Source organism: Cryptomeria japonica, chromosome 11, assembly GCF_030272615.1.
Source record: "Cryptomeria japonica chromosome 11, Sugi_1.0, whole genome shotgun sequence".
NCBI classification, from domain to species: domain Eukaryota; kingdom Viridiplantae; phylum Streptophyta; class Pinopsida; order Cupressales; family Cupressaceae; genus Cryptomeria; species Cryptomeria japonica.
This window is the reverse complement of record NC_081415.1, coordinates 23,707,893-23,852,071: the sequence shown is the minus strand read 5'-3', so window position 1 is coordinate 23,852,071 and position 144,179 is coordinate 23,707,893.

Genomic DNA, 144,179 nt, shown 5'->3' with positions numbered 1-144,179 from the left:
TATCCACAAGACCGCATTTTGCACTAGATATGGTCACTATGAGTTTACCGTAGTCCCCTTTGGGCTTACTAATGCACCAGCAGTTTTTATGAGCCTCATGAATGGGGTGTTCCGTACCTTTCTGGACCATTTTGTTGTTGTGTTCCTCGATGATATACTGATATATTCTCAGAATGAGAAGGAGCATGAGAAGCACCTAAAACAGGTATTGCAGTGTTTGCAGGATAATCAGTTGTTTGGCAGCCTATCGAAGTGTGCTTTCTTTCGGTCTGAGGTTAAGTACCTTGGGCACGTTATTTTCGGTGATGGGATCTTAGTTGACCCATCAAAGATTAGGGCTATTATGGACTGGCCAGCGCCTACCAGTGTGACAGAGGTCAGGAGTTTCATGGGCTTAGCAGGGTATTACCAACGTTTCGTCGAGGGATTTTCCAGAGTCGCACACCCTATTACTTCTCTTCAGCGTAAAGGGAAGAAATTTGAGTGGACAGAGAAGTGCGAGAAGGCCTTTTAGGAACTCAAGAAGGCACTTACTAGCACTCCTATCCTTGTTGTACCAGATCCTATAGCTGACTTCATGGTTTGTACAGATGCTTCTCTAGAGGGTTTAGGGGCAGTTCTTATGCAGGATGGTAGGGCCATAGCTTTCAAGTCTAGGAAACTTAAGACTCATGAACTTAATTATCCCACTCACGACCTTGAGCTCGCAGCAGTAGTGCATGCACTCGTGAGGTGGAGACACTTCCTTTTAGGACATCACTTCGAGTTGCATTCAGATCATTAGAGTCTTCAGTACATCTTCACTCAGCCGAACCTTAATGCACGTTAGAGGAGATGGATGGAGTTCTTGTGCGAATATGATTTTGACGTCCACTACATCAAAGGTAAGGAAAATGTAGTTGTAGATGCCTTGAGTAGGAGACGTCATGAGGTTTACACCATATCCATGGGCATGGAATTGAGAGACCGTATACTACAGCACTTGCCAGAGGATGGATGGTATGCAGAGGTTTGTCAGGTAATACGATCTCAGGTTACTCTAGAAGGGAAATATGTGGATTATTCTTTGGAGTCTGATGGACTATTACGCAACAGAGGGCGCATTTATGTACCTTCCTCCGGAGGATTGTGAGAGTTCATTGTCACAGAGTCTCATAGAGCTCCTTCTGCAGCGCATCCCGGGGTTAAGAAGTTGCATGCTGACTTGAGACAGTTGTATCATTGGCCAGGAATGCGGCAGCTCATTGCTGAGATAGTAGCTCGAAGCCTCAAGTGTCAAAGGGTAAAGGCGGAGCACCACCATCCAGGTGGGTTGCTTCAGTCTCATGCTATACCAGAGTGGAACTGGGATACTATATCCATGGATTTCATCATAGGTCTTCCTATGTCTTCTCGTCGCCATGATGCTATCTTGGTGACAGTTGACAAGTTGACCAAAGTAGCTCACTTTTCACCAGTTCGTACCACATTCACAGCTCCAGCAGTAGCACAGGTATTCTTGCGAGACATTGTTAGACTACATGGCGTACCCCGCAAGATTATTTCTGACAGGGATTCTCTTTTCACTTCTTCCTTTTGGAAGTCATTATAGGCAGCTATGGGCACTAAGCTCAATTTCAGCACAGCCTATCACTCGGAGACAGATGGTCAGATAGAGAGGGTCAATCAGGTGTTAGAGGATATGCTTCGCATGTATGTCATGGATCATCAGACCCGGTGGGAGGAGTATCTTCCCTTAGTGGAGTTTGCCTATAACAATGGGCATCATACTTCTTTGGGGATGCCACCCTATCAGGCATTATACGGCAGGCCTTGCAGGATGCCCTTGAGTTGGGATCGCTAAGAGGATAGATCGTAGCTACTTGGTTGGAGATAGAGTTTTCTTGAGAGTGCGACCGCATAAGAGTCCAATCCACTACGGAAAGGGTTCTAAGCTCGCACCTCGCTTTGTAGGACCTTTTGAGATTCTTGAGAGGATAGGCCCAGTTGCCTACCGTTTAGCATTGCCACCTAGCCTGTCACGCATCCACGATGTGTTTCATGTTTCAGTTTTGAGAAAATATATCTATGATGAGTCTCACATTTTAGATTGGGATGACTTGCAGGTGGAGTCGGATGGGCAGCTAGCTTTGGAGCCCATTCGCATTTTGGCACGCTGGACATTGGCCCTTCGAGGTCGAGAGCTGGACCAGGTTAGGGTCCAGTGGGATTGTTATGATGAGGTTACGGCTTCATGGGAGGATCAGAGTACCCCCACCTCTTTGATGAACTCCAGGAGGAAGTTCATGCCTAGAGGGGGAGGATGTGAGGCCTCACCTCGACTCAGTCTGACATTCAGTGGATTTTATATTTAGACTATTATGGATACTTTATTTTGATGCATTTTGAGACTTAGAACTTATTGATTTCAGGATTTGGATAACATTGCTATGATTTCAGGATTTACTTATATGCTTTATGAGATAGAACACTACATGATTGTTAGATAGGATGATATTGCAATGATAGATGTCGTTAGTGAATTTGCAGGACTTTACTCTGAATATTGAACTATGATGTATGGTTAAGTTTATGCGAATTGGGATGAAATTGCATATGAGAATTTGCCTGATAAAAGATGTATTTAATCTGTGCAAATGAAAATTGTATGCAAGTGATGATGTGTATTGTATTCCTTTGAATTATATTATATGTGGATATTTGAAAGTACTAATGTGTAAATTGAGATGCGCAAGGAATTTACCATGTGACCATGGAAATTATGGAGAACCAAACTTAGACTTATGCATGTTCGTAAGCCAGGGGTTGTCTATTTGGAGAGACAACACCCCGTTTGTGTCGTATTTTATTCGTAACAGTATATGCTGCATGAGTGTTAAGTGTTATTTAATTTAATGTGTAAAAACCACAAGAGACCATTCCATATTTTAATTTGTAAAAGTATTTTATTTGTGTCACTTGACACATGTGTGGATTTAAATTTAAATGTTTTATTTGTGTCTCTTGGTGGGAAAGTGTTTAACTATAGTTTTTCTTAAATAATATAATGTGTTGTCATAACTACTTTGGGTATATAATCCTTGGAGTGGTCAACATATGTTTGACCCGAAAATAAACTTCAGAGGAGTCTAAAATGGGTTAAATGAACACCTAGGGGTAGTTTAATAGGGTTTCCTAAAGCCCATAAGGTATACCTAGGGGTTAGGGGTAATTTTAGGCAAGTTTCTACTTTTTAATGATCTTTTTGACGCTTTAAAAATTGACTTTTTTGAGTTGTGCGAAAATTGAAAATTAGAAGTTTTAATCTAGTTGAGATTTTTCCTTTTGGAATGAGAGTTTTTTTGTATTCTGCTTTTCTTTCCTTTTTGGTTTTTAGAAACTTGTGAGTACTCAGAGAATGAGCTTCTTAAGCAAGATTTTTGGGAATTGGAGGGTAATCACCCACTCTCCATTTTTGGAGACAAGAGAAACTTTGAAAAGAAAATAATAGTTTGGAATAGAAAAATTTAACTAAGGGAAGAAGAAAGAAGATTCGTGGATTGGGAAGCTCTTCCTCAAATATCAAATTTACCATTGGGCAGAATAAGGTTGGTTTGATTATTCTTTTAAATGGTTATTTTCTTGCATGTGATTGAGTGTATGATTTGGTGAAAGAAATCTGTGTTTTTGTGTATGTCTTGTTTTAGAATTTCGTTTGAAAATCTTTTATTATGCCTTGTTGTGTTTTGGGAGTTTTCTCAAGACCTCTTACTCTTGGGAGAGAAGAGGATCTTGTGGGTGGTAGCAGCGACAACCCTCGAGTGAGAGACTCTCTTTTGAGAGTGATCACAAGGGATCTTTGTGTGACCCTTGCTGCATGGCCTGTTTGTGCAATGGGGGTCATAAGGAGGGATATAAGGCTAGAATGCCTTTGGGGGGCATAAGGAATAAGGGGTTGAGATTCTTGATATGTTTATTGTGCCATGAGGTGGCTACTTTTTTTTCCATACTTGCAGTTCTCCTCAGGGTATTGGTCCACTACCACCCTTTGAAAAGATCATCACCAAAGTGTGGTGCTGTGAAGCCAAGTTGGGAGTGTGTCTGAAAATTTGTATGTATTTTGCCTTCTATGTGTTTTCCTATTTGTTACCCATCTAGGAATTGGTTCTTCGAGCTCGGGGGTGGCTACCAGTTAGCCTAGGCTGGGAGGTGAGCACTCCGTGGTCATATTGTGTTTTATTATGCAGGAAAAGTCAGGAGAAGAGAATAGGAACAGTGAAAAGATGCAGAAGATTATTGTTGAAGATACTTAAATCCATTTGCAGTTATTTGTTTAAATTTGTTAGTTGAAAAATACCCCGTTCGTTGAATGAGAGGCAAGTTGTAATTTTGAGATAGGACATGTGATTTAATATTGTAGTTAAATAAAGAAACATCTTGTAATATTTGCAGAATATTGAAAGAGTTGTAAAAAGCCAGATATGTTTCTATTTCTATTTTGAAAAGTAAAGGGATTGCTTGATTTGCATGCAAAAGCTTCTTTTGTAATATAAAAAAAATCAGTTTTATGTAAATCTGAGTTCTTCTTTTTAGCTGAGAATCTATCTCCAATTTTATTGCAGAAAATCATGATTTGTATTTGCTGTTAACATGTAAATAAATTAGTTGTTTTATTAGTTGAGAAATCAATGAATGTATTTATTATAGAAAAGTATATTGTATTTCTAAATAGTATTTCCTAAATTGTATTTCTAATTAGTGTTGATAAAAAGCTTAACAATAGATTTGCTTCATTCTTTTTATCAGCAATTAAAATAAATAAATAAAAAGAGCCTAAGTTTATATACCAATTATATAAATAAAAAGAGCCTAAGTTTATATACCAATTATATTCTTTTTATCAGAATATATGTGTGCATGTAATTTGATTTTACATAATGTTTTTCCTTGTTATTTTGTTTTAAAAAAAATTGCATGTAAATCTTATTGAGAAAAAAAATATATTTATATATTTTCACCCTTAAACTTTTATATTTATAAATTTATATAAATATAAATATAAATAAATATATATATATATATATATATATTTATATATATATTTATATAAAATATATTTTAAAAAAAAAAAATTAAAAAAAAGGGGATTTTGGTTTGCTCGCGGACCCCACTGTGTGTGCACACAGTGTGGGCTGCGCGGCTTTCACTGTGCGAACACACAGTGTGGGCCGCTTCGGCTCCCACTGTGTGGACACACAGTGTGGGCCGCTTCGGCTCCCACTGTGTGGACACACAGTGTCGGCCGCGACCGCCACTGTGTGGACACACAGTGGTGTGAGCCGCCAGCGGCTCCCACTGTGTGGACACACAGTGGTGCCGCACCGTCACTGTGCATTCACACAGTGGCGCCCTCGGCCCGTCGCCCCTCTGCAAACAACAAAACCTGCATTAAAAAAAAAGAATCGTGGCCGCCGCCATGGGGTTTCAGCCCTGTGGAAATTAAGTGGTAATAAAAAAAAAGGATTAAACCCTAGCCCGAGTAGGGCTAGGGTAAATGAAATAAAAATAATATGATAGTTTAGAGTCATTTAATATATGTATATAATAAAAAAATCCTAATTAGGGTTGGAAGGCATACTGACTATTATATTGGTAAGTTATTTTTAAAGGATTAATATATATATATATATATATATATATATATATATATATATATATATATATTCTGGTTATATTTTGGAATAAGTATTTAAAAGAGATTTAAATATTTAAATACCTTCGCATGATTACTAATAGGAGGTAAAAGAAAGGGAAATATATAATTTTAAGAATAAAGCCTAGCCTTATAATTTCAAATGTATTTAATATAATAAATACTTAATTTTGCCTTAGTTAATTTAATTAGAGCATTAACATTTTAAAATGGATGTTTAGACTATATGGTCTTATTGGAGATTGAATTAATCTTCCTCTCCTATTTCTTTAACGTGATTGATTTAATAAAATTTAAAGACTAGGTATCTCGTGGAGATAAAATTAGACCAGTTGGAATTCCGCGAATAAAATTAAACTATAATCGATGCTTGGAATGTCTCAGAATTAGCTCGAACATAGATATGGCAAATACTTTAACGCTTGTCATGTGAGCGAAATTGTTAATTAATTAGTATTTACAAAAAAAAATCTTTCCGTTTTTGCCCTAATTTTTGGGCATGACAGGGTGCAAGTAATGGTTCCAAAATATTGTCTCAAACAATTATTTCTATTATTGTTTGAATAAAATAGAGATATATTTCTAATTACAAAAAATTATTTGATTCACTAATTATTTAATAATTCAATATTTATTTTAATGATATTTGATTTTACTATATATTAAGATTGTAAATTATGAAAATGAACTTCACAACATTTTTGAAATATATAGTACTAAATAAAATAAAATTAAGGAGAAAAGATGCATCACAATTACTATCTTTAAATGATATCAAAATTCTCCATATATAGATGTCGAAAAGATGTGTGCCAATTGAAAATTATGATACATCTTCATAGACCTAACTGTGATAAGGACCTATGGCCCCAAAATTAAAATTTGATTGTTATTCTACCTTGGAATTTGAGATGTCACCATGTGAAGAATTGCCATCTTTGATATTACACAAATTAGGAATTTCTAAACATAATTTTCTCCTTATATGATCCTCTTAAGATCCATAATGGATTAGGTAACATTAGGAATTGACAATAAATTTGCGAACTTTGCACATGTTTGAAACAAGCTACTGTTATATAATGAATAGTCTAGTATTGTTCTAATTAAACTCCTTCAGATAAGAAAATTGCATGTAGTAATCAATGTAGGAGTTAATGGTGAATTCGTAACACCCTAGTTATACCTGCAAGACCAAAATGTCCTCCACAAGAGAGAAAATGGAAAGAATAACTAGCTTGATTATGGATTCTTGAATGAATGAATATACATGAGAGGCCTTGCTTATAAATGCAAGGTGGGAGATAGGATTAGAAACATGTATCTTATTCCTATGCTATGAGACAACTACCTCAAACTAATATTAAATGACCTTGGTAACTAGAATTAAATAAAATTCAAAAAGATAAGATATAATAAGATCTTATCTAGACAATGAAGACTTCTAGAAGGACACCTAATACCTAAGTAAACTTAACGTGTGAATAATTCCCCTACTAGAAACTAGCAAAGTACAAGAACTTTATTCACATTAACACACACACAACTTAGGGAGAAGTAATTAATATACAAGATGCAAGATTATTATGGGTCCCAACTACTAATTCATGCTAGGTACTCATTTATAGTACAATTTCTCACAAATGGAGGAAAGGAGAAACCCTAATTAGACAAAAAACCTCTCCAAAAGAGATAAATTATATAAAAAAGGATGGTGTATGGAGGAATTGATAATATTCATCATGAATACAATCAATAACCCCTCATAAGAGGAAAAAAGAGAGATATGATATCCCCCCTAATGAAGAAATTCCATTGTCGATGAAGAATTTTTAAAAACAAAAAAAATATTTAATGCCTGCACGCAACACATTTGGCGCAGTCAAGGTAAGGAGATCTAATGAAGGATGTCCCCACCTTGCAACTCATAACACAAAACACTATGTAAGATACCGGCAACCGGTAACAGTTCACAAGATATAACCGATAAGCAACCTTAACCGGTAGAAGCAACACATAATATAACCGATAACAAATAAATCCACCATTGCAATCATTTAAAGGATCACATAAGACTTCAATGGCTACACATGCTAGACCGTAGCCTAGGGTTACAAAATATTCCATGCAACACAAATCTTAGATCCGCAGATCTTTTGCTCGACAAATAGGACTCCGGTAACAGTCTGCACACTGATCTAGACTTTAGTCTCCCCAGACTAGAACCTCTCTGGAAACTACATCTTCGCTTGGTCTCTGCTTTCTCCGATCTCTGTCCTTTGTCTTCTGTCTTGAAATGAATCTCTAAACTTTCCCTTTATGCCATCCGCAAGCAATGACAACTTGATCAAGTCGGCCAAAGATCAACTGGTTCATGATGAAATATATAAACAATAACATGTCGAGCCAATCAAGAACAACTTCCAATGCATAAAAAATCATGCGGTCCTCTGAGAACATCAGACAAGGCTCAAAGCAACATTGCTCAATGATCCACAAGTTGCGAAAATCACCCACAACTCGATTCCATACACTCCAAACCAATCGGTAAGAGCACACCAATATCGATCCAATACCAGGATCGATGTCTCACTGAGATCACACCCAACTGGTAAGAGCACACCAATACCAGGCCAATACTAGGATCGATGTCTCACCGAGATCAAATCCAAGGTGTCAGTTTGAACTACTCTAGTGCTCATGTATCGGACTCTCGGGGTTAATTGAAAAGTGAGTACCATCACTTGATCTGGATCGACGATTGGTCAACAGGTACTTGCAATTTCCTTAAGGGTTCTATGGTCTGACTATAGGTTTCAGTTGCCCCTCCTTGGTGATCTACTAGTCCACCCTGCAACCTACCTCGGTTTGGCGATCTGTTCAAGTCTCCACCCACCAACTATCTCAATCTCAAGCTCTAGGTTTGGCGGTCTACTTGTAAGCCTTGCACTGCCTCACGTTCGACAAGATGAACAAGTCTACAAGCTGCCTCAACTTCCTTTTCAACCAACTGGTACATAACTGAGTCTTGCTCAATCAACAGGTTCACAAAATAGCTTTGAGACCACTTGGTGCAGTCAAGGTAAGGAGATCCAATGAAGGACATCCCCACCTTGCAGCTCATAAAACAAAACACCAAATAAGTTACCAACATAACACAAAAACACTATGCAAGATACTGACAACCAGTAATAGTTCACAAGATATAACCGATAAGAAAACCTAACCGATAGAAGCAACACATAATATAACCGATAATAAATGAATCCATCATTACAATCATTTAAATAATTACACAAGCCTTCAACGTCTACACATGCTGAACCGTACCCCACGGTTACAAAATATTCCATGCAACACAAATCTCAAATCCACAGATCTTCTGCTTTGACAAATAGGACTCTGATAACAGTCTTCATTGATCTGGACTTCAGTCCCTCCAAACTTTAGTCTCCCTGGACCAAAATCTCTCTGAAAACTACGTCTTCGCTCGGTCTCTTCTTTCTCCGATCTTTGTCCTCTATCTTCTGTCTTGAAATGAATCTCTAAAATTTCCCTTTATACCATCTGCAAGTAATAACAACTCAATCAAGTCATCCAAAGACCAACCGGTTCATGATGAAACATATAAACAATAACACATCAACACAATCACCAAGAATAACTTCCAATGCATTAAACATCATGCGGTCCTTCAGGAACATCAGACAAGGCTCAAAGAAACATCGCTCAGTGGTCCGCAAGTTATAGAAATCACCCGCAACCCGATTCCATACACTCCAAACCAACTAGTAAGAGCACACCAATACTAGGCCAATACAGAGATCAATGTCTCATCGAGATCACAACCAACTGGTAAGAGCACACCAATACCAGGCCAATATCGGGATTGATGTCTCACCGGGATCAAATCCAAGGTGTGGGTTTGAACTACTCTAGTGCTCCTGCATCAACATCTTCTCTTAGGAAGAAACAAGTCCATAGGATGGTGAATAAGGCACTCCATGTGCAACTATAAGGAGGGTGTGAGAAGTCTCAAAATGTTTGTTGCTAAAACTAAGTATGAGTCTTTGAGCTTGGATAGGTCACATCATAATCAAGATCAAACTCATCCAAGAAAAAAGACAAATCAAGGAAATTACATGAAACTCATGAATATTAATCTCCTAAGATAATGAAGATGGGATAATAGTTGTATTGAAACTATAATCAAAGAGGAGACAAACCCCCTCAAGTATGTCCTCCAAATCTATAATATGAGACTCTACAAATAAGGTAGAAATACCTATCAAATATTTATGCCAAAAACCAAGATCTAACACATTATGATCATCCCAATTTTGAATAGAAGTATTGAGAGTTGAAGAAGAAAGGGGTAGAGGAATAGGAATCTCAACACTAATATCTAGAATTTCAAGGTTCAAATAATTGAACTTCTACTCACAAACATGATTCACACTGATGAACATGTGTGGAAATCAATCAAAGGAGCATTTTCATCATTATGAGACAAATTATAAAATAAATATAAATAAGATAAATTATTAACCATTCTTGTAGCAATGATATCTCTAGTCTCCAAGTCCCTAGTGTAAATAGGATTAGGAGTAAACTCAATTGTTTAACTCTATCCTCTATGAGAAATTTGATGGACATAAAGAAGATTGGATGATAGGGATGGAACACAAATTACATCATTAAAAGTGGCGTATCCCATATTAATAGAATCTTTCCCACACACCTTAATGTGTGTTGTTAGCCATCAAAATATTAGGTCACTTACAAGTCTCAAAAGAAAAGAATATTCACATAGTTAATGTCATATGATGTGATGCTCTTGAATCAAGAAGCCATATTATAGATTCGAGACTTGGAGACCAAGAGTGTTTTACCTTTCATATTGTCTAGCCCATTTGTAACTCTTGTGGTCCCTAACTATGTTGATGAGATGTTGCAGATTGGGATGTTGAAGACAAAGAAGAAGACATCGATGAGGGGGTAGAATGTTGTGCTTTTGAAGAATGTGTGTTAATTCATTAATCTTCATGATATAACACCTATCTTCACTACTTATTCTTAGATAATTCATCTTTAAAATGAGTGGACTCATCGGTTCTCTATGAAGGTGTATCTTTAGCTTTCTCATAAGGCATAGAGTCCTTAAATTTTTGCTTCTTACCTTTTCCACTTAAAGCCTTTGGATATTTTGAAAGGAGATTTTGTGGTTTTGAAGATGTCAATGTGTCCATTTGTGCCAACTTGGCTTGTTCCCTTATTATTTGAACTACAAATCCATCAAGAGAAGGCATTTTGTGTGCATTTCCTAGGGCATCTATAGTAGGACAAAGCATAGAAACAAAAGTAAATAATTAAAACCTAGCATAGCAAGTATATAATTAATCAATTGGTCATCCTTGTTGGTAACCCCACAATCAGACAACTACAGTCTAAGAGAATTGAGCTAAGTGAAAAATAATAGATATTTAAAAAATATGAATAATTAAGATTCATAAGTTCATTCTCCAACTTAATTTTCCTTATTTTATTTGGCTCACCAAAGAGACTCTCTAAAGTAGTCTAAGTTTTATTGGGATGAGTACAAAATACAACATAATATCTAAAATTTGAAAAAATGGATAAAATTAGAGTACCAAGGGCTTCATCCCTTCTATCAAATCATCTTATTTTTCTATAGCTCTTGTGGGTTCTTGATATGTGCCTAATGTGATTCTTTGCAACTTCAATTTTAACAACAAAACCTCCATTTATGATTTGCATTGATGATAGTTAAATGGAGTAAGAACTACAAATTTTAGTAAATCAATGATAAAATTATAAAGTACAATAAAGGAAAAATAAATTACCACTCACAATACAAGCAATTAGTTCATTTGCTCAAGAAAAAAAAACTTTTTCGGTAAATTTATGACAAGTTATCTAAAAGTACCAATCAAATTTCAAATCGAATTATAAAATTATAGAAAAAAATGAAAAACAACATGTATAAGGCTGAATTTCTCTTGAATACCTTACTGATGCCACAAGAATCGGGAAAAATGGAATCTAGAGAAAAAAATTATGAGCTTGGAGGCTAAAAATCAAGATCTAACTTCCAACTGAAGAAAATGCATCAAAGTGCAAAATTTTTGGAAACAATCAACACTATTGGAAAATTTATAGTCATATTTTCAACAATATTTTTTTAATTAAAAAAACCTTATGTTAGCCCAAGTTATAGAAAAAAGAAAAAACTAGCCTATTAGGGCTTACAAGGAAAAAAATAACCCCCCAAGAGCTTCAGATTGGACCTCCAGGTGACCACATGTTATTTATTTAAGCACATTTGATTAGAAAATCATGTTCTTTATAAGCATTAGTGAGGTAACAAAATCATGGTGAGTTGATGGTGGCTCAATGTATCTTGCTCTCATTCATGCTCATGTGCTAATGTAGAACACAACATGTCACTAAGAGGGGGGTGAATCAGTGATTTCAAACAATTTCCAACTATGTGTGTGCAACTGGTAAAGTAATGAAAACACTAGTAATCAAGCACACAAAGAATGTAGCTCACAACACCAGATATACAAGGAAAACCCAATGTGGGAAAAACCTCAGGGAGAAATGTCATTGGAGTCTACTGCTCCAATCCAGCCTCACAATAAAACATAGTATTACAAAGATTTAGGGCACCAAACCAAGGAGTACCAACCCCTATTGATTTAGGGCACCAAACCAAAGGAGCACCAACCCCTACACCGAGCACGAACTTAGTGATATACAATGAAATAAAACTTGTTATAATGAAAGCACCTTGTTACAAATGGATTTTGTAACACCTCCAATTAATACACTCCACCGGTTATTCTGTCTCGCTGCTTCTTTTGCTACCGGTTCACTATTCACTCACTTTGACCCCTTACCGGTCAGCGTCAGCCTGTCTTGACTTCCTCTGATACTCACCCTGCACTCTATCACTCTCTGATACCTTCCTACTAGTTCAATCACTGTTGGTTTACTTGATTGTTATACATTCTAACAATTCACTTGTTTCCCTGTCTCTACTGGTTAAAGTCTCTTACCGGTTCTACCTTCAAATACTTAGTCACTTCAATCTTCTGTGATGAACTCTCAGACTGATTATCTCTTTGCTTGCTCAAGAACACTCTCTTCTCACAACTGGTATCACATATCATCTCTTCAATTTGCATATATATATACATAAGCTTTCTCACCAAAATGAGGTTCAAACTATATGCGGTTAGGGTTTCTTCTACCTACTACAAACCGTATCAGATCACATCAGATCTCCTCTCCACGATTGACTGTTGGTGTAATTATTTATTCATCTTGGATATAATTACACTTTACTTAAGTTTACTTAGGTACATGCATAACATTGTAGTTTGCATATGAGACACTTAGGGAGATGTATAATACATTGGGAGTATGTATGTAGGAGAATTTCCACCTTTTATGGTGTGATCTTATTGTTACTCTATCATATCTACTTATTGTGGAGTGATAATCCACCTTCAGTGGGTGATCCACCTCATGTGGAATATCTTACTATTTCTCTTACTTACCCCTGTTAGAGTAATTGGGTCTTTACTTGATTGATTAAACAATATTTGTTTAATTCTTTAAGTTCCCAATTATCATTTTACACTTAAGCTAACATTAGGTGCATATTAATTAATTATTTTATTAATTATTATGTGCAAGCCTAGGGTTTTCCCTTTTTAGGGTTTCTTGACCTATTAGAGGTTATTTTACTTTTCATTGTATTATCTTTTCACAATACATTTTTTGGTGAATTGGAGCTCTCATCTTTTGAGAATATTTTTCCTGTGTATGTTGTGTTCTTCAGATTATTGCTTCATTGCTTCTCCTTGTAACAGGTTATTCAGCTTGCAGAAGATCTTCAAGCTACTATGGGGTTGTATTTCTCAACTCCTAAATGGTATCAGAGCTCAGATCTGCAGCTATCTGTTCCTGTTTTTGAGAATTTTGCATTGGAAGCAAATCTGGGGTTTCAGGCATTTTTTTGTGTGCTTAGGGTTAAGATTTTTTTTGAGAACTTTGGGCCTAAACGGACCTCACCATCATGCTTAGAAGGCACAAAAACCCCTATAGTCATATAAAATTTGTCCATTTTTGACCCCTAAGCATCTGGGTGATTTTTTTCTCCCAACCAGGCTGTACGACTCTGGCACGCAAGTCAATAATTTTTATTTTTATTTTGCCTTTTTACGGCATGCAGGCCAGATCTTGACTTTATTAAAACAATATTTCAAAAGTCAATATTCACAAAAAAATAAAAAAAATTACAAAGCAATTCACAAAGGCGAAAAGGAAGTTTTTTAGGTTTTTGGGCACCGGACTTGACTGTTCGGCGCCGTATGGTGCCTGCAGACCAGTCAGGCCGACCCCACCGGCCCTACCGACCCTCCAGCCACCTCGGTCCCCATCGGCTATAGACTCTGGTAGCCCCCACCGGCAACAGTAGCTCCCGCTGCCTATTCCCTCCAGCTACCCCGTCGCCCCTCTGGCCCTGCGTCGCTGCCACCGCCGCTCCCCGGTCAGCAGCTCCACCTGGCCCCTGCTCCACCTGGCCCTTGCTCCGCTCGGCCCTAGCTCCGCCTGATTGCTCCGCCCACCCACCGCTCTACCTGGTTGCTCCACCCGGCTGCACCATGAGAGCTTGGCTTCTTCACCAGAGCCCCACCCTTTAACCTTTTTGAGGAGGGATTGGTTTTTGGGCTCTATCTTGCACATCCAGAGTCGGATTTTGACAAATGAATAGGCATCGGAAAGGTGATTCCAAGATGGACCTCATGGTGGTGGATTTTTTTCTAGAATCTATAGTTTGACTATATTTTTTCCCAGTCCAAGTTGGGATTCTTTTTTGCACTTCTGGGGCCGTAGAATGGGCAAATGACCTCCGTTTTTCAAACATGAATAGACATTGGAAAGCTCTCAAAATTCTCTATTTAGATTTGTGATCTTTTTTTCTTAGAATATTCATCAGGTACATGAGATATCAGTTTGAAATTTTTTTGCTTATGCACTACTTCCTTCTCATTACTATATACTAGGGTTTGGGTTTCTCTATTGTGGGGGGGTGTTTTTTTATCGCTTTTTGTCATTTATATCAGAAATCAAGAACACCTAAACTCTCAAAACAAACAAACCCTTCTGCATCTTCTGTCTATTCTGAAAGATCACATAATAAAAAAAACCAACAAGTAGGTGCAGGTGCAGAGTTTTTTGGTTCTCATGGCAGATCCTTCAGTTGAGTTGTTGACTTCACACAACTATCACACCTGGAAGCCTCACATCACGAGGCTTCTCAGGGAATGAGGGTTGTGGGCTTCTTTGGATGAGGTTCAGCTAGTACTGCAACATCCTTATGAGATTCTTATGGATAGGAACAAGCTGGATGAGGCCATGGGTTTGCTCTCTTTGCATGTCTCCGATAGTCTTCTGTTTCACCTTGATGAGTTGCTTACTCCTCAGGATATGTGGTTGAAGTTTGATTCTCTCTTCGGGAGGGTTAATGAGATTCGGGCATTACAGATTGAGGCAGAGTTGGTTTCTTTGTCACTTGATTCCTTTCCCACTATTGAGGATTTTTTGAACAAATTCAAGACTACTAGGTCTGTTCTTCAGGGATGTGGAAAGAACAAGACAGATACAGAGTGCATTCATTTGATTCTTTCAAAGCGTCAGGGTCACTTTCAGTTTTTTGCCTTTGCTTTCTACTCCACCATGGATGGCTTGGGTGCTCGTTTCAACATGCCTACCTTTGATGTCTTTTGTGAGTGATTGTCTCGTGAGCAGTCTCATCTTTCTCAGCTGGATACGCTCTTAGGCTCCAAGAACAAAGCATTGGTTGCTCAGTCCTCTAAGGAGAAGGAGAAACATAAGAAGAAACTGAGGCCGAAGAATCCTTCTATCGGTAGTGAGAATTCCTCCAAGCTTGCTCCTAAGTTTGATTCAAAACCATTTCCTCCCAAACAAGGGAAATCTTCACAGTCTGGTGAGTCTTCCTCCAAGACTAAGAAGAAATCAGGAGACACTTGCAGTTTTTGTGGCAAGGAAGGACATCCTGTTTCCAAGTGTTGGAAATGATTAGAGGCTTTAGAGGAAGCCATGCAGCAGCATCACATTTCCTCACCTCAGGCATCTTCTCCTTCCAAAGAGAAAGGTCATGCTCTCACTGCTAGAGCTTTGACCTATGGGTCCACATGGATTCTAGAGTCTGGTGCTTCTCACCATATGACACACACTCAGCAGTTGGTTACTTCTCTTGCCTCTTGTGGTATTTCACAGATTGCAGTGGGTGACTTAGTTCAACTTTCCATCTTGGGTTCACGTTCTATCTCTTTGGATGGGGGTACTCTACAGGATGTTCTGGTTGTCCCTGACATCTCGACGAACCTCCTGTCCATTTATCAGATTTGCCACTCTAGCTCTGGTAAGACAATTGAGTTCTCACCACATGATGTGGTTATTCGGGACCTCCATGACCCTGATTTGGTTGTGGCTACTGGTAGTGTGGATTCTGCATCTCGTCTCTACAGATTTGATGAATTTGAGTCCTCTTCGGGTACAGGTTCATCTCTCATAGCACATGCAAATTCAGTGAGTAAGCTTTGGCATGAGTGATTGGGCCATGTCAATTACATATATCTTCAACAGATGGGTACACAAGTACTTGTTTTGGGGCTCCCACAGATTTCCTGCACTGATGGTGTTTGTCATGGTTGTGTTCTTGGCAAGCATCATAGAGATCCCTTTCTGAAGGGAAGAGCCTCTCGTGCTTTGGCACCCTTGGAGTTGATTCAGAATGACCTCATGTCATTTCCCACTCCCTCTTTTTTAGGGGCCAAGTATGTACTCACTTTCATTGATGACTTCTTGAGACACACATGGATGTACTTTCTTAAGTACAAGTCTGATGTCTTTGATTCCTTTCGAGTCTTCAAGACATTTGTAGGGAAGCAGTTTGGCTATTCTATTCAGCGGATATGTACAGATAATGGGGGGGAGTATGTGAATCAAGCTTTCAGAGATTTTTGCACTAAGCATGGTTTGCAACATCAGTTTACTATGCCCTACACCCCTCAGCAGAATAGTGTCACTGAACGCAAGAACAAAACTTTACGAGAGATGGCAAATTGTATGATTCAGTCAAGGTCCATGGATTTGTTTTTTTGGGCTGAGGCAGTCAATTGTGCCAACTATATTCAAAATCATATGCCTCACAAGGATATTCGACATATGACTCCTGAGGAGGCTTGGTCTCATGACAAGCCTGATGTTTCCTTTTTCAGAGTGTTTGGTAGTGAGGCATGGGATTTTATTCCTAATGCTCAAAAGCATGCCATGGAGCAGAAGAGCCAACCACTCATTTTTGTTGGCTACTGTGAGGATGCTAAGGCGTATAGGTTGTTTGATCCTAATTCCAGAGAGGTCCTGTTTCGACGAGATGTTCAGTTTGATGAGCACCTTCCCACAGTGGATAACCCGACTCCAGTGTCTCCTCCTCTACCTCCTCTGACCACTGCACCCCTTCAGGATCTTTTGGAGGATGATTCTGATGATGGTGTTGATGATCCACCATCCCCACCTCCACCCGCTCCACCTCAGATGCCCAAGTGGGCTCGCCTTACTGTTGAGGTGACAGGTCCTTTGGCTGGTGATCCTTCAGATACTCATTGCACTCATTCTCATACTGTGGGTTTTAGTCTTTTGAGTCATGCTATTTCAGCTGATCCTTAGAAGTTTTCAGAGGCCACAGGTCACCCTGAGTGGGATTGTGCTATGGAGGAAGAGTATTCTTCTTTGATGAGCAATCATACTTGGGATCTCTATCCTCTTCCTAAGGGAAGAAAGATGGTTAGGTGCGTCTGGTTATTTTGCACTAAGCATGCTGCTGATGGTTCCATTGATAAGTACAAAGCACATCTTGTTGCGAAGGGGTTTTCACAAGTTGAGGGTATTGATTACTCTAAGACATCTGCCCCTGTTGCCGAGATGAATTCCATTCACTTATTACTATCTCTTGCAGCTTCTCGGTGTTGGCCTATTTTTCAGATGGATGTGAAGAGTGCCTTCTTGCATGGGGATCTACAGGAGAAAATCTACATGGAACAACCTCAGGGATTTGTGCAAGATAGTTCTTTGGTTTGCAGACTTCGACATTCATTGTATGGTCTCAAACAGGCCCCTCGGGCTTGGTATGAGAAGATGGACTCTTTCTTGCTCTCCATTGGGTTCTCCCACATTCATTCTGATCACATAGTGTACATTCATCTTCTTGAGGGTGACATCCTGATTCTTGTGCTATATGTTGATGATCTTCTCATCATGGGTAGCTCATCCTCTATGATTCAACATATTCAACGTGCCTTGATGGACCAGTTTGAGATGACAGATCTTGGTCTTTTGCATTATTTCCTTGGTCTTTAGGTGATTCAGTCTTCTGATGGGATCTACCTCTATCAGCATAAGTATGCTCTTGACATGCTTAAACACTTCGACATGCTTGATTGCAAGCCTGCTCCCACTCCATTTTAGTCAAGGGTTGTTTTGACCACCGCTTGCCCCACTCCTTTGGTAGATTCTACACTTTACAGGCAGTTGGTTGGCAGTTTGTTGTACTTGACTCACACCCATCTTGATATTTCCTTTGCAGTTGGTCTTGTCTCTCGATTCTCCTATGATCCTCATGAGAGTCATTAGCAAGCTGCCAAATGTATTTTGAGGTACATTCAGGGCACTAGTTCTCATGGCATTCACTACACATTAGGGGAACCTCACATTGTTGGCTACACTGACTCAGATTGGGCTGGTGATGTCACCGATCGGAAGTCTACTTCTGGCTTGGTTTTCTATCTTGGCTCCGGTCCTATCACATGGTCTTGCAAAAAGCAGACTGCTCATGCATTATCATCTACAAAGGTTGAGTACCGAGCTATTGTGCTTGCTAGTCAGGAGATCTTATGGCTTCGACGGTTGATGACTAAGTTTGGTTTTCCTCTTGATAGTCCCACTATTCTTTGGTGTGACAATCAGAGTGCTATTCATATTTCCCACAACCGGGTAGAGCATCAGCGAACGAAGCACATTGAGCTTCACATGCATTTCATCTACCATTTGATTCAGGATGGTGTTCTCATTCTCAAGTACATTCCCACTTCCGAGCAGGTTATAGACATCTTCATGAAACCTTTTGCATCACCACGCTATCTTCAGCTGCGTTCTATGCTTGGGGTGAAGGAAGTTGTCATTGGGAGGTCTTTATGAGGCCTTCCTTCCTTCTTCTTCTTCTTCTTTCAACATGTTTTTATCTCTTTTTGGAGAGGAGTTTTTCCCACTGGGTTTTCTCCTTTGTCTCCATTTCATAGAGATTTCATTGTATTTGGGTACCTGATTAGGCCTTGTTGCCGGGACCCATCTTTCATGCTTTCTGTAGTTGTTCTAGGTTTTAGCTTCTTCCTAAGTCTAGCTTAAGGGGGGGTGTTAGAGTAATTGGGTCTTTACTTGATTAATTAAACAATATTTGTTTAATTCTTTAAGTTCCCAATTATCTTTTTACACTTAAGCTAACATTAGGTGCATATAATTAATTATTATGTGCAAGCCTAGGGTTTTCCCTTTTTAGGGTTTCTTGACCTATTAGAGGTTATTTTTTCTTTTCATTGTATTATCTTTTCATAATACTTTTTTTGGTGAATTGGAGCTCTCATATTTTGAGAATATTTTTCCTGTGTTTTGTGTGTTCTTCAGATTATTGCTTCATTGCTTCTCCTTGTAACAGGTTATTCAGCTTGCAGAAGATCTTCAGGCTACTGTGGGGTTGTATTTCTCAACTCCTATAAAAACCATGATTAAATATTTCTTATATCGAAAACTTCTTATAATCTTCATAGGCACCAATGCACAAGAGACACCAATCCCCTCCACTGAAGACCAACTCAATGAGAGACACCAATCTCTTTATTATTTTTTAATAAAGTTTTTTGGGCATTTTAATAAATTGTTTTTATTAATTTTTTAATTAAGTTTTTAAAAACAAAAATATCATGGAATAAGAAAAAATGGGAACATATATTTTTTGTCCTCCTTCATACCTGTCTTGCAACGCTTCCAATCGACAACCAAGGGAGGGGGGGGGGTTGCTCCTTTATATCTCTTGGCAATATCCCAATCAGAGGCATCTTCATTTGTAGTATTCTACAGGGCTTCTTTGGTGGCATCATCTTCATGTTTCCAGATTTGCACTATATCATGTTGTATACTCTTGCATGAGCATGTTGTACACACACTATCATAAAGTGCCACACCTATTTGAATCTTATCTTTGATGACATATTTTGATGTAATCCTCTTGTGCACGTAGATTAGGAATATCTTGTGAGACTTGGTGCATGGCTCCAGTTGAGACTTAGATTATACACTTTTGTGCATGGCTCCCACGAGACTTTGATTGTACCAATATTTTTTCCATTTATGAGTATCTAGTTGATGCTCAGAGCAGGTTGTCTCCATGGCTGATCTTCATTTTGTTGCAGTGAGCGATTCATCATCTTCGAATTGGTATTTGGTTTTGTCACACTTTGATATTATTGGTGCAGTATTGGCTCTCTTTCTTCCTAATTGGAAGGTATTTTGGTCAACATCATTGGACCATCTTTGCAGGAGATTCAACATTGAGTGGGGGTTTCATGGTCTCTTCTTCTCTCTTATTCATCATTGAGAGAATTGTGTGCTTTCATCATCTCTCTTTTGGGGGGGGATTTTTTTCCCATGTGGTTTTTCTCTCTTTCTCCATTTATGGGAGATTGCATTTGCATTTGTACATGGGTACCTATCATGGCCATGTAGCCGGGACCCATCTTGCATTGCTTAGTTGCATTATAGACTTAAGTGAATTCCCCTAAGTTGCACTTAAGGGGGAGTGTTGGTGTAGTTATTTATCCATCTTGGATATAATTACACTTTACTTAAGTTTACTTAGGTACATGTATAACATTATAGTTTGCATATAAAACAATTAGGGAGATGTGCATATATTGGGAGTGTGTATGTAGGAGAATTTCCACCTTTTATGGTGTGATCTTGTTGTTACTTTATCATATCCACTTATCGTGGAGTGATAATTCCACCTTCAGTGGGTGATCCACCTCATGTATAATATTTACTATTTCTCCTACCTACCCCTACCTACCCTTGCATCTCATTGAGCCACATGTCATAATTGCATGCTCTCTTGTCTTTTAGCCTTGCCTTTATAAGAAGGATTATCCTACATTGTATGGAACAACAATTCTTGATGATCCAGTTGATCACTTTTTACATCATTGATAGGAATACAATTTATTCTTGTCACATTTTGTTCTCTCTTTTTTATGCTTTCCATTGCCTCTATATCTTCCAGCAAATTCTCACATTGACAACCTGCAACAAATCAAGCTTCACCACCATTTCCATTCCTTCTAGAACACGCTTACTATATTTGGCAAACATGGCTATGCTTTTTGTCAATCACCATAAATGCTCTGGATGTTTTCTTCACCAAACCTGATCTACTACTCAATGTCTTGCATCGATCCTCACATCACCAATCTCAATCTTATGATGTCATTCTACTTCGAGTTGCAAACCTCTGTCATCATCCCATGATTTATGCAGATTGCATTAAATGTCTTACCAATCACTGACTACTTCGATGGTGTATTGTTCACTTGCCACTTGGAGACCACGTGACATCTCAATTGACATCCACCTTAGCTCAGTCCATTGTGTCGGTTTAAACTTAGTCACCAACTAAACACACAGTACTGATATTCCATCTATACAACTGATCATACAACAAATGATTAACTATTGAGCCATACTCTTCTCTTTTCTACCAGTTGGATGACATTAGCTCGGTCACCAAACATGTCAATCCACAACAGGTATCCAAGGAGAGTTACTTTGTTGCATACCAGTAGCCCTATTTACCAGTTGATACTGTAGACACCCAAAATTGTCCAGTCTAATTAAATAAATATTTTATTTATTTAATTATCTAAGCTTAATTCTTCTATTAATTAAATAAATCTTTATTTATTTAATTAATTCATTTATCCTCTTCTAGCCTTATTTCTCATTTAAATAAATACCTTTAAATTATCCTTTTTCTAAATTAAATAAATATCTTATTTATTTAATTATCTCACTCCTTCTATTAATTAAACAAATCTTTATTTATTTAATTAATTCATTAACCTTTTCTACCCATGACACATGTCATTCATCTCTTAATTCATACACTACCTACCCCTTTCATTATTTTATTATTTCTTTTACCTACCCTCTAATCATAGCCAACCTCCTTTTACACCTCTCAATCTTATCCCTCCATTTCATATTGTGTCTTCTATATAAGGAGATGGCTCCTTCATTATCTAATCCTAATCATTCATTCTAATGAATCATCTTAAGGACTTGACTACACTACGATCCTACTTGCAACCACATTCCGTTCTTTGTTGAGCTCTTGTGCACATAAAATCTGAGAGCAAATATATCAAGCAAGATCAATGGAGATAGGAAGAATGGAGATTCAAAACCCTATTGGACATGTGATGGTATAATCTTTGTGATTTCGTTTGATTTGCATTGTCTTAGGTAATCTTCATATGTTATGGTGGATCTTTGTTGTTGTTAGGCTAGGGTTTTGTGGTTGAATTCATTTAGTCTTTCAATATCGTTATTATTGTTATCCATTTTCACCATATACATTTTGGCACGCCCGGTGGGACTCTTATCCCTTTTGTATTTAACATTTTTGTTGCAGATCTTGTGTTTTGAAGTTGCAGATCTGACGTTTTCGACAACATTTTGATATTCCCGCGTTTGCGCACTTTCGGATCGCGTTTTTTATTTTCTGGCGCATCTGCAACATTTGGAATCGTGTCTGTGTTATTGGTAGTATTTTATTTTGCAGGTTCTGGGAATTGCGTTTGTGTTATTAAGTCGCGTCTGCAGTGTTTTTAGCCGCGTCTGTGTCCAAAGGTCGCGTCTGCATTCTGGAGCCGCGTTTGTGTCTCACAGAACTGCGTCTGCGATAGAAAGTCGCGTCTGTGTTGAGGGTAATCGTGTCTGTGTTCACCAGTTTCAAATTTTGGGTTTATTGATTCAGTTTTGGGTTTTGCATTTAGGGTTTCAGATCTGGTTTATTTTGAGCTAACATTTTCAGATCTAGCTAACGAAATTGGTGCAGCTTGTCTTGAAAGTAAAATCGTTTGGTTGAAGGCCCCTATTTTCACAAAGTCTTTTGGATTTAAAATTTACCTAACTTGTGTGCTTGCAGGAAGGGGTGATTATTTGAAAAAATCCAAACTACTAACAACTCTTTGTTGCAGGTCCTTGGCAAGGGTTTTTGGATTTTTATTGTGTGCCTTGTTTTCATAGACTAGCAAACACTTCAATTAATGCACTAAAATTGAATCATTGTCTTTTGTGTCTTGAGCAATAGGCTCTTTTTGTTTAATCTTTAGAGGGCCTGTCTTCTCGTGTGGTCATTAGGACTACTAGTGAGAAGAGAACGACCCAAGTGGTAGCGAGGAAAACCCACCCCTTCCGAACCACTATAAACAACTATATTCATGGTAAAAACTATAGATAACGTGTGCTGATTAGTTCATACCGACACTATGTCTCCCCATAAACCCATTTGATCAAATTTATTTGATCATTTGTAGGGCATAACCCCTACTGGCTGGGAGCCTTTTGTATTTATAGAGCTGAAAGTGTCGCATGTATGGCCACACGAGTGGATGCCCTTACTAGCACTTTTTTGTTTTAGAGGCCCAAATCCTTCTAGTTGTTGGGGCAGGAGGTTGGACCTCTGGTAGCGGCCCACACACATACGGTTTTTAGTAGAGATACAAAGTTCACCACGGGGAGTTTTCATGGGGAGTGATGCTTGGCTGACCCAAGAAGTGAGTGTCGAGGGTGGAGCTAGTGAGGTCAAGCATCTAAGTATCCACTCTGAATAGCGTAGCCTCGGGGGTAAAACCCCATGTGAGATCAACAACTATTTTCTTGGCCAACCATAAGAATTGTGCTTGACTTATTTTAAACATTAAAAACATTCAAGACCAAACAACAAAACATTGTGTCTTTTTTGTCTTCAAGTGTATGGAAAACAATTTTACATCAAACAACACACTTTTTATTGGAGTCATTTTGGAGTCTAGACACTTGCAAACATTAGGTCTTCATCAACACTGTGTCCTCTTGTCATGAAAAAAATAGTCAAACAGTCATATTTGGTCACAACAAAACGACTTCACAGATTGGAAAAGATTGCACAAATTTTGTAGAAACGCGTCTGTGTATGACATAATAGCGTCTGTGTTGTATAACTGCGTCTGTGAAGGGCAAAAACACGTCTGTGTTTCTAGAATCAATAGTGAATTTTGCAAAAATCTCAGAAACGCATCTGTGTTAAACAGAACCACGTCTATGTCAAGAAATCGCGTCTGTGAACTATACAAGCGCGTCTGTGTTCAGAATTGAAAAACTGTTACAGTCTAGCAAACAAACACAGTTAGTTTCATAATTCTTGAGCTTCCTAGGTCATTTCTCCAGGTTTCATTTAGTAGTCAACCTGTCCTTGGGTCTCACAAAGTCCATCATTGCTTCACATCTCACTTTACATTCACAATTGTCTAAACTTGAATCAAATGGTCACTTGCTTGTCCTCATTATACTTTGTCAACACACTACATACAACAACACTTTGCTAAGTGGTCCCTCTTCAAGGTTTCTTACCTTTGGGTCTCATTTGGTTTTACTTAGAGTCAAGGTCAACTTACCTCATCAAGAGAAACTATCCTCTCTTTGGAAGTCACACCTACTCTACTACATACATACTTGGTCTTACACTTTGGACATTGCAAGTACACCTCAGATTTATTTACATTCCATCCAACTCTTGGTCTTCCATACTTTTTCCATTTTCATCTAGTCTCACACATCTTGGTCAATACCTAGTTCATGGTTGAAACCCGCCTTCAAAAATCTAGGAGAGAAACTAAAGAGGCTCAAGAGTCCACAAACATGAGTGTCTATGAGTATGACAATGATGTCTTTTTCAATACTGATCATAACACATTACCTGACATGGATGCCTATAGAAACATTCCAAATGTTGAGAACATGGACACTACAAACAACAATGCTACACATAATGACAATATGGACAACTTTTCTGTACATTCAGCAGATGTGGAAGAATCCATTATGAATCCCCATTTCAATCGATTGGTTGAGGAAATAATGAGAAGGGATAGACAATACTTCTTACAAATGATGGCACAAAGTGGAGCCAAGATACCTCATGATTTTGACATGTCTCAAATAATGGAAAATCGACCTTTGCAACAACCTCACTCCAACATGGATCAAAGGAGACCTAATAGTAGAGGCAATAGAGGACCACATATGGTGCTTAAATCACCATCATCTTTGTTTCAAAAACCAGAGGTCCCACATACACATGGTCAAGCATATGATACTCACCTTCGCAGACCATTATGGAAGTCTTATGCAAAAAGATATGCTCAATCACATACCAATGCTAAGGATCAACCACCAATGCAATTGGATATTCAAAGGCATGCTCAAAATTTGGACACAAGGAAACCCCGTGTCAAATTTGGGGGCAACACATTAGAACATGACATGCTTGTAGAGTATGGTATACATGGACAAAATAGATATTTCATTCCTCAACATGACTCTATACCAAGTGGTCCATATATGCAGCATCACTATAGACCTCCTCCATATGAACATGTGTATGATCAATATCATCCATATATGCAACATGCTTCTCCTCCAATTGGTGCCTCAAGCATGGGGTATGGTCCAAGAAGTCGATCTCCACTTAAGAGCAATTTGGAGCAACAAATCAGGGACTTGCAAAAGAAAATGGAGGACATAAATACACCAAAGCCAACATACACAATGAGAGACATATGTCCTTATCCATTTGACAAGAGCATTCCAATGCCTCCTTTTCCTACACACTTTGTGACACCTAAATTTGATAAGTATAGAGGAAAAGGGGATCCTAAGGCACACATAAGATAGTTTTTCATAGCTTGCATTGAGGTAGCAGCAGAAGAGACATATTTGATGAGATTATTCCCACAAAGCCTAGGTGATCAAGCTGTGGAATGGTTCTCCCAACTCCCACCTGGTATTAAGTCATGGGGTGACTTAGCAGAGGCATTTATCCAACATTTCTCCTACAACATAGAGATAGACATATCAATCACTACTTTGTGCAACACCAAGCAAAAAGATGGAGAGTCTTTTTCATCATTTTTACAAAGATGGAGGAATCTAGCTAGCAGATGCTCTTGTGAAATTCCACAAAAACAAATGGTAGAAATGTTCACCCAGAATGTTAACAAAGACATTGGCTATGATCTAAGGAAAGCTTGTTTGTCCACCTTCAAGGACATTATTGAAAAAGGCTTAGTGACAGAAAAGGTCCTAATTGAACAAGGAGTCATTAAGATATTCAAGGAAAACAAAGATGATTTTAAGGGAAAAGACAAGCCGAGATTTTGGAACAAAAACAAGAACATAGTCAATGATGGTGTTGTTGACACCAACACAGTGCGACCCAAATTCATTTTTTTGGGATCAAGTTCTATGAACAATCAAGTGAATACTCAAACAACTTCTAGATCACGAAGGAAGTACACTCCATTGGGAGAACCACTTGAGTCAGTTTTCAAAAAGTTAGTGGCAAACAAAGTAATCACTATTCCAAATTTTCCTCCATATGAACCAAAGGTTAAACCAAATTGGTGGAATAATGATGAATATTGTGAATTTCATAAGAGCAAAGGTCATAAAATAGGAAATTGTCATCGACTGAAGAACATCATACAAGATCTCATTGATAGAGGTGACATTGAGATTGAAGGACACTCATCCAATCAAGAACATGAAATGTTTAAGGAACCATTCCCAAAGCATGACAAGGAAAAAGTTGCAGCCACAGATGACCAAACCAGCTATACAAGAGCATCCTACAACTATGATTCAACTATCAATCACATCTCGATGGACAATTATGTCTCTACCATTATCAGCAAGGACAAAAACACTAAGAATTCTACTCAGAGACCCAGGATTGTCCTAAAAGGTGTTGGATCTTCTTCCAAACCTACCTCTGAATGTAATGTCACAACCCGCCGAGGTAAATTCACTTTGTAGGGTGCTATAGCCAAGAACACCGCCTCCCCATCAACCAAACCTGAGTATGACCTTGTAGAACAGTTAGGGAAGACACCCGCGCTCATCTCCATCCTTGAGCTATTACGCATATCCCCCGCTCATAAAGCCATTCTTGACAAAATCTTGAGAGATACTGCCATTTCTACTGATCTGAACGTGGACCAGTTTCAAGCCATGGTGGGATACCTTTCCATTCCACACTCCCTTACATTCACAGAAGCTGATGACACCTCCATAAGTTAGCCACATAATGCACCGCTACACGTTGAAGCCTTCATACACAAACATAGAATAAAATGAGTCCTGATAGATGGAGGAGCTGGTCTAAACATTTGTACATTGAGCACAATTAAACAATTGGGATATTCTGATAAAGCTGTGAATTCTACAAATCAAATCACCATCAAGGCATATGATGATGAAGAACATTCATCCAAGGGCACAGTCACCTTGCCTCTCAGAGTTGGGCCATTTACAAAGGATGTGGTTTGTCAAGTCTTGGATCTAGATCTCACTTATAACATATTGCTAGGATGTCCTTGGATTCATGAAATGAGGGCAGTCCCATCCACATATCACCAATGCATTAAGTTTCCTCACAATGGAGTGGAGCTAATAGTTAATGACAATCCTAATCCGTTCATATAATGTAATAACCTGAGATCAAAAATTGAGACCATCATTCCCAGTAATTGCGAAGTGGTTCCTTCTTCGGCATACATTGATCCTGAGTCATTAAAACCTTCGACATCAAAACAAGGTGAGCTTAAAGGCAAGTTTCAAGACAAAGGCATGGGGTAATACACTTTAAATCATACCATGTACTTACGACAAGTCATGAGTTCCCCAAAAGAATAGGGAAGACCACATCCTAACAAGCAAGTATCCATCATGGTACTTAAATGGGACCCTACTACCCTTCAAAGATGGGGTGAACTGGAAGAGGAATATTTATACAAAATGCTTTACAAAGACATTGAAGATGACACACAAGATTACATCAGTCTACCATGTGAGAAATATGGCAAAGGCTTCAAAATTCTACAAAAATTCGAGTATGATGGAAAAGGCCCTCTTGGGTTACGAAAGGAAGGCATCACTGAACCTTTACAACCTAAATTGACATTCAAAAAGGAATGCTTGAAGGGACTTGGTTTCTTGACTTCCAAGGTCCACACTCAAAGGACAGAAGAAGCCTTACAAATCAAAGCTTCCAAAATTCAATAAGAGGGTCGCTATTCCATAGACTCCAACGAATGGGAATGGGGTTTAGATAAGTCCTCTAGTGACTGCAAGCTCACCAAGACATTTAGAGAGCCAGATGAACCCACAGAAGAAGAGGAATTTTATAAAAGATTCAAAGTTGGTCAAGAAACAACCCATGAGAATTCCACACAGTCCTTGTCTCAAGGTCCTAGGTTGAAATCACATAGGATGAGAACCCCTGTCCCAGACTGCGCTACTAGTGATGATAATTTGGATTCACTCACAATCGAGACTGATGAGGAGAGTGCCATCGATGACCTCGATAATTACCTTGACATACCCGAATATAACTGCATCTTCACTCTTAGCCCCGCTAACTTTGAAGACATTGAAGGCCTTCCCCTTGTTCACCACCAACTCATTGACTGGGATCATGAAGGACTTGCACAGTTTGACACATTCCAAAATGATGAAGCTTTTATTGACTAACTGGGCATACGAGATGATCTTCCTCCTAGGGACCATAAAGAAGGATACACTATAGAACTCAATAGTGTGGCATATTTTTTTGAGGGTGTCGGACCTTCCAGTCGCAAAAATGTGAAAATAAGAACAAATCAAGGGTCTTATGGTGAAAACCACACTATGGCACTGTCTGACCCCAAAAAAGTAAAAAGAAAGGACGTATCTGAGGGCGAAAACCTATCTGAGGCACCCAAAGATGGAAGGCTCGACATTCTCCCAACATCATATGAGGAAAAGTCATCCATGTTGGTAGAGGAGACTATCAAAACAAACATTGGTACAGAAGAGGTTCCACACAACATATTCCTGGCTCAATCGTTGATGGAGTTAGAAAGGTCAAAATTCATAAGTTTCTTCAAAGAATGACAAATCAACTTTGCATGGTCATATGCTGATATGCCTAGATTAGATCTGGATTTAGTAATGCATCATTTGATAGTCAAACCAGGGGAAAGCCAGTGAAATAGAAATTAAGAAAAATGCATCCACAAGTGGCATTACTAGTCAAAGCAGAACTTGAGAAATTATTGGATGTCGGATTCATACGCCCAATTGATTATCCTGAATGGATCTCTAACTTAGTGCCTGTCAGTAAACCAGATCGCAGCATTAGAATATGTACAGATTTTAGAGACATCAACAAAGCTTGTCCAAAGGATGACTTCCCATTACCAAATATTGACTTGATTGTTGATCTCACAGCAGGTCATGAAATGTTATCATTAATGGATGGATTATCTGGTTATAATTAAATAAGGATCGCCCCCGAGGATCAACACAAAACATCATTCACTTGTCCTTGGGGAACTTTCTACTGGAATGTCATGCCCTTCGGGCTAAAAAATGCAGGTGCTACATATCAAAGAGCCATGACTACTATCTTTCATGATCTCATGCATGTAACCGTGGAAGATTATGTCAACGACCTCTTGGGAAAATCAATAGACAGAAATACACATTTGGACATACTTTCAGTCATCTTTGATAGGTTGGAAAAATACAAAGTAAGATTAAACCCCAAGAAATGTGTCTTTGGAGTAACGCCGGGAAGCTTCTAGGATTCATTGTATCCAAAAGGGGAATCGAAGCTGATCCAACAAAAGTCAAGGCTATCTTGGAGATGCAACCACCAAGAAATATCAGTCAACTTCAATCCTTACAAGGCAGACTCCAGTCCATATGAAGATTCATAGCACAACTTACAGATAAGTGTAATCCTTTTCACCACCTGCTACATAACAACATCAAATTCAATTGGGATGATAACTGTCAATAGGCTTTCCAGACGCTCAAAGATTATCTTCTAAATCTGCCAATTTTGATGCCACCAATTCCAGATCAACCTCTGTTACTATACATATCAGTTACTCCAATAGCACTGGGGGCACTCTTAGCACAACAAATTGCTGAGGGCAAGGAAAAAGTAGTATACTATATCAGTCGCACATTGGTAGGATATGAGCTAAATTACACACCAATTGAGCGTGCATGTCTCACCGTGGTCTTTGCTTCACAAAAATTATGACATTACATGCTCACTCATAAGACCAAGTTGGTTGCAAGGATAGACCCATTGAAATACCTTCTCAATAAAGCAACACTTACTGGGTGACTGGCCAAATGGGTAATGATCTTGAGTGAATTCAACATCAAGTATGTGGACAGAAAAGCAATAAAATGACAAGCCATCACATATCAATTAGCAGATGCTCCCATGATTGATGATGTTCCTCTAAGTTCAGAATTTCTAGATGAATCTATTTTGACAATGTCACATGCAAAGCCATGGCAACTGTACTTTGACGGCTCATACACACAGCATGGGGTAGGAGCTGGCATCCTCTTTATAAATCCTCAAGGGGATTCTATACCAAAATCATACCGCTTATCATTTCCTTGCACTAACAATATAGTGGAATATGAGGCATTAACAACAGGATTATGGATCGCAGTTCAATGGAAGATCCAAGAACTTCATGTTTTTGGGGACTCCCAACTTGTCATCCATTAGGTAACTGATGATTACCAAACAAAAGATGAAAAATTAATTCCTTACAAACAAATGGTGGATGACCTGAAATAAAACTTCATAAGGATAGACTTTGAGCAGATACCAAGAGAACAAAATCGCGCCGCAGATGCCATGGCTACAATTGTTTCATTGATCGATCTACCTCCAAATGAGACCCGCTATGAGTTCTTGGTGGATAATCTTTTGGTTCCTTCATACGAAATCATTCCTACTGAGATAATATGTGTCATCGGTCCTGAGTCCCAGTTATACGGTTCCATTTTCACATACCTTCGTGACAATACCCTACCTCTTGATCTATCAAATAACCTACGTCACACTTTCATTCGCCAATCCTCTCGATATGCCATTTTAGCTGATATCCTATACCGGTGAGGTCTAGATGGCACTCTTCTTAGATGTTTAGAAAGCGATGAAGCTCAGATTGCGTTACGTGAAGTACATGAAGGGATATGTGGTCCACATGCTAGTGGTCTTACCTTGGCCAAGAAACTCATCAGGACTAAATATTATTGGCCCAATATGGAAAAAGACTCATATCAGTTTGTCAAGAAATGTAAGCAATGTCAAATTCATTGAGACCTCATACATGCGCCAGCACAAGAACTTCAACCAATTGCATCTCCTTGGCCTTTTGTCAATGGGGACTCGATCTCATAGGCAAGATTCACCCTCCTTCTTCCAATGGTCATAAATTCATTATCACTGCCACAAAGTATTTCACAAAATGGATTGAAGTTGTGCCTCTCACACAAGTCATGGGAAAATAGATTGCTACATTCATCCTCAACTATATCATTTGCCAATACGGTATTCCTGTTTCCATTATCACTGATAACGGGCGTCCCTTCAAAAATCAGGATGTTTGTGAACTTTGTGACTGCTTCCATATTTCCCGTCATTTCTCCACGCCATATTTCCCCCAAGGTAATGGTCAAGCTGAGGTGTCTAATAAAACAATCCTTAAAATCCTAAAGAAGACAGTCGACGAGGCTGGCCGTAATTGGCATATCCAACTTAATCCTGCACTTTGGGCATATCACACAAGTGTCCGCACACCTACAGGAGCTACACCCTATTCACTTGTCTACGGCATTGAAGCCATCTTGCTTATTGAGGTCGAGCTACCCTCTTTACGGGTCTCTTTGCAAAACATCATCAGTGATGAAGACTATAGGGTCTCTCGCTTACAAGAACTGGAACTACTAGATGAACGAAGACAAACTGCTTTTAATCATCTCAAGGCTTACCAACAACGAATGAGTCGCAGCTACAATGACAAGGTCAAGCCTCGTACATTTGAGGTAGGTGATTTGGCTCTTAGAGAAAACCCCAAAAATCAGCAAGATAGAGAGAAGAAGGGCAAGTTTGAACCAAATTAGCTTGGTCCTTACATTATTACAGCAACATATGGATCTGGGGCATATCAGCTCTCAACTACAGAAGGTGAACCTTTAGAGGATCCTATCAACAGCATGCACCTTCACAGGTTTTACACATAGCTCTTCAAAATATCCTAATTCAAAAATACAAAAAAATAAAAAAAATAAAAAAAATAAAAAAAATTCAAAAATTCAAAAAAAAGCATTGAAAAAATAAAAAAAAGTAAAGAGAAATAATTTCGTCCAACGGTGAAAACCACTTCGGTGGTGCCCTGGGCAAGTACCATGGTGAAAACTGGGTCACCAGCACCATGTGCAGAAACATTGCTCCTTCCTCCTTTAGGATTCTCTTTCATCACTTCACTTTGCACACACTCACAGCCTATCCATCCATAATAAACTTACCCATTCCCATCATGGCTTGTTATTGATCTACCTAATATTGGTTAGCCATTCATAATAAACCTCCCTTTTCACCTCCCTTTCCATCCATAATAAATCAGCTCCTATCTGTGGCTAAGGCAAATCCTACGTCTAGTGATGGGTGTGGAACTGAGAACATCACATGTTTCGAGGAGTACAGTTTCTTCCAGCTTCCTATAGTCTATCCGTGCACAATCCATAATAAAGCAACATTTGCATCACAGATCCACAATACAGTTTCATCTTCTCCACAATAAAGTATCAGTTTCATGGATTCAGTCAGTTTCAGATGAGACACAACAGCAACAATGGGCTTCAACAAAATCAAATCTTTCAACAAACTCAGTAAACACATGGTTCTGTGCTATCTATCCTTTTTGTGAAAGTAAACATTGTGACTAAAATCAAATTCGACTTATACAAGTGACAAGAGACACTAAATTTGAGGACTATAGTGGATGTTGGTGTCAAGTCTTGGTTTTCTTTTGATTTTATCTTTTGGTGACATGTCTTTTAGCTTTTCTAGGATGTCTCTGACTAGAGATTCTATCTTCAGGATGTCTTTGACTAGAAAGGCGAGGATGGGGTATCGTCACCTATTTGTATCTGTTGTCTATGGATTGTCTCTTAGTAATGCTATGACTTGTCCAAGGATATGAGGACACTATGAGTCTAGTGTGAACTGGGGCATTCCTTGTTTGTGACTGTCTTATCTCCATGCAAACAGGTACAATGACTTTCTAGGTTGAGCACATGCCTCGATTGTCATAACCTACTTGCCATAATAAAGCTCAATGATGATAACACACAAGAAGCTCTTTCACTTTCATATCTTCTATCTTTCATCCCCCTTTCTTGATTGACTTGCATCGTCCTTCTGGAGTCCACGTAGCTTGCTATCACATGACTGAGTATAATGACACACCAAAAACATTTGCATTTCATATAGTTGCACCTGCATTACCACATATAAGCATTTCATTCATACACATTGATATCACAATTGCATCACATCCTGCACACAACACCTGTTAGCACAATTTACATTTGCATTATCATATTCATCTACATTACATACATTCACATTTGCATCATGCATACACATATAAAACATAAAAGAACAAAAATATTGCATTGCATCATGAACATATTTGCATCCATATCATAAAACATACATCATAAGAACATCTCATCACATAGGTACACATGCATATAGCTACCGCAAAGATGAATCATCTCATATATATATATATAAAGTGTCATGATACAATGATGTCGAAAAATCATATGGCTACAATCACCCGAAGGTGTCTACATCATCATATAAAAATGGTACAATACTCATACATAGGGAGCCCTCTACGGCTATGATGAACTCCCTCCCTTGGAGCCGGCTAGCCTCGACAAAATCTGAGCCCCTGAAGGACCCACCCCAAGATCATCCCTCCTGTCCCCTCTATCTGGTGGTGGTGGAGGACCCATAACCCCACCACTAGATGCCTGTCTCCTCCGGCTCCCTCCCATAGCTGTCACTGTCCATGATGGTCTATGGAAGCTCCTTGTTCGCTGATCCACTGGTACTGTGCCATAATAGAGATCCTGCCAGAAGGCAATCTCCTCCCCGACCTGCAGAACGTAGGCATATCCTACCCCTGTGTCCTCTGTTGCCTGTCTCCCAGCCCTCAGTGCTGTCTCAGCCTCTGTGTAGCGCTGAATGGCCTGGTCTCGCTCTCGCTCAGTATCTCTGAGCCACCTCCTGAGCCTATCCCTCTCTCTCTCCAACTCCTGGATCTCATCTTCCTGTCCCTAGCAGATCCCCCTCAGCTCCGTCAGCTCATCCTCCTCGGCCTCTGCCCCCTATGGCTCCCCCTATACGGGTGCCTGCCCCTATGCCTGTGCCTGTACTGGTGCCTGTCCCTGTATCTGTCCCTATACCTGTCCCTATACCTGCACCTGTCTGGGACCCTGTGCTGCTGGCACCTATAGCGGCAATCCACCGTGACCCCTCACCACCCGAGCCTGTCTATCCTCTCCACCCTCCCTCCACGGTGCAACCCTCCTCTCTCCAACTGCTCCCCTCCTCCTCTGTCGACCTCTGCCACGATCATCTCCATCATCATCCCCATCCCCACCACCATCTCCATCTAATAACTCTCCTGGATCCGTCAGGCATGGGAATGGATGCTCCGCCTAGTATGCTATGTACTCGGCATCCATACCGGCATCCTCAATCTCTGGCCACATGTCCCAGGGTAGGGGCATCATCTCTACAAGCTGAGTAACAACCTGATCATATGATAATAAGGGCCCAAACTATGCCTGATCTCTCACAGTCCGTGCATACATGCCTGAGCCCCGTGGCATCCACTGAATCCTGCCGAACTGCCTGCCCACCCTGTCTACTAGTTGCCTCTCCAGCACATAGGGCATCTGCCCAATCAGGTACCTACTCTGGAAGGTGTAGGGAAGCTCTACCACATCTTCCTCCCACTGCTCGCATCCCAGGTATGGCCTCCATATGACCATGTCAATGTCATCAATCACTCGCCGCCAGTGCTCTAGCCTGCCAATCCGTGGCTCCAACGTGATCATGTCATATAAGTGAACAAAACTGCGTTTGTGACCTCTACCTCTGAAGTGTATCAGTCTCGTCACTGGTAGATGCTCATAGGCCCACACTTGTAACAATGTCACCCCGTAGCTCAATCCCACTGATCCGTGGTATACAAACTGATGCAGCTCATAGTAGAGGTGTGCCATCACACACGGTCCCCAAGCATATCTGGTGTGCTGTGTCACCAGTGTCTCTAGTGCACCTCGTTAGCCTACAACCAACCCCCGTGTCACCCTATTCGGACATAGGAACCCAGTGATTGCTCCTCCTATCACTGCTAGTAGCACCAACTCTGTAGCAGTCATAGTGTCCCAAGCCACGTGTCCAGCCCTCATCTCCAGTCTTGGGTCCTAGAACACTCATCTCAAGGCCTCCCTGTCTCCATCTCGATCGTATGGGATCAGCTCCCCATCAATCGGTATCCTCAAAATCTTATATACATCCTCAAGGGTGACTGTCATCTCCCCCATCAACAAATGAAATGTACATGTCTCGGAGTGCCATCTCTCCGCCAATGTAGTCAACAGTCCCATGTTCGCCCGAAACTCAGGCACATACAACACATGTCTCAATCCCATAGCCTCGATCGTAGCTCGGTCCTCGGCTATCAGCTCAAGTCGCAATCTCTGAGTCAACAAGAATCTCTCTCGTGACTCCAACATAGGCAAATACTCCTGCAGTCAAGAAAATCAATTATGTCAGTCATCGTGGCATTCCCTGTTTATCACAAAATGCTACTTTTTATCTAAATGCATATGGTATTCTACCATAGTGACACTCACTGTTCATCACAAAGTGTTGCTTCTATCCTAGTGGTACTCCCTGTTCATCACAAAGTACTACGTGTGTGGAAGTCACTGTTCATCAAAAAGTGCTGCTCACATTTGCACTCACTGCTCATCACAAAGTGCTACTCACATTTGCACTCACTGTTCATCACAAAGTGCTGCTCATATTTTAGTACTCCTTGTTCATCACAAACTACTATATCTTGGTACTCACTGTTCATCACAAAGTGCCTTGATCTATCCTAGTCTTCCCTAGAGGACCTGCTTGAGTGTATCCTCTCAACAGCTTATCCAATCGACAACATATGTTCATCACAGAATTGCTGATTTGACCTAGAAGACACAAATTCACATTTTGGACACAAGCGCGCTTACCTGACATAAACATGCTTAAAGACTGCACAGACACGCTTGAAAAACACAAATGTGCCTATGCTCTGCACAGATGCACCTAGGTGACATAGACGTGCCTTGTAGGCACAGACACGCCTACACATCACAAACACGACTGCATTTGGCATAGACGCGGTTTCCATCACAGACGTGCCTGGTACAAACACAGACGCGCCTCACGAGCACAGACGCGCCTAGCACCAACGCAGACGCGCCTGGACATTTTTGGATATTTTTTGGACCTATTCTAAGCGCATTTATTTCCCTATCTACCATGCATTAATGACAACAATAAATGCATCAAAGTACGAGGAGGTTTGGTGGTACTTACCGGCTCTCCTGCCTCTGCTGGCCTCTGGAATCGGCGAACGCGGTCGAATCTATGAACGAAGGCCATCGTTGCTGACTACTACTACTCTATTTTCACTCTGCACTCTGCTCTCGTGGATGTGTAGATGACAATGAGGATGTATTTTCCCCCGTAGTCTATCTTATAGACTACCCTAGCCCTAGCCCTCGTCTCCCGAGTCAGTCTTCTTTATCTCGTGACTTTGTCACTTTATCCGGTTAGTCCATTCTAGCCTTTCTTTCTTATTCAAGAGATTGTTTGTGATCTTTTCAAACATTTTCATCCAATCTCTCGAGGGGGCATATCATTCCCATCTTGTGGCAACTTTGTATCAGTTCATCTTATCTTCTTTGAAACAACGCGACAAGCCACATTGTGTCAAAGAGGGGCAAAATGTAGACACCCAAAATTGTCGAGTCTAATTAAATAAATATTTTATTTATTTAATTATCTAAGCTTAATTCTTCTATTAATTAAATAAATCTTTATTTATTTAATTAATTCATTTATCCTCTTCTAGCCTTATTTCTCATTTAAATAAATACCTTTAAATTATCCTTTTTCTAAATTAAATAAATATCTTATTTATTTAATTATCTCACTCCTTCTATTAATTAAACAAATCTTTATTTATTTAATTAATTCATTAACCTTTTCTACCCATGACACATGTCATTCATCTCTTAATTCATACACTACCTACCCCTTTCATTATTTTATTATTTCTTTTACCTACCCTCTAATCATAGCCGACCTCCTTTTACACCTCTCAATCTTATCCCTCCATTTCATATTGTGTCTTCTATATAAGGAGATGGCTCCTTCATTATCTAACCCTAATCATTCATTCTAATGAATCATCTTAAGGACCTGACTACACTACGATCCTACTTGCAACCACATTCCGTTCTTTGTTAAGCTCTTGTGCACATAAAATCTGAGAGCAAATATATCAAGCAAGATCAATGGAGATAGGAAGAATGGAGATTCAAAACCCTATTGGACATGTGATGGTATAATCTTTGTGATTTCATTTGATTTGCATTGTCTTAGGTAATCTTCATATGTTATGGTGGATCTTTTTTGTTGTTAGGCTAGGGTTTTGTGGTTGAATTCATTTAGTCTTTCAATATCATTATTATTGTTATCCATTTTCACCATATACAGATACTACTCTTACCTTTATACCAGTAACATACCTAATAACATCATGCCGACATCATGCCAACATTCTTCAACTATCTGACATACACTAATCTCAATCTGCATCCAGGTTGACATACTTACCGATTGTCTACACATATCCTTGCATACCGATGGTCATGTTCCTTTCTGTTGTCCCTTACTTGTTTACCGATAGATAATAATTATGTCTGCATACTGGTACCATACCTGTCTTACCTGCCTGCACACCAGTTGACCATACTGGTTGATATCAATGAAAATACAATGCCAACAATCTCCCCCTTTGGCATTGATGTCAACACACTCTACATTTCTTCTTCAACTAGTTCATTCTCCCCCTTTGACAATAATGAAAAAGGGCCAAGGCATTTCTTCATCTGGTTCAGTTATGCATCTCATTCATTCTCCCCGATTAGACTATGTATTCTCCCCATTTGTGTTTTCAACTGGTTCATTGGCTACTATCATGATAATCTCAATAACTTTCATTCTAGTTCTTTTGCATATACTCAATCAGGACAATCTCTCCCTGTGATATAGGAGGGTTACCAACAAGACAACTATTCTTTTCAACCGACAACCCAAATATGATTTTAATTAAGTACAAATTGGGTAGACATTGAAAGAAACCACAAACCAGAACTAATGAGCACTTTCCACAATGTCAAACCAAATGATATTGTTACATCCAAAATGGAAATGCCCATGTGTCCAACAAATGGTCCAAGAAGCAAAAGATGTGGCAATAAACCCCCCTTGAACCATAGATCTCCATACACACTTAAGTGCATGAAGCAGGTGAGAAAACTCCTAACTTGTGTCTCATATACTTAAATGTGCTTACTAGTAAAGGTTTGGTAAAGATATCAACCACTTTCTCACCTGAAGGGACACATTCCACCTTGACCTCCTACTCTTCAACCTTCTCCCTTAGAAAATGATATTTGATGGCAATGTGTTTGGTCCTTGAGTGCATAACCAGATTCTTTGAAATGTTGATTGCACTTGAGTTATCATACCAAATGGAGATGGGGTCAGATGTGTTTACTTGAATATCCTTGAGGGTTTGCTCCATCCATATCACTTGAGAACAACATGTAGCAGCAATAATATATTCTGCTTCAACAGTTGATAGGGAGATTGAATCCTACTTTGTGTTGTGCCATGAAACCAACTAGTTACCTAGGAAGAATGCACCACCACTTGTGCTCTTTCAGTCATCAATGCGACCTGCCCAATCAATATCACTGTAGGCTTGCAAGGTGAATGCTCCTTTCTTAGGGTACCATAGTCCATAATTGAGTGTTCCTTGCAGGTACCTAAAGATCCTTCTAACTTCATTCATATGAGACTGTTTAGGTCCTTCTTGAAATCTTGCCACCATGCACACTGATTTCACTATATCCGGTCTGGAAGTAGTAAGATATAGTAAACTACCAATCATAGACCTGTATAAGGTCTGATCCACTACCGGTGACTCATCAGCCTTTCTTAACTTGCATCTGGTCACCATGGGGGTACTTATCGGTTTGTTGTCCTCCATCTAAAACTTCTTCAACATATCTTTGGTATACTTGGTTTGAGAGATAAATATTCCCTTGTCATGTTGTGAAATCTGCAAACCAAGAAAATATGTCAGCTCTCCAAGTATTGACATCTCAAACTCTGACTGCATTTGATTAGCAAAGTCTTTGCATAGAGTGTCCTTGTTGCCTCCAAAAATTATGTCATCCACATATACAACCACAATAATCATGTGGTTTCCATCTGCTTTAATGTACAATTTACTATCTGCACTTCCCTTTCTGAAACCATGCTCCTTTAGATATTTGTCTAATCTTGAGTACCATTCTCTTGGAGCCTGCTTCAAACCATACAATGCTTTCTTCGACTGACACACAAAGTTTTCATCATCATGCAACATAAAGCCTTTCAATTGTTCTATGTAGATTTCTTCTAAACTACCATTTAAGAAAGTAGATTTAACATCCATTTGATATACCTTATATCCTTTGTAGGCAGAGAATGATACAAACATTCTAATGACTTCAAATCTTGCAACCGGTGCATATGTTTCTTCAAAATCTATTCCTTCTACTTGGGAATACCCTTTGCACACTAACCTTTCTTTATGCCTAACAATCTTATCTTCTTCATTAATCTTGTTCCGGTAGACCCACTTTGTGCAAATGATATTCTTATCTGCCAGTCTAGGAACTATCTCCCAAGTTCTGTTCTTCTCAATTTTCTACAGCTCTTCTTCCATTGCATCTATCCATTTCTGACTTTTTTTGGCCTCATCAAATGTTTTGGGTTCCATTTCAGTCATGAGACATAAATTGACTTGTTCATCATTCTGGGCAAGTCTTCTCTTGGTCTGCACACCATCATTCTTATTACCTAAAATCTGCTCTTCCGGGTGGTTTTTCTACACATACCAGTTAGGGGACTTGTTGGATGCTTCTTCCAGTTCATTGTCTGGCTGAACTTCATCTTCATCACATGTGTCATCATACCAATTTACTTTTTCTTGTCTAACTTTATGCATATCTTCATCAACTCTGACGTGTATACTTTCAATGACCCTTCTTAGCCTTTTATTGTAACATTTGTAGGCTTTGTTGTGAGTTGAATAACCCAGGAAGATACCTTCATCACTCCTAGAATCAAAGCTACCTAGGCCATCCACATCTCCCTTGATGAAGCATTTACTTCCAAACACTATGAAGTATATAACTGATGGCTTCCGGTCATACCACAGTTCATAAGGCGTCATTCTGTTCTTTGTTCTTAGTTGAACCCGGTTGAAAGTATATACAACAGTGTGAACTGCTTCCTTCCAGTATATATTCATTATGTTTTCCTCGTTTAGCATGGTTCTTGCCATCTCCTTGACAATCCAATTTTTCCTTTCTACAACACCATTTTGTTGTGGTGTCCTTGGAGCTAAATATTATCTTCTTATTCCATGTCTCTCATAGTAATCTTCAAACTCATTTGATGTGAAATCTCCACCCCGATTAGATCTTAGACATTTTAGCTTGCATCCACTTTCCCTCTCAACCATCTTCCAGAAAATCTTGAATCTTTCAAATGCTTGAGATTTGTCCTATAGGAAAGTGACCCATGCCATTCTTGAAAAGTCATCAATGAGGAGCATGAAGTATCTTTCACCGGCTAGAGCTCTTGTTCTGGTTGGTCCACATAGATTGATATGTACCAGTTCAAGTGGCCTTGAAGTATTATGTTCTTTAGTCTTGAAGCTCACCTTAGTCTTCTTTCCTCTTACACATTCATCACAAAATGTTCTTACCGGTTTGATGATGGGTGGTATATTTCTCACATAGCCCTTTTTGCTTACTGTAACCAGATTATCAAAATTTATGTGGCCTAATCTCCTATGCCTTAGAGAACTCTCATCCACTTGTCCCATCATGCATTGGGACTCAAAGCATTCCTTCAAATTGTACACATTTCCATCTGTTCTTTTTCCTTTTGCTACAATTTGACCGTACTTTCTTTTCTTATCTAGCAACAAGTAGAGTCAAAAGTGAATTTGTATCCTTTGTCACACATTTGACTCACACTTATTAAGTTGTTCTTTAAACCTTCCACATAATATACATCACGTGCCTTCAATTTTCCATCTATATTCAGAGTACCTTTTCCCTTTATCTTGGTGGAAGGGTTGTCTCCAAATCTTACTGAACCTCCATTCCAATCTTCAAGCTTAATAATTTATTTTTGTCTCCAGTCATGTGATTGGAACATCCACTATCTACAACCCATAAGTTTCTTCTTTCTGTATGCAGGGTAGTCTGCACAATTAGACTTGAATATGCTTTATTCCTGTCCTTCTCAACCCAAACTAGGTTGGGTCCTTTCTTCTTGTCTGCTGCAATTTCATGCTCTGGTTTTGTTACCAGTTTCTGATCCGATACAAACTTCTTTGGCTTGGTTGTCCCGAGTTTGCAATGTTCCCAAACATTTGACAATTATAACATTTTACATTTCCATTAAATGATGAATTTGAAAACCTGTTGTAGGATAACAGTAGACTTTTCCTACATTCATAACTCCTATGACCTAAATCATTACACTGGTAATTAACATACAACATTCATATCCTAGATTGTAGCAAAAGAATTTCTACTTTCAAAACTAACATGGGGCTTATTCATTAGTCTACAATCAACACCTCTATATCCAAACTTATTACATTGCTAGTAATAACCATGGAATTTGGGTACATACCAGTCTTGTTGCTTTGGACTGACAAACCTTCTCACCAAATGCATTCCTCTCATGCTGTTAACTCCAGTGAATCTTTCATTGTCTACCTTGGGCTTTCCTTTACAATTTTCATTGATTTGCATACCGGTTTAGTGTGTGACCCTTTTGGTACTGAGCATTCTGGTTCACAGGCTGATTTCTTGTAGCCTCAACGTAGGTCTTCTTACCAATATCTTTGTTGACTGTAAAGGTTTGCTTCTCTTTAATTTCACTTGAGGAATCGAATTGTATCTCCTTACCTGAACGTGTCTTAGCTATTTGAACATTTTCCTTCTTCAAATCCTAAACCACTAGTGTCTTTTGAATACTTCTATTTTCTCAACATCTTGTCTAAAGCTTCAGTGCTTCCCTCATACTTGCTCCTCATATTCAATTCATCCTTTCTCTTTTCTATCTCCTTTCTAAGCCTTACAATTTCTTCTTCCAGATTCTGCTACTCCTTTTCCTTCTTTATCAAATTGGAGGATGTAACTTCACATATCCTCTTAGCTTCTTCCAACTGGAGTTGTAGATCAGAAATTGTTTTCTTGGATTCTTCTAGAGATTCCTCTAGTTGTTCTTGTTCCTCTACAACAACATACTTAATCTTTTTGAGTTCTCTTCTAGTTTTCTTCAACTCCTCAATTGCACTTATGAACTCACCTTCTAAATCCACCTCAACTTCAATGTCTTCATCTTCATCTGCTTCATCAACCGGTTCTTCTAGTGCGATAAAGAGATTAATTTCTCTTTCATCCTCATGGGAGACATCTTTTGAGGCACTTTCTTCATCTGTGGCATCATCTTCAAAGGTATATATACTATTCTGCTTCCGATAGCTTCTTCTTTTTTGCTGATAGACCTTCTTCTCTTTATATTTACTGGAAGACCTGCCAGAGCTTCTTTTCTCATCTCCACCGATTTCACCATAGGGACATTTTGTAGCAAAGTGTCCCATTTTACCATAGTTAAAGCATTTGAGAGGTAGTTTTCCTTTATACTTATTATATCCTCTTTTAAGATTTCTTAAAAAAATTTCAACTTCAGTATTCAAGTCTCCACTAGATTTTCTATGAGCACTTTCTTCCTTACCCTTTTTGGTGGAGTTGAAAGCAACTTCTTTCTTGGAAGTTCCTTCACCGGTTGTCCTCATCTCATAAGCAGTTAGAGAGCCAAATAACTCATTCATTGAAAATATTTTTAGATCCTTGGATTCCTCTATAGAAGAGACCTTAGTATCATACTTAGATGTGAGTGATCTAAGCACCTTTTTGACAATAACTTCATCAGTTATTTCATCTCCTAGTCCTCTGATGGTATTCACAGTTTCATCAACTCTATGAAGGTAGTCTACAATCTTTTCTTCATCTTTCATCTTCAAGCCTTCAAGCTGATTTGTTAGTGTTTGCAACTTGGCCTCCTTTACCTTTAAATCTCCTTAAAATAATCTCTCTAGCTTATCTCAAGTCTCTTTGGTGGATGAGCAGTGTATAACCTTGACAAACTCATTATCTGAAAGCCCACTGAGAATAGCATGTTTAGCTTTTGAAAAATTTTCCTACTCCTTCTTAGCACCTGGATCTGTGGGAGGAACACTAGGGATAGTATACCCATTCTTTATAGACATCCAAACATCAAAACCTAGTGAGGATAGATAGGTTTCCATTCTTCTGCTCCAAAATTCATAGTTGGTTCCATCAAACATGGGGGATTTGGAGGAGGAGGACTCATTTCCTACCAATGTGTTCTTTAGACCAAAATCTACCCAAGCTAGAGAAATATTTGACCAACATGGAACCTAAGACTCTGATACCAATTGTAGAGCACAATATGTCACTGAGAGGGGGGGTGGGTGAATCAATGATTTCAAACAATTTCCAACTATGTGTGTGCAATTGGTGAATTAATGAAAACACTAGTAATCAAACACACAAATAATGCATCTCACAACACCAAATATACAAGGAAAATGCAATGTAGGAAAAACCTCGGTGAGAAATGCTACTAGAGTCTACTGCTCCAATCCATCCTCACAATAAAACACAATATTACAAAGATTTAGGGCACCAACCCAAGGAGCACCAACCCAAAGGAGCACCAAACCCTACACTAAGTAGCAACTCAATGATATACAATGAAATAAAACTTATTACAATGAAAGCACCTTGTTACAAATGTATTTTGTAACACCTCCAATAAATACATTCCACCGGTTATTTTGTCTCACTACTTCTTTTGCTACTGGTTCACTATTCACTCACTCTGACCCCTTACCAGTCAACCTCTTCCTCTCTTGACTTCCTCTGATCCTCACCATGCACTTTATCACTCTCTAATGCATTCCTACCAGTTCAATCACTGCCGGTTTAATTGATTGTTATACACTATAACAATCCACCGGTTTCCCTGTCTCTACCGGTTAAAGCCTCTTATCGGTTCTACCTTCAAATACTCAATCACTTCAATCTTCTGCGATGAACTCTCAAATTGATTATCTCTCTTCTTGATCAAGAACACTCTCTTCTTACAACTGGCATCAAATATCATCTCTTCAATATGCATATTTATACATAATCTTTCCCACCAGAATGAGGTTCAAACTATCTGAGGTTAAGGTTTCTTCTACCTACCACAAACCATATCAGATCACATTGGATCTCCTCTCCATGATTGACAACCTACAAAATCAAGCTTCACTGCCATTTCCATTCCTTCCAGAACATGCTTACTATATTTGGCAAACACGGCTTTGCTTTTTGTCAATCACCATAAATGATCTAGATGTTTTCTTCACCAAATCTGATCTGCTACTCAACATCCTACATGAATCCTTACATCACCAATCTCAATCTTATTCTATCATTCTGCTTCAAGCCATAAACCTCTATCATCATCCCATGATTTATGCGGATTGCATGAAATTTCTTACCAATCACCGACTACTTCGATGATGCACTGTTCACTTGCCACTTGGAGACCATGTGGCATCTCAATTGGCATCCACCTTAGCTCAATCTACTATGTCGGTTTAAACTTAGTCATTGACTAAACACACAATATTGGTATTCCATCTATACTATTGGTCATACAACAATTGATTAACTTTTGAGCCAGACTCTTCTTTGTTCTTCCAGTTGGATCACATTAGCCTAATCACCAAACATATCGATCTACAATAGGTAACCAAGGAGAGTTACTTTGTTGCATACCGGTAGCCCTGTTTACCAGTTGACACTTCTCTTACCTTTATACTAGTAACACACCTGATAACATCATGCCAACATTCTTCAACTGTCTGACATAAATCAATCTCCATCTGCATCTAGGTTGACATACTTACCGGTTGACTACACATCTCCTTGCATATCGGTGATCATGTTCCTTTTTGTTGTCCCTTTCTTGTTTACCAGTAGATAATACTTTTGTCTACATACCGGTGCCATACCTTACTTACCTGTCTTTACACCAGTTGACCATACTGGTTGACATCAATGACAATACAATGCCAACAACTAAGTCCCATCCCTATGCAACAAACATGCATAGATTTTGTTCACAAAACAAAGTGCCAAACAAAACAATCTATCAACCAAAAAATTTAAATAAAAAATTTCAATAAAAAAGGTTAATTTTAAAATGTTTTTTATACCATACATACACTAGGATGAGGCGATATCATACCATTCATAAAGGATGACACAAGCTAGTGAAAATTGTAGAATACACTCCTAATATGGAGGAATATTCTACTAAATCCAAAGTACTACAGACTAGAATAACATATCACAAAGTATGGATCGTGTACTATTAGAATCCAAAATGATGAATAACCCAAAATACTATTGCAAATGAATAGAAATAATACTATGATTGTAAATTATACAAGATCAAAATAACAACACTGAGTTAGCCTCCAAGAGAGAACTACAAATGCTCAAGAAGAAAAGTAAGATTAGAAGAATCCAAGAGAAAAATATATAGAATACAATTACAATGCAATAGAATAGAATACCAAGACTAGCTAGAGGTGAGAATATATAGAAAATGAGAGAGGGGATAGGTGGAAATTATGACCAATGCAAAGAAATAACTACAATAGCCTATAAAAGGAAAGTGTAACTCACATGGAAGATGTTGGTGCCTTGTACCCACTCACAATAATACACACCTAATTTATCCTAAAAAGTCTTAAGAAAAAAGTGTAGGAAAAACCTAGGAATAGGAAAATAAATAACCAAATAGGAAATAAAAACCTACACTAACACCTTGCTTAAGCATTGCTTAGGTGGATGAAAGGATGACCAGTCCTAGCATGTGATGCCATATTAGGTACCCATGTACAAATAATTTCCCCATAGAAAGAAGAAGACTCCCAAGGTATACAAGAAGCCCCCATAAATAGAGGGATAACAACCCCCCCAAGAGAGAGAAAGAGGAATAAGAAGACCCCCCTGAAGTGGACACCTCTTGCACCTCCAACAAATTTCACAAATGAAGGAACTTGATCTTAGTGAAGGGTTTGGTAAATATGTCTGCAATCTGATATGATGTTAAACAATACCTTACATCAATTATCTACCCATAATCACCTCCTAAATGTAATCCATGTGAATCTCAATATATTTGGTCCTCTAATGATATACTGGATTGTGATGTATATTTATGAAACTCTGTTTGTCACAAAATATGACTTTAGGCTTTTGAAAGGAAATACAAAACTTTGTGAGAATATTCCAAAGCCAAATAGCCTCAATAGCAGAGCTAACTGCTCCTCAATTCCTCAACCTTTGTAGATAAAAGAGAAATTGCAGATAGCTTCTTGCTCAACCAACAAAATAGACCAAAACCAAGAGAGAAGCAATATCTTAAAGAAGACTTGGGATCCTAAGAATCACCTACCCAATTTAAATTTGTGTATCCCACCAAGTCAAAATTCCCACTCGCTACATAGTGAATCTCATAACTATACAAAGTTTTCTATACAAAGTGCCATCCACCAAAGGTGAAGCACACTTAGCTTCAAGTTTGACCTTAAACAAAAATGGATTTGATGTAAGTTTACAGTCAGCCATGAAAAATCTAGAGATGATATCAAGGGCATACTTAGGTTTTAGAATAAATGCCCCTAAAGAATACTAAGGGATCTCAATTTCCAAAAATTCTTGCAAAATGCCTAATTCTAACATCAAGGAATGATCATGATGGGCATTTTTTACTACCTAAATGGTGGATGAGTGACTCCCTATGATCAACAACTCATCAACATAGAGAACCAAAAATTTGAAAGCATCACCCTACTGAAAACTATAGATGTTTGGATCAAAATGGAAATGAGTGAACCCAACTTTCAGAATGGAGTCCATCTTGTCATCCCAATCTTGAGGAGATATTTGAGGCCAATGAGGGACTAACGAAGATGACAAACAAGTGAAGGATTCTAAATAAATCCCTATTGGAGCTACATGTATATCTTGTCATGAAGGTCACCATGAAGAAAGGAACTCTTTTGATGAACTTCTTGTCTATGAGTTGCAAAAATATCAAGGACAAGTTCATTTTGGTGACTGGTGCAAAAGTCTGAGAGTAGTCAATCATAGGAACCTATGAGAAGCCTTTGGCAATAAAGCAAGCCCTATGTTTCTCAACTAAAAAATATGAAACAAATTTTATCTAAGAGATCCACTTTCATAGAACATTTTTTATTCCCTGAGAAGAAGGACAAGATCCCAAGTGTGGTTCCTCTCCAAGGAATTGAACTATTCTTGCATATTTTCACCCCACTTGAGGATGCATGAAGCTTCCCAAAAGGATTGTGGAACTCAATGTAAAGTAATTAAGATATTTTGAGCCTATTGAAACTATGACCTTGTTCTTCTAGTATCCAAAGGATCACCAACCCAATCACCTACTAACACTAGTGTCTAACGACCCAAAGAGGTCTTGAGATTGGATAATCTAAAGGAGAATCAACATCCTCTAAATGATTATTGTAGGATGAATGTGAATCCTAGTCATCATTGTCACCATATGAAGTGGAGAAAAAAGACTCATCAAAAGCAAGAGTATTAAGGTCCTCTTAAGAATTATCATCACAATACAAGGTCACCAATGTGATAGTGGATGCAGAAGTGGTAGAAGAAGATCTAACATGACTCTCCTCAAAATGAACAACTCATGAGTGGTAGAATCAAGAAATTTATAGCCTTTGACATTATCTAGACATCCAACAAATATGCTAGGCTTATGCTATGGATCCATGGCCTTGCATTTCTCTCTATAATGTGGGCCCATGCATGAGAACCAAACACTCAAAAGTGCTTAACTAAGAGTTTTCAACTAGTCCAAGCTTCAAAGTGAGTTACCCTCTTTACAAGTTTGTGAGGGATTTGGTTTTGGATATAACACACATAGTTAATAGATTTTTCCCAATATGGTGGTGCCAAAGACAACAACATGCTATACATATTTCCAACAATCTCCCCTTTTATCATTGATGGAAACATGTATATATATACAAGTCTTCTCTCCCCCTTTGACATTAATAGAAAAGCACATAAATCTCCTACTTATGAAAACCTAAGATATGCATGAACTCTCCCTCTTTGTATGATCTCTACCAAAACTCTCCCCTATATATAGAAATCCCCCAAAAATTGTTACTATGTACATGATGTCTTCAACAAAAGCCAAAAATGGATACTTTTCATGGAGTTTGGCCATTTTAAACAATATTGATACAAATTAGTAACCTCATCTACACATTCCATGAATTTCTTCAAGTTTTCATGTAGCTTGTGTGCATTAGCACACCAATTAGATGCTTCAGTCATCCTTTTATCATTTAACTTCCTCAATTCATCTTGTTCTCTAAGTGTTGTTGCAGTATCTCCTTTCTTGTATAGGAGTGCAAGGTGTCTCTAAGTTTTATCTTTTGTAGGGGAGACATGTTGGATAGGTCAACATATCTCTCATATGCAGGAATTTGCAATAATTGGGATGTCACAATAGGTTGAAACTACATTTGCAAAGTCAAAAATATTTATAGATGAATTTGCAAAAGATAAGAGGTCCCCTCACCAACTTCTCTATTGAGTTTAATTACTTCATTGAATTCAATGCCAATATAGATCCAGTGGAACACAACCCAATCACTTCTCTTCTATCTTGTTTTTTGATCCTATAAGATTGATCAAGACAAATAAACTCCTCATGTATCAGGCTCAAAAAAATTCTAATCCATTCTTCTTCATAAAACATATAAAAACCCTTCCTTACATCTATATGCTTTTCCTCAACATTTGCATATTCATATTTAAGCATGAAATTGTCACCAAGAAATTGATTATTCCTAAACTCTTCCAAATTCACATGATTATATTTATTCAAATGTGAAAGAATATAGATGCGAACATCTTCAAAATGTATCACATTGATAGGAGTGTAGAAAGATGCTCCATCCTTGTCAAATTCAATAGATTTATAAGGATTATTCTTAAATTTAGTCCTCGGCTTCTCCACAATATCGATTGCCCTAGGAATAGCTATGATTAATCTCCTAAAACTAGGTTTTGCATTAAAATTTGAAACACCTAGGAATATAATAATTAAGGTTAACATGCAGTAACCTTCAACTCTTCCTTCTTCTTTTTAGTACTTGAGATCTCTTGAATGTATAGAATAAGATCAAAATTTATCAACTATCACTTATATATCCTTCTTATCCACCCTAGTTGCTCTGCATTGAATGTAATTAGTTCTTTGATATCTTTATATTGTTTTGTGATAGGACTCCATAAATATATAGCAAACCTCAACAAATTGAGTATCTACTCCATAAACTTGATCAAATATCATAAAACCACTAGCCAAACATATCCATGTCACTATTTACTAGTATGTTGAATATTTCAATATTTTTTGCTTCATATGGGTTTGAAAAGTCTTTTGTTACAACTCCTTTTGAATTAATGCTTTCTTTTAGTTTCTAGAAGATCCATTTGCACCATCCACAGGTACAGATCCATCCTTCACTTTCTTCCTTCTTCTAAATATTATCCATTTTCTTCATTTGTTGAATCAGATCGACCATTTTTGTGGAGTAGAAGGTTTTACATTCTTCCCCTTAGAAAACCTTGCAATGTGTCTTGGTTTATTATAATTATAGCATGTGATACCATATTGTGGAGAATCTCCACTTCTTCTCATATTAGATCTACAATCAAAAGACCTATGACCAAAATTGTTGCATGTGTAGTAGTAACCATAGAAGGATTGAGAAGCCATAGAATTGTTCTTATTCATGAAACAATTCCTTGTCACTTTACTTTTGCATTCATTAAACTTATGACCAAATTTATCACAAGCATCAATGACCATTAAATGATTAAAAATTCATAGCATTGTATCTTGGAGGCGTAAATAAATTCATTCTAATTCCACTCCTACAATCAACAACCTTATGTCCAACCTTATTACAAGAATAACAATTACTATTGAAAGATTAAGAGTACCTAGTTTGAGAAGATTTATTAGGAGTTGGATTTTTGAAGTTCTTCTTCTTGTTTCAAACTTGTGTGAAATTCTTCTTCTTTCCTTCTATGTTCTTGGATTCATCATGTGATTTTTCTTTTTCCTTCTCTTTTTTTCCTTCATTCATATTTTTTGTGCAACTCTCCCCCTTTTCAAAACCAAGACCACCCTTGTCTCTTTGTGGCTATGACAACTAAGTATATCATCAAGGATGTCTCTGACTCCTTTGAGTTTTAAGATTTGTCTATCTTCTCTTTTGCATTACCTTTTTCTTTTCTCAAAGTGAAAATCTCTTCCTCAATCTTGGTGCATTTAGAAAATTTGTCATGAAGCTTGGACTCCAAACAAACAGAAATCTTCTTACCTTCTTCAACTTGAATATTTAGGTTAAGTATGTCATCTTCTGCCTTCTTTAGTTTGTCTTCTCATTCTTTGCTTCCTTCAATCTTAGCTTTCAACTTGACAATTTCATTTTCTTCCTTTTTCAGATTCTTTTCTTCTTTCAATCTTAGTTTCCAACTTGAAAATTTTCTTTTTTCCCATATTAAATTTGATCTTATATTCTTCACACTCTTCCCTTGCAATATCCATGTCCTTAACAACATATCGGAGTTCTCCTTCAAGGTATACTTCACAATAATTCATGTCAATGTCCCAACCTCTAGGTTCTATTGCCTCTAGATCTAATTCAAGATAGATTATATCTTTAGACCCCATGTGTTCAAATGCAAGATCTACCTAGGTTGTTATATTATTATCTAAGGAACCTTATTTCAATACCAATTATTGAAAACAACCAGATGTTGAGAGGGGGATTGAATAAGAATCAACTTAAATTTAGACATCCATTTTCAAATTAAACATTGAATCTAATCTTCCAAAATAAATAATTGAAACAAAGTATGCACCACACAAGAAGACCAATATTTTTATGTGGAAAACCCAATAAGGGAAAAAACCACAGTGAGAACTATCTCACAATATAAATGAATAAGTTTCTACAATATTTATTTTAAGTCTCACTCCCTAAAGAAACTCAATGATCACTGAAGGACTTACTAGACAGGATACAAACAAATATGGACCTGTTAAGGAGAGACACTATCGGCTAGCAGGATACAAGAAGTTACAATATAAAAAAAACTAACATAATTTGTTATAAAGAATGCATCTAACTTATGCGGGTGTGGCAGTCCCCTTTTTCACACATTACTCCATATTTTACAACTTTTGCACTTCACAAATGATATTTCATTCTTTATATATCCTCTGCAACACCTCAAAACACCAATTAGATCAACTCCAAAAAGACCTTCAAATGAAACATGTAGTATTACATAGGTTGGCTTCAAACATATGAAAAATGAAGTAGAATGAGTTATAGCTCAACTCAAAGAATGAATAAAACTAAAGACATCATAAAAAAATCCTTCAAAGAAAATAAGATAGGTCAATATAAACTACAATTAAAGGAACTTAATTTGTCGGCCCAATCAACAACAATACCACCAAACTGCTACTTGTTCATCTTTGCACCATCAAGGAGACACCAAAAACAATATTGCAATCAAGATAAGATAAATTATACAATCCATAGCATCCCTACAACCTTCTCATGAAGTATATAAACATTAAGTGCTAGTGTAAAAGAATAAAACCACTAAACTAATAGAAATAGGGCATCTCGGTATGACTGTTACACTCCAACACATAACATATTATGTTACGGTGAACCAATTAAATTAAATTCACATATATGAACTCTTATACCTTAATAATCACATTCCCAAGTCTGCATAAGAATATCTATCACTTTGGAGGAATATGGAGCATTCTAGTGATCATTTGAGACACTTAATCCTATTAAATTGCAATTTGGAGAACAATCACATCTAAATTTTCTTGTAGAAGATCTTATGATAATAAATTCTAAAAGTATGATCCTTGATTTTTGATGATGGAACAAGTTACTCACTTCATTAGAATGAGTGAATAAAGCAAAGGTGGATCAAGAACAAAGTGAGAAAATAAATAAAGTCATGACTAATGATTTTCTCTCATAACTACAACTATAGAATCATTGTGCAACTCATGAATTACCACAAAATAGTGAGAGAACTCAAACCGTTTTCTTGAACCTATGTGAGTGATCTAATATAATAATAGGAGATTATTTGATAGTGAGAGTACACAAAGAACATCATGGAATTTTCCTTCCCCCATGTCAATAAACCCTCTCCCACACACTTCAATAGTAGTGTCATCACCTATCAAATTAGAAGGTATAAAACTTGCTACAAAGAGGAAAGTTCATCCTTTGATGAAACCTGGTGGTGTGAGGCACTCGAATCAAGAACCCAAGTAGATGGTGGTGAATAAAATGGTACAAGGGCCTTGCCTTTCCTTTCCCCTTGTTATTTTCTTTAGCCTTATGATGTAACAACATCCTCAATGGAGGAAACTAACAAGGATGTGAAAAAACACACACAAAATAAATATGTACAAGGTAGGAACATTACCTACAAGAAGTATTTCTAATCCATATAATCATGAACCAATAGTTGTATGAGACCATTGGATGAACTTTTGAACTAGTATAAATTGTGACCATACTCCTTGGAAATTTTATATGACTGTGACATAAGCCATATTCTTCTCCCTTTAAAATATTTGAGCAACACTCCACTTAGTCTTTCCATATTAGCATATACCTTTAGAGTTGCAACTAAGCTATATATTATTGATTATAATTCCATAAAAGGGATAGTTCATGTTCTTCATGTAGAATATATTAGTCATGTACCTTGGATCATCCTCAAGGTGAAAAAAGTTGGATGCACAATTAAAAATTTACCTCATTGATTAATGTTGTATCCAAACTTGCATCGATACCCTTCACATATGTCATCTTGTCAGTCTATGGTAGACACCTCTATTTTTCATCATAGAAGACTCGATGATACTTGCAACGATTTTGTCCTTCCCATCTACAATATTTTTAATCACAACAATAGTAGTATATGATGCGGTAGAGGGGAAAATATGGAAAGGTTCAAATTAATCTAAACTTATCAAAGTTATTACAACTTGAAGAGCTTCGTTATTTTTGTGTAGGGGAAAAAGTGAGACTATGTATGGAAACCCTAATCCCACTCTCATACACACTCATGGAATACAAAAGAGCCTAGGGAGGTAACACACATTGGCTACTTATGAGAAAGAGAGAGTCGTGAATTACCTATTAGGTTTTCTATTCCTTTGTTGTAAATGAGAGAGATAAATGATGCACAATGCAATCTAACCTAGAAAGCAAGTAAGCAAGCAAATCCTAATATGAGAATGTAGATCAAAGAACAACTAATACACTACTGAAAAGTACAGATCGGAAGGAAAAATAATAGGTGCACTTGTGTTTTAAATTTGAGAAAAAATGTCTGGGACTAGGGTGCCATGCCACTGTCCCGATTCTGCAATTCTGGAGCTGCAACTGACAGGAGGGATTTTGAGATCTGCAAAGTACTATTCTGTCAAGTCCTGTTGATAGAGGGTAGGACCATGGTACCATGCCACTATCTTGGGTAGGACTAGGGTGCTAGGCCCCTATCCTTGATATATTTATGCACTTCTAAAACTTCTCGGTGGTTTTGATGCCTATTCCAGATATGAGACTGCTTCTGGATTCCTATTTTTGCACCTGCAATTGAAAAGGGAAGGTTTTGGGTGGCTATATAGGGTTTTTCCTTAGTCAAACCCCCGTGTTGGTGATTTCCACCTCTATGAATAGTCGATAATGTAATAAAAATGTGTGTGCAAGGACCTTGTGTGTATGCAAGATCCTAAGAATGAAAGTAAACAACCTAGAGCAACCCTAAAGAGTAAACCCTAATTGCTTATAATTGACAAAGTAAATTCTCTAAATCCACAATATGAAGTTATCTAAAGCATTAATATGAATCAAAATGAAGCTTATGCAAAGACATGAAAACAACATGAAACCATACCCAACCCCAAGGGAGAGGTACAAGCCAATCATCAATCGGTGATCTCCTATTGTTCTTTTATATCTTCAAAAATCCCCCAATTGATAAAATGATGCTTGATGAATGTTTGATGTATGAATGTTGAATTTTTTTTAAGAATTCAAAGATATGCTCTTTCGCTACAAAGAAGGCTCTAATGCTCCAAAAAACCTATCCTTAGATTCTTAGAAGAAGACCCCTTCAAATGAAGAAAGAGAGATCTTAAGTATGAAACCCTAGATCTTAATTTCATGTTTAGGCCAACCTAGGATTTGAATTTCCCATTGATATTTTGGAGTTAAGAATTATCATATCATAGGATTATGCTCCCGAAATTTCAAGAGAAAAGCCATGAACTATGTGCATTCCCGCCACAATTGACCAGATTTTCACCAAATTTTTGGGGCCGTTAGATATGATGATATTAGAGCACATCCTGAAGTTACAACTCATTTCAAGATGTTTTGGTATGCAAAATCGGGCCTAAATGATCAAAATAAGACATAATTAGGGTTTATGATTAAATAATTCATTGGAAGAATAAGATGAAAAGGGGCACACTTAGGGTAAAGGGCCCAACTTTGTAATGTGTAAAGTGATGAGACATGACCTTAGATTTACTTTAATTAATTAATTAAATGCTTAAAGGGGAATGAGAAATGCAAGATGCAAGACACACTAAGGTGGGTGATAACCTAAGTGTGGAATTGTACCACCCTAGCAAGGGTGTAAAATTTATGACACTACAATTTGCTCATATGTATCAATTAGTTCCTTGCTCCAAAATATTGATTCTTCATTCACATCCTTAATAAGATTGAGGCAAAGGGGGGTAATTAATAATAGCCTAATCTTGTTCATCATAATATCTTGAGAAAATTAGGATCAAAATCAATAAATGGCACTTCATTCTTGGTATTGAAAATTTCCTCCATAATGTGTAGTTATCTATCTCCCCTTTGTAGGCTAGCCTCTTCACATGATAGGTCCATTTTATCATATGTGAAGATAAATTTGTTTGCACCAAGAGTGCAAGATATGACTAGACTGCAACAAGGAACATTTTGATCCTCTATTTCTCTAGACATTTTATTTCTAGTGGCTAGGATTGGAACAATTATACCTTACCATTTAGATTCTCTCCTATAATTTCATGTTCTTGAGTTTATGGACTTCTTTTTAACTATCCATTGTTGCATGAGAAGATAAATTTTTTTGTACCAAGAGTGCAAGATATTACTAGACTGCAAGAAGGAAAATTTTGATCCCCTATGTCTCTAGGCATTATATTTCTAGTGGTTGGGATTGGAGAAATCACACCTTACAATTTAGATTTTCTCGTTTTAGAATTTCATTTTCTTGAGTTTATGGACTTCTTTTTTACTATCCATTGCTTTACTTGTAACATCATTGTTCCTTATCTTAGATTTTTCCCTTTGGTTTTCTTTACTATTGTTCCTTGATATAGCAATAGCAGTGTTTCTTAGTGAAAAAACATGTTGATCTCTTAAATGATATACACTTAAGACTTGCAACATTATTGCATTTGTATGGACTACTATTAATTTACATGGTGGATTAGACTTATGGGTTTCTATAATATCCTTTATTTTTGATCCCTTTATGATTTGACGATGCTCTAAATTGATGATAAAATTGGATGTGTTATTTTGAATTATGTTAGATGCAAAGTATTGATTTAACATATTTGTGTATGATAAGATTGCACTGATATGGTTCTTTTTGGGAATGTGACATCAATGTGGATGATTGGCTAAGGTTTTAAAATCCTTGTTTGTTTGTCTTCTTAGTTGAGTTTCATACTCTTGATAAATAGGTATATATGTGTTGTAAATACTTTATGTAGTGGAAGGTTTATTTTCTTTGTTAAAAAGGCACTCATTGATGTGATGAAATTTGGCAATTTATTATGCATTTATTATTGCCTACTATTCCGATTTGATTTTATTTATTATAGAACCTTAGTGTAAGTTTAGTGCTTAAATTATTTTTTTGACAATTGAATTAAATTAATTGTTTTTGTATTTTAAGATTATTAAGTTTTTGTGGGTGACATGTTTATTGTTCCAATAAATTGATTGGTGATCAATAGAAATTTGTTATTATTATTGAATTTTATACTAATCAATTTTAAAAAAATATATATATCATATAAATAAATCCTTGTCATTTATTGAATTTTTTACAATTTGACCAATGATTCCTTGATAATGTAATTGACTTCTAGGTTCAGAACTTGATCTAATTATTTTTGTTTGGTATTTTCTCAATAACTCTTGAGTTGGCTGAGTTGAAGTGTTTAAGATGTCCTTTATTTGATTCTATGATTGTACTTTATGGACCATTTATATTTTCTCCTTCTAAAATACCATATTTATGAGTTTTTGGCACATCGTATTATTTGTAACATTGTTGTTCCTTGTCTTGATTATTTTCCTCTATTTATCATTATTGTTCATGTGATTTTTATTTGATATAGTAACAATAGCATTCTTAGTGTAAGCACATGATTATCTCTTAATTGATAACCACTTCATACTTGCAACACTGTTGAATTTGTATGGACTACTATTTCTTTACATGATAGCTTAGACTTATGGATTTCCAACTAGATGAGTTGCCTTGAATGTTCAATATTGTGAGCTAGAAACTCATATTTATTCACATCAACACTATGTTCACATTCAATGATTGGATCAACTACATCCTATTCACTATATTCATCTTCTCCTTCTGTGGAGTCATATCATGATGCATCACATTGGTCATAATATTCTTAATTATTCTAAGCATAATCTTCCTCATTGGGAAGTTCTTTCTCTTTTCCCATTGAGATGGAATTCACACTTTCTATTCCAACAAGTTGAGCATCCAACAATTCAAAATCAATAAAAAGTCGCTTTCCTTGTCTCTAATCAAATAACTCTTCATATTCAACTTTTTTATATGACATATTGGAGGGTAAACCCACAATAGTGGGTTACACTTTTTTGCCAACTTTGACACTGCAATATTCATTTTTTAGAAAAAACTTTAGATTCAAACACCTATTACTTCTAAACTGTAAGGAATTTGCAGATGATGTGAACTAGAGATTTGTGAAATTTTGTATGTAGATTCTAAAAATATTTTTTGGATAATTTTTGGAATCATTTTTCTTCCATTTTTCTATCTCCCTTGAAAACTAGTTTTTTTTAAAAAGCAACATTTTTAAAGAGTACACTCACTTTGTATAGCATAACTTTTTTTCCCTATAATATATACGAATGTGATTCTTTTGAATTTGGTTTTGTAACATCAATATCTAGTGTTTTCAATTTGTTTTGTAGCATTATCTTCAATATTTTATATTATATTAAGATTTGAAGTCGAGTTAGCTATAATTTTGACATATGTCCATTTGATATTACATAACTTGTTGTATATTTAACGAAAATTAATTATTATTTTTTTGTTGGAAAGAGGACTTCAATACCTAGTGCGTAAATATTTTTTAGAATTTTTTGGGTGACGTTTACTATTTTTCCATAAGCATTGAACAAAGAAGTCCATGTTCGGTGAAAACCCTACATTCATAAGAAATAAAATAAAAATATATTAAAAATGATACTATTTGGAAAGCTTATAATAAGGGCTCAATACTTAAAAAAACAAAACTTCTAAATGAATTCATTTGACCCCCAAAAAGCTAATGTAAAACTGGATTTTTATCAACATTTGATAGATGCAAAGGAGACTCTATTGCAAGTATGATTTAGAAGTAGAGAGGTTCTATCCAATAAATTTTGATCTAAGAGCCTTTTATCTAACTCTCTTCAATTAATTACTTCAAATAGGACCTCTTAAAGATTAAATCATTATATTTTCTAAAAAATGTATCATTTCAACAAAAATCATGATGTACGAAAAAGTGGGAACCAACATTGTGAGTTCACCCTGGAAGAGTGGGATACTAACCATCAATGTGTTTCCACATTTTGATATCTTATGCCAAAACTTTGTACATCATAGGATCTATTCTCATTCATCTAACCTACAAGGATGACATTTTTTACTTGATCCCCTTGTAGTTTAATTACTGTCATTTATTTTTGTCTCCCCTTGTTGAGGTAATCTTAAAAATATTATGATTCAAATTTCATATCTATATTATACTCTAGGAGGATCAGGATATTGGTGAGGAATATGTGTGACATAATTTCTATCTGATGCATGGAAATGGGGACACAAGCCAAAAACACAGGTTCACGTGTTAATTGATGAATCAATGATGAGTAGTTAGTACCAAACCGGTACTGAGAGGGGGGGGGGTGAATCAGTACTGATAAAAACACTTTTCCTTGAACCGGTTTGACTGAGAACCCTGCACTTTGACTGACAAGCAATAACACCGGTCAAAACCAGAGTACTACCGGTTAAGCACAGTGAAAGATATAAACCAGTAACTCAACTTTCCACATAGTCCAACATCTTATTTCCACTTCACCCATATGCATACACTAGTAATACTACAACAGAAATGTAAAGAATTACTGGTTCAACATGCTTTACCGATTAACAGAGAATAACAAAGCATCACATCAAAAGCATCATACATAACACACATATTTTTCACGTGGAAACCCAACTGGGAAAAACCACAGTGGGGATGAATACCCACAAGCTGTTCTTCAACTCTTTTGAAGTCCGCTTTGTTAGGAGCCTAGTCCAGTTAAAGACTGTTACAACAGGTTCTGTTAGGAACCGATCCTGCTAGGGATCATCTGGTTAAGGGATGGCTAGAATACCTTGTTAAGGATTAAACCTTGTTAAAGGTTACCTTATTAGAGGATTTTAGAACTCAATGATTTTGAGTCACCCTGTTAAAGGATTTACAACAAGCTGGTTAAAGCAATCCTGTTAAGGGATTTTCCAACTGTTGAAGTGGTTAGAGATCAACAAGTATACAATGATTTGGTAATAGCACTCAATGCCAATGTAGATCCGCTTTTGTTCACTTCTTCTGCACTCACACTCTGCAGGTATCTATTCTCTTATCTGGTCTGGCAAGAATCACGTATCTCTGCACTTATATACACTCACAATATTTGCCAACAACCTCAACATGAAACACAATATCGACCTTATAGGAAACAGATAGGTCGGTAGCATAAACCCTAAACCCTAAACATTTAGGTTGAGCAATTCAGTTGGTTCAATCTTGACCATTGAACACTTTGCTTTGAATACAACGGTCTTGAACAGATCTCAAGATGTTCTCCATCGTTCGTTCTTCACCGCTTCTTGGAGGCTGATAACCCATCACGCATTCTCCATCGTTTATAGAGACTTTGCACATTCCCGAGGTAGATAGGATCAATCTCCTTCATGCAAGATCCTTCACGCGCACAAGGCTAATGTGGCAACACAGTCTGTTCTTCATTCCAATGCTAACACATCACACAATGTCATCGGTTGAATCACAAAGGCGTAGAACACTTCAACCGGAGACCTTGAAGCTAAGACTACCAACCGGTAGTCATACAATATGAAACCTTGATACAAAAAATTCCATATACCAGTTCACATTCCAACATACCGGTTCACTTGGATAGACATACGGCTTCACTTTTTCACATATACCGGTTCACATTTCATCATACCAGTTCACTTGGACAAACATACCGCTTCTTTTTCACATATACCGGTTCTCTTGCAAGGGCTTACTTCAATATACTGGTTCACTCTTCATCATATTAACATCAATGACAACACACAATATCATCATGTCAACATACACTGCACATATGCCAACATTAATAAGTTAGTTCCAACAAAAAACCAGCGCAAATGAACTAAAATCTTTCACATACAAAGAAGCATAAACAATTGAAAGAGGATTAAGAAGACTCCCTAAGATGCTCTGATGATACTTGATGGTTCTCCCTTGTTCTTCTCCTCTCCAAGATCCAAATGTGTGAGTGTAGCTCTCAACTTTAGCGCTAACTATGGATGCCAAATGGAGATTGAAATGGTTGAATATGATAAACTTCCTATTTCTATGCAAATGCTAGAATACAATTGCTATGAGAAAAATATCTATGATAATGTAAGTATAATAGCAATACTCAAATTGCTTCCTCCTTTGCTTGAGGAGAAGTGTTCTATTTATAGGCAAAATAGAAGATTGGATGGTCAAGATTGATATGGTTTGTGGAGGGCCAAGATTGCATGAAATGACCCATGTGATGGTATTCAACCCAATCCCATGATGACAAGTGTCAATATGAGATGGCTTGAGAGGAGAGGTAAGGATAATTAAATGCTTGAGAGGACATGAGGGTTACCATGGATGGTTGGGGTTATGAGATAAAGCTTTTATCCAAAGGATAAACTTTTGTGCAAAGGTTAAAGGGATAACCATTGTCAAATCAATGAATACTTGACCCATGGGTTAAAAGGATGTTTGAGTTAGATAGATAGTCTCTAACCAAGGGTCAAAGGTGAGTTAACCATTAATGGTTATGTAAGAGCCTTACAAGATTGGAATACTTTGGAGGTTATCTTGTTGAAGAAAATAAAGCCATTAATGCTTTATGAAGACTTTGCATATTTTATGAGAAGTGACCCATTCTTAAGGAATGTGTGAATGTTTAGGAGGTAATTAGGCTAATTATAATGGATTAGAAGAATCTAGAAGGGGGTTTAGTGAGCAAGTGGATTTTGTAGGAGAATGCAAGTGGGAGGGATTTTTTAAGATTTTTTAATTAATATAAATTTATTTAAATGTGTGCAACTTGTATTTGGATAGATATAATTTAAATAAATATTCATTTATTTAAATGTGAGAGGGATTTAATTAAATATGAAAGGGGGATTTAATTAAATAAATATGCTTAAGAAGACTATGAAAGGAAGTCATTAAAGGCTTGAAGACTTTGAGGGAACCATTAAAGGCTTAAGAAGACTCTAGAAGGAAACCATTAAAGGCTTGAAGACTTAAAAGGATGCCATTAAAGGTTTCAAGTGGGTGAAGATAAATAGGATTTTTAAATAAATATAAATTTATTTGAATGTGTGCAACTTGCATTTGTAGGAGAATGCAAGTGGATGGGGATTTAAATAAATACTCATTTATTAAATGTGTTTGCAACTTGCCTCTTTAGGAAAATGCAAGTGGTTGAAGGATAAAGTGGATTTAAATAAATGTTTATTTATTAAAATGTGCAGGGAGGGATTAATTAAATAAATATGTTTTATTTATTTAATCAATTGTCTGAATTAGGTTAAGTGAATTAAATTAAATAAATTGAATTATTTATTTAATTAATAGGAGAAGTGGATTAGGGTGAATTAATTAAATATTGATTTAATTAATTGTTGATCGATGGCTACATAATCAAATAAATACTAAGTATTCATTTAATTAAGTGGACAGATTTGGGTGTCTACACTATCCATGTCTCTTCTACCAATAATCATCTCATTTTGATCTCATAATTAAATCTATACATTCTTTTGTGCTTTTTACTATAATATTCAATGAATCCTTAGAAGTGCATAGGTATTGAACTCTTGAATCAATAAATTAACTATTTCTACTTGATGTATTTGCTTATAAATTTTGATAGGTATGTCTAAATTACTTACCATTGTTTTGATCTTTCCACATTGCTCTATGTCTCCTTGAAAGAGTTGTAGCTTCCTCTTGTTCTTGTTGATATTCAATTTTCCTTATTATCTCCATGTTAAATCCATTCAATGTAGAACAATTATGAATTCAACTTAAATAGACTTTCCACTCTTCACCTAGAAGATGAATTTTTTTCCCCAATACCTAAAACCTTCAAAGTACCCAACAAGACCCTTCTTCCCTTACTATCTCTTTTATGGAAGTTAGTAGACATCAACTTACAATTTGATAAATTTGATGGCTACAAATAACTTCAAGTTACAAGGTATTCCATATGATTCCATATTTAAATTATCCCCAACAATGGTGTCATTATGTTGGTGCTCAAAGTTCTAAGTTCCTAAATCCTTAAAATCATGTCATTCTCTAGGAACCAAGGATGTCAAACTCAATGAAAAAAACATTTATCTTATGATCGGGGAAGACAACAATGGACCAATTTAAAGAGTAGGTAATCTCCCCTTGGATTTGGACTCGGTTAGACCCAAAACTAGTTTCCTAGAGGTATCCTAATAGAATTAAACAAAAATCAAAATGGATAAATTGAAAGTGATGCAGTAGTACCAAATGTACGCTTGACCCTAGAGGTTATTACTATACCAAAGACTAACCTACACATAGAAGAGCTCTTACTATGCTACTAAGAAAATCGTTGCACAACCACAAGATATGGGTATGTGAATAAAGACTCTCTGAGATAGGAATACTTATGGATTATTGAAGATGTTTCGTTGGTTATAATATTGATATGTGATGTGCCTATAAACTACCTTCCTTCTCTACAAGTTCTAACTCACAAAATGATGAGTCTCCCCTTCCCATCCCCCAAACTATGAGTGACAATGCAATCTTGGGGACTCACCCTAAGGTGGCTTCCCTTAGGATCAATGTGACTCAAGTGATTTTCTCCATCCTTTTTAGGGCTTCTCCTTCATTAAACACATTTCTTTATTGATGGATTGTGGAGGAATTCTTTCTCCTACTCTATCTATGGATTCTATGTAGCATCTAATGTCTTCAATTAGATATTATTTCTCATCTCATGATTTGTTTTTAGTGGAGGCGTTGACTAAGAATTTTCACATCATTTACCTATGACCAGGGGATATAAATAATGATGTATCTTTCACATCCCTACATCAACTACCTACATGGTGGACGATGATGGAATATAATAAAAAAAATAAATGAAAATTAAATGAAATGGGAGACCATATGTATGTGAGTGTCACTGGCACAGTCATTAAGAGGCATGGTTGTCCATCAAGCACATAGATATTCAGTCAAAAGTGAGGAAGATATTACATTAGGAGATGAATTGTAATTTTGAAGAGAGAGATGCATGTATGTAAGGGGTGAACAACCATTAATGAGGCATGGTATTCATGCCTTACACCATCCCATATGATAGATCACGTGGGAAAGAAAAAGAGGGTGTGGCAGCTCTTATTGTTTCTTAGGGGAAAATTCAGTCATAAATAATATAATCAGATTATAAGAGAGAATCACAACTCTAATCTAATTAGAAATACTCCTAAAAGACAATGAAATAATGCTAAATCAATTGAACAATGAATGAAATCTAATTAAACTCCCTGAATTGATGTAACAAGGCTTCCATTGCTCTTCTCCAAATTGTGTATATAGATGGCTCTTAGGTGTTGCATTGGGAGTTCCTGCATAAGATAGACAATTGCTTTGAAGATTATAATTTAGTGATTCTAGATTGAAATTTAGAAATGAGGCTTTCTTTTATAGATTTTTCAGGTGAGATGGGGTGAGAAATTGAACGAAAGTGTTGATTGATAGATCACTGATTTTGATTGATCAGTTAAGTGAATTGATTGATCTGTTAACATGATAGATTGATTTATTAACTCATTTGATTGTTTAGTGGACTGAATAGATTAGGAATATGACTAAATAGATTAGCCATTTGACTAGATTGATTGAAGAGAAGACCGAATTGATGGATTAGTCAGACAAGGTGATTTGGAGTGAAAAGGGGAGATTGGAGAGTTACCTGATTTGATCAATCAGTCATGATTTTCAAAATGTGTTGTAGGAGATTGATTTGAAATTCAATTTCATTTTTATTTGAATTTGAATTTAGATTTGCAAATGATGAAACACACATGAAATTAACTGAAATTTATTGAAATTCATATTTGGTGAAATGTGAATTTGGGGGAAAATGAAATTAGATGGAATTAATTGAAATTCGAATTTGGGATTGGAAGAATAAATAAATTAATTAAATAACTTAAATGAAATTATTTAATCTTTAGAAATGGGATTAATTAAATAAAAAAGATTATTTAATTAAGGAATAAATCATAATTAATTAAATAATTAATATTTAATTAATATTTGAAAAAGGGGTTAAATGATGAATTAATTAAGGACAGAAATTGAATAATTAATAAGATAGAAAATGATGATTTAGTTAGTTTTGAAGAATAATTAGCTTAATTAAATAATTAAAGAATTACTTAACTAAATAGGATGAATAATTAGTGTGTGATTAATGAGACATTTTTAGGTGTCTACATTTGCCCCTCTTTTATGCAATGTCAAAATGATGTTGTTTCAAACAAAATGAAAAATTTATGCCCAAGTATGCCTCGGTGATGCTTTAGGGTGTAAATATGCCCCCTCAGGAAAAGTGGTCAAAATTTTCTGAAATTGAGATTGTTTTTCTGATACAGTGCTAGTGAGCAATCGTGTCAAGTTTTGTGCGATTTCGACCTCGTTTGACTAGGCTACAAGTGCATTGAAGTTCAAGGGGACCTCGTTTGATAGGTTGGTTTGTATCATTTATTTCACTTGCCTGAGGTTACCGCCAACATGGCCATAATCACAGTGTTACTTGAGCATTAGCATTCAGAGACTTGTTCTTTCCATTTACCTACTAGAGATGCATCGATCACTTTAGAGGATGTATGGTGCATCTTACACATTCCCATTCATGGTGTGAGGATGATATATGATCATCGAGTTGGTATAGTTGGCATGTGCGAGCTTCATGAGTGTACAGAGGAGGAGCTCTAGATCAGAGGTCGATATGAGATACCTTGGGATGCAATGGATTATGATGACCTTACCATCATTTTTGTAGTATGGTAGCAAGTCTCTTGATTCTTGATAGGAGCACACATGGATTCCCATTTGGTTGGGGTAGAGTCATACATGACATGATTGCACAGAGACAGGTGTTTGCATGGGGCCCTTGTCTGCTTGCTACTTTGTACCATCAGATGCACGTCATTGTGTATCTTAGATAGGGATCCATTGGATGTGGGGTTACATTGCTCCAGGTTTGGATATGGGAGCACATTTCTATTTGTTGGCATTTTTAGATTGTTGGCATTTTGCATATAGATTGCATTAATAATATGTTGTCATTGATGTCAATTGAACCGGTGAATGGTATTCATGATACTGCTGATGTTATGGTTGTTATTTCTTTTGTCTTGTAATTGGTATGATAAACTTTGAGGAAGATGTTGTAAACCGGTATATGGTAGTTTGTAAGTTGAACTGGTGTAAAGGGTTAAACCTTTCTATGTTATGTAACTAGTAAACCCTATCGTTTGTTTTTTTATAAACCCTAACCGATCAAGTTTGTTGGTTTAAGATCTAATGTTGAGCAGTAATGATGGAGACACATGTGATCATTATATAAGGATAAGTTCGAATTGATTTGGCGAATTTGTTTGTTTTCTTGGAAAGGAGCAAAGTGGATTGCATCTAATGCATAGCGTGTGATGAGTTACAAATTTCGATGAAGCAGTGATCATGGAGCGGTTGGAATTTTCTTGAAGAATGTGAAGAGATTGTTATGATTTCTAACAATCAAGATTGTACTAACTTGTTTGTAATCTCGATGATGAGAATTAGGTTTTTGTTGTGTTACTGACCTATTTGATTTGTATTTAAGGTCAATGATATTGTTTTGTTAAGTGTTGGAAAGTTGGCAAGATTGGCAGAAAACAATTGAGTGTGTGGTTGCCTAATCGGTGGATAGATCTGCAGTTTGAGTAAAGGCAGATTGAAGGTTAAGAAGGATCTGATCAAGCAGATGTAGTGCTATTCAGATAGATCAAGAAAACCTGTTGTTTTCTAACAATTACAACAAAAATTGAAATCCCCTAACCGGGTAAGCTCTAACAAGCTTGGTTACTTTCTAAATCCTCTCACAAGGTGGTCCATTAGTTTGGATTCTCAAATCCTCCAGCGAGGCTACTCCTAACAGGGTATTGTGCTTTTCATCAAGGCATATTTGTAAATCCATTAACCAGGTGATTCCTAATAGAATCAGTTCTTAACAGGACTTATTGTAAAAGCTTTAACAAGCTTGGCTCCTAACAAGGTGAACTTCAGAGGAGTTCAGATAGCTATCCTTGTGAGTCTCATCTCACCATGGTTTTTACCTATTTGGGTTTTCCACTTATAAATATTTGTGTCAAGTGGTGAATGCTTTTGTGGTTATGATCTTATTTGTTGATTTGATTAACTACTTAACTATTCTGATAAGGCATGATAACTGGAAGCATTGAGAGATGAATATGTTGACATATGATTAAGAAGTTTTTATGTTTACAAGATTGAAGTTGTTTACTGTTAAGTTGTCATAACAGTTAAACCGGTTGATGTTGGTAGTCTTTGAGATATTATTTTGACAGAGTTATTTGTTGATAAGTTTATTTTGAGTTTGGGAGTTTGTATCAATTTTTCAGTTTACTGATTCACTACCCCCTCTTAGTATTCTACCAGATACTTATTCTTTCATCATACCATCACTATTGCTCGATTGATTATGCATATAGAGCTTCAAGATGAGCAGTCATATACATATAGATATATAGTAGGGACAAGGAATAAGGGTGTAGGGAACACCCTATATTAGAGGCATCGATTGGATATATTGTCGTACTTTACTTGGAGGCCTTATCTTGGTTGCCCCGGCTGGGCTGATGATGTGCAACACTTACCTTATTGTGGACAACAAAGATATTGATTGGTCGCTATGTGTGTAAAATTTGGGGAACCTGCAAAGGCATAGACACTTCAATAAACCATTATTTGCATGGGTTAGCTAATAAAAAACAACAAAATGAAATCCATTGCAAGTCAGCTTATTACCTCCTAGAAAGTGCGAGTGTGGATTGCTATGAGATTGCTAAGCTATCCAATGACTAGACTACAATCAAATGAAGGATTTTTAAATGCATGCAACTAGGAGAATGCAAGATTGAATGCAAGATTAATTGATTAAACTAAATGAGATTATCAAGATAAACGATCAAATCTCTAAAGGAAGCTAAGCTAGATTATATGCAAGAAATTGAATCTAGATAAGAGAAATGAATCTAAGCTAATGAACTAGAAATATAAATGATTCTAAGTGTTGGTGTAATTAATTATCCATCTTGGATATCATTACACCTTACTTAAGTTTGCTTAGGATAATGCATTTCATAGTAGTTTGGGTATGAGACACTTGGGTGTTTGTGCCTCATTGGGATAGTGTGTGTAGGAGAATTTCCACCTTTTATGGTGTGATCTTGTTATTACTTTATCATATCCACTTATTGTGGGATGATAATTCCACCTTCGGTGGGTGATCCACCTCATGTGGAATATTTTATTGTTTCTCCTACCTACCACACCTATTTACTACTTACCCCTATTTCTTATTGAGCCACATGTCATGTTTGTGTGCTCACATATCCATATAGCCTTGCCTATATAAGCAAGCTCATCTACATTGTATGTAACAACGATTGATGATCCATTTGATCAGTATTTTCATCTTGATAGAATACAATTTATTCCTATCATCTATTCTGTTCTCTCTTATTTGTGCTTTTCATTGCCTATAGATCTTGGCAAAATCTCAAAATAAGATTAAATGAAAGCTAAATGAAAACTAAGTTGATTGATGAATTAACTATGCAAAACTTCTTTAAAATTTCCTCGATAACCCGCAACACAATATTAGCATAATAACAATGTAAAATTCTCAGATGCTGATTGAAGAATGAGAGCCTGAATTTATAGGAAAATCAAGAGGGAGACCAAAGGTCAGGATTGATCTTTAATGAACGGTCGAGATCGATTTGAAGGAAGCACAATCCAGGTGAAATAATTTGATTGGACAATTTAATTCCATTTTGGAGAGATAAGATTGAGTTCAAATTAACAACTCAGATTCTTTCCATTTTTCTTGAGTTCAGTCGATTTGTTTCCTTTTTTGAATTTTGGTGCTCATAATTTCCAATTTATTTTTTAAATTAATTCCTCTTTCTTGATTTGTTTCCTTTTTTTGAAGATTTATGGCAATTTTTATTTATTTATTAAATATGCAAAAGATATTTAATTAAATAAATGAGATATTTTATTTTAAAAAGATTTTCTATTTTGGATTTTGAATTTGATCAATTAATTAAATGAGAATTTAATTAATTGTAATTGCCATGTTGCATTTTTATACCTTAGGAATTAATTAATCAGGCTCTCATGATTGATTTAAATTGATTATTTGATTCAAGACCTTGATGAATTTTATTGAATTTAAGAACATTAGTTGAGATTAGGGGCCCATAGTTTTGAATGACCATTTTTAGGGTATTACATTTGCCCCTCTTTGAATTCATGTGCGAGCAACGCGTTGATTCAAAGAACAATTGATTTCTTGGAGATACCAATTCTAAACTTGATTGATTCTAAACTAGATGAAGAGCGAGGTATTCAGTTTGTTTTGAAGATATGAAACTAAATAGACTGATTTAAAGCGATACCGATCTCAAACTTGATTAAACTAGGACTGATGAAGAGCAAAGATACCAAACTTGAACTTGATGGATAAAGAAGTGGATCTTACTGATCTAGAACTTGATTGAACTAGACACAGTGAGCGAAGATAAAAATGATCTTGAACTTGATGGATATAGACATGATAAGCAAAGATAAACTATCCAGCTTGATTTGATGCGATAAAATTGAACACCTGCTTAGATTGAGCAAGCGATCAAAGATACTCTTTAAACCCTTGATTGAGTTTAAATGAATAATCAACTTGATGAAAATTGTTGAAACTGATTAACGTTAAGAGACTGATTCAGATGAAGACAATATTAGCTTGATTTGATGTGACGAAACTGATATATCCCTAGAGATTGATTTGATTCAGATGATCAAGAAATCTCAACTTGATATGAAGCGATGAAGCTAAGATGCTCCTAGCGATAAGGTATTGTTTGATGTTCAGTAAAGATTAGCTGCTCAACTTGTAATGAAGATTTTGAAATAAATTCTCGGCTTTGAGGATGTGATCACTGATGATGATGATGTCATGAGTATGCCCCCTTGGGAGAAAAATTGAATGATCGGTAGGTTGTGCAGTGACTTTAACAAATTTGATAAAAAGATGAAGCGATTAATGATTTGAGTGCAAAGAATGATTCAGAGGGCCATTTGAAGATTTAGCATTGATTGATGAGAAATTGAGCGCAAATTGAAGAAAAGAATGAGCATTTTATGAAAGCGCTAAGTGGTCACAGTTGTGCAAAATTGACTAGGAAGATGATCTTGAATTTCGATTTTGATCCTGAAAATGGAATCAAGATGGTCAAATTAACCAAGGGTGCAGTTTTCACACCAATCAGAGCAAGTTGAAAATCAAGGTTTTGACCACTTAGCCATGAAGACAAGGTTTATTTAAATTCAAGCTCTAGGTGAAGAAGAACAAAATCATCATTAGTATGCTAGATTCACCATGCAATGCACAAAACTTAATATGAATGCAAAAGATGTAACTAGGACCTAGTCACTGGATATTGATTCGCTTTCTTATCATTATTGAGCATTAAATGTAGGAAATAGACATAAGCATAAAGGCACAAAGAGCCAGGATGACCTGAATGTCTTGTTCTCTTTGATATAGCAGTCAAACATAAGCACCAAGGCAAAATGAGGCCAAGATGACTTGAATGCTTCTTGCATGCAAAAACATAAGACACTTAAAATAGAAAAGGAAATCGGTCCGACCTCATTGAAGCATACATATAAACAAAGTCGAGGTATGTGAGGCCATTTGACCTTAATGTGAAGGCTCTTATCATAGACACCCAACTTATAGGATGTTTTTAGATCATCGGAATCACATCCACAAGCAGAAAACAAAGAAAAGTATTATGCCCCCAGTCCTTGTACCTCTTAATCAAGATAGACTTCCTTGAGTTACTCAGAGGGAATAATGATTGAAAGCTAATATAAAAGACAACATACAAAGAAAATGTCAGCATAGCTCAAGCGGTTTGAGTTATTGTTTTCAGTTGTTCTTGTTTTGCATGTTTGATAGGGTGCCAGTGATCAAAACTCTATATAAGGTAGGAGACAAATGATTGACTTAGAGTGAATGATCCAGACTTGACTGACACAAGGATGGATTGGTTGAGCTACTAAGGGATTTAAGATTGAAGTGCCCTAGGACTATAATTTTGATCGATTGCAATCCATGAGGGTTCTAAGGAGAACCAAGGGGGGTCACGGAAGTGACTAAAGATTATGCACAAGCAAAAGAAAAGTGGGAAAATAGGGAATGCCAAATTTACATTGATAGATGGAGCGCTTGTGAGTACAAGAGGCGTCTGTTTACCAGGTTTTGACTACAACAACCATTTTTTCAGTACTTTTTTTTATCATTTTTTTAAATCCTTTTTTTTTTCAGGACTTTTATCTGTATAGAGTAGTCAGAGCTTAAGAATGATTTAGGTGGAGAATTTATTCAGATAGATGGTGTTGATGGGCTCTTAGATCTGTTCTCCTTTTGATGTAGAGAGATGATAGGAACTTGAGCCAAAGTTGGCCGTAACAATGTAGGGACCCAACTAGTTGGGTTCAAACTTCCCTTTTTGTTCCCAGTCTTGCTGATTCTTTGGATTTTCTCTTAGCACAAGGTCACCAACCTGAAATTCTCTATGTTAAACCTTTTTTTTATATCCTCTAGACTTTCTTTGTTGATAAGATCTTAAGTGATTGAATGCCACTTGCCGACTTTCATCAAGCACCTCGAGTTCTTGCAACCTGGATACTCTCCAGTCTTCATCGGTGATTAGATTCTACAAGGAAACTCTCAGAGATGGGATTTCCACTTTTATAGGAATGACTGCTTCAGCCCCATATACTAAAGCAAAAGGAGTAGCACCAGTAGGAGTTTTGATGCTTGTTCAATAAGCCCACAATGCAGGATTGATTTGTAGATGCCAATCCTTTCCAGATTTGTTCACTGTACGATGCAAGATTCTAAAAAATGTTTTATTGGATGCTTCAACCTATCCATTACCTTGAGGGTAATATATAGAGGACCAATGTTGTTTGATCTTGAATTTGTCACATAGCTAAGTTATGTCCTTATTTTTGAACTACCCCTCATTATTAGTGATGATTGAAGAGGGAATCCCATACTAACATTTTTTATGATTCAAAATGAACATGGCTACTTGTTTCCTAGTTTCTTTGATGAGCGGAACTGCTTCGACCCACTTTGTGAAGTACTCAGTAGCAGTAATGATGAATTTATGTCGATTTGAAGAAGTTGGATAAATTTGACCAACCAAATCAAAAGCCCATTATTGAAACGACCAATGTGTTATAAAGGGAATGAGTTCCCTTTTCGGGGAATGTATGAGAATACCATGTAACTGGCATTTTTGACACGTCGTAGCATATTTCAAAGCATCATTTACCATATCAGGCCAGTAGTAGCCAACCCTTAGTAATTTACGTGCCAATGTTAAGCAATTCGAGTGAGATTCACAAATACCATCATGGACTTCAGACAGTTCTTATTGAGACTCTTCCAATTCTAAACATCTAAGAAAGGCACCAGCTAACCCTCACCTATACAGATCGTTAGCAATGATGACATAACAAGAGGCATTACATATTAGGTACATTTTTCATTATGGGTGAAATTTTCTGGGATAGCTTGGTCTTGTAGGTAGGAATAGATATGGCTGTATGGGGATGAATCTTGTCCAATAATGGCACAAACCATCTGGGAGTTAGGGGAGTCATATGTAGGATAGAAAATTTCTTCCACCAGAAATTCATAGCAAACCTCTAGCTCTTGTAGCTATGGAATGGATGCCAATATTGCCATAGCAGCTACTGCTCTATTTGCTGACCTTGGAATTTGCTCAAATGAGATGAAAACAAATTATTTCTTGAAGTCATCCACCATTCTTTTATAAGGCATCAACTTTTCATCTCTGGTTTGATATAGGTCGTTGATATGATTGATAACCAACTGAGAGTTAGCATATATGTGCATTTCTATGACATTCCATTCAAGTGCCAGCTTAATCTCATTTACCAAGGCTTCATATTCAACAATGTTATTTGTACAAGGAAGGAGTAACTTGTACACCTTTGGTATGGAGTATTTTTTAGGAGTAATGAAAATAATTCCATCTCCCGACCCCTGATGGGTGAAAGATCCGTCAAAGAACATCTTCCAGGATCTCTGAGTGAGATGCAAAATTGATTCATCTAGAAATTTGATGTTCAAAGGTTGATCATCTTATAGAGGAGCATTTGGAAGTTGATCCGCTATGGCCTACCCTTTTATAGCTTTCCTTTCCACATATTCAATATCAAATTTTGTCAACACCATGACCCATTTAGCCAGTCTACTGGTGAGGGTAGCTTTACTGAGAAGATATTTTAGTGGATCAATCTTAGCTACTAACTTGATGGAGTGAGCTAACATGTAGTGTCTTAGCTTTTGTGATGCAAATACCACTGCTAAGCAACCTTTCCCAATTATTGAATAATTTTTCTCAAATAATACCAATGTTTGACTAATGTAGTATATAGCTCTTTCCTTATTGTTTTCATCATATTGAGTAAGGAGTGCCCCAAGCGATGTCTCAGTAGCCAAAATGTATAGAATTAATGGTTTGCCTTGAATAGGCGACATTAGAATAGGCGGATTGGAAACATATTCTTTGTTTTTTTGAAGATGCTGCTCACATTCCTCATCCCAGTTGTATGTTACTCCTTTCCTTAATGCTTTTGTGAATGGTTGAGATTTGTCTACTAGCTGAGATATAAAGCATCTAATTGATTGTAGACGTCCTTGGAGTGTCCTCATTTGACTGATGTTCCTGGGCGGAGGCATTTCCATTATGGCTTGGACCTTCTCGGGATCATCCTCAATTCCTTTCTTTGAAATAATGTAACCAAGAAATTTCCCTGATGTCACTCCAAATGCACACTTTTTAGGATTTAGACATATCTTAAATCTTTCCATTCTATCCAATATGAGGCCCAGTTCTTGGATATGTATGGATCTCTTCATGATCTTGACTTTGGTAAGTTGCTCCTGCATTCTTTAGTCCAAATGGCATGACGTTCTAGCAGAAGGTTCCCCATGCACATGTGAAGGTTGTATTTTCTTGATCCTCAAGAGATATCTTGATTTGATTATAACTAGAGAATCCATCCATTAATGAGTACATCTCATATCTAATAGTCATGTCCACTATCATATCAATGTTGGGCAATGGAAAATCGTCTTTTAGACATGCTTTGTTTAGATCCCTGAAGTCTGTGAAAACCCTAATAGATTTGTTTGCCTTTGATACAGGTACTATATTTGATATCTATTATGCATATTCTATAGCTTTGATGAATCCTTCTTTGAGCAGGTTTTCGAGTTCAACCTTGACTAGCAGTGCCACATGAGGATGCATCTTACAAAATTTTTGCTTGACTGGTTTAACTCCTAGTGCAATAAAGAGATGATGCATGATGAGATTAGGATCTGGGCCTGGCATATCAGAGTATGTCCATGCAAAGTTGATATTCTTCTCTGAAAAGAGGTTGCTGAAATGTTTTAACTCCTCTGCTAACAATCATTGAGCTAAATGGATGATATTTGGGGTCTCTTGACTTTCAATATTCACTGGTTGAGCTAGTTCAATCAATATTGAAGACCTTTCTTTGAAGTGACTTGGTAGCATATCAAGTATCTCACCCTCAGGTGCCTTAGAGAGGTTCTCACCCTTAGGTATATCCTTTATTTTTACTTTTCTTTGTTCTGACACCGCCACAGTGTGTTTTTCACCATTAGAACTTTTCTTTTTCTTTTTAATTTTGCGACTGAGATACTTGATGTTTGTTTCAGTATGTTCTCGCTATGGTTACTGATGAAAGAGCCCATTGGTTCAACTACATTTAGATAACAAGCTAGGGTATGGCCATCGAAGAAGACTAGTAGGTTCATGGGTTGGCTTTGGAGCGTAAGGTCAATCAATTCAGGATGGACAAGCATTAGAGATCTGATATGTTTAAGGAAGTTAATTGTAATGTCATCATTGGTTTTGACTGCTAAGTTGAAGTCTAGAGGATTGCATTGATTTAGAGCATTTAGCCTAGAACGAGTTAAGGCATACCAACTTCATCAGCCAATGGCTTAATATTCAACACATAGACATAGTTTATTTTAGAGTCATAGGAAGAAGCATCCGAGTCTGCATCAGTTGATTCAACATAAAAAAATTGATTTGTATAGGTATGGATAACATCAATGTAAACATCTTTATTTCTATAAGTTCCTTCTGGATTTGGTTTGTTAGTCCCAACCGATGCTAAGATGGGAGAGGTGAATCAAAAATTTATCATTTTTTCACAATTAAAACTTTCAACTCAAATATGCACTTATTTAATATTCATCAATATACTTAATTACTGCAAAAGAATATGCATGCATGAAAAGATATACAGTGACACCAAGATTTATCTTGTGAAAACCCAAATGGGAGAAAGCCACAGTGTGAGTAGGAACTCACAAAATTTGTACTCTTTTGGAGTACGCCCGGTGAGGAGCCATCCCTATTAGGAGATTACAAAGACACTGTTAGGTGTCACTCGGTTAAGGGATTTTGTTTAAGGCCTGTTAGTGCCTTTACCTTGTTAAAGGTAGCCTGATTAAAGGACTTAAGAACACCAATTAAGATGTCAATCGATTAAGGGATTTTACAAAGGGACCTGTTAAAGTCCACCCGGTTAAGGGATTTAAGTTGCAATGGTTAGAAAGAAACAAAAGGATGATTTGCTGAATTAGCTACTGATAGCTTGATCAAATCACAGTGAGAATCATACTCTATCCACACCAGTTATGTCTTCTCTACACAACATCGGTTTTATGCTTATACCTTCGGCTCTACACTCTATCGGTCCTCTGTCCCTTAGCTCTGCACTCTGTGAATCTTCTGACCTTCGGCTCTACATTCTATCGATCCTCTGTCCCTTGACTTTATACTTTGTCAGTCCTTTGTCCGTCAAATCTGCACTTTGCCAGTCTACCTCATACACTCTATGCTCTGCTAAATATTTTTAACACTTCCTCTCACTCTACTCTTCACTTTGGATCTCCTTCTACAAGATCTTTTTTTTGCAAATTTTACGATCAAGAATTTTTTAATGAACTCAAAAATGCTTTATACATTTCTTGTTGTCACCTTCAGGTGTTTCCTCAATCAAAGAAATCACATATTTCAGAAGATTTCAAATTCAAAATCTCCCACTCTTTCTCTGCGCGTTGTGCAAAAATTCTGCCAACTGTTCAACTAATTCTGCCACCACATCCACCAAAAATAGTGACTTCTAGGTTGAGTTCAATCTTTTAAGTGTGAACAAGAAAATCCGCAAGTAATCATGGCTTGACTGCATGATAACTAAATTTGACTTCACCAACTTTTAATTTGGCGTAGACACACGCTGACCAACTCACCTTTTGCCATCGCAACTGAATAATCGATCACCACTCCGAGATTTATGGTGATCACCTATCTTCCTTCTATCTTATCGGTGTACCAGTATACCACTACACTCTATATTACCGGTTCATCCTTTGATTGTCGGTTTGTTGTGCTAGCATCAAGTCTCTTTCCCTGTTTGCCAATGAGGTTCTAGTTTGCATACAACCTCAAGTCTTCTTGCTTGAGTCACCTTTTATGACTTCATTATCATTAGAATGACTGATCCTCTTGAGTGACAGACCGGTTGGTTTAGTCTATCTTCCCTTGAGCAGATTGAAATTTGGTCATCTATTTCTAATGCTATTTCCATGTGTTTGCAAGTCATCACCTTTGCTACTAAGATACACCACTCTACTGACACCACTTCACCGGTCAGTGTTAGACATCGATGACAAATCTTAGCTCATATACCAGTTCTCTGGATTGACCAATTTTGTTAATGCAAACAATCTCCCCCTTTGGCATTGATGGCAACACTTTAGAATCTATCTTATCAATTGCATGCAATTTCTTCATTTCTATACCGGTCATTACTTCTGCTCCGAGTAATGAATATCTCCCCCTAACACTGGTAATACTCTGTTTCAACAACTTCAGCTCAATCACTACTTACCAATGCTCAAAAACTATAATCATATCTCCCCCTTTGATAACAATGCCAAATATTAATTTCAGTACACTTATAAGACTGCTCTCCCTAACCGGAGTAGTCCACACTTATCAATCTAGTCTTAGAAAAAAATTTAAGAAATTATACCAGATTGATATAGAGCCCTTTTTGCTTACTTTACTGCAGGTAGGGGCATCACCCCCAACTTACCTCTGAGATATTCAAAGGTATCCTTCTATAGTGGCTTGGTGAAAATATCAACCACCTTCTCTTTTGTTGGTATATACTCCAACATCATTTCCTTTTCTTGAACTTGTTCCCTTAGATAGTGATATTTGATAACTATATGCTTTGTCTTGGAATGCATCATTGGATTCTTGGATATGTCGATGGCACTAGTGTTGTCACAATGAATCACTACCGGCCCAATCACCTTTTCTTGGATACCTTCCAACAATTGCTTGATCCAAACTATCTGTGTGTAGTTGATTGTAGTAGCTACATACTTAGCCTTAGTTGTGGATTGAGATATGCAATTTTGTTTCTTGCTTGTCCAAGATACAATCCTATCTCCAAGAAAGAATGCACCTCCACTAGTGCTCTTTCTGTCATCAATGTTCCCTACCCAATCTGAATCAGTGAAGACACTCAAGCTGAAGTCTCCCTTATGTGGATACCAGAGACCATACTCATTAGTCCCCTTGAGGTATCTTAATATTCTTTTGACTGCCACTATGTGAGTCTCTTTTAGATTTGCAAAAAATTTGGTAACTAAGCCAATAACTTGTGCTATGTCTAGTCTACTGTGTACTACATACTGCAACTTACCGATCATAGACCGATAAAGTGTCTCATTCAATTCATGAGCCTCATCATATTTAGAGAGCTTGCAACCTATAACCATTGGAGTTCCAACATGTTTGCAATCTTCCATTCCAAAAGTTTTCAAAATTTCCCTTATGTACTTGGTCTGACTAATGAAGATGCCATTCTTTAGCTGTGAGACTTGCAGGCCAATAATTTTTTTTATCTCGTCAATCATGGACATCTCAAATTATTGCTTCATTTATTCTGCAAAACCTCATCTCATCTCATCAGCTCTTCCAGAGATGATGTCATCTACAAAGATCTCAACAATTAGATGTTTTATTTTAACTCCAGTCTTCAGATACAAGTTACTATTATCACTGGTTCTTTTGAGCCCTATGATTAGTAGATATGAGTACAACCTCTCATACCAAGCTCTTGGTGCTTGTTTTAGCCCATATAGAGCCTTCTGCAACCTACATACCATATTTATTCCATCTTCAGATGCAAACCCTTTCGGTTTCTCTATTTATACTTCTTCCTCTAACACACCATTTAAGAATGCCGATTTAACATCCATTTGGTAAACTTTGAAATTTTTGTAAGTAGCATAGGCCAACAAAATTATGACCCCTTCTAGCCTAGCCACTGATGTGAAGGTCTCTCCATAGTCCAAACCTTCTTCCTAAGCATAGCCCTTGTAGACTAATCTTGTTTTGTTTCTTATCACTTCACTGATTTCATCCATTTTGTTTCTAAACACCCATTTAGTGCCTATCACATTTTTGTTTTCCGGTCTGGGCACCAGAGTCCACATTTCATTTTTCTTAATCTGCTCTAGTTCTTCTTCCATGGCTTTGATCCAGTCATCATCTTTTAGAGCCTCCTTTTTTGTTTTGGGCTCAATTATGGAGAGAATATAGGCATTCTCTCTTTCTCTTCTTTTGGTTAGTACTCCTACATCTTTGTCACCAATGATATTTTTTGCAGAGTGATTGTTTCTAACATACTTTGCTAATACTGGTTCATTTCTTGGAGCTTCTTCTATCGGTTGTGCAGGTTCTACTTCACAAGCTTCTTCATTTGCCACTTCAACATGATCCTCTTCAACAAGTTCCACTGGTACAATGTACTCTAACCCTTTATAGTCCTTTGGTTCACTCTTGCTATCCTGTTCATTTTTCTTAGAGTACTCATCTACTCTGACAATTGCACTCTCCACAATCTTGCTGGTCCTTTTGTTCAAACATCAGTATGCCTTACTCTTTGTGGAGTAACCTAAGAAGGTTCTTTTATCACTCTTGGGATCAAATTTTGTAGAGTACTCATCCCTCTTGATATAGCACCTACTTCCAAATACTTTTAAATAATAGACATTAGGTGAGTATCCACACCATATATCATAGGGAGTTTTATTTGTCCCTTTATTTACCTGTATCTGGTTCAAGGTGTATACAACAGTACTCATTGCTTCTCTCCAGAAAATATGTGGAATATAATTTTGTATCATCAGAGTCCTTGCACAATCAATAAGAGTTTTGTTTCTTCTTTCAACAACCCCATTCTACTGAGGTGTTCTGGGTGCAGACATTTGTCTCATAATCCCTTGTTCTTCACTATAATTCATTAACTCTTGAGAGGTGAAATCTCCTCCTCTATCTGATCTTAGATATTTTAGAGTCTTACCGGTTCCTCTCTCTACTCAAGCCTTAAAGTTTATAAACATGTGAAAGGCTTCATATTTTTCCTTCAAGAATACAGTCCACATCATTCTTGAGAAGTCATCCACAAACAACATAAAATATCAGTCTCCATAGAAACTCTTGGTTCTCATAGGATGACATAGGTCTGTATGAATTAAGTCTAGCATAGTTTCAGATGAAAAAGATTTGTTCCTGAAACTAGACCCAGTCAACTTTCTTAGTTGACACTCTTTACACATAACATTTTTAGGTTTCACTATATTAGGCATACCTTTGACAGACTTCATCTTACTAACTTTTGCTATGCTATCAAAGTTAACATGACACATTCTTTTGTGCCACAACCAACTGTCTTCTACGTTTTCCATTAGACAAATATCTATGTTGGTGTCTAGGTGAAACAAATTGCCTCTAGACTGTTTACTAGTAGCAATCGGACTTCTTGATTTGTCATTTATTTTGCATATTCCTTCATTGAATTCTAGCCAGTATTCCTTATTGTTAAGTTGTGCAACACTTAAGAGACTATATTTTAGCTCTTCTACCCAATAGAAATCTTCACAATTTGTTTTATCATTTAGGTCTATAGATCCCTTACCTTTTACTGCACAAGGAGCATCATTTTCGAATCTCACAGTTCCTCCATTGCAATCCTCCATGTTGAGGAATTTGTTTTTGTCACCGGTCATGTGGTGAGTGCAACCACTATCAATTAACCAATCTCCACACCAGTTTGAACTAGAAATTAGTGCCATATCACCTTCCTCTATGTTATCTTCCTTAACTACCACAAATGCAATTTCATCTCCATCAGATCCTTCTGATTCTTCATCAGTGACTCCTTCTTCTGCAAGATAACACTCCTTTCTCTTGTCCTCGTAGCTTATGAAATTATCCTTCTTGTCTCTATCATTGTTAGGACATCTTGAAGAAATATGACCTATCTTATTACAGGAGAAGTACTTTAAGGGTAATTTACCTTTATACTTTCCTTTTCCTCTTGGCAATCTTCTTGCCAATAGAGCTTCAATTTCATCTTGTTCCTGTTCTTCAGATAATAGATTGTCACTTTCATGACAATGGCTGGTTCTTGTAGTAGAACTACTTCCAGTTTCTTTTCTTCTCCTTATTGGTGCATGCATAATGGAGGCTTTGAAAGAAAAATCAATCTTTGGTATGGTGTTGTCATAGTTGCTTAGTTCAAAAGAAGTCAACTTACTGATCAATGAGTCAAGCGATACATTAACTGTTCCCAAGGATCTGAGTTCTTGAATAGTAGAGGCCCTTATGGCATATTGTGGTAGCAAGGTTCTCAGGATTTTCCTAACCACATCATCCTCTTCAAGCTTTCCTCAAGGAATTTTAATGGAGTTTACTACATCCTTTATTCTTTTGCTATCCTGCTCTATATTTTCTCCTTCCTGCATCCTCATTGTTGGCATTTTTGATGATGATGTTGTGATTATTATTGATGGACACACACTTTCTTTGAGATTACTTTTTGTATGTATGAGTTATGCTCAACTGGTATTTGTTCCAATTGGTATTATGTATTATAGTCTTTAGACTATCAGTGTTTTGCAGAAAGTGTTTACCAATCTCAAGCGGAATGAAGACCTCAAGCGATTCGAGGATCCCAAAGCAGTACGAAGAAACAAAGTGGTTGTTATCATTTTCCCCAGTCTTTATTTTGACAAACCGGTAATCGATAAAATGTGTGAACTGGTAATAGGTAAATGTATGAACCGGTATTACTTTGTGATGAGTTACCAACCGGTATTATTTTTGTGATGAGTTATCATCCACCGATACTTTGGCGGTGATTTTGTGTCATGTTACCAAATGTGTCCAGATGCACTAAACCTAGGAACTTGCAATGTAATCATATTGGACCAACATGAAATCAAATCCCTTTATAAGGACATCATGTCTAGGGTTTTAGAAGTTGTTAGGGTTTTGTATGGTTGATGAGATTTTTGCATGTGCGATCACAAAAGGAGATTAGGTCTATGTGAAGAAACAGAGTGTGGAGATTTTGAAGACTGAAGTAATGCTGAAATGCATTAACAATGAGCTACCAAGGATCTAACCAAGCGTACTGTGCTAGTATTTAGATCACTCATTTGTTGATTACTCACATCTTCGACAAGTCTGAAACCCTTAATCGGGTAGGCCTGACAAAGCCTTTGTAAATCCTCTAACAAGGTGGTTCACAACTGTGGATCTAAAATCCTCTCACAAGGTAGTCTTTAATCGGACTTATCTCCTAACAGAGATTGAGATTCCTAACGGGATCTATTTTGGTAAAGAACATTGTATGACCTTAATCGGTCTGGTTACTATTCTGCAGATACTTACTTGTGAGTTTTGTCTCACCGTGCTTTTTCCCATTTGGGTTTCCACTTCAAAATCTCTTGTGTTATGGTGATTGTGCTTCTGTGGGTGAATGCCTTATTTGTTGTTTGGTTTGCATTTGTGTTAACCGGTTTGTTAGTAAAACTGTTATACCGGTTTACTGCTAAACTGTTTAAGTATTTGAGTTTAGTAATTTATGGTATACTAATTCACCCCCCCTCTTAGTATTAATCAATTGGTATCAGAGCCAACCTTTCTATAAGTTTAACCACTTGGAAGGAGATATGGGGGAATACACTGTGAGGGAACTTACTCATCGCCTCACTCAGACTGAGAAAGCCTTTGATGAACTCAAAGTCAAATATAAAGCCTCTCTAGCAAAGAGAAGAGAGCATGCTGAGAAAGTGATGGAGCTTACTGAAAATAGTTCTTCTGATGAAGCAAACATGGAAGCCCTAGTTGAAGAAGTTGAAAAATTGAATGAATCTAATGCTAACCTAAGAAGGGAACTGGAAGGACTGACTATCAGAATGTGTCAAGAGCTTGAGAATCAGAGGAAAGCTGAAGATCTGGTAAAAGACAAAGATCATGAGATCTCCAAGATGAAGCAAGAAATCAGTGCACTTACTGCTCATCTCCAAGAGAGTAAAGTGGAAAAAGAAGAAATGCAAGGTGAACTAAACAAGGCTATTTCTGAGAATGCAACCTTGAAGAAATCCAATGCTTCTATTTCCAAAGAACTCACTGAGTCAAAGGAAATACTTGCCAAATTCAATAAGAGCACTGTTAAGCTAGAACAAAAGCTTGAATCAACAAAACTGGTTAAGAATACCACTGGACTCTGTTTTTTTGATTATGAGGAAGGTGAGACCTCTGGAACAAAATATGGAGCATCAAAGAAGAAATCGACACCAAAGGATAAAGGTAAGAAAAAGTTCAAACATGTTTTCTTTAATTGTATCAAGGAAGGACACACTACCAATGTATGTAGAAGTAAGGCTTACAATAATTTTCCCTACTTTCTAAACAATAAGCCTAGATCCAATAGATTCAATGGTAACTGTTATGCATGCAACAAGTTTGGGCATAGAGTATTTGAATGCAAGTCTTTTATACACAAGACTGGAAGATATCCTCAAAGGAGTCAAGGAGTTTTTCCTGAATCCTCTGTGAACCAGAATCCAAACTGGTATAATTCCTATGACCATCAGTTAGGTGGTGGTGGCTATCAAGCGGAAACCGGTTGGAGAGCGGCCTGTTTGGTTTGTCATGGTAGTAGTCACACTACTACAACAAGCAAGAGGAAGAATGGTAGAATGAACAATGGACCATGGAGAACACCTGGAATGGTTTGCTATCATTACAACAAGCTGAGACACCCTTCGAGAACCTACAGAATGGGAAAGAACATATCAGATGATATACTGATCACTCCGAAAGGAAAGATTGATGTTGAAACTGTTAAAATAGATATGAAGACAACATGGAAGAAGAAACCTGAAGAAGTGTCTCAAGAAGAACTGGTTTCTGCAACGAGTGTGGAAGTCACTGAACTGGAAAACTAAGCTTTAGAAAAGCTTAGGGGGAGCAAATCGATGAAATGTTTCAAACCCCCCATTTACACCGGTAAAAGACCTTAACCAGTATGTGATACCTATCAATTGGCAGAAGACCAAAAACACTAAAAGGAAAATTAGGGTTTACACCCTAATAATGGAGGATTTATTATGATAGGTGAAGAATTTGTTGAAATGGGATTTTCAAGTCATTCTCACTTATCAATTTGTGAGAAAAGAAATTTTCAAGTGCAGAGCGACAAAAGATGATTTGTCTTGAGATTCAGAAAGATTTCAAAACTTTGAAAGAAGAATCCAAAGATAATATCAATCAGTCAGGTGAAGAACACAAAGCGGTAATCCAGCAACCGAAGTAGTGTGTGGAGAAGATGAAGTTGTAAACCCTAAATTGTGGATTTCTGAAGGTATTTATCAAAAATTCTTGTTTATCCTTTTATCATGGCTTCTGCATCACACTCTAGTTCTAGTGTACCTGATGATTCAGTAGATTTCATCCAACAGAAGGCAAAATATAATGCCCTATCCCAGATACTTGCCGGTGTTATAGTTGAGGAAGGTATTTTAGATTATATTGATTGCAAAATAGAAGACCTGGGATCTCTAGTGATCCATTCTTAGTTAAGTTTTCTGTGGGAAGGACAAGAAGATCAAACTGGAATACAACATCCTAGAAAGAAAGAAACTTCATAATGCCATCTATTTCCTTGAAGAATTTACAGAAGATCATATCCGCATCATTCTAAGCAGAGTGCATGGTGACAAAATTTATCTTGAGCGCACACATGACATCACACTAGAAGCTATTCATGCCATCACCAGTTTTTGTAACGTTGGAGATGTGCCAGCCCTAAGGAAAGTCATCAAGACTGAAATGACCAAGCTCACCGGTTCTGTGAGCGACCAATGAGGAATGACCATCAATACCATCAAGGACGATCTGGTCAAGTATGCTTGTATGGTGATAGGATACCGGACATTCTATGCTAGCAGAATTAACTCTGTCTCTGCTGCAGTGGTAAATGCTGCCTATAGGATGATCATGGAAGATGCCTCATTTGATTTATGCACCTGTATACAAAAGAAACTTCTGGTGAACCTGAAGTCAATTAAACAGGACAATGCCTTAAGATTTAAATTTGGACAACTACTGGTAGGATTGTTTTTCTACTTTCAAGGCTATTTCCCAGGAGTAGGTGATATACAATGGTTTGCTGACCAACCGGTTACCAAGCAAATCAAAGAGAGTCTACAAGCGGTAGGAACCGATTATCCTAAAGTCTTGAACAAATACTTTGATGAGTTCAGATGCAAGATGAGCCAGAGGGTGAGAATATCTGGTGATATTGTCAAGAAGTATGTAGAGGACATCTGCTTTATCATTAGAGTAGATGAGTGTATAATGGAGGCAGTTGAGCCTAGAAAAGAAGAAGTGGAGCCCATGGGATATGAGGTAATGTATGACATGCTAGACGGGTATGCCTCTACCCTACTTGCCTCACCTCTTGATCATAAGAAGAAGAGAACTGACACCTATTTGGAGAGGGTAACACTGGTTGAAGAACCTTCAGTGAAGAAAGGAAAGGTAGTGCCATTTGTATCAGCACCAGTTACCTTAGAAAGTCCTAAAGTGGCCAAGCAGTCACTGACAAAGAAGAAATCGAAAGTTGCACCCACCAAGGTATTTGAGAGGAAGCGGAAGACCAAAGGCAACACATTGGACTCAAAGGATACAAAACCTGAGGTACAACCTAAAAAGACTAGGCAAATGAGGAAGAAAACAAAGACAACCAACAATAAACCGACATCATCAACACCAGTAAATATAGACATTTCCTCTTACAAACCATTGACACATTGTCAAAGGACTATCAAGAACATTAGAAGAAAACTGCTTACTAATTTGAAAGAATGTTTTGATGATTTTAATGATAATGAAAAGGAGGAAGTTGAACAGGAAGTCATTCAATATTTATGTATTAATGACTGATCGTCATCAGAAATTAGATCCGAGGCACCTGATTCTTTATATAATTCTTTAGATAACAAATGGCGCATTGCCATAGAAAAAGAACAGGAAATAAGAGAAGAAATATTTGCACAATATTTTCCTGATGTGTCAAATTCAGAACTTTATGAAGTTATGGAAAAGTACAAAGGCCTCTTCTTCATGAGAAGAAGAAGAATCCTATTATTGGAAGGCAAAGTTCCTGAAGTGGTAAAAGATACCCACTCGCATGCCAAAGCTTCTCTAAGGTTGCACCAAGTGTCCAAAGCCAACAAGAAGGCTGAGAAAGAACCAGAAACTGAAAAACCGGATGAGGTGTATGACAGTGAAGGAGAACCGGTCACTGAACAAATGGACACAATTGATGTTGATTCTTTGGATGGTGAAAATGTCACTCTGGATGCAACAAAGGACAAGGCTGACAAAGAGAGAATGGACAAAGAAAAATAGGACAAAGACAAGGATGATAAAGTGGAAGTGGAGAAAGAGAAAAAGAATAAAGAGGAAGAGAAAAAGAGGTAAAAAGAAGAGGAGAAGAAATGAAAGGAAGAGGGGAAGAAGAAAGAGGAGGAGGAGAAGAAGAAAAAGGAAGAGGAGAAGAGGAAATAAGAAGAGAAGAAGAAGAAAGAAGAAGAGAAGCAGAAATAAGAAGATAGAAAGAAGGAAGAAGAAAATGGAAAGAAAGAAGAAGAGGAGCAAAAGGAGGCTGCAGAGGAAAAGCAAAGAGCCAAAGAGAAGGAGGAAGCAGCAAAGAGCACACAAGTGGAGACCCCAAAGGCAACTGGTAGTCAAGCCAACCGGTTGACATTACCAGTCCCATTGACCTCCAATCTACAAATGAAATAGAGCTACTGCAAAGCATTAAGCTTGCCCAAGAGTGACTACAATCGCTAAGGAGGAAGAAGGAACAAGATGTTATTCAAACTGCGGTGGAAACTCTTACCAGTTTGATACCCGGTACCAACCTCCCCAGTATCGATTCCCCTCTGGGCCAACTGAAACTTTTTGTGCACAATTGTAGAGGACCAGGTGCAATGCCTGGAAGATGTTGCTGAGGCGAATGCACAAAAGAAGCATAAAAAGGCACTGAACATTGCCTTAGTGAAGAAATTAAATGAGCTCCGGTCTGAACTTCAGAAAGTGTAGAAAGACATAAGAGATGCTATGGATGAGGGGAAATTACTGCTCAGTAAGATAAGCCAACCCCATCTATTCTATGATGATGTGCTTGCTCAGAAAGACAAACTGCAATCTGATTTGCAGGAATATATAAGCACCTTCAAGACGCCCTATGATTCCTTCACCACATATGGGCAAACCATTCACCGGTTTCAACTCCAGACTGCCAAAATAGAGTTGGATATCACCAACCAGACCAGAGATTTGCAAGAACTTCAACTGGTTCTACTACCACGTCTGCAAATACTTCAGAAGTGCTATCTCAATCTGGATGCCTTAACGATCACTCAAGAGATGAGTACCTTGGATGCCATGGAGGAACAGGTATCCCAGATGCAAATGAAAAGTGAGGTTACTACCTCACTGCTTGAGTCATGGTCCTTATCCATGAAGACATTTATGCAGGATTTTAAATCAGTTTTTGATAAGTTTCACTCATTATTGTCATAAACATTTATTATATTAATGATAATGAGAAACTGGGGTTATTCTGCAATACTTTGTCATTGTTGGTAAAGGGGGAGTAGTATTCTTTATTTAAAATTTTGATGCATATTATGTATACTTTCATGTTTATCTCTGTAAGGGAGTAGTATACATTGTACTTTCTGCAAAAAGGGATAGTGTATGTTCTTAGGGGGAGTAATTTTGATTATGGCATATTTTTGTTGTAAAGTACTTAGATGTCAAAAATTTTCTTAAGTGTTGCCATCAATGCCAAAGGGGGAGATTGTTGGAATTTTTGATGATGATGTTGTGATTGTCATTGATGGATACACACTTTCTTTGATATCACTTTTTGTATGTATGAGCTATGCTCAACTGGTATTTGTTCCGATCGGTATTATGTATTATAGTCTTTAGACTATCAGTGTTTTGCAGAAAGTGTTTACCGAGCTCAAGCGGTATGAAGACCCAAGCAGAATGAAGACCTCAAGAGGCTTGAGGATCCCAAAGTGGTACAAAGAAATAAAGTGGTTGTTATCATTTTTCCCAGTCTTCATTTTGACAAACTGGGAATCGGTAAAATGTGTGAACTGGTAATAGGTAAATGTATGAACTAGTATTACTTTGTGATGAGTTACCAATTGGTATTATTTTTGTGACGAGTTATCATCCACTGACACTTTGATGGTAATTTTGTATCGTATTACCAAATGTGTCCAGATGCCCTGAACCTAGGAACTTTCAATGTAATCCTATTGGACCGACATGAAATCAGATTCCTTTATAAGGACATCATGTCTAGGGTTTTAGAAGCTGCTACGGTTTTGTATGGTTGATGAGATTTTTGGATGTGCGATCATAGAAGGAGATTAGGTATGTGTGAAGAAACAGAGTGTGGAGATTTTGAAGACTGAAGTAATGCTGAAATGCATTAACAATGAGCTACCAAAGATATAACCAAGCATACTGTGCTAATATTTAGATCACTCACTTGTTGATTACTCACATCTTCGACAAGTCTGAAACCCTTAACCGGGTAGGCCTGGAAAAGCCTTTGTAAATCCTCTAACAAGGTGGTTCACAACTGTGGATCTGAAATCCTCTCACAAGGTAGTCTTTAATCAGACTTATCTCCTAACAAAGATTGAGATTCCTAACAAGATCTGTTCTGGTAAAGAACATTGTATGATCTTAACCGGTCTGGTTACTATTCTGCAGATAGTTACTTGTGAGTTTCATCTCACCATGGTTTTTCCCATTTCGGTTTCCACATCAAAATCTCTTGTGTTATGGTTGTATATGGTGAAAATGGATACAACAATGTTGATAGACTAAATAGATTCAACCACAAAACCCTAACCTAACAACAACAAAGATCCACCATAACATATGAAGATTACCTAAGACAATGCAAATAAAATGAAATCACAAAGATTATACCATCACATGTCCAATAGGGTTTGAATCTCCATTCTTCCTATCTCCATTGATCTTGCTTGATATATTTGCTCTCAGATTTTATATGTGCGCAAGAGCTCAACAAAGAACGGAAATGTGGTTGCAAGTAGGCTTGATTGCAAATGCAAGTTCAAAAGCGTAGTTGGGGTTGAATGCATAGTGAGGGTTTGATAATGAAGGAAGCATCTCCTTATATAGAAGACACTATATGAAATGGAGGGATAAGATTGAGAGGTGTAAAAGAGGTCGGTTATGATAAGAGGGTAGGTAGAGAAAATAATAAAATAATGAGAGGGTAGGTAGTGCATGAATTAAGAGATGAATGACATGTGTCATTGGAGGAAAAGGTTAATGAATTAATTAAATAAATAAAGATTTATTTAATTAATAGAAGAAGTGGGACAATTAAATAAATAAAATATTTATTTAATTTAGGAAAAGGATAATTTAAATAAACAAATGTATTTATTTAAATGAGAAATAAGGCTAGAAGAGGATAAATGAATTAATTAAATAAATAAAGATTTATTTAATTAATAGAAGAATTAGGCTACAGTAATTAAATAAATAAAATATTTATTTAATTAGACTGGACAATTTTAGGTGTCTACATTTTGCCCCTCTTTGAGACAATGCAACTTGTTGCGTTGTTTCAAAGAAGATAATATGAACTGATACAAAGTTGTCCCAAGATGGGAATGATATGCCCCCTCGAGAGATTGGATGGAAATGTCTGGAAAGATCGCAGACAATCTCTTGATAAGAAAGAAAGGCTAGAAATGGCTGACAAGACAAGATAGAGTGACAGAGTCATGGGATAAAGAAAACTGACTTGGGAAACGAGGGCTAGGGCTAGGGTAGTCTATAAGATAGACCACGAGGGGAAAACATCCTCATTATCATCCACACATCCAAGAGATCAGAGTGCAAAGAGAGAATAGAGTAGCAACAGTCAACAGTGATGGCATTGATTCATAGATTTGATCGCATTCACCGATTTCAGAGGCCAGCAGATGCAGGGGAGCTGGTAAGTACCACAAAACCTCCTTGTACTTTGTTGTAATAAATGTTGTCATTAATGAATGTTAGGTAGCGTAATAAATGCATTCTCTAGGTAGGTCTAGAAAAAATGTCAAGCGGGGTAAAAACGTCAAGGCACATCTGCATCATGAATGCACGCTTATGTCTTCAAGGACAAATCGACAGTTCTATGATAAACATACGTTGTTGATTAGATAAGCTGCTAAGAGGATACACTCAAACAGGTCCTCTAGGGAAGACTATGATAGCAGATAGGGCTAGGATTGACAATTCTGTGATAAAACATACGTTGCCAATTAGGAAACTTCTCAAGAGGATACACTCAAATAGAGGCCCTAGGATAGGATAGGATAGACCAAGGCACTTTGTGATGAACAGGGAGTACCAAGTCATAGTACTTTGTGATGAACAAGGAGTACTAAAAAGAGTAGCACTTTGTGATGAACAGGGAGTGCAAATATGAGCAGCACTTTGTGATGAACAGGGAGTGCAAAACACGTAGTACTTTGTGATGAACAGGGAGTACCACTAAGATAGATAGCAACACTTTGTGATGAATAGTGAGTGTCACTAGGATGGATAGCAACACTTTGTGATGAACAGTGAGTTTCACTTTGACTGACATAATTGCTTTGCTTGACTGCAGGAGTATCTTCCTATGCTAGAGTCGCGAGAGAGATTCCCATCGACGCAAAGATTATGACTAGAGCTGACATTCGAGGACCAAACTGCTATTGAGGTTATGGGTCTATGATACATTCTGTATGTGCCTAAGTTTTGAGTGAACATGGGATTGCTGACTGCTTTAGCTAAGAGATGACACTCAAAGACTTGTATTTTTCATTTGTCAATGGGTGAGATGATAGTCAACTTAGAGGATGTGTACAGGATTATGAGGATACCGATTGATGGGGAGTTGATACCCTATGATAAAGATGGAGATAGGGAGGCATTGAGACAAGTGTTTCAAGATCCTAGAATAGAGATGAGGGCTGGACACGTGGCATGGGACACTATGACAGTGACAGGACTGGCACTACCAGCAGTGCTAGGAGGAGTGATCAGTGGGTTCCTGTGTCCAGATAGGGCGACACGAGGGGTGGCTGTAGAGGACACAGGGGCCAGGAGAGATGATCTTGGGGTGGGTCCTTCTAGGGATCAGACTCCATCAAGGCCAGGCGGCTTCAAGGGAGGGAGTTCATCATAACCTTAGAGGGCTCCCTATGTATCAATTTTGTACCATTTTGTATGATGACACCTTCGGGTGATTTTGTAGCCATATGTATGTTGACATCATTGTATCATGACATGTATGATTATATATATGAGATGATCCATCCTTGCGGCAACTATATGCATGTGTACCTATGTGATGAGATGTTTCATGATGTATGTTTCTATGTGATGCTTATGTTATGGATGCAAATATGTACATAATGAAATGCAATATTTTTGTTCTTTTATGTTTTATATATGTTATGCAAATGCAAATGTGAATGTATGAAATACAAATGAATATGATAATGCAAATGATTATTTACATGATGAAAATGTAAAATGTGCTAATATGTGTTGTGTGCAAGATGTGATGCAATTGTGATATCTATATGTATGTATGAAATGCTAACATGTGATAATGTAGGTGCAACTACATGAAATGTAAATGTTTTTGTTGCGTCATTATACTCAGTCATGTGATAGCAGGCTACACAGACTCAAGAAGGACGATGGAGGTCAATCAAGAAATGGGGATGGAAGATAGAAGATATAAAAGTGAAAGAGCTTCTTGTGCATTATCATCATTGAGCTTTATTATGGCAAGTAGGTTATGACAATCAAGGCATATGTTTGACCCAGAAAGTCATTGTACCCATTTGCATGGAGATAAGATAGTTGCAAACAAGGAATGCCCCAGTTCATACTAGACTCTCAGTGTCCTCATATTCTTGGACAAGTCATAGCATTACTAAGAGACAATCCACAGACAATAAAAGAAAAATAGGTGATGATACCCCATCCTCGCCTTTCTAGTTAAAGACATCCTAGAGATAAAATCTCTAGTCAGAGACATCCTAGAAAAGCTAAAAGACATGTCACCAAAAAGATAAAAATCAAAAGAAAACCAAGACTCGACACCAACATCCACTGTAGTCATCAAGTTTAGTGTCTCTTGTCACTTGTATAAGTCTTATTTGATTGTGGTCACAATGTTTACTTTCACAAAAAGGATAGATAGCACTGAACCATAATGTTGTCGGAGTCTGTTGAAAGATTTGATTTGTTGAAGCCCATTGTTGTTGCTGTGTCTCATTTAAAACTAACTAAATCCATGAAACTGATACTTTATTGTGTATTAGCGATGCAGATGTTGCTTTATTGTAGATTGTGCGTGGATAGACTGAAGAAAACTGGAAGAAACTGTACTCCTCGAAACATGTGATGTTCTTAGTTCCACACCCATTACTAGACGTAGGATTTTACTTAGCCATAGATAGGAGCTAATTTATTATGGATGGAAATGGGCAAAAAGGAATGTTTTTATTATGGCTGACTAACTAATCTTAGGTAGATCAATAACAAGCCATGATGGGAATGGGCAAGTTTATTATGAATGAATAGGCCGTGAGTGTGTGCAAAGTGAAGGATGAAATGGAATCCTGAAGGAGGGAGGAGAAATGTCTCTACACATGGCGTCGGTGACCCAGTTTTCACCACAGTACTTGCCTAGGGCGCCACTGTAGTGGTTTTCACCATTAGACGAAGTTTTTTTTTTGTTTTTCAATTTTTATTTTTTTTATTTTTTTTGTGTGTCACAAGGCGCCTGTTTGCCAGGTTTTCACCAAGTAACAATTTTTTATTTTATGATTTTTTTGTATTTTGAAATTTTTGAATTTTTTTGTATTTTTGAATTTTTTTTATTTTTTATTTATTTTTGGATTAGGATACTCTAAAGAGTTATATGTAAAACCTACGAAGGTGCATGCTATTGATAGGATCCTCCAAAGGTTCACCCTCTATGGTTGAGAGCTGATATGCACCAGATCCATATGCTGTTGTGATAATGTAGGGACCAAGCCAGTTTGGTTCGACCTTGCCCTTCTTCTCTCTATCTTGCTGATTTTTAGGATTTTCTCTAAGAACTAAGTCGCCTACCTCAAATGTGCGAGGCTTGACTTTATGATTGTAGCTGCAACATTCCTTGACTGAATGATATGTGGCTCGACCGACTGTCTTCCTTGATAAAGGAACTAAGATATAATTACTAATGTGTGGACTATGTTTGCCTATATGCGTGTCACCTAAAGAAGTTTGGGCATCCTTGATAACAAAGTCCCTTGAGGAAGCTCCATTAAAGGTCCATGATGTATCACCAAAAGGGAAAGGATGTGTGGAACAAGTAGATGAGTGATGAAGGCTTATGATTGTGAAAAGAAGTGAAAGTAGGATAGCATGATGGAGACTTAGGATCAACAAGTATGCTTTATGACTTGAAATTTTAGAACTTTTGCCCCTAGTTATTTTTGTATTAGGGGAGATCAACTCTTTCTCTTTTTCTTTCATAGGATTTTTATCCTTGACTTTGATTGTTGTAGAGTCCAATAGCTTTTGATTTTGATATAGACTAAAGAACTTTTCTTTATTTTTGACTTTTAGATTTTTCTTTTCAAAGCTTGATTTTTTATCCCCAATTAGTAAGGGATTTTGTAATTCTTGTTGATCCAAGTCTGGAAGCAGAGTGGAAATGGAATGAGTGGATGAAATGGTAAGGCTATGTGAGTTCTCAAGAGGGTTGGTGATGCGCTCAATAGATTCTTTGTCGGAACCACTCTTAGGACTATTGATACCAAGAGTTGCTTGCACAACTAGAGGAGATTTGCATTCAGACTTAGTAGCCACAACACTAGGTGGTTCACACTCAATTCCTTGGCATTGCAATTTTTTTATAGATTTTTCCTGCCGACTGAATGTATTAGGAGATAGTGGGAGTTGATCAACAAGAAAGATATACTCACCGCATCCTAGGTCTTTAATCTTGAACTTTTCTTTGATCTTTGCTTGCTTTGATGTAGAAGCTTTCAAGGATTTTGGATCCACATATGCTGAAGAAGGAATAGCTTGTCGATTGACTGGGATTGTTATTTCTGATCTAGGTCATAGATTGTTGCAATATATGAATGGATTTGGGTCAGCTTTGACAGTCACTTCAACTCCATTGTGTGGAAACTTGATACATCGATGATATGTAGATGGTACTATGCTCATCTCATGAATCCAAGGACATCCCAAAAGTATGTTGTATGTGAGATCTAAATCAAGGAATTGACAAACCACATCCTTTGTAACTGGCCCAACTCTAAGAGGTAAAATGACTATGCCCTTAAATGAGCGCTCTTTGTCATCATATGCCTTGATGGTAATTTTGTTTGTAGAATTCACAACTTTATTTGAATATCCCAATTGTTTAATAGTGCTCAATGTGCAAATGTTTAGACCTACTCCTCCATCTATCAGGACTCATTTTATTCGATGTTTGTGTATGAAGGCTTCAATGTGTAAAGGTGCATTATGTGGTTGACTCACAGACGCATCGTCAACTTCAGTGAATGTAAGAGAGTGTGGAATGGAAAGGTATCCCACCATGGCTTGAAACTGGTCCATGTTCAGATCAGTAGGGACAGAAGTGTCTCTCAATATTTTGTAAAGAATGGCTTTATGTGCGGGGGATATGCGTAAGAGCTCAAGGATTGAGATGAGCACGGGTGTCTTCCCTAACTGTTCTACAATGTCATACTCAGGTTTGGTTGATGAGGAAGAAGTGTTTTTAGCTGGATCACCTTGCAAAGTGAATTTACCTCGACGAGTTGTAACATTACATTCAAAGGTAGGTTTGGAAGATCCAATTCCTTTCAGAACGATCTTGGGTCTCTGGGGAGAATTCTCAGGGGTTTTGTCCTTGATGATAATGGTAGAGACATAATTGTCCATCAAAATGTGATTGATAGTTGAATCATAGTTATAGGATGCTCTGGTATAGTTGGTTTGGTCATCTGTGGCTTTAGAATTTCCCTTGTCATGCTTTGGGAATGGTTCATTAAACATTTCATGTTCTTGATTAGATGAGTGTCCTTCAATCTCAATGTCACCTCTATCAATAAGATCTTGTATGATGTTCTTCAGTTGATGACAATTTCTTGTCTAATGACCTTTGCTCTTATGAAATTCACAATACTCATCACCATTCCACCAATTTGGTTTGACCTTTTTCTCATATGGAGGCAAATCTAGAATTGTGATTATCTTGTTTGCCACTAGCTTTTTGAAAACTGACTCAAGTGGTTCTCCCAATGGGGTGTAATTCCTTCATGATTTAGAAGTTGTTTGAGTATTCACTTGATTGTTTGTAGAGCTTGATCCAGAAAAAAATGATTTTTGGTTGTACCGTATTGGCATCAACAACACCATCATTGACTGTGTTCTTGTTTTTATTCCAAAATCTTGGCTTGTTTTTTCCTTTAAAGTTATCTTTGTTTTCCTTGAATATCTTAATGACTCCTTGTTCAATTAGGACCTTCTCTATTGCTAAGCCTTTTTCAATGACATCCTTGAAGGTGGATAAACAAGCTTTCCTTAGATCATAGCCAATGTCTTCGTTAACATTTTGGGTGAACATCTCTACCATTTGTTTTTGTGGAATTTCACAAGAGCATCTACTAGCTAGATTCCTCCATCTTTGTAAAAATGATGAAAAAGACTCTCCATCTTTTTGCTTGGTGTTGCACAAAGTAGTGATTGATATGTTTGTCTCTATGTTGTAGGAGAAATGTTGAATAAATGCCTCTGCTAAGTCACCCCATGACTTAATACCAGGTGGAAGTTGGGAGAACCATTCCATAGCTTGATCACCTAGGCTTCGTGGGAATAATCTCATCAAATATGTCTCTTCTGCTGCTACCTCAATGCAAGATGTGAAAAAATGTCTTATATGTGCCTTAGGATGCCCTTTTCCTCTGTACTTATCAAACTTAGGTGTCACGAAGTGTGTAGGAAATGGAGGCATTGGAATGCTCTTGTCAAATGGATAAGGACATACATCTCTCATTGTGTATGTTGGCTTTGGTGTATTTATGTCCTCCATTTTCTTTTGTAAGTCCTTGATTTGTTGTTCCAAATTGTTCTTAGGTGGAGACTAACTTCTTGGACCATACCCCATGCTTGAGGCACCGTGTGGAGGAGGAGCATGTTGCATATATGGATGATATTTATCATACACATGTTCATATGGAGGAGGTCTATAATGATGCTACGTATATGGACCACTTGGTATAGAGTCATGGTGAGGAATGGAATATCTGTTGTGTCCATGTATACCATACTCTATAGGCATGTCATGAGTTTGTTCTAATGTGTTGCCCCCAAATTTGACGTGGGCTTTCCTTGTGTCCAAATTTTGAGCATGCCTTTGGATATCCAATTGCCTTGGTGGTAGGTCTTTAGCATTAGCATGTGCTTGAGTGTATTTTTTTGCATAAGACTTCCATAATGGTCTGTGAAGATGAGTATCATATGCTTGACCATGTGTGTATGGGACCTCTGGTTTTTGAAACAAAGATGATGGTGATTCAGGCACAGGATGTGGTCCTCTATTGCCTCCACTCTTAGGCCTTCTTTGATCCATGTTGGAGTGAGTTTGTTGCAAAGGTCAATTTTCCATTATTTGAGACATGTCAAAATCGTGAGGTACCTTGGCTCCACTTTGTGCCATCATTTGTAAGAAATATTGTCTATCTCTCCTCATTATTTCCTCAACCAATCGATTGAAATGGGGATTCATAATGGTATCTTCCACTTTTGCTGAATGTACGGAGAAGTTGTCCATATTGTCATTGCGTGTATCATTGTTATTTATAGTGTCCATGTGCTCAACATTTGGAATGTTTCTATAGACATCCATGTTAGGTAATGTAGTGTGATCAAAATTGAAAAAGATATCATTGTCATATTCATAGAAACTCATGTTTGTGGACTCTTGAGCCTCTTTAGTTTCTCTCCTAGATTTTTGGGAATGGGTTTCAACCATGAACTAGGTATTGACCAAGATGTGTTAGACTAGATGAAAATGGAAAAGAGTATGGAAGACCAAGAGTTGAATGGAATGTAAATGAATGTGAGGTTTGCTTGCAATGTCCAAAGTGTAAGACCAAGTATGTATGTAGTAGAGTGGGTGTGGCTTCCAAAGAGATGATAGTTTCTCTTGATGAGGTAAGTTGACCTTGACTCTAAGTAAGACCAAATGAGACCCAAAGGTGATAGACCTTGATGAGGGACCACTTAGCAAAATGTTGTTGTATGTAGTATGTTGACAAGCAAGATGAGGACAAGCAAGTGACCTTTTGACTCAAGTTTAGACAAATGTGTATGTAATGTAAGGTGTAAAGCAATGATGGACTTTGTGAGACCCAAAAATAGGTTGAATGCTAGATGAAAACCTAAAGAGATAACTTAGGAAGCTCAAGAATTCTGAAACTGATTGCTCTTGTTTGTTGGACTGTAAATTTTTCCAATTTGTGAAGTTGTTTGTTGTGACCAAATCTGAATGTTTGACTGTTTTTCGTGACAAGAGGACACAATGTTGATGAGGACTCAATGTTTGCAAGTGTTTAGACTCAAAATGACTCCAAGAAAAGTGTGTTGTTTGATGTAAGAATGTTTTGCATACACTTGAAGACACAAAAGACACAATGTTTTTCTATTTGGTCTTGAATGTTTGATTGTTCAAAATAAGACAAGCACAATTCTTATGGTTGGCCAGGACAATAGTTGTCGATCCCACATGGAGTTTCCCCTGAGGCTACGCTATTCAAAGCGGATACTTAGATGCTTGACCCCAGTGGCTCCACCTTCGACACTCACTTTTCAGGGCAGCCAAGCATCAATCCCCACGAAAACTCCTCGTGGCGAACTTTGTATCTCTACTAAGAACTGTATGTGTGTGGGCCGCTACCAGAGGTCCGAACTCCTGCCCCAACAACTAGAAGGATTTTGGCTTCTAAAACAAAAAGGTACTAGTAAGGGCATCCACTCGTATGGCCATACATGTGGCACTTTTAGCTTTATAAATATAGAAGGCTCCCAGCCGGTAGGGGTTACGCCCTACAAATGATCAAATAAATTTGATCAAACGGGTTTATGGGGAGACATAGTGTCGGTATGAACTAATCAGCACACGTTATCCATAGTTTTCACCATGAATATAGTTATTTATAGTGGTTAGAAAGAGGTGGGTTTTCCTCGCTACCACTTGGGTCATTCTCTCTTCACTAGTAGTCTTAATGACCACACAGGGAGACAGGCCCTCTAAAGATGAAACAAAAAGAGCCTATTGCTCAAGACACAAAAGACAATGGTTCAATTTTAGTGCACCAATTGAAGTGTTTTCTAGTCAATGAGAACAAGGCACACAATAAAGATCAAAAACCCTTGCCAAGGTCCTACAACAAATATTTTTTATTAGTTTGGATTGTTTCAAATGATCACCCCTTCCTGCAAGCCCACAAGTTAGGTAAATTTTAGATCCAAAAGACTTTGTGAAATAGGGGCCTTCAACAATGCATTTTGTTGACCAATTCAAAGATCTGATTCATCATAAAAAAATACCACTCGTACAATTTTAAGAGATTTCCAGAAATGTAAGAAAATCCAAAAATTTTTCTAATTTGCTCCAAAAATTAAGTTTTTATGAAAAATCATAAAAAATTCATATAAAATGCAAAATCAATCCAAAAAATCTGAAATTTTTACTAGATAGTCCTAATTTTCAAAGATCTAATTTTCAAAGATCTAATTTTTGAGTAATGATTTTGCATCAAATTTAAAATCACAAAGAATAGATCTTATGTATAATTTTGAGAGATTTCCAAAAATGTAAGAAAATCCAAAAAATTCGCTAATTTGCTCTCAAAATTAATTTTTTATGAAAACTCATAAAAAATTCATATAAAATGAAAATTTGATCCAAAAAATCTAAAATTTTTAGTGAATCCTTCTGATGCTTTTCCTGATGTGCACAAAAAATTTGATGCCAAAATTTGAAGCCATTTGTGAGATCTGATCAAATCTCTCCAAGATCTTGATTTTGTGTCCAAAACCCTAGCATCACAAGGTTATTCTCCAAATTGTTTTACAAAACAACAATATAGGGTTAGAAAAACTTGCAAAAATCCATGTCCCATGGGGCGTGCCAAAATATTTATGGTGAAAGTGGAAACAACAATGTTGATAGACTAAATAGATTCAACCACAAAACCCTAGCCTAACAACAACAAAGATCCACCATAACATATGAAGATTACCTAAGACAATGCAAATCAAATGAAATCACAAAGATTATACCATAACATATATTTGCTCTCAGATTTTATATGTGCACAAGAGCTCAACAAAGAACGGAAATGTGGTTGCAAGTAGGCTTGATTGCATATGCAAGTTCGAAAGCGTAGTCGGGGCTGAATGCATAGTGAGGGTTTGAGAATGAAGGAAGCATCTCCTTATATAGAAGACACTACTATATGAAATGGAGGGATAAGATTGAGAAGTGTAAAAGAGGTAAGATATGATTAGAGGGTAGGTAGAGAAAATAATAAAATAATGGGAGGGTAGGTAGTGCATGAATTAAGAGATGAATGACATGTGTCATTGGAGGAAAAGGTTAATGAATTAATTAAATAAATAAAGATTTATTTAATTAATAGAAGAAGTGGGATAATTAAATAAATAAAATATTTATTTAATTTAGGAAAAGGATAATTTAAATAAACAAATGTATTTATTTAAATGAGAAATAAGGCTAGAAGAGGATAAATGAATTAATTAAATAAATAAAGATTTATTTAATTAATAGAAGAATTAGGCTAAAGTAATTAAATAAATAAAATATTTGTTTAATTAGACTAGACAATTTTAGGTGTCTACAATGGTGATTGTGCTTCTATTGGTGAATACATTATTTGTTGTTTGGTTTGCATTTGTGTAAACCGGTTTGTTAGTAAAACTGTTATACCGATTTATTGCTAAACTGTTTAAGTGTTTGAGTTCAGTAATTTTTGGTATACTAATTCACCCCCCCTCTTAGTATTCATCACTCATCTCATCATATTTTCCTCTCAAGCTATCTACTTTAGCCTTTTCAACATGAGGATCTCCTCCATATACCATCTTCAACTTATTCCACATATGAAAAGCTATTTTCAAATCTTGAACCTCAACATATTCGTTATCAGAAAGAGTGCTAACAATCAGATCCATAGCAACAGTATTGTCTTGCCTTTCCTTGATCTGATCTAGAGTGAGAACCCCTGAAGGTTCATTGTACTATGTGATTACATGATTCCAGTAATGTTCTCCTAGGGATCTTAGATAAAGCTTCATTCTTCCACACCATAAGGTGTAATTATCCTTAGAGAACTTAGGACCCTCCTTTCACATCATCTTGGATCTTTTCTTAAGTTGTTTAAGGTTCTTCTGAAATTAAGGACCTATTCTTTGATACCAATTGTTAGTCCAAACCGGTGTTGAGAGGGGAGGGGTGAATCGACACTTTATCAATTTTTTACAATTAAAACTTTCAACTCAAATCTGCACTTATTTAATATTCATCAATATACTTAATTATTGCAGAAGAATATGCATGCATGAAAAGATATAGAGTGACATCAAGATTTGATCTCATGGAAACCCAAATGGGAGAAAACCACGGTGTGAGTAGGAACTCACAAAATTTGTACTCTTCTGGAGTATGCTCGATGAGGAGCCATCCCTATTTGGAGATTACAAAGACATTGTTAGGTGCCACCCAGTTAAGGAATTTTTTTAAAGGCTTGTTAGTGTCATTACCTTGTTAAAGGTAGCCTGATTAAAGGACTTAAGAACATCAATTAAGATATCATCCGGTTAAGGGATTTTATAAAGGGACCTATTAAAGTCCACCCGGTTAAGAGATTTAAGTTGCAATGGTTAGAAAGAAATAAAAGGATGATCTGTTGAATTAGCTACTGATAGCTTGATCAGATCACAAAGAGAATCATAATCTATCCACACCAGTTGTTTCTGCTATGCACAACACCGGTTTTCTACTTATACCTTCGACTCTGCACTTTGTCGGTCCTTTGTCCCTTGGCTCTGCACTCTACCAGTCTTTTGACCTTTGGCTCTGCACTTTGCCGGTCCTCTATTCCTTGGCTCTACACTCTGCTGGTCCTCTGTCCCTCAGCTCTACACTCTGCTGGTCCTATGTCCCTCAACTCTACACTCTGCCAGTCTACCTCATACACTCTCTGCTCTGCTAAATATTTTTAGCACTTCCTCTGACTCTACTCTTCACTTTGGATCACCTTCTACAGGATCTTCTTTTTGCAAATTTTACGATCAATAATTTTTGAATGAACTCAAAAATGCTATATACATTTTCTGCCGTCACCTTTAGGTGTTTCCTCAATCGAAACAATCACAGATTTTGGAAGATTTCAAATGCAAAATCTCCCACTCTTTCTCCGCGTGCCTTGCAATAATTCTGCCAACTGTTCAACTAATTCTGCCACTGCATCCCCCAAAAATAGTGACTTCTGGGTCAAGTTCAATCATTTGAGTGTGAACTAGAAAAACCACAAGTAATCATGGCTTGATTGCATGATAACTAAAGTTGACTTCACTAAATTTTAGTTTGGCATAGACACACGCTCACCAACTCACCTTTTTCCACCACAATTGAATAACCGATCACTGCTCTGAGATTTATGGTGATCACCTATCTTCCTTTTACCTTACCGGTGTACCGGTATACCACTGCGCTCTATATTACCGGTTCATCCTTTTATTGCCGGTTTTCTATGTTAGCATCAAGTCTCTTTCCCTGTTTGCCAATGAGGTTCTAGTTTTCATACAACCTCAAGTCTTCTTGCCCAAGTCACCTTTTGCAACTTCATCATCATCAAAATGACTGATCTTCTTGAGTGACTGACCGGTTGGCTTAGTCTGTCTTCCCTTGAGCTGATAGAACTTTGGTCATCTATTTCTAATGCTATTTCCATACGTTTGCAAGTCATCACCTTTGCTACTAAGATACACCACTCCACCAATTCCACTTCACCGGTTAGTGTTAGACATCAATGACAAATCTTAGCTCATATACCGATTTTGGATTGACCAATTTTGTCAATGCCAACATGGTTATCCAATGTCTTGTAGCTGAAATACTTGCTCAGAGGATTTTTGTTTGCATGTCCATTCAAGTCCCTCGGGACTCATGACACGTCCTTCCTGGATAACTTCTAACTCCTCAGTTGTGTTTCCATATCTGACTTATCTGGATCCATGGGAAGATATATTCTGTGAGCGATTTTCTTGTGTTGGTACTTGTCTTAATTCATGCTCACAGGCCTCTTATCTTTGTAGCCTGACCTCTTCTAATTCCCACTGTAGTCTTCTATGTGTTGCTTCTTTTGCTCCATCTACAGGCTCAGTGAACTCCTTAGGATTCTCTTCTGTAGAAGCATCAGTTAATGGTTGAGATCCCCATTCATACTCATTTGAATATGTTACCGAGTCAGTCTCTAGAATCAATCTAGTATATGTGACAGGAATATTCAGAGATGCAAACATCTCTTTGACTCTCTCCACCTGTTCTCTCATTTCCTATGGGACTTCAACTATTGGTCCTCTCATTGTTTGTACTTTGGGAAGCTGATTAGGAGTTGTTTCTTCTCTTCTGATAGCCACTTCTTCTTATTCTGTGTCAGAATCATAGTATTCTACAACATATTCTTCATTAGATGGTTCTGGCGATGGATCTGGATACCAGCTATAGTCACTTGGGAGTTCTGAAGTTCCTTCTAGGACCATTTCTCTGAATGGGACTGGAACCTCATATGGTGCAAACATCTTTTTGACCCTTTGTACTTGTTCACTGATTGGAACCTCTTCTGGTGGTGCCATTGTAGGTTTATTGTGAACTTGTTGATGACCTTCTTCTTCTCTTTTAATTTCAAGCTCTTCTTGGGTTGTCTCATATTCCTCCTAGATGGTTTGTTGGAGTGTTCTTGATCCTGTTGTTCTACAATTTGATGGGACCTCCAAACTTGTATTGTTGGAACCACTGGTCTTTTGCTTGATACCCTAGTCCAGTTTTATCATTTGTTGCCTTTTTCTTCAGGTGAATAGGTTCAGTGATCCCTTGTTGTTTCCTACCAAGACAACCTACTCCTGAGTATCCCATGCTGAGGAGTATGTTATAACCTCGTCCATACAATTCAGAAGAAGCTTCATAAGATTGGGCTTCTGAATTTTCATTATCTTCTCTATAGAGCCAATCTAGAACAACTTCTTCTTCCATTTCATTCGCCAGTGATGTTGAGGACTGTATGAATGCCCCATTATAGATGATATTTTCTTTTTTAGTTTGTTGTCTCATTGATTCTAATGGTCTACCCATTTCTTTAGGTGATGGAGGAAGAGTCATTAGTGTAAGAATGGGTTCTATTTGATATCCTCCCATGCCATCTCTAGTGATTTTAAGTTTCTGTTCCATTTCTTTGAGGAAAAAAATATGAGGTTTCTCTATTATTTGGCACCAGATTATCAGTTCCTTTCCTTAATGTGTTACAAGTATAGATAGGATCAGCAAGGACACTCACTTCTACTCCATTGTAGGGGAACTTAAAACATTGATAGTATGTGGAAGGTACTTCTTGCATGTATCCAGGGTCTACCTAGATGTATGTTGTAGGATAGCGGAATATCCAACACTTGACAAATAACATCTCTCTCAACAGGTCCCACTTTGATCAACAAGAGCACTAAGCCTTTTGAAGTTCTTTTCTTTTCATCATAAGCTTTTATTGTGATTTTCTTTCTTGGATTAATGACATTTTCTAAGAAACCTAGCTGCATGAGTAAATCAAAGGTATAAATATTCAAGCCAACGCCTCCATCTATTAGGACACGTTTGATGCAGTGTTTGTGAATCATTACTTCAATGTGGAGGGGTTGATTAGGCGGATGACTCAATGAGTTATCATCTTCCTCAGAGAAAGATAGGTAATGAGGTGAAGTTAAGTGACCCACCATGGATTGAAATCGGTTTAGGTCTAGGTCTTTTGGAACATTGGTATCGAGTAGTGCTTTGTCTAGAATTTCCCTATGCATAGGAGAGGTTTTCAACAGTTCTAATATGGATATCTAAGTAGTTGTTCATTGAAGTTTCTCTAAGATGCTATATCTGGAGGAATTTGATGAGACCGATTGTCATGATGAAGAGGGTTTGGTCATGTTGGTAGCTGATTTCTTTGAAGAATTTTGTTTGTTTGATGATGCAGGTTGATCGGTAGAAGAAGAGGCAACTCCTTTGAAGGTCACTTTACCTTGAGCTTGGGTAAGGACATTGGTAGATTTTTATTTGTCGTGATTGTCTTTGATTATGATCACATTACAGTGTTCTAATCCAGTTGGTTCGATCATATGAATGACACTGTTTTTATTAAAATAAGTGTAATTGATTTTAGCTCCTTCCTTAGATTTCAAGGAATCTCCTTGCTCATAGGTGGCCAAGGGATCTTTGAATGCTTTGTGATTTGAGTTCATTGTGTGATTTCCATTAACTATTTTACCACCATCAATTAAAACTTGGATCTCATGTTTTAACTTCATCCAGTTGTTGGTAGCATGTCCTTTGTTCCTATGGTATTCACAATATTCATTTTCTCTCCACCATTTTGGTTTGACCTCTGGATCGTATGATTTTGAGTTGTCTGATAAAGTGAGAAAATTGTTGGCCAATAATGTTTTCAATGCTGATTCGTATGGCTCTCCTAAAGGAGTGAACTCACATTTTGGTTTTGGAGCCCAAGGTTTGTTTTTCATAAAGTTGCTCCATTTGCTCGAGGTGTGTTCTGTTGCATTCTCAGCAACCTAAGCGCTTGTGTTCCAGTAGTCAAGTTGAATGCTACTTGTTTTTGCTGTGGTTTAATATTATCTACTACTCCATCATTGGTGAAATTTTTGTTGTTGTCTTTGTCGTACTTCCAATATTTATTCTTGGAGCTAGATCCATGCGATGTTTCCTTATAGAGCAAAATATCCCCTTTTTTGATCAACACATCTTCTATTTTCAGAATGCCTTCTACCATCTTGTTGAAAGAAGGGTGTGTTTGCATTGAGATGGTGTAATTCAACTCAGGTATTAAAGTGCTGATGAAAATATCCATTTTCACTGTTTCTAGGATCGGTTTTGGATATCTAGAGAAAATTCTCCTCCATTGCTAAAGGAATGTAAGGAATGGTTCTCCTATTTTCTATTTCACGTTGCATATGTTGAGCATGGTGACTGGGTTGCAAATGTTGTAAGCATATTGTTGTAAAAATAGTTTAACCAACTCCTCAAATATTTTTATTCCAATTGGCAACTTTGAGAACCATTCCATGGCCTGTCCTCCCAGACTCCTTAAAAAAAGGCACATGAGGTAAGTTTGTTCATGCATGAATTCTATGCATAGGACACAAAATTCTCTAACTTGGTCCTGGGGATCTGAGTTTCCATCGTATTTGTCAAATTTTGGTATTTCGGTCCTAGATGGAAATGGAGGCATGCAGAGATTTTTGTCAAAAGGGAAGGGGCAAATCGAATCCAAAGAGTATGGTGAGGAAACCTTGTCCTTGTTTTTCATTTCTTGAATTTCACATTGCAGGGCTTGCATTTGTTTAGCCATTAGTGTTATTGGTGTTTCCTCTTATTTCATAACGATACTCTGTACATTAAAACCAGGAGGAAGTTTCGCTCCTTGTCTTGTCAGCTCTAGGAAATGCTCTTCTTTTTCTCTTCTAGAATAACCTTCATCATTCTCCTGAAGCCTCTGGCATTCATGCAATTAGCGACATATGTTTCCTTGATCTCAAAATCACTAGATGAACTACCATTGTCATTTTTGTAGTTGCTTATGTTATCATAGCCTTTGTCGAATCGATAGTCAGTTGTATCTCTATTGAAGGCCGACATTGTGTTGTGTAGTGGTTCATCAAAGACTGGATAATCTTCAAACCAATTATTGATGTAAGACATTGTATGAGACCTGGTTCCAACAAGCATGGGTAACTTGATGTGACTAATATAGGAGGTGATGCAGAAGTCAAGATCGAATCAGAGCTAGTTTGTTCAATGTGATGTTCAGATAAAGAGATGAGGTCAAAATCTGGTTTCAAGAAAGATCTATCTCATTTAAGATGTGACCTAAGATGATCAATAAGATCGAGGTTTGATTTGATGATTGATTGATGAACTAGATAGGATGTGATCGAAAAATTGCACAACACTACCACAAGGGTATGTTATCAAGAAGCATTTTTCTCAAGATCCAAGTTTTCTCAGTTTAATTCTATGTTCATTGTTGAAGAATGAATATCAATGAGCATAATAGAGACTAAGATTAGACAAATAGAGTTTGGACACAAAAGTGGACAAGGTAGTTATCTCAATAGAATTTTTGTCCTACGAAGGGCGAATCAACTTATTTCTCTCTCTCAGGGGTTGGAGGTTCAGGTTGAGCCTCGTTGTAAGTGATGCAAACTTTTATAAATAGAGCGGGATTAATCTTCCCTCCCTTGTTTAAGTGATAGCTGAATGTGGATTTCTAAGCGAAAGTCCTACTTCTTAGGGGTTCTTCATGAAATTCGTTAGATTTCCCTTCAAGGTATAACCACATATGTCTCAGGAACACCCTTGTGACATGAAGAGTTGATGGTTGATGTATAAAAACTTTCTCCTCTTATAGATTTTCCTAGGACTAGGATGCTTCTTTTTTAGTTTAGCCTCTGGATTGAGGCTTCTTCTTCTCAACACTTGAGGATTGGAAATATGCGATATTGATGTTTAATCAGACATGGATACTGACTATGGAAGACAAGAGGATGTTTGGAAAATGAGGACAACAGAGGTCTTCTCTAGGATACTAACTACTTTCAGGACTTGAGGACAAATTTTCGTACGACAGAGTATGAGACCACAAGAAGTAACTTCCAGGGTCAAATGATGGAGACATAGATTCATATGAGCTACTGCTCTAAACCATATGAGGGCCTTTCTAATTAGAATGAAAATTTGGCAATAGTGATGTTTTTTCGTATGAGTTTAAATCTGACTAGAATGATAAAATGCTGACTTATTTTTGGCTCATATGACCTAGGAATGACCCAGGACGAGTTTTGACAGAGTTTTGATTACTGACTTGGTTTTCAGTTTGTCTTTCAGTTTCAGTTTGATATTTTTGAGTGTCTTGAGGTTTTGTTTCAATTGTTTTGAGGGATGAAAAGCACAACAAATAGTATGTGTAAAATGATAACAATCACAACATGCTAACCCTATGGAAGTTGGCTAAGAAGGAAAACCTTTGCTCACAACCTAGGTACACACCCAATAACTAATTAGAATATAGCCACTGAGTCTCATGCAATGGATTCTCAATGCCATATTAGCCGACTCCAAACACTAATCAGGGCATGATATGGTGAGTAATCTTGGGGGGGAAACCATCTATCCCCTTGCACAAAGATTATCCTCCTGAGTCGGGTAGCTTCTAACCTAAAGTTTGTAGTAAGGGTTCCATTCGGAAGGACCACCTAACTGTCACGCAAGAACGATTTAAATTATAAAACCTAGTAGGATGTTGAAACCATGTAGTCACGCAAGCGTGATTTAGACTACGAGGCCCTACAAGATGCTCAAAATGAGACACTCCTCATAAATGAAGCAGTGCCACCGATTATTCTATCTCCTGAAACTTTCACCCCAGAAGCGTTTTATTGGCCGGACTCACTTGGGTCGTTCCCTCTCACCAAGCCTTAGGGGATTCTCAGAAGGTAGTCCCTCTAAAGGTATCAACAGATCTCAAACTCTAAGAGGAAAAAAATCTCAAGGTCTGGATTTCTGATTGTCTAAATGGACAAGAGAATACTCTCCTACTCTAGATTTTTCCCAAAAACACGTAAAACAAAGTTCTTTCCCTTATAGAAATTGAAGTGTTCCTAAAAATATTAAGAAGACAAAATGTTTGTTTGTATCTTCTGAGGCAACTTGCAAAACAAAGATATCAGTAGTTCGAGTTTATAATCTTTGGCAAGCGTATGTTTAATGATTGAATTCTTTGCCAAGAGAACCTGAAAACATTAAAAGCCCAAAATTAGTTGCAAAATAACATTAAAAAACCATCAAAATAAAATTCTAGCATGCAAACTATAAATTAAACTAATCTAACAAGAATTTACATTGTTTATGACTATCCTAGTTATGATAGTTTTGATAGTACTGCACTCTGTCATTCATAACTTTCAAACTAGACAAACTTAAGAAAATCGCTTCAGTGACAATGTAGAAAACATGGTTTGAAACAAGATATCCAAAAAAAATTAGATCCAAAGGTTCAATAAAAATTTATGCCCTTCGAATAGAGACCATTTTTTACTATCATGGAAGAACAAGTAAAATGATAGTACTTCACTCTGACATTCATAACTTTCAAACAAGACAACATTAGGCAAATATCTCTCGTGAAAATACATAAAACTTGGTTTGAAACAACATATCCAAAATTTATTTAGATCCAATGGTTCAATAAAAGGTTATTCCCTCTGAATAGAGACCATGTTTGACTATCATAGAAGAATAAGTAAAATGATAGTACTGCACTCTGTCATTCATAACTTTCAAATCAGACAAAATTAGGTGAATCTCTTTGGTGAAAATACATAACTCGTGGTTTAAAACTACATATAAAAAATGTGTTTAGATCCAACGGTTCAATAAAATGTTATACCCTTCGAATAGAGACAATTTTTTACTATCACAAAAGAACAAGCAAAAGAGTCATACATGACATGATTGTGCATAGACAGGTGTTCACATGGGGTCCTTGTCTGCTTGCAACTTTGTACCATCAGATGCATGTCATTGTGTATCTTAGACAGGGATCCATTGGATGTGGGGTTACATTGCTCCAGGTTTGGATATGGGAGCATATTGTTATTGCTCGACCGGTTATGCATATAGAGCTTCAAGATGAGCAGTCATACACATACAGATATACAGTAGGGACAAGGAACAGGGGTTTAGGGAACACCCTATATTAGAGGCATTAGTTGAATATATTGTCTTACTTTACTTAGAGGCCTTATCTTGGTTGCCCTGGCTGGGTCAATGATGTACAATACTTACCTTATTACCGACATCAAAGATATTTAATTGGTCGCTATGTGTATCAAATTTTGGGAACCTGCAAAGGCACAAACACTTTAATAAACCATTAATTGCATGGGTTAGTTAATCAAAAACAACAAAATGAAATCCATTGCAAGTTGGCTTATTTCCTCCTAGAAAGTGTGAGTGTGGATTGCTCTCAGATTGCTAAGCTATCCAGTGACTAGACTATACTCAAACAAAGTATTTTTAAATGCATGCAACTAGGCGAATGCAAGATTGATAATTAAATGCAAGATTAATTGATTAAGAGAAATGATATTATCAAGCTAAATGATGAAAGCTCTAAATGAAGCTAAGCTAGATTGTATGTAAGAAATTGAATCTAGATAAGAGAAATGAATCTAAGCTAATGAACTAGAAATCTAAATTATTCTAAGACTAAATGAAAGATAAATGAAAACTAAGTTGATTGATGAATTAACTATGCAAAGCTTCTTCAAAATTTCCTCAATAACCTACAACACAATATTAACATAATAACAATGTAAAATTCTCGAAAGTTGATTGAAGAATTAGAGCTTGAATTTATAGGAAAATCAAGAGGGAGACCAAAGGTCATTATTGATCTTTAATGAACGGTCAAGATTGATTTGAAGGAAGCACAATTCAGGTGAATTGATTTGATTGGACAGTTTAATTTCATTTTGGAGAGATAAGATTGAGTTCAAATTAGCAACTTAGTTTCTTTTCATTTTTCTTGAGTTCAGTTGATTTGTTTCCTTTTTTGAATTTTTGTGCTCATAATTTCCAATTTATTTTTCAAATTAATTCCTCTTTCTTGATTTGTTTCCTTTTTTGAATTTTTGTGCTCATAATTTCCAATTTATTTTTCAAATTAATTCCTCTTTCTTGATTTGTTTCCTTTTTTTGAAGATTTATGGTAATTTTTTATTTATTTATTAAATATGCAAAAGATATTTAATTAAATAAATGGGATATTTGATTTTAAAAAGATTTTATATTTTGGATTTTGAATTTGATCAATTAATTAAATGAGAATTTAATTAATTGTAATTGCCATGTTGCATTTTTATACCTTAGGAATTAATTAATCAAAATCTCATGATTGAGCTAAATTGATTATTTGATTCAGGACCTTGATGAATTTTATTGAATTTAAACAAATTAGTCGAGATTAGGGGCCCATAGTGTTGGATGTGTTGGCATTATGTGAACCGGTATGAAGACATGATGACATTGTATGTTGTCATTGATGTCAATATGCTAAAGAGGAGAGAACCGGTATATGTGAGAACCGGTATAACACTGTGAACCAGTATTTGTGCCAAAGTGAAGCAGTGTGTTTGCTTAAGGTGAACCGGCATGTGGTTATGGGAACTAGCACATGGAAGCTTTGTATGACTACCGGTTGGTAGTCTCAACTTCAGGGTTTTCGATTGAAGTGCCTCAAGCCTGTGTGACTCAATCGGTGACTTTGTGTAATGAGTTAGCTTTATAACAAAGAATAGATCGTGTTGCCACATCAGCCTTGTGCACATGAAGGATCCTGCTTGAAGGAGATTGTTCCTATCTACCTCGGGAATGTGCAAAGTCTATAAATGGTGATAACGCGTGATGGGTTATCAGCCACCATGAAATCAATGGAAAATGAACGATGGAGAACATCTTGAGATTGGATCAAGATGGTTGCATTTAATGCAATGTGCTCAACGGTCAGGATTGAACTGTTTGAATTCCTTAATCTAACAGGTTTATGGTTTAGGGTTTATGCTACTGACCTATCTGTTTCCTATAAGGTCGATGTTGTGTTTCCTTCTGAGGTGTTGGAAAAATTTGTGTGTATGTATCCAAGAGAAGAGATACATGATTCTTGCCAGACCAGAAGAGAGAAGTGATACCTGCAAAGTGTAAGTGCAGAAGGTGAAGAGGAGCTAAAGCAGATCTGCATTGGCATTGAGTGGTGTTACTAGATCATTGTAATACCTGTTGATCTCTAACCACTTCAACAATTAGAAAATCCCTTAATAGGGTAGCTTTAATCGGCTTACTATAAATCCTTTAACAGGGTGACTCAAAGCCATTGAGTTCTTGAAATCCTCTAACAAGGTAACCTTTAACAGGGTTGTTGTCCTCAATTTCAGCATGGCCAAAATCATGAGGCAACCCTATGAAACTGGTCCATTTCGTACCTTATGGTATCCAGGAGAGCTTAATCGACTCGGTCAGTTAGTTTGTTTCACTCTTTGTCTTTCATTTTTATTGTTTTCCTTGTTTTTCCAGGGTTGCAGTTTACCCTGCAGTTCGGACTTTAAAGTCTGAACTACAGGGTTATTTGTTAATAAGCACACTTCAGACTTTAAAGTCCAAAGTGTATTTGTGTTTTGTTGCTATATGCAGTTCAGACTTTAAAGTCTGAACTGCATGTGGTTTTTTTACTGGAGTTTAGGTTTTAAAACCCGAACTGCAGTTTGTTTTAGACTACAGATCAGGTTTTAAAACTCGAACTGCAGGCTGTCTTTGTATGTAGTTCGGACTTTAAAGTCCGAACTACATGTAGTTTCTTCTCATTTGCATGTCGGGCTTTAAAGTCTGACATGCAAGTGTCCCTAGCTTGCATGTTGGACTTTAAAACCCGACATGCAACTGTGGGTTGTAATTAGTGGCGCATTAATTGTTTTTAGGGTTAGTTAAATGCCTTTTGAGTTAATTTTTCGTGCTTTATTTTTCTTTGTGTTTTGTTTTCCGCTTCATGCACTCCCTCTTCCATTTTCTCCCATCGTGATTTAGTGTTTATTCTTCATTGCTTGATCAAATCGCTCGATATCCAGATTTTGCAAACACCATAGCGGAAGAGGTAGGGTTCTTTTTTTCGGGTTTTTACTGTTTGTATGTTTTCATTTTCTTTTTCTTTTTGTTTGTTTTTCTTGATTGTTTTCGGATCTCCCTTCGGAGGTTAATCAGATTTTGAAGTTTGATTGCCTCCTTTGTTTCGAAGAACAATCGGACTTCAAAATCCGATTGTCCTCCAAAGCCCCCTATCTTAAGCTACATACTGGACTTTAAAGTCCGATGTGCAGCTGAAGATTTGTTTTCTCCGCATATCGGATTTTAATGTCCAATATGCGGCCTATTAACCTTTGCATATCAGACTTTAAAATCTGATATGCGGAGAGGTATAGGGTGGCATGTCAGGTTTTAAAACCCAACATGTCACCCAGTTGTCCTTCCTAGTTAAAAGCACATCAGACTTTAAAGTCCGATGTGCCTTTGATTTTTTCCGAACCTGCACATCGGACTTTAAAGCTTGATGTGCATGTTGTTTTTTCAAATTTGCACATCAGAGTTTAAACCCCGATGTGTTGTTAATATTCCCTAGAATTGCACATCGGACTTTAAACCCCGATGTGCAATTTGTTTTTAGAAGCAGATTGGACTTTTTTCTCCAACCTGCTATTTTAGCAGTTTTTACTCCTTGGCCTGTTTTGAGTCCCATTTTTTGATCCGCTTGAGAAAAAATTGATTTTTGATAATGATGAATGGCTAATCATTAGTATTGAATGCAGTCATTGTGCACAAATGTCAAAGAAGCCTAAGTCTTCCTCAGGACAACCTTCTCCAAGTAAAGCATCATCAAAGAAGATGAAATACAAGTATGATAGGTACTAGAATATGTACCCTGAGAGTTCAGTGGACCCAAACATTAAGGAGACCAGGGACACCAAAATTGGGCATGTTGACATGCAAGAGTTTCTTGATCGGGTTCAGAAGGCTCCTGCACGCCTGACCAATTTAATCAAATCTGAGCTGCATAAGTATGCATCTTTCCCAGTTGCGGCTCATGATCCTGAATTTGTACTAGCAGTGGCTGATCACTTTGATCCAAGCACAAGGTAGGTAAAAGATGATGATCAGAAGGTCATAATGACTCTAGACAATATATTCTTCAATAGTGTTTTCAAAGGCTCATCAGCTGAAAAAGTGGCTGATATTTCTCAAGAGAGTGCTCAAGAGTACTATGAGAAACATGAGGATAAATGCAAAAAGGTGATCAATACTATTTATCTCTCAACTGCTAGATCTTCCCTCACCTCACGATGGCCTAAGTCTTTCCACAGAAGTGATTTTAACGAAGAATATAATGACATGGTTACTATGTTGTCTAGAGTAAGAGGATTAAAAGACTCTCATTATTTCCAAAGCTGGATGGTTTACTACATGAACGTAATCAGAAAGGGAGCCGCAAGGATTGATTGGGGAGAATAGATCAGTGATGCACTTTGTGCCCAATTGAAAGAGGTTAAGGTAACCTTGAAGTTTTATATGACCTCATACTTGGTTTATGCAGCTACCTCAATGAGGCAATATCCAGGCTTGTCAACCAAGGGTGACAGAAGAGTGGTACCCGTTTGGCAGTACTATGACCAACTAATAATCAAAAATCAAGGTAATCATTATAGAAGGGTTAATGATGCCTTCTTTGCTGTTTGGAAGTGCATTTTGGATAAAGGACTATATAAGAGAAGAATATCAGAGGCTGCTTATAGCAGGGTGTCCCATTTTGGGTGTGTATTCCTACAATTTCCCACGTTCACCTACATCCAGATTGGATGCTTCTCAGGTGAACCCTTCATCCTTCCAAGGTTTCCATCAGACAAAATTGTCCTTATGGAGCTGTGTAGACAACTAATTAGTGTGCATGAGAAACAATCACAAGCACACAAGACTGGGCTGAAATTCCCAGAGTCAATTGGCAGGTATTCCATGCTAACTAATCCCAAAGCCAAAAATATGGAGGAGGAAATGCAGTGGAATACCATGAGAAGATTCAAGGCCCAAACTGATTTTGATTTTCAGGGTATAAAGAGAAAACTCAAAAGGACATACACTCATGTCTATAGGTTTGAAGATGTTTGGGCAAACTGTCAAAATGAGGAGGATATAAAGAGGATGGACTTCAGCCACCTTACTCTAGAACAAATTGAAAATATGGATCTAGCTAAGATCCCAATGACTATGGAAGACACAGATGACATAGTAGATCCTGTTTACTATGAGAAGAAGATTGTTGATTCCCCACTCCCACTTGTGCAATGGTCAAAGAAGGAAAGCAAGTCCATTATTCAAAGGATCTCTCCCATCATAGCAAACACTAATGCTTGGTTGCTAAAGAAGAATCTCAGGATGAAACAGTTTCCCACTAGTTCAGGAGATGATGACAACAGTGATAGTCCATTGGGCAAGACAACGATAGCTGAAACAAGAACCAAGAACATGGCAGACTCACAAGCACTATCCTCAGCTCTTGTGGTTCAATCAAAAGGTAAAGGGCCTAAAATCAAATTTACAGTTAAAGGGTCAAAGCAAGGTGAATCATCATCAGCATCACAGGAGGCAGTGGCAAAGGAGCTAGAACAACCACCTGTTAGTGAAGCTGGAAAGGGTAAGGAGGTCGAAGAAGGTGAAATTCCTCAACAAGAGGAAGTACAGGTAGAAGAAGTACCACATTCAGTTGAAGTAGATACGACAACCACTTCACAAGTAGTCGTTCACTCTATTGATTCTGACTCTGATTCTGATCAAGAAGATGAAGATGTTCATGAAGATGGAGATCTAAGTATGGGCATGCCGCAATTAGAGACCGCTAGTCAATTTTTTACAATAACCAGCTTCTCTACTTTAGATGATATCCCTTCATCTACTTTTGAGTCTACCATGATGGATTTTAATGAAACTTTGCAAGATGCACTTGCAGAATTGGTTTTGGTAGATTTACCAGCCATTACTACCACCGTCACAACAATCCCTTCATTGGTAAGCGTTGAAGTTACATTGACGGCACCCTCAACTCTTCCACCAATAATTGAAGAGGTACCAGCAACAAATGTTCCATTAGATGCTTCAATATCAGCACCATCAGTTACACTTGCAACTGCTCCAAGTTCCAGTCAACCTACTCCAAAATCTTCGACCCCAAGTTAGCAAGGAGCTACTACTCCGTCATCCAATCCAGAACTACCCCCTTGGATGGAAGTAGTGGCCCCTAAGAGGAAAAAATAGGTAATATCTCCTGATGAATTTGACTTTGAACTTTTGGTTCCTCCAAAGCCTAAGGGAATGAAGAAGCCAAAGATACTATCTTGGGTGGTAGTAGACCCGGCTTCCAAAAGAAAATATGTTGAAGTTATGGTGCTATCATCAGACAAGGACAAAGGCAACATATGATCAGAAGATTATACCATGTAGGTTGTGGAGCTCAAAGTGGAGACACATTAAATTAGATTCTCAAACAACCCTTAATTCTTTGTTAAGAAGACTGGATCAGGAGAGGGATGAGAAAAATATCCTAAAGTAGAAGTGTGAGCAGTTGACCAACATCCTCTTAAAGGTAACACAATCTTCTCAAGAGGTTGAACCTATAGGATCATCAATAGATACTAAAGCTATCAAGAAGATTGAGCAGGTAGGAGCTAAGGGTCGAGTAATGGACGAATGGATCTCATGGCTAAGGTTAGAAGGCTCTCATCTTCTGAGTTCAATGGTGGAACTATTGTCTGATTATGAAGTGATCCAGAGTCGAATGCAAAGACTCAAAACCTCTTTATCCCAGGAAATTGAGGAAGTTGTGAAAAGCACTACCCTTTGGAGCAAAATGGAGGATTTCAGGATACATGTCCTAGTTGAGAACAAGGTAATTCCCACAAGGGAGAAGTATATTCAGATCTTGTCATTATTGTCTCATAAACAAGAGATAATGAAATTGATGATTGCAGTGCTGGATCATGAAAAGAAAGAAGGTGATGATGAGGTTGACCTTATTTTTGCTAAAGTAGGTGATCTCCCTTGCTATTTGTATGATGGTGATCAAAATCTTGTCACTGCTAAAGTCGTCACCCAAGAATTTATTTCCTTGATGGACCAGTGCATGGGACAAGACTTCTTGCTTGATACATTTGATAAATTGTTAGAAATTCAAGTCAGATTTGAAGTACTCGCATCCATGCTAAAGGATGTTAAGAAGAAGCACATGAAGATCCAAGATGTAATGTCCTGCATTCAAATCATCATTCTACCTTGATGCCAAACGAATCAGAGGTCAAAACTATCCTCGCCAAGTTCAAAGGTTTTCAGAAATCCAACGAAGAAGAGAATCAAGAATGAAGTTCCCCCTTTTGGCACTCTTTCTTCATGCAGTTGCACCAATAGATGTTGTAAATTTTTATGCAGTTGTACGTTTTCTTTATGTAGTAGTTGTAGTAAAATGGGACTGTGCGGTTGAATAAGTCAACTATGGTCACCTTTTTCTCAACTTCTTTTCCTTTATAAGGAGGACCTTTTTGTAAATATTTTTATCTTTTTCATGCTTAGCAAAACTCTGCTGGATTTTTATCCCAATTTAGACTTTGAGCTTTTATGATGAGAATTCAATCAAACAAATAAAGAAAATGGTTTTGTTGATTGCAAACTTTGTGTTGTATCAATAAATTTGTTTATATTATTTAATGTTCCTATGTCCATTGAATACATATTATCTTTATGTATTTGATCTTTAAGATATTGCTACATGGTTAAAGAGCTCTCAAATCTTGCCAATAGACTTTGTGCTCTTAGCATACTTGAGAAATCTGCTGATAAAGGAAGTAACTTGTAGCAAGCTTTGTATTGCTGTGGTTATTAGTAGTTTAATTGATTAGAAATTCACACTTAAAGACTTTGAGCTCTAAGCTAAGTTTCTACTTGTTTAATTTGTAACAATCAGTGTGAATCGGTGTTACCATAAAGGAGACTTTGTGCTACTTAAAAGTAACTATTAGTGTAGTTTATTAGATTAATAGTTCTTTTCTTTGAATATCTAAGGAGGTAGAGAAACTGTAACTAGGTGAAGGGAGAATACATAAACTCTGAAAAAAGAGAGTTATATGCCCAATGCCAACCCACCAATTTAATTTCTTGTTAATTAGAGGATAAATTTCATAGGGAACCTCCCCTTGATGAGAGGAGAGATTAATTTCTTAGCATAGTGTTGTGTGAATTTTATGTTTTGTCATTAGTACGCTGGTGACAAAATATTCACCCAACAAGGGTTTAACCCTTAACCGGGTATTATAGCCATCCCTTAACAGGGTGATCCCTAACAGGATTGGTTCCTAACTAAACCTATTGTATTAGTCCTTAACTAGACAAGGCTCCTAACAGAGCGGACTTCTAAAGAGTTCAAAACAACTTGTGGGTATTCATCCCCACCATGGTTTTTCCTAGTTGGGTTTCCACGTGAAAAATATGTGTGTCATATGTGATGTCCTTTTCATGTGATGCTATGTTGTTTTCTATCAAGTGGTGAATCATGTTGATCTAGCTGTTTATATATATATATATATACATCTTTGATGATAGATTACTTGCTCATGCACTAGGGTAAAATGGAATGAAGTATTAGATTGTTTGAAAAGATAAGTGTCAACCATTTTATGCTTGTCTCAGTTATTCTGGGTTTTGCCGGTTGTACTCTGTTTGAGAACCAGTATTACTATTTGTCTGCCTAGGCTCAGTGTCTGCTAACAAACCAGTTTAAGATTGAGGCTTTTGTATGTATTGATTCACCCCCCCCTCTCAGTACCTATTTGGTACTATTCATTCATCATTGAGTTATCAATTGGTATCAGAGCGTCCTCCAGGTCCTCTGTGTTATAAGCTTAACTGCTTGAGGTAAAGATCCCAATCTAATGATGAAGAGGGAAGGTCCAAAGTTCAACAGAGAAAATTTTAGTATATGGAAAGACAAAATGAAGATATACATCAAAAGCATGGGTGCTCAACACTGGAGCTATGTTGAGAATGCCTATATTGCCCCTACCGCTACTCTCACTGATGACCAAAAGAGAGAAATGCAGGAGAATGGGCAAGTCATGGAAGCCCTAATTAGTAGTTTATCTAACATTGAGTTTATTGATGTCCAAGATAAGGTAAATACCAAAGAGGCATGAGATACTCTTGAAAATATCTATGGAAATGATGAGCATGTAAAACAAGCTAAGGAAGAAAGCCTTAGAGGGAAGTTTGAAGACATGCGAATGGTTGAAGGTGAGACCATTCAACAATATGGAATCAAAATCAAAACTGTTGTTGGAGATATCAAGAGTGCAGGTGGTAAAATGGAAGATTCCACTATGGTAACAAAAGTCCTGAGATCCTTATTATCGGTCTATGCAATAAGGGTTGCTGCTATTCAGGAGTTGAGATCAATAGACAAGACTAAGGTGTCCCTAGACTCCATCATTGCAAAGTTGATAGCCTATGAGCTAAATAGTTTTGATGGTAGTGTTCAAAAGACTGAATCAACTTTTAAAGCTTCTGCTGTACCATCCAGAAAAGGAAAAGAAGCTAGCACCAGTGGTGAACCAAGACAAAGTAGAGAAATGAATGATGAGGAGATTTTGATGGCATTTGAAGCTCTTCTTGCCAGGAAACTCCCTAAAGGAACTGACAAATACAAAGGTAAGCTCCCTTTGAAATTCTTTTCTTGCAACTGGATAGGACATATAGCTGTAAACTGTCCTAATGGCGACAACAAGGACAAACCGAAAAGGCTCAAGAAATTCAAAGGAGGAAACTGGAGAAACTGTTTTGTGGCAGTTGATGAAGGTGTCACAGATGAGGAATCAGAAGATGAAGAAAATGAAGATATTGTGTTTGTTTCTATCAAGAAAGATGTGTTAGACAAGAAGGCTTGTGTCTCCCAGTTTGATAATTCCAATCAGTGGATTATTGATAGTGGTTGTTCTCACCATATGACTGGTGATCGAAGCAAGTTTCTATCCTTGGAAGAGTATAATGGTGGTGTGGTTCGCTTTGGTAATGATGCACCATGTATGGTCAAAGGAAGAGGGTCCATCTCTTTGAATGGAAAGAGTAGTGCTGACAATGTGTATTGGGTTGATGGTCTCAGACACAACCTTCTGAGTGTTGCCCAGTTGAATGAAAGTGGTCTCACTCTGGAATTCAAGAATGGAGTTTGTAGAATCAAAGGAAAGAATGGTGAATTGGTGGCCATCGGTATGCAGACCAAAGATAATCTATTTCAGCTAAATGCAAATATAAGTACATGTCTTATGGCTAAATTTGATGATAGTTGGATATGGCATAGGAGACTCTGCCATGTAAACTTTGATAACATTGTGAAGGCCAGTAAGATCAAGGCAGTTAGAGGGTTGCCGGTGCTAAGAAAACTAGATAATACCTTGTGCAGAGAATGTCAATTGGGGAAAATGTCTTCCTCAACCTTTAAAGGTAAACCTTTCACTGCTGACAATTTGATTGATCTTGTGCATACTGATTTGTGTGATTCTATGAAAACTAGGAGTGTGCAGGGTGATAGGTACTTCATGATTCTCACTGATGACTGCTCAAGAATGATGTGGGTCACATTCTTGAAAAATAAGTCTGAAGCTTTTGTAAAGTTCAAAGCTTTCAGAGCATTAGAGGAAAGCGGTAAAAGGATGAAGTGCCTGAGAACTAATCAAGGAGGGGAATTCACTTCCGGTGAATTCAACAAGTACTGTGAAGAACATGGCATCAAGAGGCAACTGTTTGCCCCCTGGACTCCACAACAGAATGGCCTAGCAGAGAGGAATAACCAAACTATGGTTGAAGCAGCTAGAACTATGTTGATTCAAGGAAAGGTAGCCCACACCTTTTGGAGAGAAGCAGTGAGCACTACAATCTACACAATGAACCGGGTACTCATCAAGAAAGGTAAGGATACAACTCCTTATCAGTATTGGACCGGTAAGACACCTGTGGTTAGCTACTTTAAAGTGTTTGATAGCAAATGTTACATCAAGAGGAGTGAACACCAGAGTAAATTTGATGTGAAATGTGATGAGGGAATATTCCTAGGGTATTCCACCAAGAGAAAAGCTCTCAAATGTTTCAATAATAGGACTTAGAGAATTATGGAAAGCATCAATGTAAGAGTTGATGAAACCTCTGAGAAAACTAAGGAAACCGATAGTGAGCAAATGGTAAATGAACCAATTGTAACCTTCTGGGAACTGGTTGTCAGTCAACCAAGTACCAGTAATAGCGTTCCTACACCGGTAGATGTAGATGCTGATACTGATGGAGATGAGGATGAAGAAGAAAAGCAAGAGGAATCTATCAAGACCATTCCTCGGTATGTCAAGCTGAATCATGATCCTAAGTAGATCATAGGAGATAAGGATGCAGGAATTCTCACAAGAAGAAATGTCAGAGAAAACTCATGTATGATCTCTGAATTTGAGCCTAAATCATTCAAAGAGGCACATAAAGATGAAGACTGGATCAGGGCAATGGAAGAGGAACTTGACCAGATAGAGAAAAATGGTACATGGTCTTTGGTACCCAGACTAGAGCATAAAAATGTCATTGGCACCAAATGGGTTTTCAAAAATAAGCTGAATGAGGATGGCACAGTGATTAGAAACAAATCCAGACTGGTGTGTAAAGGATATTCCCAAGAAGAAGGAGAAGACTATGGGGAAACCTTTGCTCCTGTAGCCAGATTCGAAGGAGTTCGTATGCTTCTTGCATATGCAGCTTTTAAAGGATTCAAAGTATATCAAATGGATGTAAAATCTGCATTCCTAAATGGCGTACTTGAAGAGGAAGTGTATATAGAGCAACCATATGGGTTTTCCCTATCTGAAGACAGTGACATGGTGTGTAGGCTACATAAAGCCTTATATGGTCTAAAGCAAGCATCTAGAGCATGGTATCAATGCCTGCATTCCCATCTTGTGAAGATTTGATTTGAGAGAACAAGTGAAGATAGCAATATCTACTTGAAGTCTAAAGGAGATCAGATCCTGATCTGTGAGGTATTTGTTGATGACATTATCTTTGGTGGAGATGACAAGATGAGTCATGAGTTTGCAAATGAGATGAAGAAAGAGTTTGAGATGTCACCCATAGGGGAGATTAAGTTCTTCATTGGACTGCAGATCCAGTAGATGAAAGATGGAATCTTTATCACTCAGTCCAAGTATGTCAAAGAGGTGTTGAAGGCCTTTGGCATGGAAGATAGAAAACCGGTTGGTACACTGATGGTGACAGGATGTAAACTATCCAAAGAGGATGACTTAGCATTGGTTGATGAGAAGGAATACCGATCAATGATTGGTAAGTTGCATTATGTAGTGCATAGCAGACCGGATATTGCACATGCAGTTGGCATTACTGCAAGGTTATAGAAATGTCCAAGAGAATCCCACTTGGTTGCAGTCAAGTGGATTCTTAGGTATCTGAAGGGAACTATTGACTATGGGTTATGGTATCCATACAATAATGATTTTAACTTGAAAGTGTTTACAGATGCTGATTGGGCTGGTAATGAAGATGACCGAAAGAGCACAACCGGTGGTGCATTCTTTCTCGGTGGTAGACTGGTCTCATGGATGAGTAAGAAGCAGAGTTATATCTCTCAGTCTATAGTGGAAGTAGAGTATGTTGCAGCTTTCATGAACTGCACTTAGACAATTTGGATGAAGCATGTATTAAATGGCTTTAAAGTTCCTATATCTGAACCGGTAAGTATATTTTGTGACAATACTAGTGCAATTAACATCTCCAAGAATCCGGTTTTACATTCTAGAACCAAGCACTTTGAGTTTAAGTATCATTTCTTGAGGGAAAAGATTTAGAACAAAGAAATTGCACTAGAACATGTTTCCAGTAAGGAGCAGTTAGCAGACATATTCACCAAGCCTCTTCCAAAGGCTACATTTGTGTACTTAAGAGGTGAATTAGGGGTGCTGCCCCTTCAGGAGGTAAACTAAAGGTCTATGCTCCACATCAGTCAGGTATTGCATAGTCAAATTCTTTTTGGATTGATGTGTTGAAGGATGCTACTCCTCAAGGGGAGCAGCATAATGGAACAGGGAAGCTTGTGCCTCCACTTTGGCATTGTTGTCAAAGGGGAAGAAGAAGAGAAGCGGAGAAGATATTTACAAAAATTGAGAGAGAAGATGTGAAGTGGAGAGATATCTTTGTATATTTCCATCAATACCAAAGGGGGAGATTGTTGGCATTATGTGAACCGGTATGAAGACATGATGACATTGTATGTTGTCATTGATATCAATATGTTGAAGAGGAGAGAACTGGTATATGTGAGAACCGGTATAACACTGTGAACCAGTATTTGTGCCAAAGTGAAGCACTGTGTTTGCTTAAGGTGAATGGACATGTGGTTATGGGAACCGACACATGGAAGCTTTGTATGACTACTGGTTGGTAGTCTCAACTTCAAGGTTTCTGGTTGGAGTGCCTCAAGCCTGTGTGACTCAATCGGTGACTTTGTGTAATGAGTTAGCATTGTAACAAAGAACAAATCATGTTTCCATGTTAGCCTTGTTCACGTGAAGGATCCTGCATGAAGGAGATTGTTCCTATCTACCTCGGGAATGTGAAAAGTTTGTAAACGGTGATAACGCGTGATGGGTTATCAGCTGCCATGAAATCGGTGGAAAATGAATGATGGGGAACGTCTTGAGATTAGATCAAGACTATTGCATTTAATGCAATGTGCTCAATGGTCAAGATTGAACCATTTGAATTGCTTAACCTAACAGGTTTAGGGTTTAGGGTTTAGGGTTTATGCTACCAACCTATCTGTTTCCTATAAGGTCGATGTTGTGTTTCCTTCTGAGGTTGTTGGCAAAAGTTGTGTGTATGTATCCAAGCGAAGAGATATGCGATTCTTGCTAGACTAGAAGAGAGAAGTGATACCTGCAGAGTGTAAGTGCAAAAGGTGAAGAGGAGCTAAAGCGGATCTGCATTGGCATTGAGTGTTGTTACCAGATCATTGTAATACCTGTTGATCTCTAACCACTTCAGTAGTTGAAAAATCCCTTAACAGGGTAGCTTTAACTGGCTTACTATAAATCCTTTAACAGGGTGACTCAAAACCATTGAGTTCTTGAAATCCTCTAACAAGGTAACCTTTAATAGGGTTTAACCCTTAACTAGGTATTCTAGCCATCCGTTAACAGGGTGATCCCTAATAGGATCGGTTCCTAATAGAACCTATTGTATTAGTCCTTAACCAGACAAGGCTCCTAACAGAGCGGACTTCTAAAGAGTTCAAAACAGCTTGTCAGTATTCATCCCTACCATGGTTTTTCCCAGTTGGGTTTCCACATGAAAAATATGTGTGTCATATGTGATGTCCTTTTCATGTGATGCTATGTTGTTTTCTATCAAGCGGTGAATCATGATGATAGATTACCTGCTCATGCACTAGGGTGAAATGGAATGAAGTATTAGATTGTATGAAAAGATAAGTGTCAACTGGTTTATGCTTGTCTTAGTTATTCTGGGTTTTGCTGGTTGTACTCCGTTTGAGAACCAATATTACTGTTTGTCTGCCTAAGCTCAGTGTCTGCTGACAAACCAGTTTAAGATTGAGGCTTTTGTCTGTACTGATTCACCCCCCCTCTTAGTACCTGTTTGGTACTATCCGTTCATCATTGAGTTATCAGGATGGCCATTTTTAGGGTATTACAGTAGTGACGGTCGTTGCCTTAGGATCATTGATATTCATCTTCTAGGTCGTGTACTTTGGCAGTTTGGAGAGATATAGAGCATTCCTGATGTGACAACATATTTTGCTCAGATATGCTAGGAGGTTGGATTGTGGAGAATGTATCCAGCCACATGTTGCGATTGTTGAGTTTGATGCACTTCTTCCTATGCAGTGGGGTTGGGTCCTATTGGAAGTAAGTATGAAGGTAAAGCACCATTTAAATGTTTTAACTGTAATAAATTTGGTCATATGGCATCTAGATGTCCTGATAGACATGGAAGATTGAGAGAAGAAGCTAAAAGAACATATAAGCCTAACCTTGAATATCAGAGATACAAATTTAAAAAGAATAGAGACAAATCATGTTACTATGCTGATGAAGGAGTTATTAATGATTTTGATAAATAACCGATAGACAATGGATGGGTTTTTGTTGCAATAATAGAAGATCAATCGACACCTACTGTTCCACCGGTAGAGAAGGCCTTGGCAGCTAAAATTGAAGAAAATGATGAATGGATTATAGATTTCAGATGTTCACATCACATGACTGGTGATAAAAGTAAATTCTTATCTTTTCAAGAACACAATTGAGGTCTAGTAAGATTTGGGGATGACAAAGCTTGTTTGATCAGAGGAAAAGGCACTATATCTTTTGATGGTAAGCACAATACTGACAACGTTTATTATGTTGAAGGTTTGAAGCACAATATTTTGAGTGTTGGTCAATTAATTGAAAAGGAATTTTAGTTACAATTCAAGAATGGTAAATGCAAAATCATGAATAGGACTAGTTTGGAGATTGCAACCGTTAATCAGACTAGAGGTAATATCTTTCATTTGAACAACAATGAAAAGACATGCTTGATTGCACATATTGATGAAAGTTGGTTATGGCATAAAAGACTCTGTCATGTGAATTTTGATTTCATTATAATGATTAGTTCATCTAAGGAAGTAAGGGATTTACCTAAGATTGTAAAAACTCTTAATCCAGTATGTAGGGAATGTCAAATGGGAAAGCAAGTTAGAACAACTTTTAAGAGTATTTATGAGAAATCCTATAATGTTCTTGATTTAATTTATATTGACTTATGTGGTTCGACAAGAATAAGAAGTCTACAGGGAGATAGATACTTTATGCTAATAATTGATGATTGTTCTAGAATGTGTTGGGTTACTTTTCTCAGGGAGAAATCAAAAGCTTTTGGGAAATTAAAAGTATTCAAAGCAATGGTAGAGAATGAAACCGGTAAGAAAATCAAATGTTTAAGATCAAATCAAGGAGGTGAATTTACGTCTAAGGAGTTCAATACATTTTGTGAAGTGAATGGAATTAGAAGACAACTATCAGCACCCTAGACACCTCAACAAAATGGAGTTGGGGAAAGGAAGAACATAACTATTCTGGATGTAGCTAGAAGCATGATATCGGAAGAAAATATACCTCAGGTGTATTGGAGAGAAGAAATGAATACATCGGTTTACACTTTCAACAAAATTCACATCAAAGGTAAAACTGGTAAGACACCTTATGAATTCTGGTTTGGTAATAATCCTACTCTTAAATACTTCAGAATATTTGGAAGCAAATGCTACATTTTGAGAGATGAATATATTGGAAAATTTGATCCTAGAAGTGATGAAGGTATATTTCTTGGTTATTCATCTAAGAGCAAATCATATAGATGTTTTAATAAAAGATTGCAGAAAATAATTGAGAGTGCACATGTGAAGATAGATGAACACTTTAGAGGAAATTCAAGGTCTATGGATTCTGAACCGACAGTTGAGATGATCACAAATGAACCTATACAGAGTGCACTGGTAAAAAATGTTGATCCAGTCACACCAGCATCATCAGAGAATTCCACAGTGACTAAACAACAACAACAAGTGACCACACCTAGGTATGTAAGACTTAATCACTCTGAAAGTTAGATAATTGGGAATAAGTATCAAGGAGTTATGACAAGAGGAAGATTGTAAAATGAAGAGGTATGTTTAATTTCTCAAATTGAACTAGCATCTGTTATTGAGGCATGTGAAGATAAACATTGGATTAAAGCTATGGAAGATGAATTAGAACAAATTGAAAAGAACAATACATGGACATTGGTTCCCCGGCCTAAAGATAAAAATGTAATTGGAACTAAATGGGTATTCAGAAATAAACTTAATGAAGATGGTAACGTTATCAGAAACAAAGTAAAATTAGTGTGTAAAGGATATTCATAGAAAGAGGGAATTGATTGCAATGAAACCTTTGCACCTATAGCTATAATTGAGGCAGTCATATTATTTCTTGCATTTGTAGCACACAAAAACTATAAAGTATATCAAATGGATGTAAAATGTGCATTTCTAAATGGTGATCTTGAAGAGGAAATTTACATTAAGCAACTTGATGGATTTTCATTGACAAATGATAAAGATATGGTTTGCAGATTAAGGAAAGCTTTATATGGATTCAAGCAAGCTCCTAGAGCTTGGCATGCTAGATTGGACAAATATCTTTTGAAACTTGGTTACACTAAAGGTAATACTGACAACATCTTATATTTCAAAGTGACTAATGAAGACATCTTGGTTATTGAAGTTTTTGTTGATGACATTATTTTCGGAGGAGAAGATGGATTGTGTAAAGACTTTGCTAACAAGATGCAGGAAGAATTTGAAATGTCTATGATTGGGGAGATAAAAAAAATTTTAGGATTGCAGATTTCATAAACTGATAAAGGTATATTCATATGTCAAACAAAGAACTTGAAGGAACTACTGAAGAAATTTGGTATGGAAAAATCTAAACCAGTAAGTACTCCTATGACTACAACTGATAAATTGACATTGAAGGATGATTCAACTCCTGTTAATCAGACAAGATAAAAATCTATGATTGAAGGTTTATTGTATTTGACACAAACAAGACTTGATATAATGAATGTAGTATGTATTGTTTCAAGATTTTAGAGTAATCCTAGAGAAAATCATAAATCACCAGTGAAAAGGATTTTCCGGTAACTACAAGGAACAACAAATCTTGGTTTATGGTATCCTAAGGATGAAAATTTTGATTTATGTGCATACACCGATGCTAATTGGGCAGGAGATGTAGATGAAAAAAAGAGCACCACTGATGGGGCATTCTTTCTTTGTAGTAGATTGATTTCATGGTTGAGCAAGAAACAAAGTTGTACATCATTATCAACAACAGAATCAGAATATGTAGCAACAACAACTAATTGTACTCAGGTATAATAGATTAAGCAAATGTTGAAGGACATAAAGGTAAAATGCAAAGAACCTATAATCATTTATTGTGATAATTCAGCAACAATTGATATATCTAAGAATCTAGTATTTCACTCTAAAACTAAACATGTTTCTATCAAAAATAATTTTCTGAAAGAGAGTGTTGAAGCAAAAGAAGTGAGATTGGTTTATGTGAATACTAAAGAGCAGATTGCATATCTTTACTAAGCCTTTGCCTAAGGAAACTTTTGAATATCTCAAAGAATAGCTTGGGGTTATACCCTCATCGGTAGAGACTTAGACAGTTGATGATTAACATCAGACTGACAGAATTAACAAAGAAACCTTTTTCTGGCTTTGATGGAGGAGAGCTACTTCACACGGGGAGTAATTGGAGTAGTTGGATATTATGTTGGTTGTATATTTTGGTATTTGTATGGCTTTGGCATTTGATGTCAAAGTAGGAGAGATATCTATGGAAAAAAAACATTATCCTTTAGGGAGAAATTAGTCATTGGGGGAGAGATATGTACTCTCTACATTTGTATTTTGATTTCTGTTATTGATCTATTCTGGAGATTGTTGGTTTTTGGCTTTTGGCATTCTATTTTGGCACTTAGATGTTTTTCCATCTTTGTGTTGCCATCAATGCTAAAGGGGGAGATTGTTGGTATTATGGATGTGTTGCATTGGTTTTGTGATTGATGTCAACACTTATCAACACTTATCCTTCTGGAGATCTTTGGTTATGTTGAACTGACACATTATGTTCACTGGCAAGTTCAGTGACTTATGCACAATCACCGGTATTTGGTCCACTAACAGGTTATATTGTTCACCGACACTGAGGATGACTTGTTATCATCTAGAGATCACTTGGTTATGTCGAAGAAATGGATTGGATACTTGGTTTTGGTATTTTGGTTATTGGTCTAATCGGGATGACATATTTGTTGTTACCGACAAATTGGTCTAGGTTATGGACTGACATGCATTATCTATTCCAGATCAGCATGACACATTATGGAGATGATTTAATCAATTGGATATTATTGTAATGGTATTGATCCAACATGATGCATCGCATCTTGACTTGTTGTAATTGATTTTATTGTAATATTCTTAATTAGCTGGGCTACACTTTTGGTCTTAGGTTTTGGTATATATGTAAGATCTCATTTGCGAGATGATGTAAGTGAGGTAATAGGTAGAAGGTATATGGTTATGGTATTATAACATGGTATGTGTGAATATTGAAGATCATATGAGCAGACCATTGAGAAGGTGATTATCAGAGCTTAACCGGTACTGAATCCATCATTGGAGATGCTACTTTGAGCAGTACATTATCATTGGATTTAATCATCCAATTGTGGTCAGTGTGACTCCTATTTTGTGATTGAGCAGTGAGCTCTAGGCGGTTGGCCTCTCTGCATGTGCAGACCCCATTTATGTACACATATTATCTGTATTAGTATCATCTGATTGTGGGTAAGGTTTCCCACCGTGGGTTTTCCCCTTACAGGGTTTCCACGTACAAATCTTTGTGTTATGTGTTGTTGATGTTGTTTCTCTTTCTTATTCATGCATTAAGTTTCATCGGTATTGATATTAACTATTAAGCTATTAACCAGCATTAAATTTGGTTTACCGGTATTAAGTATCAAGTTTTATTAAGTTATATTTGGGTTGAAATTAATAGACAATTGATTCACCCCCCCTCTCAGTTACCTTCGGGTCCTAACAATATTTTGCTTGGATATGCCAGGAGGTTGGGGATTGTGGAGTGTGTGTCTTCAGCCACATGTTATGATTATTGAGTTCGTTGCACTTCTTCCTATGCAATGGGGTTGGGGAGTTGGATTGGTGGATTCAGGGACTATGCCTTAGTATGATGGTTGGTGGTTGTCATGAAAACCTGTTCCTTTGGTAGATCCTACCATTCCTATCTCACCATATCAGATTCAACACTGTGAGGAGGGAGGGGGAGATGAGGATGGGATAGAGGAAGAGGATGGGATGGATGAGGTTGACAGGTTGTAGCCATTGCAGAAGTAGGTGGGGAGAAGGAAATTGAGGAGGAGGGTGAGGTTGTAGACATCAGTGGAGACACAGAGTCTAGCAGTGAGGATGATGGTTCATCTTCTGGATCATCTAGTAGTGAGGAAGATGAGGAGGAGAGCTCACATGGCAGTGATATGCCCGAGCTAGATGATTCTCCTACTGTAGAGGCAAGTGCACAAGGAGGGGATGATGATGTCGATGATCCGTAGGTCTTGAGAGCATAGATCCGAAGCCTTGAGGATGGCTTAGTAAGAGAGAGGTAAGGGAGACATGATGATAGAGTTGCAGTGGTTTGGGAGAAAAGGGAATGGATACAGGAGAGAGATGATCTTCATAGAGAGTGTGATGAGGTTATACATAGAGAGAGGTTCATTCAAGATGAACAGGAGTATCTTGATCCAGCCACGGGATCCTGAGATGATCGACTTATCCATATGGCTTAGGAGTCCACATATTGGCATCATGAGAACAAGTGATTTGTTCTTGAGGGACAATGATTTTCAAGCTATAGGACATACATTTTGGGGAGGAGATAAGGTAGATCTACTAGTCGAGATACTAGTACCCTGGGTGTCATGTGTCCACCTCAGACACCATCAGGACATGTTAGGGCAGGATCTAGTAGGCAGGATCCACCTGGTGATATGGGCACTATCGGTTGAGACACACATTTGATATCATTTGAGCCATTTTGTGTTTGTTGTGTACTCTGACACATTATCATTTTTGAGCTATATGATATGCAGTTTTGGCAGCGGTTTATATGCATGTGTTTTTTGATGATGCATGTTTATATTATGCAGTCTATATGATTTTATTTATACTTTGTAAGTGGTGTATGATTATATGTGATGCATTTCTATGTGATGATCTTAAATGATTTATGGTTTAAAATGAATGCAATGTTATGTGATTAAATGCAATGCAATTTAAGTGTATGTGACTATCTTTAATGATTCAATGCAACTATAAAAGTGGTTAAAATGATAACGTACTTAAATGAAATGAAACTAAAAGAAATTAAATGATAACAAACTAAATTAATGATATAAATGAATGATACTAAATGAATCTACTAAATGAATCATCTATATAAATACAATTAATGTTTTTGTTTCAAATGTGACAAAAAATTGTTTTATCATTTTGACTCAGTTAAATAAAAAGAAATGTTAGTAGGATGAAAGAATTGATGAGAGAGAGATAATGTTAAATGAGAAAGAAAAATTAAATCAATTCATGAAAAATGATGATCTTGATTGATACAATCAGCATGATGGGAAATGAAATGATATGATAGATGATTTATGATCCTCTTGGCTTTATTCATAGTTCAACACATTTTCATCACTGAGCCTTATTTTGTAACAATGAAGTTGTGTACATCGGGGTATAAAGAACCAAGACATAAAGATATCTTATTGCAAGAATAAACACTCAACAAACAAGGAGTGAGCCCTCCATTCTGGAAATGATGCTAGGATTTGAGGTATGTGTGGCATTCAAATTTTGAACACTCTTATGACAGACACCCATAACACCATTTCCCTAGAACTTCATTGGTTCACACCACAAACAACAAACAAAGAAAAGGATCATGCTCATCATAGCTTCTCTAGTCACTTTTGGACATCCTTGAGTAGCATAGAAACATGATCTTTGCCAATTGATAAAAGATAAAAACCAAATTAAACAAAACTCAACAACTTTAATGACCGTGCCTTTGCTTTGATTTGTTTTATGTGATGGTTGATAATGTCTGATCTCATAAAGTTGTGGACCCCGTTCAAGACTGGCCTATCTAATTTTGAGTGTATCCTCTTATGTTTAAGACAAGATAATGATCACGTTGATATAGATATTGATAAGATTGATAAGACAGTTTGATCAGTTGATTGCAAATTTTTGATAAGATAGTTTTATCCTTTATTGAACTTTGTGCGAAGTGTTTGTTTCTCGCGAGACATTTTATTGCAAGCTTTATGTTTGATTTTTTGATATTTTGGGATTTTGTGGATCATTTTCAAATGTTTTTGGTTGATTTTTTATTTTCCAATGTTTTTGTGCTTCTTTCAGGATCGTTTTTTGAATGTTTTTGCTTTGATTTTAGTTATTTCAGTGTTTTTTTTTTCAGGACCGTTTTTCGATTGTTTTTTGTTTTTCAAGACATTTTTGCAAATGTTTTTGAGATTTTGGTTTTTTCAGATTTTTAGGAGTTTTTTTAAGGACTTTATCTGTTTTTTAGGATTTTTTCATGACTTTTTATGATTTTTAAGGATTTCTCATGACTTTTTATGTTTTTTATGATTTTTTCAGTTATGCCCCCAGTATGCAAACCTATATCACATGATGATCTGCAATATGTGCATGGAGACAATGAATTTTCGGTATGACCTATGCTAATGCAATATGCAAGATGAAGATGTAGTTACTATTTGAACAAGGATGACAACAATTGGATTGAAGGTGCAAATTATTTCATAGATAACCGATCAATCGATCCTCAAGATCCTTTGGAACATACAAAGTAAAACACTTAGTGACTAGGATTCACAAATGTAGACGTTGAAAACTTCCCAATTGATTCTCAAAACTTTGATCTTCTTTTGTCCATATATGTGCAAGTGAGTTAATTCTCGCTGTTCACTAAAGATCCTTGGCATCCTATATGACTAGCTACGTGGATTATTCTAACTTCAAAAGCATCCTGGATAGAGCCTCATTGCCAGCAAGCTTTAAGGGTTCCGACAAGGTTATACGCTGTAATCTCTTGAATATTGCTCCATTGCCAGTAGGCGTCCATAACCCTGGTGGATTTATTCACATGTTCCCATAGTCAATCTTTTTGTCGCACTTCTATGCGTGATATTTCAGTTATATATCATTGTTGTTTTTTGCCTTGAGATGGATATTGGCATAACATTCTTTTTTTTTTAATTTTCTTTCCTTGACTTGTAAGTAATGAAACCTACTTGGGTATGACAATTACAACGACGTTGAAGCAGAATATTGTATTTTTCACTACTTCATATGATCAACTAGGTGTCTAGAATGAATTAGAGATTTTGTTAATGTGTGAGATATAAAAATTAATTGATAGATTTTGGGTTATCAAGGCACCAATAGTGAAATCTCTACCCAATGATTGGCAAAGTGTCGTCATAGGCTGATGTTAAAAATGAATGACTTCGGGATCTCAAAACTTCATGTCTGAATATCTAAGAAAGGAGATGATCTTTGTTTCTCTTGAATGCAAACAGATGATAAATTTGCACAGTTACCTTGTTTTATTGATGCAAATACATGAAAAATCAGTAAATGATATGCAGCTATATGTCATGCAATGATTAATATGCGATGCATTTAGGAAATAAACTTTATAAGATGCAATGCTTTTAAGGAAAATGATAAAATTAAAGACTAATTTAACCCATTCTTTAGATGTAATATCTTTTAAGGTGCATGTTATTCATGGAATCTAGGAGTAGATCTCCCTCCATTGTTGTTAGATTATAAGCACCATTTCCAACCACTCTTGTTATTATAAAAGGACCTAACTAGATAGGTTCAAACTTTGCTGGTTTCTCGCATTCTGTTATGTTATTTTGGTTTTCCTTAAGAACGATATCCCCTACTTAGAAGCAATGTGGTTTTACTCTTTTGTTATAGCTTTGTCTCATTATGTATTGGTAACCTTGTAAATGATTCAGAGCGCTTTGTCATTTTTCATCCAATAATTCAAGTTCTTGCAAACGTGTGACTTTGTAGTCTTCCTTTGATATGATGTGTTTTAGGGTGACTCTTAGTGATGGCAATTCTACCTCAATAGGCAAAATGGCTTATGAACCATATACTAAAGAGTATGGTGTAGCACCGATAGTTGTGCAGACACTGGTTTGATAGGCCCAGAAAGATGGATTCAGTTGCAGATGCCAGTCTCATCTAACTTCGTTGAAAATTTTCTTTAAAATTTTCAATATGGTTTTATTTGTTGCTTCATCTTTATCGTTGATTTGAGGATAATGAGTTGCAAAATTTTGTTGAATGTGGAATTGGTCAAAATGTTCGCTCACTTCTTGATTTTTAAAAGGTCACCCATTGTTAGTAACAATACACATGGGGACTCCATATCTACAGATGATATAATTCAAGATGAATTTAGCTATTTGTTTGTTTATTGTGTGGGTCATCGAGATTGCCTCAAACCATTTGGTAAAGTACGTAGTAGCTATGATTATGAAATTATTTTGATTAGAGGAGGTAGGGTTTATCTTCCCAACAAGATCTAGTCCCCACTATGAGAATTGTTGGCAATTGACACTCATTTAGGTTCTAAGTGTTGTCATTGATGGAAACACACTTCATGGTAGATTTGGCAATCAAGGTAACCGACATTCATATCACCGACATTCAGGGAACCGACAGACATGTAACCAACAAACTTGGAATCGGTATTCTAAGGAAGACATTGGATATTGATCTAGCAAACGTGGAAGTGGAAATGGTCATATAGTTTTATGTTTATATTTTGTCTGGGCCGACATATCTCTTATCTTTTGGATTATGATTATAAGCTGACATAAGGCATTTATGTTTATATATGTAAATGGGTACAAAAGTTAGTCCAGTTAGGTCATTTTAGATATACAAAGATACAATAGGTTATGTGATGTTATTCAAGTGAGATCTTGATCGACAAAATGTGAATGTAAATATCTGTAGTCGGTATTGGTTATTTGTCTAGAGGCTTGGAGAGCGATCTAAGTTACCGGTAAGGGAGGTTACATTAAACCGGTATAGACAATGCATAAACCAAAACTCATCCAGCATGTTAGGTGCACATTCAGAGTTCAGATTTTGTTTGTAATTCAGTATTTCATATTTGTAGTCAGCGAGGCTCCTTTGTGATGAGCAGTGTGCTCCAAGTAGTGTTCCTTCCTGCATGTGTAGGCCCCTCTTATAATATTTATTCATTTGGTCAGTGGATAGATATTGTGGGTCACCAATCCCATCGTGGTTTTTCCTCTTTGAGGTTTTCCACGTATAAATCTTTGTGTTATGGTGTTGATTCTTGTAGTTGCATTGCTATTACTTGTTGTTACTTTATTTTATGCATATTGGTTAATAAGTGGATTTGTTAATAAGGGTAAAAATATTCTAACTAATAGAACACTGATTCACCCCCCCTCTTAGTGTTCTTGGATCCCAACAATTGGTATCAGAGCTTGGTTCTTCACAATAAGTCTAACAACTTAAGGAAGATCCCGAATCCAGAATCGATGGAGATGAGTATAAAGAAGGAACTTGAGGTAGCACTTGAAGACTATGATGTTGAAAGATTAAAGAACTTGAAGCTGCAAGATGAGTTGAATTTTGCAAAGGAATTCATCCTTACCATGTAGGAGAGTTTATCATCTACTCAAGCTAAAAGGAAGGAACTCTTACAAAGTCTGGATGATGAAGAAAAGAATGCCCTTAAGGAATTATGTCAGAAGCTAAGTCAAGAGAATGGTGTCATGAAGAATGAAATGCAAGTCATAACCATGAGGACGTCCAAGGAGATTGAAGACCGAAAGAAGAATCAAGAAAATATTGTTGTATCTTTGAAAGATAGATATGAGGAATGCATTAGGTTGGCACATGAGAATGATGGGTTAAGAACTAAATTGGTGCAATTACAAAACAATGAGCAAGAGTTGGAAAGAATGATAACAATCCTAAGAGGAGATATAGATGCTTCAAATGAATAAAAAAACAAGTTTAAGGCTAGTTCTGCAAAGCTTGATGAATTATTGAAGGATCAAAGAGACACTGGAGACACTAGAGATCTTGGATTCGAGCATGGAGAAAGCTCAGGTACTACAAATCAGGATGACACATCTGGTCAGAATGTCAACCAAAATCAGAAATCATCAGTAAGACAACTTAATACACATAAATTTAACAGTAGATACTTTGTTTGCAATAAGTTTGGTTATGTAGAAAGTCAATGCAAAAATAGAGAAAATTAGAATAATAATTCAGTTCCCGATCAATGTTCAAATTGTAAAAGTATGGTCATAGGATAGAAGATTGTAGAATGAATGTGAGATGTCATGCATATGGAAAGTTTGGACATATGGATAATCAATGTAGTTCAAGGAATGATCAAGGATACAACAAGGCAATTCAGAAGAAAAATGTTACTTGTTATGCATGCAACAAAATAGGACACATTGCCAAATATTGCAGAAGCAAGAATACATTGGAAAGGAATGACACATCCAATGAGAAGGGAAAGCAAAATTTTGATGAAATCCAACAAGCTCGTGCTAAGTAGAGGGTTAGGAAGTCTAAAGATCAATCACCAGAGGCAAATTCCCTGCTTACTCAACCGACAGAGCAAAATGTTCTTGTACCGCTAGGAAACTTATTTGGTAACTAAGGCATTAGCTTTAGGGGGAGGTAAATTAATAATAGATCCGACATTACCCCCACTAGTGGTCTGAAAGCTTGTTTCAGATCTTGGAGAAGTCAGTCTGAAAGCTAATCGACGCTGAGATATTGGATTTTGAATCTGGTATGATATGTCGACATGCATTAATGTCAATAAGAAATTAGGGTTTCACAAAATAAAAAGGAAAAGTTGCTTCATTTTGATCACACAACACTCAGAGTGAAGTAGAGCGAAGCAGAGTGATTTTAAGGTGATCAAAGGTGATTAAGAGTATTTTCTAGCAATTTCCAGTATTTTCAGAGCAGACTTTCTAGGGTTTTCATTGGCATAGGTTGAGAGGTATTTTCTCTATTTTCAAGCTACTTTTCTGAAATCAAAATGGCCTCTGGATATTCTCCCGCTCTGGAAAATATGGCTACCCCTGTTGTGGTTGACATTAAGGATCGTCCACATCTAGAATTCAAGAAATCCCCCAAAATAACAAAGGTTGATGACTCCATTGGCACATTTTCTAGGGTTCTTGATGGAGTTCTTTATGTGGAAGATGTGAGAGCCTATATTCACTATACTCTAGAGGATCTTGGATCATCAGAGATTAAGTCAATGTACATGTCCACTTTGTTGAACAAGGATGGGTTGATCAAACCAAAATTTCAAATTTTGAAGGATCAAGGTTTCACTAATATTGTGGAGATGCCCAAGTTCGAGGATGAGATGATCTGGTACATGTTGAGCTGAGTCCATGGTGAGTTCATGTGGCTTGACCGACCCTACAAAATCACCAAGGAGGTGATTCATGCTATCACTGATTTACCCTAGGTCGGACAAACACTGGACAAGAGGAAGATTTTGATCAATGAAGTGAACAAGCTAATCGGTGCCACCTTTGACAACTGGTTGATGCGGATTAGCATCATCAAGGACAAAGATGTTCAGTTTACAAGCATGATAATCAGATAAAAGGTAACTCAATCCAACCGATTGAACTCTGTTTCTAGTTCGTATATCTATTGTGCACACACGATGGTAAAAGAAAATGAGAAATATGATCTATGTCAATAGATGTGTGATGAATTGATTTTGAATTTGGGAAAGATTAAGGGAGAAAAGAAAGGTACATTCCGGTATGAAAATCACATCATCTGTTTAATGCTTTTCTTTCTAAATGAGATATCGGGATCTGGTAAGAGGCAATGGGCCTTTGATATACCAGTGGGAAAATAGATTAAGGATGCCTTGAGGAATTTGGATCAGATAAAGACTCCATTATGTGGGGTTATTTCAAATCATTTCAAAAAGAAATGAAGAAGAGGAGAAAGGACAGGTTGAACAAACTAAAGTCAAGGTACTGACACCTTCACCGGCTATTGGTCCCTCATTGTTGGCACTTGATTCATCCGGTCAAGAATATTTTGGTCATTTTGAGAAAAAGAATATTGAGCAATTGAGTAGTTTTAAATTAATGTTTGTTGCAGCTTAGAAATTTAAGAAAGAAGGATCAAAGGATAAGCAAGTTATTGAGCAAGCAATTCCAGTTTTGCAACAATTTGCACCAAAATGCAAGATAGATCAGGTTGCAAGTCCCTCCGATAAGTTGAAAGGTTTGACTGAGCACATTGCAAAAGAGTACAAAACTCTTCAACAAGTGAAACTGATAGTTGGTGGAAAGATATAATGCAGCTAAGAAGATCACGTGTGATAATATGATCACATCAGACAAAGCTAAGCTGATGGAAGAAATTACAAGGATTGATGAAGCACTTCACCAATGTAGTCATATATATTGGTCTTGCAATAACATAGCCAAACTAATAGCAGACCTGGATAATAAAATTTAGGTTGATGGTCAAATTTTTCTTTTAGAGTCAAAAATTTTAGCCTTGGAGAAGGAAAAGGACAAGTTAATCTAGCGGGCCAAAGAATTAAGAGGTTTGGTCAATCCCCAGCTTAATAATTTGTTACTTCATAAGAGGGAATGTATGGAAAAGATGAATATGCCCTCACCGATAGCCCTAATAGAAGAATATTTTCACACTTACATTCTGAATGAGTTTGTATCAATTTTGGGAACCTTAAAGACCGAATGGGATACTTATTTGGTATTTTTGAAGGGTTCTTATTGCGATATTTTCATGTACATCTAGATCTGATAATCACAATTTTGATTTGTACAAAACTTCTTTCATTTCTTATTTTTTTGCCCTGACCTTTGGTATTGCTATCAAAGGGGGAGAGGTTGGATGTGAAAAATGTTAAGGGAAATAAAAAGTAATGTATAGCTTAGGGGGAGTAGCCTTCTGAGACCAACTTTGGGAGATCAGATTTTGGACTGGAACTGATACAACACTTCAACAATCTATTTTTCACATGAGTGTTGCCATCAATGCCAAAGGGGGATATTGTTGGCAATTGACACTCATCCAGGTTCTAGGTGTTGTCATTGATGGCAATACACTTCATGGTAGATCCAAAAATCAATGTAACCAACATTCAAGGAACTGACAGGCATGTAACCGAAAAACTTGGAACTGGTATTTTAAGGCTGATATAGGAGATTGTGTTAGGATAATTGGTGAACAACTGAGAGGGGGGGTGAATCAGTTGTTAACAAATTATGTTAATTAAAGCACTTAAAACCTTATACCAGTATAATTGATTAAGCATTAAAGCATAAACAAAAACTAGAGAATCAATACCATGAAACCATAACACATAACACCATGATTTGTACATGGAAAACCTCAATGAGGAAAAAACACGGTGGGAAACCCTACCCATAGTCAGATGATACTTCTACAACAAGTATATGATTACAATAGGGGCCTACACATACAGGAAGGAGCACTGCCTAGAGTGCACTGCTCATCACAATGGAGTCTCACTAACTACAGAGATGTCAACCACCTCAAGATGTTTGGACTATAATCCAGAGAGAAGAACTATTGGTGATATCATCAAACATGCCAGATTATAGTTTCGGTTAAGCTCAATACTGAAGGTCTAATACCTCTTACATAAACCCAACTCAATCACCCATGATTAACCAAATCCTCTTCACAAATGATTATTACATTATTTGCTCCTTGTCTATTCCCATATGTCCACACCTGATCTACAATGAGATCTTACATACATTTATACCAACCTGAGACCTAACCAATTAGGTCAGCCACATAAATGATAATACAATAGATCCATTACATAATCCTAAAATAAAATTATAACACATGTCATCCTATGGCCAAACAAATATCATCCAATCAAAAAACATCCCAGAAGCGCATTCGAGGATCCACCAACACGTTTCATGCAAACCAGTCCGTAACCTAAATAGTACCAGACCTAAATTAGATCCACACATGCCAAATAAATGACACCAATTAGTCGAGGCATGAACACAATCACCATCAACATCCTGAATCCCTTCTAGAAGTTGCACCAACACCACTTATGCATTACATCAAAGATCTTCAATGAAGCTCTATCAATGAAACCCTTACCGAACCAATAAAGCAAGCTTACTAGAACATAAGATAGCATCCGATCATCAAGTCAATACCAACTAACTAAAACATACTTCAGAAGCATATGAACCATCCATACAAACATATTCCATCATCCAAATCATATTGGTGGCAATGAACTGATTAACCTCCCAATCCAATCTATCTACAGGAAGTTGGTAAGAAACCATAACAACAAGTGTTGACATCAATGACAAAACATCAGTGCAACACAAAATCAATTCCGTCATATGGCCAACAATCTCCCCCTTTGGCATTGATGGCAACACTAGATGTGAAAAACATCCAAGTGCCAAGAAAATGCCAAACAAGTCTCCCTCGATGGAAGATTGCCAACAATCTCCCATGAAATGATATAGCAATGAAGCTCTGAACCAAAACTGAATCAAAAAGACCAAATACTGCCAAACTCCCCCTAAGGAGTAAAATCAATAAATAGTAATGGTTTTTCACATATATTACTCCCCCTTTGACAACAATACCAAAGAATCAAATAGAAAATGAAAACTCTAAATCTCAAGGCTGACTACTCCCTCTGAGTAGTAGCACCGATTCATCAATCCAAAGAAAAAGGTAGCTCTGATAATGCATACCGGACTGATGTACAACTGCATGAGTTAAGTATCTACCAGAGGGGTAGAAACCCCCAATCTATCTCTCAAATATTCAAATGATTCCCGAGATAAAGGTTTAGTGAAGATGTCTGCTATCTACTCTTTAGTGTTCACATAAACCAATCTGACTTCTTTTTCTTCCACCTTTTGCTTCAAAAAGTTATACTTGATTGATATGTGCTTAGTCTTGGAGTGAAATACCGGATTCTTTGATATGTCAATAGCTTCAAATTTATCATAATGGATAACTACCAGATCATTACAACTCACTTGTATATCCTTCAACATCTGCTTCATCCACAAAACTTGAGTACAATTGGTTGCGGCTGCAACATATTCAGCTTCAACAGTAGATAAGGAGATGCATGACTGCTTCTTGCTGATCCATGAAACCAACTTCTTCCCAAGGAAGAATGCTCCATTGGATGTTCTCTTTTGGTCATCAACATCACCTGCCCAATCTACATCTGTATATGCACATAAAGTAAAGTCATCATCTTTAGGGTACCATAAACCATATTCAGTTGTACCTTGCAAATACCGAAATATCATTTTTATTGCAGTTTCATGATTTTCTCTTGGATTACTTTGAAATATTGATACGATACTGATTGTATTCATTATATCCAGTCTATTCTAAGTTAAATATAGCAAACCACCAATCATAGATTTATATCTTGTAGAATTTACTAAAGGGGATACATCCTTAAGTGACAATTTTTCACTTGTAACCATAGGAGTACTAACCGGTTTAGAAATTTCCATACCAAATTTCTTCAAAAATTCCCTTAGATACTTAGTTTGATAGATAAAGGCGCCTTTGTCAATCTAAGTAATCTACAAACCTAGAAAAAATCTTATTTCCCCAGTTTTAGACATTTCAAATTCACTCTGCATATTATCAGAAAATTCCATGCACTTTTTTTCTTCGCCTCCAAAAATGATATCATTAACAAATACTTCAATAATCAGAATATCATCATTAGTGATCTTATAATATAGGTTACTATCAACATTACCTTTTATAAAATCAAGCTTCAAAAGATACGTATCCAACCTTGCATACCAAGCTCTAGGAGCTTGTTTTAGTCCATAAAGGGATTTCCTTAATCTGCAAACCATATTTTTGTCATCTGTAAGTAAAAATCCATTTGGTTTCTCAATAAAGACTTCCTCTTTAATTTCTCCATTCAAAAATGCACACTTAACATCCATCTGATAGAACTTGTAGTTCTTATAGGATGCATAAGCAAGAAATAGTCTAAAAACTTCAATTCTAGCTACCGGTGCAAAAGTTTCACCATAATAAATTCCTTCCTTCTGAGAATATCCTTTGCAGACCAACCTAGCCTTATTTCTAACAACTTGTCCATCATCATTCAGTTTGTTTCTAAGAACCCATTTAGTTCCAATAACATTCTTATTTTTAAGTTAGGGAACTAAAGTCCAAGTATTGTTCTTTTCTATTTGATCTAATTCATCTTCTATAGCTTTCATCCAACATTCATCTTTACAAGATTCAACTACTAATGTCGGTTCAATTAGAAAGGAAACATACCTCTTTATTTACCAATATTCTCCTTGTCATAACTCCCATGTTTTTGTCTCCAATGATCTAATTTTCAAAATGATTTAGCCTTACATACCTTGTTGTTTTCTGATTTTTCAGGTTCTTTGTGCTGCTCTTCAATTACAGTTGAGTTTTCTGATGATGTCGGGGTAACTAGTTTAGTATTATGTTTCGGTACATGCACTACTAGTTCAGTTATGATCATTTCCATTGTCAGTTCACTGTCATAAGATTTATCTTGGTCTTTATACTGCTTATCCACTTTCACATTAGCGCTCTCCACAATTCTCTACAATATTTTGTTATAACATCTGTATGCTTTGCTTTTAGTTGAATAACCAAGAAATATTCCTTCATCACATCTAGGGTCAAACTTTCAAATGGAATCATCTCTTTTGACATAACACTTACTTCCAAAGATTCTAAAATATTTAAGAGTAGGAGAATGACCAAGCCATAATTCATAAGGTGTATTACCAGTATCTCCTTTGATATGAACTCTGTTGAAAGTATAAACTATTGTACTTACTGCTTCTCTCCAATAGATATGAGGCAAATTAGCTTCCATCATCATGTTGGCATTTGCATGAAGATTGCATTGATGAACTATTATTTTGTCATTGATGTCAATTATAACTGGTAATGGAAGTTGTAATGCAACTGGTAGTTGAGTAAGTAAAGGGAACCGATATTACTTTAGAAGCAGTGAGATCAACCCGTAACCCTACCTGTTGATATGCCAAACCCTAACTGATGGAGCTTGGTGAATCATTTGTGTTTATTTATGATCAAATGGTGATTGAAAATGATTATGCCATGTATGCATGATACACGTGATGAGTTTCAAAGTTATTTTGGCACATAGAGATAACACTGTGATGAGTTACAAGATTCGATGAAGCAGTGATCAAGGAGTGGTCAAGGTTGTCTTGTACAATGTGCAATGATTTCTATGTAATCCAACAGTCATGTTTGAACCTATTTGTTTGTAATCTCAATGAGATCTTAGGTTTGTGATGTGTTACCGACCTATTGTTTTTCTTATAAGGTCAATGAGTTGTTTTTTTGTAGTGTTGGCAATTTTAGTTAAGTGTCAGTTTTTAATCTACTGATTCACCCCCCTTCTCAATAGTTGTTTGTATCCTTATTATTCATCATATCATCACATCATTCTTCTGGCTGCATCCAAAATGGTTATGTTCTTTCTTTCCACAATTCCATTCTGCTGAGGTGTCCGGGGTGCAGATAACTATCTCCTAATGCCATTTTTCTCATAGTAACTGTTGAACTCACCAGATGTGAATTCACCACCTTGATCTGATCTCAGATACTTGATTTTCATTCCTATCTTTGCCTCAACCATAGCTTTAAATATCTTGAATTTCTCCCTTAGAAAAGCAACCCACGTCATTCTAGAATAGTCATCAATGATTAAAATGAAATATCTATCATCTTGAAAGCTTCTTGTATTAGCAAGACCACATAGGTAAGCATGAATCAAATCAATAACATCATTAGATTTATTAGGTATGCTCTTAAAATAAGTTCTTATTTGCTTACCCATTTGACATTCTTTACATATCGGATTATGAGGTTTCACAATCTTAGGTAAATCTCTAGCTGCCTTAGTTGAACTGATCTTTACAATACAATCAAATTTAAATGACACAACCTCTTATGCCATAGCCAACTTTCATCAATATGTGCTATCAAACATGTCTTTTCACCAAAGATCAAATGAAATATGGTACCTTTTGTTTGTGTACCAGTTGCAATCTCCAAACCTAGTTTGCTAATGATTTTGCACTTTCCATCCTTGAATTGTAATTGAAATCCGTTGTCTACCAACTATCCTACACTCAAAAGATTATGCTTCAGACCTTCAACATAATAGACATTATCAGTGTTATGCTTACCATCCAATGACCTTTGATCATGCATGCCTTGTTATTACCAAATCTGACTTGACCACCATCAAATTCTTGTAGGGTTAGAAACTTTCCTTTATCATCTATCATATGATGAAAACATCCACTGTCTATTACCCATTCATTTGTGTCTTCCACTTTTGCTGCAAGGGCCTTTTTCTCATTTTTGATAACTAGTTCCAGATCATCTTCCTTCATAGCATAAAATACCCAATCTTTTCCATTATTGGATCCACTAGCCGAATCTCATGTCGGTTCTTTTTCTGAGTCATTAGTTACTCCTTCCTCATCAACATAGTAGCATGATTTGTTTTTGTATTTCTTGTACTTATGCTTGATCTGATATTCAAGGTTAGGCTTAAAAGATCTTCTTTCTCTTTCTTCCAATTTTGAAATCCTTTCAGGACATCTAGATGCAAAATGACCTATCTTATTACATGCAAAGCATTTGAAAGGATATTTTCCTTCATACTTACTTCCAGACGGACTCCTAGGTATCCTTCTACCAAATAGATCTTCAAGTTGCTCAAGCTCTTCATCTTCTTTCCTAATCTCTTCCAATTACTTTGCATACAAAACTTTCCAATCTTTTTTGTTGACTGATGATGTAGATGTCTTAAATGAAATATCAACCTTTGTAGCTCCAAGAGGACCAAATTCTTCAAGCTCAAAAGAAGATATATTCCCAACAAGAGTATCTCTATTGATAGAAGAATTAGGCAGGGTTCTTAGCTCATTAATTTTAGTTACCTTCATCTTATATGTCGGTTGCAAAACCATTTACACTTTTCAAACAATCTCTTTCTTGCTCAGAGATCCACCACAACACTAAATTCCCAATACAATTTCATTAACCCTTTCCATGAATGCAAAAATTATTTCATATTCAAGCTTTCATATCTTACTTGGTAACATTCAAGTTTCAAAATTTTAAAAGTAAGATCACCTTCATTCAGAGTCTCCAACTTGTCCCATATAGATTTTGCCGATGATTTGTCTGATAGTCCCATGATTTCCTAATCTTATAAGGTGCTTAATAGGGCTTCTCTATCTCTGCAATCATTCTCAATGTTCTTATCCAAATTTGTCAGTGCAGGAATGCCAGATTATGAGGAGTGTAACCATTCTGAGTTATTTCCCAAATTTCCTTTCCAAAGAATCTTAAATAAGTCTCCATCTGAATCTTCCATACTCCATAGTTTGTTCCATCAAGCCTAGGGTTGTCCTTCCGGAAAACATGAGTTGAACTATTGGTTGCCATAGGATCTTCCTCAAGTGGTTAAGCTTCTGCAAAAAGAGGACCAAACTCTGATACTAATTGTTAGGATAACCGGTGAATAACTAAGAGGGGGGGGGGGGGTGAATCAGTTGTTAAAAAATTATGTGAATTAAAGCACTTAAAACCTTATACCGGTATAATTGATTAAGCATTAAAGCATAAATGAAAACTAGAGAATCAATACCATGCAACCATAACACATAACACCATGATTTGTATGTGGAAAACCTCAATGAGGAAAAACCACGATGGGAAATCCT